Genomic DNA, 144,179 nt, shown 5'->3' on the forward strand with positions numbered 1-144,179 from the left:
TATATATATATATATATATATATATATATATATATATATTATTAAAAGCTATATAATTATATTAATTAAAATGCTTTTGTTCATAGCTTTAATGATAACGTACGATACTATAGGCTGCTGACCGGAGCACTGCGCCCAAGGGTTCAGTTTGTATGGGCAACTGAGCTCAACCTACATGTAACTATGACGTAAATCGGTTAACACGTGCTAACATCGGCCTACCAAGGTTAACTTGGGTTATACTTTTGTCATCACGGGTTCACCTGGGTCCTTCTGGGTTTTGAAATCGAACGCAAACACTGTCAGCAAACCCAGGGCCCATGCAGCCTTAGTTATAATACAAAATGGCGGTCATGAGATGGAGAAACACAACAATCATGGATACTTGAGTTTTGACTCACGAAATAAAAACTTTAGGTTAAAAGTCAAGTGAATAATATGCAGAGTTTGTTTCAATCACCAAATATTCATGTGTGGTGTCTCTCACTATATTGATTTTATGCCACTCATTATATCTAACCCCAGTGCAGATGCGGGTTAGAATTGATCCATCAGCAACCCATGTTTGTCGTAATAGGCGACTTGCTGGTCGTGAGAGGCGACTAACGGGATCGGGTGGCTCGCTGACTTGGTCGATGCATGTCATCGTACCCCAATTGTGTAGATCGATGCTCATGATGTCAATCACTGGATTGTGTGGCCGAGACTCGATTATATAGAAACCACCGTTATATAGCTGGAACATTGCTGAGTGAGGCGTTAACAACAAACAAACAAACGCTAGATCTGAAATCTCACTGCAAACATCAGCTGCATTGATTGATGTCAAAATGACGTCGTTGTAACAAGGCGTTGCCCAGGACGATGTCGTATATCTACCCTTCCTTACAAAACACACTATTCAATAAAATAAATTACTTTCATCGTTTCTATGTAGTGCGAATAGATTTTTTCCATCATTGGGGCCGAATTAGAGCCTGTTCATGGAAATGAAAAAAAAACCGTTTTTTCGATCTCAGATTTTAAATAAATGCAGTTAATATACAAAATATATAAATATGCAAACAACTCAATTAGTACTAATTGGGCCTTGGCACAAATACAGCGTATCAAAGGTTTTTATATCTTTTTACACGTAAAAGTGTTCGGAAAATATGAACAAAACAGACTATTGTGAAACTGGGCATAACCAGGTGTAAGTAGATCAAGGTGAATGTCCATGACCTATGACACCTTGACGACAGGTGAAAACAGGTGCTTGAAACCCACGTGCATGTGATTTGTCAGTGGTTAGTGATTTGTGAGTGGCATTGTGGGATAGTGAATCATCGTCAAAATATCAGAACGTAAAAGTAACATATTCCCTTCTCAAAAAACAACTTACATGTCATTATTATTATGTACATAAACATAGCTGTTATTTTTATTGTTGTTTTGATAACTTTTTTCCAGGCTAATTTGCATAATGCCTATAGCCTGTTTCTGCCATGTCAATTTGGACTTAGTTTTATTTTTGAATGTTGAAAGTGCCTACAAATTACCTCCTGTAAAGTACATTTTGTATTGAGCACTGAGATAAAACTAGCAAATCCAGACTAGTACTTTTCCAGTTGTTTTGTTTTTCGTATTAACATCTACGTAATGCTTTGTGTCGATTATTAAATCCAGCAAAACAGGTTTTTTTCATTTCCATGAGTACTTTAGTAGCATAGTACATATAATATGTCCCCTCCATCGCTTTTCATTGAACACTTCAAACACTTTTCAAAGTTCTCTAAATACAAATTGAGACACCCAGTTGCCTTTATACGCCACCGATTGGGATGTGAACGGTCGGCAGAATCGATGTTTTGACTTTGACTGATGGTGAAAGAAAATAATCATCATCCTCACTCAAAAATATTCATCAGCAAAACTCTCACATGCTGCTGCAACAACAAACTAAAATGTATACATCTAAGTATCTCTAACTGGCAGAGATATTCACTGTATAATGTAAGAGTGATATATTACCCAGAAAGGTAAGAATGATCGTGTGTAATAACTTTACGATATTTGCACATTTGCATTTTAGCGATTCTCAATGCTGATTGGTCAATTGAAATATGACGTCACAGTGCTTCATTGTTGAGTAAAATACTATTTTGACACCATTCATTGTTCATGATGTAGCCCGGTTACATCATCTGAACAGTAGGGTGCCTTCAATTAAGTTTCTCTGTAGGGTTAACATTTTATGGATTTGATCTCAATTTTCTTGTTATAACCTGTCCCGAGTGAATACATGGTAGAAGTTCCGATCCTCTGGCTTTGCCTTTCGCTGGTTAGTAGAGGATATCATATGAGTGTTCATGTGATACTATGTTCTCATCACGAGTGTCGAAAACAAAGTATGACATGAACACACATATGATGTTCTATTTATTATCGAAAAAGATGTCTACACACAGAGACGAGTTTTAGTGTTAACCTATTAGGACAGCAAGTCGCAACAGCAGCGGAACCACAATTTGACAAATGACGTGAACAATCTTAGCTATGACGTCGTTTCTAGTGTGACGTAAATCCAGCCTCACGTCACAATAAGATTCGAATGACGTCAACAAGGTCGTCCGGATGACGGAAACAATACACTGTTGTCTCGTGACGTGATAGGACCCTAGGGTACATATATAGAATACTAAACGAGCCCCCGTGTAATACCAATTTTATGAAACGAGTGAATGGTTTCACGAGTTTCATAAAATTGGTTTTACACGGGAGCGAGTTTAGCATTTTATTTATTATTTGCCATTTATAACGTTTTTTTAATTATACTGTTGAGTATGAATAGGCTGACACCTACACGATCCACGGCATAGTCCAATTGAGTTTAACAGAATAATACTTCAAACACTTCAAAAGTTGAAACGTATGAATTTAAAACCATACAACGGTCCACCTTTAGAATTCACAAAATTATCGTAGGGCTAAGACTATCGCAACTCTCACATACTTTAACTAAGACTAACGACTGTCGTTGCGCTACAATACGATCGCCTTGTGGAACAGGCCTTGCATCTCCAAGTTTACAATAACGTCACAATACCCGATGACGTAATTTGTGGAAATGTGTTGCAAGATCCATCGGCGAAACAATGCCATGTGACGTCAGCCTAGCAACACGGTTGCTGGGGTCATCGAGTGTGCATAAGCTCCTCTCAGTGATCTATCAACTTCACACGCAATGTCGTTGAATAAGCCAAGGGATGTTGAGAGCTTTCAATATTTGTGCGTGAAACGTGTTCCGAGAGTACATAAGCACGCGTTTTGGTATTACACAATGTGTAATACAGCTGTGTGTTTATTTAACGAGTGATCTCTTCACGGGCAGGCGATAAATGCTTTTTCTGAACCCCGACATGTTTGCCCTCGAAGGTAATGAATTCTCTAATTGGGCCATGAATGGTAATTATAATAATGAAACTGCTAATGATAGTGACGACGACGACGACGACGACGACGACGACGATGATGATGATAAATTGAAGCTCATCTTTTTCCTATTACCACATTATGTGTCGTTGTTTATATACACTCTGTGTACTGCCCACAGTCACCAGTTCCCTGGTATTTCTGACTTTGTTGAGGCAGTGATGACATAGTTCAGCTACGATAAACTGGCTGCCCCCCGTGGCACTTGTGGTAGGGAAGCATACCAACATGTCCCAGCTGTTAAGACTGAATGTCTGATCACTTATCTATCCGTGTGTAAGTTAGGTTTAACTTTGAAATCATTCCAGTCATACCACGGCTTGTCAGTTTGACGTGGGATGAATGACCGAAGTGGTGAAGACCCTAGGCGTTTGCCACGTTGGTGAAGCCAACAGTCAGGGGTATGACGCAATCATCATCTTCAACAAGTGGTCCACCTATACCCCCATAAGCATATCATACCATATCATACCATATCAAACATGTGTCGACAATGAACTGAAGATATTGTCATGGGATTGCAGTCAGCGGATAAATAAATCTTAGGTATGAGAGCAACGGGACTGACTAATACTTGACAGGGTGAAGCCTCGACAGTACTAATACTTGACAGGGTGAAGCCTCGACAACACTAATACTTGATAGAGCGAAGCCTCGACAACACTAATACTTGACAAGGCGAAGCCTCGACAGCACTAATACTTGACAGGGCGAAGCCTCGACAGTACTAATACTTCACAGAGCAGCCCCTCGACAGCACTAATACTTGATAGAGCGAAGCCTCGACAGCACTAATACTTGATAGAGCGAAGCCTCGACAATACTAATACTTGATAGAGCGAAGCCTCGACAGCACTAATACTTGATAGAGCGAAGCCTCGACAACACTAATGCTTGATAGAGCGAAGCCTCGACAGCACTCATACTTGATAGAGCGAAGCCTCGACAGCACTCATACTTGATAGAGCGAAACCTCGAAAGCACTCATACTTGATAGAGCGAAGCCGCGACAGCACTAATGCTTGATAGAGCAAAGAATCGCACAAAAGTGAATCTGTTAAAAATATCAGTAACACCCACACATCCAAAATAAATAAAACATATGGGAAGTTATTTCATTTATTGTTTTATGTAGACCACCACCAATTCTCAAAATATAAAAACAACTATTGTTACATCTGTTTTACAGACATTCCTGATTGATACACATAACGCTGACAAGAAAGATGGTGTAGCAGTCCTCCACCCGAACACAGCATACAGTGATGATATGCTGTGATAAGATAGAAGGTATGTGAAGGCGCGCATGTAATACACGTGAGGAGACACGTGTGTGAGTGATGATTGGCAAATATCAGTCCGCTAAAACACACACTGGCCCAGAAACACCGGTTCATGACGTAATAATAAGCTCTCGGTAAACGTCAGAGGATTAAACAAATGTTAAACTGACTCCGAAATAAATTTTCATGTCAACAAATCTACCCGTCCAGAGTATCATGAGCGTCAAGGATGAGGCCAGGAGATAGGGGAGTTACGACATGCGACGCTGACAAGGCAGTTTGTCCGGCAGATTAGATCCGGCCTTGATACAGTTACCGGTGGCTGGGTGGAGGTTATATCCTTCAAGCCCTTGCCACCGTCGGGGTCGGGATGGGGCGTCTTGGGGAGGGAGGAGGAGGAACGGGTGTCGCCAGCGGACAGAGGCCCACTTAACTCATGTTCATAGACATTATGCTGTCTTTTGACCTGTTTAAAAGGCAGAACCCCGTGTCCTTCATGTTCTGGTATCGACCTCACGGACTGGTAGATAACATTCCATATCTTCACTCTAGGGTTCGGGCACTTGATTTGTAACACCAGAAGGACCGATTGTACCCAAGAAGGATGTACCACGCCAGTACCACATCCTCAGTTTGTCCCTAGCAGAACGTACCTAACGCAAATGATATCTACTTTATTATACACAAGGACCTAGTTTTACAGACATATTACACCATCAGTTAGACTGACTATATCGCCAGTAAAACCTACTATACCGCCAGTGAGACCTTCCATACCAAAGTAAGGCCAAATATACCACCAGTAAGACCTACTTCAGAGAAAGTAAGACCTACTATACCGCCAGTAAGACCTACTATACCAGCAGTAACATCTACTATACAGGCAATAAGACCTACTATACAGCACGACCTACTATACAGGCAGTTAGATTTACTATACCACCAGTAAGACCTACTGTACCACCAGTAAGACCTACTATACTGCCAGTAAGACCTATTATACCACAGTAAGGCCTAATATACCGCCAGTAAGGCCTACTATACAGGCAGTAAGACCTACTATACCACCAGTAAGAGTTATACTATACCGCCAGTAACACCCACTATAACGCAAGTGAGACCTACTATACAACCAGCAAGACCCACTATACCACCAGTAGGACCCACTATACCACCAGTAAGACCCACTATAACGCTAATGAGACATACTATACCGCCAGTAAGACCTACTATACCACCAGTAAGGCCTATTATACAAAATGTAAGACCTATAGACCCACTATAACGGTCTTTATCCTCCAAATACCCCCCGCATAATCACCTCGTGTATCTCAGCCTAACTCACGTTTATTTCCATCAGTGTTTTTCAACACTTTTATTCAAATACATTGTACAGTTATTTAATTATGCAAATATATATCATATAAAATCATAAAAGTTTGAAAGGCACACACTGTTTCATGACAACACCGCGGAAACGAGGGGCCAAGCCTGACGTGTGGATAACATACTGCTTTGTGTGTTGGTGATGGGCTTGTCGTGATTCCCTCACAGAGGCGTACTGTCATCAGTCGGATGGTGGTATCACAAGTGATAGGCCACTGTTTAGTTTCAGACAGAACGCTCGTCACGATTAAGGTGTTTCTTTGAGCTTTTTAGTCATATTTCAATGGCCTTCTTTATGAGGATATTTTTTATCTTTATTTCATCTTTTATTCATCAGACGATATATTTTCATTATGACATATAAGCTTCATATATGTTTTAATCAGGACCCCAAAGAGACTAATAATCAGTATCCTAGAAGGCTTCAATGTTGGTGCCGATGGCGAAAGAGCTGAATCGCTTTCTACTATTGATACATAAACAAGCAAATATTGACCACCACGTGTTCCGTTCACCCCGCAAAGAGTCGTTACACGTTCAATACCCGCAATCGATTAGGTCGCAATTTGATTGACAGAAATAGGCAATGTTTATCTTCTCTTTGTCGTGTAAATGTCATCATACAATTGTGTGGCGTTAATTGGTTTGATGAACCAATACTAGAAACTAAGCTTATACAATCGTAATGATCGGAGCGGTACCGGTGCTACTACTGTGAGGTCATGGCATCACTACAGTAAACACGGTTATATCGAACTCAAAGGGACTACTAATGTTAGATCGTTATAACCGTAGTTCGTTATAAGCATATATACAGCATAACTACAGCAAATAGTCGGGATAAAAAAGTAAGTTCGTTATATCCGCCAGTTCGTTATAAGCGTGTTCGTTATAACCGTAGTTTACTGTATTATATATGTGAACAGGACGCTGTAGAAACGTGTGTTTGTTTCTGACATGATCATCGACTATTTCCCAGCATCCACGTTGGATGCCGGGTTAGAATAGGTCCCCAGCCACCTATGCTGGTCGGAAGGGGTGACTGAATGGATCGGGTGGTTAGACTCGGTGACTTGGTGGATTGCGTGTCATCGTACCCCGACGGCGTGGATCGTTGTTCACAATATCAATCACTGGATTGTCTGGTCCGGACTCTATTACTTACAGGCAGTAGTAGTGGTAGTAACAGTAGTACGAGTAGTAGAAGAGTCGTAGAATACTATTAGTAGACGTTGTAGACGAGAGATGAGATGGAGATTACTGCACTTATATAGCATCTGTGTGTGTGCGCGTGTGTGTGTGTGTGTGTGTGTGTGGCTGCTTGTACTAGTACTGACTAATGCCGACCAGGGCCCACTTGCATCAAGCGATCTTAGCGCTACGACAATTGTAAGCCTATGTTAAAGTATGGGAGTTACGATCATCTTAGCGCTAAGACCGCTTTGTGCAAGTGGTTTTGTCACCCTAATGTCGAGCGCCAGGCAGGGTAACAACATATTTTAACGTTTTTTTGGTTTGACTGGGCCGGGGATCCAACCACCAACCTTCCGGGCGGACGCCCTATCTACTAGACCACGGAGGAGGTTAGAAGAAGAAGTAGAGGTTAGAAGAAGAAGAAGAAGAAGACATCATGCTGGATTTTCTAATGAATGCACCATAACTATATTACTACTGTATCCCAAGTTGATCTAAAAACATTTATTTGAGTAACAAATTGTAGGATAGAATGTCCCTATATTAATAATACTGTAGTGTTATAAATTATCATATTTCAATTGATGAACTAGTTTTCATAAGATAGGGATCTAAAAGACTTGTGCAGGGGATCATGTTCACCTGTAATAATAATGTTCAATACCAAGGGTAGATATCAAGGGAAGGGAGCGGCAATTATTGCTTGTGTGAGGAATGCCAGACAGAATGTCTCATTTCATACGTCATCAACCATGCTTCCTACTTCAAAGCAGGTCCGAGAAAGATGGAAACCGGTGACGCCATTTGAAGATTAGGAGAGCCTTCACGATGGACCTATCTAGGATCCGATGGGCGTCCATGATCCACGTTAATATTCAAGGCGGTGTGTGGCCCCTTGTTGTAGACACAGGATTAATGTTGTTCTGTGCCTTTGAGGCAAATAAACCCTGAAGCTTCAAGATCTGTCTCGCCTCTGCGCTCTTGGTGACCTTTGCCCCATCACTGGTCATTGCCTCTGGTCATCCTGTTGTTGGAACAATGTCAACGCTTTGTTTACTGCCACATTAAGTGAATAAACATCCTCTTAAATTGATAATGTATTGCGGTGTAAACTTTGCTGAGACACCAACTGCTTTGTTTTGAAGATATTAAACGATGTTTTACCGTGTAATGTACATGATGAAAATATTTTAATATGTTTAAATGTCACTAAGGAGACAACGACGTAGGTAGCTTTTCACATTGTCTTACAACCGCTGTGGTCTTTTTTTTATGTTAGACATGTATTGTTTGTTTGTTTGTTGTTTACGCCGCAATCAGCACTATTCCAGCTATATGACGGCGGACTGTTAAACTTGGCAAGTCAAGTGTACAATGTTCACTGTGTTAAAGACCGCCTCCTTGTGGAGAGCGGAAGGTCCGGGGTTCGATCCCCGGCGGCGTCATACCAAAAGACGTTAAAAAGTGGTACTTGCTGTCACCATGCCAGGCGCTCGGAGTCAGCCTACTGTGTCTGAGTTGGGTATTCATGTTAAACTGCGGCATGGTATCTCAGTGGGCTAGAACTTAAAAATCGGATCAGTACAAGCAGACACGCAGACACACACACGGGCATGCACGCTATGTAAGTGCAAAAATCTTGGACGCGACATGAAACCCCATTTCACCTCACCTCACTGTGTTAAAAGTCGTCAATGTAACGTCTACCTATATTTCTACAACCAAGCTCAATTCAAATTAATTCAAATGAATTAAACTATTGATATGGTGGCGCTAATGTGGGATTTAAAATAATACTTGGAAAAAATGGTTTTGCCTTACGTTTTACATAAAATAAATGTATTTTTCGGTAGACATGCTGGTTGTGCAAAAAAATAGACTTACAGCAGTTACCGAAAAAATATTCAGTCTCTTACAATAAGCATGGTCAATATCGGTGAAAAAGGTCGGAGGAAATCTAAGTATGAGCCTATCCGCTACCCGACCGCCTCCGTGGTCTTGTGGTAGAGCGCCCGCCTGGAGAGCGGTAGGTCCGGGGTTCGATCCTACCAAAAGATGGTACTTGTTGTTACCCTCTCTGGCGCTCGGCATTAAGAGGCTAAAACAAGGACTGGTCGGCTCGGAGTCAGTATACTGTGTCTGAGTGGAGTATTCATGTTCAACCGCGGCATGGTATCTCAGTGAGCTAGCAGAGAGAGAGAGAGAGAGAGAGAGAGAGAGAGAGAGAGAGAGAGAGAGAGAGAGAGAGAGAGAGAGAGAGAGAGAGAGAGAGAGAGAGAGAGAGAGAGAGAGACGTACATTCGCGTCGCTATATAAGTGCAATAATCTTGGACACGACGTTAAACCTAATTTCACTTCACTCTACTGTCCGTGACCCTAGTTCAACATCAGTTGGCACGGTCTTTATCTTCATGTTCAAAGAGAACCAGCTTAGGTGAATGTCTTCTTCATCTTCAGATACAAATTGCAGCCTTGAAAGATTATTTTTTGACACATTTTATCCTTATAGTGGTAAAATGAACAAAATCAAAATCTCATTCATGTGAACAGACCTAACAACTTCCATAACAATTTCTAAACGCTATGCTGATTACATGCATATAAAGACCCCATGTGCTGAAAAGGACGCTTTTCATACCATTCCTTTTTGTAACATAATACAAGAATAAAATTCCAAAGACGTGAATTATTCATTATATAGGCCACGTTATGGCACATATTATGCTTTTTTTTATTGTTTTCATGTTTTTTTCGACTTTTAATATACATTAAAAAGTGATACATGCACATCCATAGTCATAAAGAGACAAGAAGCTTAGTCGATATATATCACCCGGGAAATAAAAAAAACACCGGCAATATATCACACGTTATGGTTGGAGATGAAACAGCTTAATCAGGTGACACACATGTACAGTCTGTACACTGTTGTTTATACCTGGTGAATAAATCTGTTTTGGCTTTAAGCGATCTCCAGTCAGTGGTCGTGTCAAGCGGGTCACGTGATTGTCCAGATGTAGGGTGACAAATGTGTGTGACCACGGCTGGACATAAACTGGACACCTGGGCGTTATATATGATGACAATAAAAAAACAATGTACTGTTTGTGTGACATGACTTAAACAGGTGATAAATATAGTGTGTTTTCAACGTAGAGATAGGTTTCCCGTATACAGTAAACTACGGTTATAACGAACACGCGTATAACGAACTGATCGATATTACGAACTTACTTGTTAGCCCCGGCCATGTGTTGCATATATGCTGTATATATGCTTATAACGAACTACGGTTATTACGAACTAAAATGGGTGATCCCTTGGAGTTCGTTATAACCGTAGTTTACTGTACTTAACCTCGCTAAATTGAATTTGGAACCGAACGCGAGGGTCCTCTGTTTTAATGGGTATATATCTCAACTTATATAACCTTAAATCCCAAACTGTTAATTGGTCAGTTCCATGGCGATCATGTACGCATTGGTTGGATGGTTTGCTGTTTCACGCCGCACTCAGCAATATTTCACCTATATGACGGCGGTCTGTAAATAATCGAGTCTGGACCAGACAATTCAGTGATTAATATCATGAGCATCGATCCACGCAATTGGGATCGATGACATACATCAACCAAATCAGCGAGTCTGACCACCCGATCCCGTTAGTCGCCTTTTACGACAAGCATAGTCACATTTTACGGCAAGCATGGGTTGCTGAAACCTATTCTACCCCGGAATCTTCACTGGTTCATGCACGCATTGATTCTCAAGAACATGAAGTAACCACAAAAGCAGTTTTGGTGATAGAGAAGTGATGTAAGCAGTTATAACATAAAACAATATGTTATTTGTCTCGTAAAAAATTCAATTAGTTAGAACTAGTAATTTGATCGAAGTGATAAATCATAAACTACACCTGTAAAATATTAATCACCGCTGTTTTATTGTCATATATACCGAATATCTATATGTGTCATTTGGAGATATCTACATAAAACTGTGTGACCTAGTGATCTACGCAACTTGCGTCCCTCAAGCATGACAGGATCCGATGATTGCCTGGTTCGGATCTCTATATCAATCTCTCAATGTGATCCACGTGTTCGTGGGTTTCATTAATCTGTTTTTATAGTAACGGGGACACGGGTGGCCCAGTCGTCTAAGGCACCGCCATTCGCTGTGCAGAGTTGTGTCCCTTGGGCACCCAAGAAACCAATGATCGTGGGTTTGAATCTCGTCTCGTCTCGATTATGTTTGTTCGTGCTCGTGGGTTTCACCAAAGCGGTAAACGTCTGAGACCTGCATCATTTCGGGCTTTCATCCCACATTAAGCGGACACGCCATGATATAACTGGAATACTGTTCGCAGCGGCGTTAAACCGCACACTCGAGGGATTTCCTTCCACATTAGGCTGATATAACGTGATATAACTAAATGCTGTTCAACCCGCCATTTAATCCAACTCTCTCTTAAATAAAAACATTAATTCTGTGAATATGTTAGTTTTTTTGTTTAAAACATAACAACAAAGAAACCATTTCAGCATCGTATGCTGATATTATCCCGACGCCTGTCGGGGTGAGTCAATGCGAGCAGTACAGCATGTTATTTACCGCTGATTCCGGAAGGCATTTCATTCAAATGGGCCTTATCTGACTTGGATATTTATTAGACCGCCAGCGAGGAGCGTTGTACTATAAAGGTTATGCAATTTATATCACACAGCATTGCACTTTAGACGGTCTAGAGCGTGCAGCACAGTCACACGAGCCGTTGGTGCTGGCGAGCGACCTACTTAACATGGAACTAAGAAAAAAACAAGCTCCACTTTTTACCCTGGTCACATTATCTGTATTTCTCGACAGTTGTTTTTCAATATGTTGCCTAGTAATCCAACACTCCTCTGTAATTGCGATAACATTAATGTGTATGAGGTTTAATATTATTTTGAAACCTAGACGTGGACTTATGTGCACAGTGGATGAACAGAAAGTGGCTGAGCAGGTGTGTTTTTGACTTAAAGTCTGCAGTCTGCAGCATTCATCTTTCCTTGGGATTACAAATCTTTAAAGAACAGGCATACCTGTGACTGATAGTGTGAGAGCGATGCAATACCGTTAGGATGACGTCAAAATCATCTGAAGGAGGGTCTTCATGAGACTCTTTTAAAATGTCCACAAAACGCAGCCATTTTAACCACCCGATTCTCATTCTTGCTGCAAACCCAAAGGAAGGGGAATTGGGGATGGGCGAGTGAGTACGCCGCTTTGAACAACATATTACTTCTACCATGATGTGTCCGATAAACGTGGGAGAAAGGTCCAAAGTGATGCAGGTCGAAACTTTGGTGAAGCGCAGGAGCAGCTGCTGACAGATTGGAAGACAAAAACCGTGATGGGTTTTGGTAAACAACATGGCGCCCACACGAAAACAGAACCGGTTTTTGTTTTCGATCTGGAATCCTTGTTTACTTTCGATGAAATAAACCATACGTATTTAGAAGAAAGTGATTAAGACGAGACTGCTATTTAGATTTTATAAATATTTTATTATTTACAGCAACTCCGCGCGATCTGTAGCCACCATGCAGTAGTGGCATACAGAGGAACTACTACTGAACGCCGTCAGGATGTGGGTAACTTCGCCGAGGTGCTGACAAACCAGTTTATGGACCATAATCGGGCAGAATCTGGAAATAAAACTCATGATGGTACTCGTGCCCCTCTCGTGGCCATTTTTGCGCCTTGATTCCTTATAAGAGCAAACGGGCAAATCTAACAGACTTTTCAACTCGTTGCGTAACGATTCACGTATATTTCCCCGATATATTAAAATTGTATATATTCCAGATGATATTTAAAACACATCGGGACTTACGGCATTATACAGTATGATTGAACACATGTACTGTATCTTGGGGATTTTTCTAGATGCAAGACATGTGTAACATATTATTTACATTATTCCTGAGGGATTCTTTGACCGAAATACTTGAAGTCATATACGCGTAATCTGATTGGTTTGTCGTATGTTCTCACATAACGTTCATCGATAGGGGGACGAGCCTTCTTGCAGGTCACGGAAAGGGGCGAGTTGTGACGAATGTCATGCAGATATAACTAAGGGACGCCGTTCTTCTAGGTGCCATCCGTGGCCGAGATTATCGAGGAGCTGTTACGGTGACGTAGTTCGGTAATGTATTTCGGTAATATATTTCGGTGATCAATTTCAGTGATGTATTTCGGTGATGCATTTCGGTGATGCAATTCAGGCGATGCATTTTCGGTGATGCAATTCGGGCGATGCACTTCGGTGATTCATTTCGGTGATGCATTTCGGTGATGTATTACGATTATGTGATGTTTGTGTAAGTTCCCCCGAGTGAATTGGAGATGTGTGAGTCCGTATCAATCAAGGTGTGTGTGTGTGTGTGTGGGGGGGGGGGGGGGGGGGGGGGGGGGGAGACCGAATCGGCCTCAGTAATTTTTATGATTATGATTATTGTGAAGTAGGACCGGGTTTCTAAAAGCCATAACTCATGGATGTCCATTTCCGTAAAAACATGTCTACATGCCCCTTACCAACTTTACCGACATACTCAAATTGTAAATTCTTCCGGAAGTAGATGACTACAACAGAATGGCCATGTTTTATGTGTGTCTGTCAAACTCGAGTAGCAGATACGCTTTTACGAGCCCCGGGCCTCAACGTGGATTTTAAACTGACATCGATTGTTTGTATAAAGGCTGTATAGCGTGATCAGATTGACTCAGTAATGTCACACTGTTCGTGTTGTACGACAGTTTATCTACCTCAGTATGGATACTTAGAGGCCTGTTAAACAACTTTATTGTGAAATATGGCATGTGTAAGATATGAGGAAGAGAGTTTGGTTTAACAATGCTTTGAACAGTATTTCAGTTGTATCAAGGCGTGTCAGCTTCTTGTGGGAGGAAATCCCGAAATTATGACGGTCGTAGGCGCTTACCATTTTGTTGAAACCCATATAAGAATATATGGTGTTGACAAACATAATTAGGGCGGATCTGAGATTCGAACATATGATCATAGGTTCCTGGCATGACAAAGGGACGCAAATCTGCACAGCAAAATATGGCGCCTTAGACAACATGGCCGCCATCCCGTGCCGCCTCCTGACATTCACCTTGCTTTACTATATCCTGTATAGCTCTCGCTATTGGGAAAGGGGTGTTTCATTACTGTGTCATAAATAGGTTTTAATATGAACACAAATTTATTCTATCGGTGATATTACGGTTTTAATAGTATTTACATGCTTTAGATTTATTGTATCCTCATGCGGTCATAAACACTCACAAAGTGGGTGAATATGAGTTTATGCCGCTTTTTAGCAATATTCCTGCATTACCAATGCTGTATACACCAATAGGCGACTTTTGACATACATTCAACAATTTAGGGCCGAGCACAGTTCTTTTGACAGACCACTAGTCTATCCATGCATCTCCTTACGCACAAATCAATATACATCTTTCGTGATATATTATCTTCCATCTCCGGCCTCGAAACCAGGATTGCCACTTCAATGCATTCAAAGGTGGCACCTCTGCATTATGTCGTGAGTTTGTTTGTTATTTTACGCCGCACTCAGCAATATTTCAGTTATATGAAGGCGGTCTGTAAACAATCGAGTCTGACAATCCAGTGACTGATATCATGAGCATCGATTTACGCACTTCATATATTCAGACTGCATCAACCCTGTCAGCGGGCCTAACCACGCGATCCCATTAGTCGCCTCTTACGACCAGCATGTGTTGCTAAAAAACAGTTTTATTCCGGATCTTCACGAGTTCCATAATCATAAGTGTGAGTGGGTGAGTATGGTTTTACGCCGCTTTTAGCAATATACCAACAATATCACGGCGGGGGATACCAGAAATGGGCTTCACACTTTGTACCCATGTCGGGAATCGAACCCGGGCCTTCGGCGTGACGAGCGAACGTTTTAACCACTAGGCTACCCGACCGCCCCCATAATCATAAGAAACGTTCGTACGATTCCGATTAAATAAAAGTGACAAAACCCTTTCCATATTCATAAGAAATATATGCCCAAAACAGAGTCGATTGTACGATTCCGACTATATTATGAGCATGTGTTATTATAAGATAGTATTATCTATTTAAGATTCCATTTACGACCAGTATTTTGTAGCGATTAGGGACGCCATGAAGAAAACAAATATGATAAAAAATCCGCTTCCGGAATTGACGGCAGGCGTCCAGATTTTTAAGCTGAAGATAGCTTAGATCGATCTCGTTGTTATCTGCACCATCAAAATAGCTTGCAAACTAAAAACCAATGAGTGATTTGTCTTTGTATCGATTTGCTATAACCGGGCGCAGATTTCGTGGAGTGGGGTTTAATGAGTTCGTTCCACGGTGTCATTAACAATGTCTTTAGTCGGTATCGAGTTCCATGCAAACACCAATACTGGATCTACAGCAACGTATCGTGATATATACCAACGGGACCAGAAATCCAACGCCCCTAACTGTGGCCATTACTACCGTAACACCGAGTTAGTTTCTCGTTTAACACGGTCTTGATCATTAATTGTGGATAACGAAAGGTAAATCGGTAACAATATGGTCACTAAAATGGCGACGATGTCCATCATCATTGATACCGTCTTTATAGGGATTATATGTCGCCTTTTGGACATTATTGTTATTTGTCATAATTTGGGTTAATACTGTCATCACTTAAGGTTTTATTAAGATCTATTACAAGAATATAGTTGTGTGAATTGGGATCAACGGGGACACATAACGTTTGACATTTGTAAGGCTCATGCTGCATAAAAATTAAGAGAAAACTCATATTGCGAGGATAATGCATGTACATATTCATTGAATATAGCCTCAGTGATATAAGACTCGTTGCGGCATAAAACAACACTTACCCACTCATTCCTCGCTGAGCACACTAACGTATGGGAACTTAATTCTTAAACACACATTGTTCTAACTTCGAGATAACATGTTGAATAAATCTATAGTACACAGTAACGATACTTTAGTAATTCTGTTGTTGTTTGTTTGTTTGTTGTTTAACGCCGCACTCAGCAATACTACAGCTATATGGAGGCGGTCTGTAAATAATCGAGTCTGGGTCAGACAATCCAGTGATTGACATCATGAGCATCGATCTACGCTATTGGAATGCGATGACATGCATCAACCAAGTCAGAGAGCCTGACCACCCGATCCCGTTAGGCGCCTCTTACAACAACCATAGTCGCCTTTCACAACAATCACGGGTTGCTGAACACATACCTGTAGTGAAATATATTTAAGGTGTTTAAATTAGCATAATGTAAAGTCCAGACTAACATCTGTCTGTCAAAGGAACATACTTTACAGAATATTGGGAACACCAAATAGCTTCATTGCAAAAATGGTATATGTACTTGTGGACGTGTCTAGAATGATTTGGCAAGTCTAGATGAACTCAAAGGTTGTTCTGGGCTCCACTTGGTGTGTAGATATATTCATATTATTTTTAAAAAAGGATAACTATTTCTGGGACAAAATGTCAGTCTATCCTGTCCGCATCATGTCGACTCACTCACTATAACACCTGTGTGGGTAAACAGGTCTCCGAGCAGCGGAGCGGTGTCTATCAATAACACCATAAGACAATACGGGAGCACGCTAGAAGCTACATGATACCGTGTGAATAGTACTGTTGCACAGTCATACACGAACACGTCGCGTTCACATAGTCTGGACAAAGGGTCAGTGATATCACTAATCATCATCATCATGACCAGCATTGCATCATGGAGCCCTACTTCCACACACAAGACAATAGACACATTTTATCTCGCCCGGCTACGTCAGACATTGTTTCCCAACTCCTTACACTGATAATTGATGATCATAATCAATAGTCATGAAGTGTTCGGAGTTTATCAAAGTTCACACCTGCGCACAACAGTGTTCCTATCTGGTTCAGAAAGATCACGGGTTGAGATTAAGGCCACGCAAGAGGATATAATTGGATGTTATGGTGGTCAAAGGTCGGAGATGTCACTCGTAGTAGCGTATTCTTGTTGTTAATTGTGACTGGGCAAATTTTTACCTGTCATTTGTACTTATCACCACGAGTAAGATAACGATGTGTTTACGCCATGATGCGGTCGTGAGTTTGCAGAATACAGATGCTATCAACTTGAGAACGTGTGAGAGTTATGACGAGTGGATGCTCACAGATAACGCTGTGAGAATGTTCAGCCTCCATTACCTGCACTGTCATTTCAGGGATGAAATACATGTGACCACTCTCAAGCATGAATACTCGTGCTCATTTGTTTCATGAAAAAAAAGTAAGCGCCAACATCCTGGTCACTTCACGCTTTCAATCCACAATAAAAAAAATGTCGTATTTTAAACGCTGCCTTCAAAATATATGATTCTCTCTTTATTGGCCTATCTATTTATTTATCTATCTATTTCACCGTGTGATTTTGTTTTTGGTTTCTTTGTGGTTCAGCACACCTTCCCGAGGCAAGGGTGTTAACTGACAACAACAGTCCAGTGTCAACGTAGAAATCGGACTTTTACATTGAGTTAACTCCCTTGCCTCGGGGAGCTGCACTCAGCAATGTTCCAGCTTAAATTATGGCGGCGGTTTGTAAATACTCAAGTTGGACCACACAATCCAGTGATTGATATCGTGGACACCGATCTACGCAATTGGGATACGATGACATGCATCAACCAAATCAGCAAGCCTAACCACCCGATCCCGTTAGTCACCTTTTACGACAAGCATAGTCGCCTTTAACAACAAGCACGGTTTGCAGTGAAATATAGATAAGGGTGTTTGAAATTAGCATAATCTCTCTCTCTCTCTCTCTCTCTCTCTCTCTCTCTCTCTCTCTCTCTCTCTCTCTCTCTCTCCCTCTCTCTCTCTCTCTCTCTCTCTCTCTCGCACACACATGCACACACACTCACTCTTTATCTCTCTCGTACATTATTTGACCAAGAATTATATCCCACTCGAATGTGGTACAATAACCACGATGCAATATTTCAGCGTATTATTACACAGATTAACTCCTATTGATCGTGGCTGGCTCTAAGGAATCTCAAAACAAAGACTGGGTGTGAAGAAACTGATAACACGGTGACAATCGATACCACTCTCGCGAAATGATAGAAAAAACACACGTCATTTCCACGTTGATTTCTGTAATCCACCCCACAGCTACAGGCAACCGGATTGTATTACGACAGACCTACTCTGGGCGAAGCGATCCGGCTCACAAGCCCAGAACGATTATAATTTCACTAACCTTTAATCGCAATCGGCTAATAATTATACGTATTTGTCAATCATAGCATAGCGTTCAGCCCTTTTTTATTAAAGGGTTTACGAGTCACAAAGCCGACAAAGTAGGGATTTACCTTTTTCAAAAGATTAAGGTGTCATAGAAATCTTACAGATAACCTTGGACCTCAAGAATTTGCATCTGAACATTCCGCTATCCCCGATAGCTGATTTAGCAAAACACGAGTGAAGGCCGCAGCTGCATAAGTGAGGGGGAGATTCTGTCCATTCAGCATATATATCCAGCTGGGCCTGAAACACTCAGAGCGTACAGACCGATATACCAATATAAGCTTTGAATAAAGTACAGCGGGGGATAAACGGAACAATGTATCTAAACTTGTAACGAACGTAAATATTCTCAGATTGTAAGCGTTTCAAATACGGCGTATTTTTCAGCACAGTAAATCCATGACCTTGCATAAACTCTGTGATAAGTCCGTAGATCGTTTAGGTGACTCTACTTGAGTGAGGTGAGGTGAGGTGGGTTGAAATTAGGTTTAAAGTCGCGTTAAAGATTATCGCACCAATATAGGTAATATAGATACGTGCATGCTCGTGTGTGTGTTGGGTTGTTTTTTGTGTGTGTTTTTTTTCTTCTTCTTTTTTTTTTTTTTTTGGGGGGGGGGGGCACTAAAGTACTAACCTACTGAGATACCAATATGGTACTTGTTGTCACCCTGCCTGGTACACGGCATTAAGAGAATACAAGGACTCGGCTCTAATACAAGCACACGCACGCACGCACGCACACACCACCATCACCACCCTCTCTACCATACACCTTGAAACTGGAAGGAGTATCGCTTAGAGTGAATCATGTTTAGAGAGCACTGTTATATAGACTACTCTTACCATTTAAGTAACAAATATGACATTTCCAGAACCCTGAAATATTATTGATGCGCTGGAGCATAGTTTACACTTGACTTTGAATACACCCCAGATCCTTCTACCTCACTTAAAGCTGGGAAAACGAAACTGACAGACTGGTTACAGTAATCCTATTGACACAGACCAGACATGTATATGTTTGTTTTAACGTATATAACATTTACATTGACTTAAAGTCAAACTATCTGAAGTGTGATTACAAGCTGTTCACGGGGTAATAGAAGAGAACAAACTCCCGGCATGTTTATTTTCTGTGTAATGCATAACGTTTTAACAGAGATTGTTTGGTTTTCCTGTAATATATGCGATGAGAGAAGGAAAAGCGTAGATAAACATGGCACAGTGAACCAGTTCGTGTGCCACCGGATTGAAAAATCCGTTTTCAACTAAAGGGAAGTAACTATTGAAATTGGATTAAGGTAGTCTAAAATACATAAACTAGAGTTAGATATTTCAGGTTCGAGTCATGATTGCAATGACTACTTTTTTAAAAACTGTTTTCTAAACATACATATATATATATAAACATTTTTTTATTAAACATAATGCACAAAGTGAAAACAAATGCAAGTAGAATGCACTTGTTAACGAAACATATTACGCGAGTTCATGAACTGCATAGGACGTATACACGGAACTACAGGATGTTAGAGTTCATATTTGTTTGTTTGTTATTTAACGCCGCACTCAGCAGTATTCCAGTTATATGACGGCGGTCTGTAAATAATCGAGTCTGGACCGGACATTCCACTGATTAACACCATGAGCATCGATCCACGCAATTGGGACATGATGACATGCATCAACCAAATCAGCGCGCCTGACCACCCGATCCCGTTAGTCGCCTCTTACGACAGGCATAGTCGCCTTTTACTGCAAGCACGGGTTGCTGAAGACCTATTCTACCCCGGATATGCACGTGTCTCAATGTTCATAAGTCATGCTACGACACCTGATATAACGCAGGTTTATGCATTTGTAAATTACAAAAGTTTAATCTTCGATAATTGCAATTTTCATTTTCAAACCTGATGTCTCTCTCCTGCCGTTATGACCCAGAGCAATAATGGATCCATGTTACAATGACATGCATGGAAGAGTTGTCTCCCTTTATTATCACCACATCCAGATCTGCTTACATCTGTTTTCTTGATGATAAAACAGGTCCTATTACATGTGATATATAGACAAATCTACAAATCAATGTTAGTTATCAGTCACAATCGATGATTTTCTAAATGATGAATTCAAACCTATTTACAGCACATCCAGACGCCTTATAATCCCATCTCCATCTTCACCCAAAGAACTATGTTCTATTTTCAGTTGTCATTTTCCAGCCTAGGACTATTTTCATTGTGTTGAAATGTGAGTTTGTATTAAAGCTGCGCATGCGTTTTAACTTCGGACAGGCAGGGAGTATCACACCGTTACGTAATCAAACAGCCCTGTGAAGATCCGGGATAGAATTGATCTTACTGGTTGGAACCCGTGCTTGTCGTGAGAGGCGAATAACGGGATCGGGTGTCAGACTCGCTGACTTGGATGATGCGTATCATCGTATCCCAGTTGCATGGATCGATGCTGATGATGTCAATCACTTGATTGTCTGGACCAAACTCTATTCTTTACAGACTGACTTTACTTTACTTTACTTTACTGATTACGGCGTTAAACAACAAACAAACAAAACAAATAAATATATAACAAGTCAAATAGATTAAACATAAACGTAAATACAGTAACAACCCACACCATACGGAGTTACGAGGGACTGATAGACAAAACTACATATATATTTGATAAAAATGTACATGCATATGTATACATGATAAATTAAAAGAAAACTAGTAACAAACAGTGAACGTTTTATAAAGCCCATGATGTGTTACATCAGAACGTAAATACCATGTCAGGTCTTGACAGCTGTCACAATCTTAACTGGATAGTGTAAAATCTACTTTCTTGGTATCAATAAAAAAAATATGAATCATAACATATGAAACTACATCGAGAAGGAGGTAAAACATGTACTTTTCAGTTTGTGGACGATGTAAAAAAACGTGTCTTTCGTCTTGTAATTACACATTTACAGAACGTCACATCGGCAATGTTTCAGTTATGACTTTACGAACAACCTTTCCCTCCCCACCGAACTTCGGTAATAGGTGAGGTGAAATGGGGTTTAACGTCGCGTCCAAGATTATTGCACTTATATAGCGACGTGCATGCACGTGTGTGTGTGTCTGTGTGTGGCTGCTTGTACTAGTCCGGACTGATGCCGATTTATAGTGCTAGCTCACTGAGATACCATACCGCAGTTTAACATGAATACCCCACTCAGGCACAGTATACTGACTCCGAGCCGACCAGTCCTTGTTTTAGCCCCTTAATGCCGAGCGCCAGACAGGGTAACAACAAGTACCATCTTTTAACGTCTTTGGTCGGGGATCGAACCCCGGACCTTCCGCTCTCCGGGCGGACGCTATACCACTAGACCAAGGAGGCGGTCTTGAACTTCGGTAATAACATGTGTAAGTCAAAAGTAGATCGATGTGGGAATGAAAGTAACTCTTTAAAAACATTTTACCCTACAAGTCACAATTCGATTCCACGGGGAAGTAAATTATGTTATATTATTATTTTTTTATCAAAGTTTCGTGAATTCTACTGACAATTCAGAAGGACTTTAAATGACACGAAATCTTCATTCCGATTTTCCAAGGGTACGTATTCATTACTACATAGAACCTGTACATAGTTATGTTCTTTCGTAAACAATGTCGTCAAACATTAAAAAATTATGGAGACTATTCTATCAATTTTGCATGATAATGTTAAAATTATGTGATATTTGTATCGAAAACATAAATCTGTGTATGAATAAAGCACATTTGAAATAGTTATCTACAAACAAGCAATTTAGTGAAATATGGCGCATTTCCTGCCGTCATTGAGGCCATGAATTGTTTGAGGAACTCATGTATCCATGTTCTCCAGTTTCTAAATGCGCGTCAAAGACGTGTGATTATTGCCTGTGCTTGTTCCGTAAAAGAAAACGGTCATATCATAACATTAACCAAGGGCACTTAACTCCGTAGCAACAATTTTGTTTCAAAATGGCGTCTAATGTTGAATATTACGAAAAGCAGAAAGAATTACAAGATAAAATAAATAAGAGGTACACATTTCTTTATGATTTTTTCAGATATAGAGTGTAGACGTATTTCAAACAATATGCAAACATAATATCACGTCGACAGTCTTTAATTGTTCGAATAGGATATAAGATACGTGATTTGCAGGTGCTTGAGAGTTGAGTCCCAATCAGCCGATTGTCGAATAGATTTGTGTCGTCTTACAGACAGGTGCAGGGTTTCAGATTTGTTAGTTTTCTAGACCATTGACTGATTGTCCCCCAAAATGCCTGAAGATAATTTACGGATTTGGTAATGACATAGAAGAATAAATGTTATAGAAAATGATGAAAATTGTTCTCAGTCCTAATCCCATTTGTCTCCAGCACAGTCCCAGATATATTGACATTTCTGCATTAAGACTTCCTGTTGCCCTACTCGCCGACATGCTTCAATTTAAAGTTTTATTTCGTACACCAACTGATTTGTTATCCTGATTTGTCAGCACTCCATGACGTATTTGGTAGACTTCTGGGTTTCATATATGACACACATGCTTCAACATGTTCAATCAACCAGTGATCAACATGACGAATACAAGATATGGTCACATATTTGTCGTGCATGTAATTTTATGCATCATTTTTACCATCATAATATTTATTGTAATTTTGTAATTCATATCTGAATAACGCTGTTGGAATTCTGAGTCAGAATAGGTCCCATTCAACCTATGCAGGTCATAAGGCTGAGTTGATTGGCTGGTCAGATTTGGTGACTTGGTTGATAGTGTGTCATCTACTCCAATCGAGTGGATCGCTGTTCACAATGTTCATCACTGAATTGCCTGGTTCAATTTCGATTATTACAGGCTGCCGTCATATGGGTGGAATATTGCTGAGGGCAGCATTAATCAACAAACAAACATATCTAAGTAATATTAATAACGAAAGAGTATGTTCATGTAAGTTCATTACGGATATCAATACCATCTGTGTTATTAAGGCTGATAAATCATAGCTGTGTACTGCTCCACTTTTACTACATCTGCCTGTCACTTATACATTGCTATGATTCACTTACAATTACATTCGAATAGAGTCCAGTGTTGATTTTTCACCGGCCTTCACAACCTTTGTCAGAGGGCATGTTACAGAATATTGTCGAATTGATAATACCTCCTAGCTACAAAATGTTTATCTTTAAGTACACCACATATTTTGATTGAAAATATATTTTGCCTAAAGTTAGGATCCAGTCAGCATGAAACGGTCAAGTTAAGTGCCACAGCGGCTGTTGTAAACAACCCCGATGTGTATCCAGATGCATAACTGAATAGGAATCATATTTTGTTTTCAGTGAGCAAGAGAGGCTCAGGTTGGACCAACAGTTGAAAGCATATTTTCAGTCTGACCAGAGATTGTGAGTACTGGCATGAAGATGTATTAGTATACATGATATGAGACTTTTGATTACTTGGCATGCAAAAGCAGACATTCTTTGTAAACATGGTAAACCCAAAATAATTTTGCTGGAAATGTCCACATTATTTGTTTGCATGGTTGGTAATTTTGAACCAAATCATATATTGACAGAGAAAGGGGATTATTCAAACCATATACATGATATAAGCTGCTTGAGTATTTTTTAGTTATGAAAGTCCCTCTTGTGCATGTTGTGGTCAATTCATCCAAAACCATTTTTCCATAAATATTTGTTATGGGGAGTTCCCTGAGCATGCTGAGTTCGTGTGTTTGTAAACACTGTGATCAATGGATTGTTGGGTCCAGATTCAAGAATGGATAGGCCTCCATCATTGCTGGAATATTGATATGCAATGATGAGAGCAGCATTAAATATGAAAAAAACCTAAAACAACAACCCTGTTTTCTTGAGGATCTTTTGGTTCAAAATTTGAAAGAAAAAGAGGTCAGCTTTTGCCTGTAGTGTTTCACATATCATGGCTTGTGTTTCAATAGAGGCAAGCTGAAGGCTGTACGGCTACATAACTATTGGAAGAAGATTTGTGAGGATGAACGTCGTAGCAAGCAGAGGAATGAACAGATCCGCCGAGAGTTTGAGAGGATCGATACACACATGGCATCCCTTGGCTCCCGGACAGAGAAGCTCAGAATATTAAAGGTTCACAAGTTATCAAGTCAAATAATAAATTCAGAACTAATTCATAATAATTATACCTACTTTTATATATTCAAATTTTGTTGACACCGTTTTCATTATTTTCACCAGAACTATTACTGTATTCGACGTAATAAGTGCCCCGCTCTAATAAGCGCCCACAGCGATATTTGCTAATATATTGGCTAGTGAACAATCCCAGTTAGCGCCCCTTCCAAATGATCAATGTACACAAGACTTATTTATTCGTGTAAAATACGTGTGTTATATGCATTCTTGATTATGGGAAATTAAATTCTGGAAAAATATATCTGTCGTATATAAACATTTCAGGCTGTCAGCATAAACCACGAAATTTACGATCTTTCAACTCTGTTCTTTTTCACCAAAATAATGTTCTAATAAGAGCCCCCTATTTCTAATTTTGAGAGCGCCCTGGGCGCTTATTATGTCGAATACGGTACTATTTATCTACTATGTCTGGTATACCATGAAGCTTTAGTGAAGCTTGTTCAGTTATCCTATATATTATTATTAAATCAAAAGGGTGTCCGTAAGTAGCTTTTGTCACATCTTCCAAGGAACAACCTTTCAAAATTCTGCGAGGGAGGGACAGAGTGGAGGGAGCCTGGATTCTTGAAGACAGGATATGTTTTCAATGACTGATTGAAGAAGACTTCAAGACATAGATTTAATTCCTCTTTCTTCCACTCCCTGCTCAAGGTTAATCTCCAGTCCAGGTTGGAGTATTGCTTACTGCAGCATTCTTGTGAGATTCTGTTTTGTTATTTCATTGACAGAAAGAGTATGAGGATTACATAGAGAGGACCTACCCCCAGTGGAGGGAGCTCTGTCAGGCCAAGATGGCAGGGCCAAAGGTACGCAGATAGATAATTATATATATTGTGTTATATATAATGGTTTCGACAGACGTAGACTCATGATTCTTTTGGAAGAAAATCAAACAACTGGCCTATTGTTTTGTTATCCTTGACTGTTGAGAAAAACACTGATGTAAAACGATGGAATGCTAACATTCAGTATTTTGTATGCCATTATCATGATTATGTAGACAATGTAGCTCAGTTAACAAATGTTTGTTACTTTCATAATGTTGATTATCATACAGCTATCAAAACCAAGGGGTCTGTTGGTAACACTATTTCAACATCTGAGGATAAGAGGTGAAAAATTACTGAAAAATATTTCTGTAACTGTTCTTTTTAAAGAAAATACCCTTTCACTCAGAATTCCAGCAGGTGGTTTGAGAATGCTTGAAATTACAGTTTTTCAGTTGATAAACAGTTAAGTAAACAAATGGAAGTTAAAGTCTGGCCTAAGCTAAACAGTCCATGGCCCAGTTTCATAAAGTGATCTTTGTGATAGCATGATTGTAACTACAATGCTTGAATGTTTTGGAACAGGATCATGTTTCTCAATCTAAGAATTACAGTTTCTAATTTGTGTTCAGCCTGATGCCACTGTGCCTGATGGTCAGATTGGCAGCCCTCGCGAGGAGACAGACCCAATAGCTGAAAAAGTAAAGCTGCAGATGTCACAGATTGTCAACAATAAATCCCCAACCAAGCCACCCAGCAACATTATGAACATCCGAGCTGTGGGAGCATCCCATTCAGCTTCTACAAGTGCTGCTCCTGTGACGACCCACCAAACTTACTCAGTCTCTCAACAGTCCTACATGGCTTCTCAACAGCATCACACAGCCTCCCAGCAAACATACCCTGGGTCACAACATGCATCATCAGTCAATCAGCAGAGCTACGGAGGGACACAGCCTGCTTCATCCACCCCCCAGCACTCTTTACCATCAGCTCAGCCGGTCACAGATTCTCATCACACATACATGAACACTCAGCCATCACAGGCCACACAGATCCAGCCTCCAGAAGCTTTTGCTAATTCATCGTCAGGTCATGTTGCTGACACATCTGCAGAGCGGGACAGCGACATGGTGGGTAAGGGGATTCAGTCTGAGACACCCCGTGATGTGAGCAGGGTGTCAAATACTCTCTCAGACACACCCCGTGACAGGAGTGAAGATGGTGGACCATTGCCGGTACAGAACATAAGTATACAGAGAAAGGTGGCAAGCCCTGCACAGGGGGCAGGTAAGACAGGCGATAATTCAAGATAAGAATATCATTGTCATGATATATTTTTTTTAAGAGCTTGCTGGAAGTAATAGAAAAAATGAAATTGTAAATGATGTATGTCATTTCTAAATCTTATTCCTTTTCAGTTTCAGCCATGCAGCCTGAAGTTGATGAAGATGATGTGGACTTTGGCAGTGATGTTGACCTCCCACTGAGTGATACTCAGGGTCAGGCACCTGTACAACTAAGGGAGAGAACTGTGTCAGGGGGAGATGACTCTGTCTCCGCGTCAAAGCCTTTTGCTAGAGGATCCAGTTTTCACTCATCAAAACGATGGAGGTATGAGATTAATGATAGTCATAGTGGTATGATATATTCATGATTATGGCTGTGTATTTTGGGAATCATGAGTAATCTGTACCTTCTGTTTAACGAGTATGAACGTGTATGTATTCATGATTGATCTCTACCTGTTGTTTACATGGTGTAGCGAGTTGCCTCTGTGTGTATGTATTCATCCTTGATCTCTATATGTTGTTCAGCGAGTATGGATCTTAGTGTGTGTATTCATGATTGATCTCTACTTGTTGTTTAGCGAGTATGGATGTGTGAAGCCAGAACTGACATTGGAGGGAATGCTGTTCCTACTTAAAGTTGTGCAGGAGGATTTCCCCCAAGCCTTTGCTACAGACGGCTACTACAGATCCTACAGACCAGACTCTTCTGCCAGGTTGGAGATCATACAGTGAGTGCACCGACATACATCTTCTCTCTCGCCACTTGTTTCACAGGGGCGGTCGGGTAGCCTAGTGGTTAAAGCGTTCGCTCGTCACGCCAAAGACTCGGGTTCGATTCCCGACATGGGTACTATGTGTGAAGCCCATTTCTGGTGTCCCCGCCGTGATATTGCTGGAATATTGCTAAAAGCGGCGTAAAACCAAACTCACTCACTCACTCACTTGTTTCACATGGTGATACAGGATTATCACCTACACTTGATAGTGAAAGTATACTTAGAACTGTGAAGTTCACAAAGGGCGTATATATTAGCAGTGTAACGGTTGATGGAACAATCGATATTAGCCATTTTTATTAGGCTCTATTTCCACACCACACAGGGGCATGCTCAAAGCACTATACTATTATTACCCCAGTCAGTGGATCAGTGTGAACTTTCATTCTCAGCTCCCTAGGGAGTACACAACTCAAACAGCCTGTCAGGTGCTAAAAGTTTAACTGTCACATTACCATCTTTTCCTACTGGGTACTCATAAGCTGGGTGAACAGAGGCATATTCGAAACAGTCACTTGCCTAAGGAGACACTGCATGTGCTACATGTCCTTCAGTGTGCGGCAGGACGGAAACCCTAGAAACTCTCAGGAGTCCAGCAGTTACCCATCATTACTCTCCGTGACCAACGTTGCTAAACTTCGCCAGATTTGTGACCTATGTGCTGTAAACAGGACCATGTGCCACCACAAATGCCATCACTACTTACATGAGGCACTCATTACCTGATTTCTTTGTACTGAAATACTTTATTTAAGAGTTTCTGAAATGTCCTTCATTCTGTGTATGTGATGTTTCAGGAAAGCCAACAGCAAGAGTGACCTGGAGACGTTTGATCTGAATCAAGTGAGCATGCTGGTGCTGGAGCAGATGATCCTAGTGGTGATGAGTCTGAAGGATGGCTACTTGTTGTCTGACAGCCTTCTGGACCAGGCCGAGAACACTGCTCTCTCACAGCACGCCATCAAGTCAGTGCTAGTATTAATTAAACACAAAACTCTTTACAGATCATATTATAGGCCTCATTGTTTTAATTGTGCATTGGTTTGTTGTTAGACATCACACACAGCAATAGTCTAGCTATATGATGGCAGTCTGTAAAAAATTGAGTCTGGACCATACAATCAAGTGATTGACATGAGCATCGATTTAAACAATAGGGATATGGTGACATGCATAAACCAAGTCAGCGAGTCTGACCACCCGATCCTGTTAGTCGCCTCTTACAACAAGCATAACGTTTTAATTATTTTTATGACAGATATGCTTGTCACTTTTCAGCCTGCATGTAAAAAATAATTTGGAGGCAAATATCTTGAAACCAAAAGCTATTACATTTTTAAGTATTTGAAGATTATTATTCTGACAGATTGTGGTGAATGATTCAACTTTATTGTCATGATGGTACTATCAGATATGAGAGTATTGGGCACCCATTGTAGGCAGCAGTTATCTCCTGATGGGCAGACATTGTGGGATGGCTTGTTCAACCACTTCTCCCTGCTTCTGCAATACAAGGTGATGGAGCCGAAGGAAATTGCAGCTATTTTTGTGCCCTGCATCGTGGAGGATGGGTCACTAAAACAAAAGAAGGTTGGTACAAGTTGTACAAGTTTTTCAGTGACATATATCAAGTACACCATGGACACTCACTTCCACAGTGGTTTAGAATTCAAGGCGACTTGGTCATTGACCGCTACTAAAATCAAATGGCTCTCTATGTCCAAGCTATACCTTGTCCAGACTGTTGGTCACTTCGTCAAGCTCTGCTTAGGTGACAAATGAACTGCAAACTTCACTGTACTGAAATTCAGCTCTGGAAACATTTTCCTAACATCCCACCATAAGCATCATCACAACAATTTGTCTTCTTTCCTTCTTGACTGGTCACAGGCTTATTCACAAATTAATGTCTTTGGCTTCATCTGCAACAAGAAAGTACAGCGCAAAGGCATTGGAACTAGTGGTGCCAGGGTTAAAAAAGAAAAAGAGGGGGCCCTTGGTTCTTAGCTACAGTGTTATATCAATATTACCAAATGAAAGCTGGCAGAGCTGTGTGGTAAAGGAATAACGTGTCTTGTGCAGGCCTACCAGTTGGTTACCCGACTACTGACGAGGATGAGTGGGGATGAGACAGATGATGCCTCTTCCCTGGCCTCCCCGGTACGCCAACCCGCGCCCCACACACCCAAGGCTGATGTCAACAGTGGCACATATGATGGCAAGGGTGAGTGGGTTCGTCAGTTGTTGAGAGTGGGTCGGTTGTTGAGTGAGTGAGGGATGGAGGATGGCTTTTGCTTTGGTTAGCTGTATTACTATCTCATGGCTGTCTTGTTTCAGGTAGACTTCATGAGCTAAATACAGCTAGTCCGCAATACAGTTCCGACTTTATCACAGATTGGAGAAAGGGCTTTTATTTTGAGTCCAAACAATAACGAAAACTGCCAAGCACCATGAAAATGGCACCATGGTGTGAAAAAGTTTCATAGATTGTGATGTTACGGATTTGCATGTGGAATGTAAAATTATTTATCTGCGTTGCTACGAACAGTGTTTTGATCACTTCTTTGCCTCTCTCATTTAGTTCCACCACTGAAGTTTGGCAGCCTGCTGGAGAAACCCCTCACAGATGACGAGTCCACCAGCTTCTTCAGTAGTGCACCGCGAGAGAAAATGCCGCTAAATGGTAACTATGGGAGTAGATATCTTGGACAGATAACCACTGAAGTGTCTTGGAGATGAATTCTTCTGTCTAATTATAAAAACTCCAGTAGGATTACTGGGTTAGACCTATGCTTGTCTTAATGATCAGGTAGTCAGGCTCACTGACATGGATGATAGCGTGTCTTTGTTACCCGATGATGTGGGATGTTGCTCGTAATATCAATCATTTGATCAGTCTGCGACTCAAGCCAGTAGTCTGAAGCCTGCGTTTAGTAAAATTCTGTTCAGTCTAGTAAGCTCAGATATATTAGTCCATAGATAATAACATTAAAATTGGCCGAAAATGATGCTAGGAGCTAAGTTTCGGCTAGTAGCCTCAAAAGTGTTTTGACACAGACTGTTATATTGTCTGGTCCAGACTTGATTGTTTACAGGCTGTAATAGTGTAGCTTAGAGCTGCCCAGTTCTGTGATGGTTTGTGTTGCTCCTCCAGAAACTGATGCCTACAAGAACATGTTGAGTGGAACAATAAACAGCCAGCGCAGCAGACCCCTGGTGGAGGAGGAAGAGGAGGATACAGATGATGATGTCGAGAAACAGTTTGCCTCTGTGTTGTCTCCCCGCACTCCAGCAAGCAACAGGTAGGAGGAGTGGGGAGAAGAGGAGGGTAGGGGAGAAATGGGTAATGAAGTATTGGAGAAGAGGATGGGGAAGGAGAGGGGGAAAGGGAGATAGAAAAAGGGTGCACAATGATGATGATGTTGATATACTGTCTTGTTCCCCTGCACTTAAGCTAGCAACAGACAGGAGGATGTGAGGGTCTGGTTATGATGGGGGGAAAACTGATAGACACAGTGTTGTGCAAAGCGCTCCCGTTAGCAATAGCTAGGAGGAGGGAGAGCATGAAGGGGGACAATGATCATGTCGAGGAACAATTTTCCTCAGTCTTGTCCCTCCGCACTCCAGCTAGCAATAGGTGATGATGTTCAGAAACAGTTTGCCATGGCTTGTACCCACCTCTGGCAAGCCACATGTGGAAGGAGGTAATGGGAGAGGAGGGGTAGGAAACAGGAGGTAGGTACACATGATGATATTCAGAAACAGTTTACCTCAATCTGGTCCCCCTGCACTCCAGCTAGCAGCAGGTGGGAAGATGAGGAAGGATATGGGGGAGGGGGCACGGATGATGATGTGGAGGAAACATTTGCAGTAGTCTTGTCACCCCAAATTCCCAGCTAGCAACAGGTATAGGGTGAATACCCAGGAGGAGGGAATGGCAGGGAGGATGGGGGAGGGGGGAGGGGGCAGGGATGATGATGTGGAGGAAACATTTGCTGTTGTCTTGTCACCCCAAATTCCCAGCTAGCAACAGGTATAGGGTGAATACCCAGGAGGAGGGAATGGCAGGGAGGATGGGGGAGGGGGGAGGGGGCAGGGATGATGATGTGGAGGAAACATTTGCTGCAGTCTTGTCACCCCAAATTCCCAGCTAGCAACAGGTATAGGGTGAATACCCGGGAGGAGGGGGGAGGGGGCAGGGATGATGATGTGAAGGAAACATTTGCTGTTGTCTTGTCACCCCAAATTCCCAGCTAGCAACAGGTATAGGGTGAATACCCTGGAGGAGGGGGAATGGCAGGGAGGATGGGGGAGGGGGCAGGGATGATGATGTGGAGGAAACATTTGCTGTAGTCTTGTCACCCCAAATTCCCAGCTAGCAACAGGTATAGGGTGAATACCCTGGAGGAGGGGGAATGGCAGGGAGGATGGGGGAGGGGGCACGGATGATGATGTGGAGGAAACATTTGCTGTAGTCTTGTCACCCCAAATTCCCAGCTAGCAACAGGTATAGGGTGAATACCTGGCAGGCGGGTAATGGCAGGGAGGATGGGGTGAGGGGACACGGATGATGATGTAGAGAACTTGAGAGGAATGGGATTGATAAGCAATACTGTGGAAAAAATATTGCATCAGTGGTCAAGAAACTGCAGTAATACTATGAAAAGTTAATTTTTTATGTTAAAGCAATCTTGTTGTGTTCAACATTTCCAGTTGTGTAATGATGCTCTGTTGCCTACTGTTTGAATCAAATAAGACACATCTGTAAGTGGAATACCAAGAATAAGTTTGGGGATGGAGAATATTTACATTGATTCATGGTTACTGTCAAATTTTGATACCATATTAGGTTGTTGATGTTTCCAAATAGTTCATCTCTGATCAAAACCGACAGATTTATGATACACTGTTGAGTTATTTTGGTCTAATTATTATTTGTAGCTTGGTTTAGCTCAGGTTAGTGTTTTAATGTCCGTAAACATTGTTAATCAGTAGGTAGTGTTGTGAAAGTAGTATTCTAGATCTCTTCTGTGGGAAAACATGAAAAAATCTGTGATGAACCAACACTGTAATGTGAGCTCAGTAGTATAAGGTGCTGCAATATGCTGTGCAGAGATTTGTCCCTTAACTGTGCCAGGATCTGCTTTTGTGTTTCCTGAATTTTTGACAGAAGCCTTCTTGTGCTTGTGGTGAATTTGTATCACCTGCATCACTTTGGGCTTCCTCCCACATAAGCTGACAAACTGCAATATACCTTTAATCATTGCTCATCAGCATCCTTTGAAGAAGCTTCCATATGGGTTATAGGGGCCTGGTGGTAATTGGAGACTAGGTGTGTGATATTTTAACTTCAGTGTTGCATAAACTTCAGTGACTGAGGTCACGTGATAACCAAATATGGGATAATAGTCTCGAGCCAAATGTTACAACGCGTACACTTGAGCAGACTCATGAATATAACTCATGAATATTAATTAGACCGTTCACTACGTTAACAGATCGTTATTATAACAGAAACAAACATATTTTTTCCATGTAAATCTAAAATGATATTATTTGTTATTAATTGTCCGGTGAAACAATTCATAATTCATCATATTATGAATACGTAAACTTGTAATGTGTGTGAAAAGTCGTACTAAAATACGCTATTTGAAGGGGGCGTGGCCTAAATGCAAATGTCCGATTGGGATTTTAAATTTTCCGGACCCCTGCTTCAGTCACTAATCAATTGACATACAATACAATATAACTTCTTGATACAGAATTTATTTTAAGATTGAGAGTGAGAGTGAATATAGTAGTATAAAATATACTTTGTGTGGAGTGTTATCAAGAGAACTTCAAAACTGATATCATGCCTGAAAAATTCTAACATACCCAGTGCTTATTAGAGACCTGGTGCTTATTAAAGACCGAGCAGTTGATGAGTTGTACGATGCTTCATACCCAGTGCTTGTTGGAGACCTGTGCCTATCAGAACCGGTGCTTATTTATAGAGAAAATATGGACGCTGAAATACTGTTTTACCAACTCCGTCATTTAGATTATTAGTCACTGATTCTTCTCTCTATATATGTTATGTTTATTTTTACATCACAGCTGCTAGGTAAATATGAGTTATTTTTCATCTTGTTGCTACTGTCTGAGTAGACATGCTAGGCGTTCTTCCATCTTTTATCACACAGAGTGTTTACACCAGGTAAGGTATGTGATGGAGGTCAGATCATGTCAAACCATCCTCAACCTTTCAGCATCCCAGAGGCAACGGCAAACTTTGACACACAAAGTAAGCCGCCCCAGATCGAAGATGACGACGTGTCGGAGATGAGCAGCCCTACAGCAGCAAATAGTCCTGTGTATGTCCCAACAGCAATACAGCCGAGGTACCCGTCACACTGCTGTTGTCATGCTGCATGTTTGTACTGGTGTCACAGCGCTGTTGTCTGGCTTTTAGCTAATACTGCGTCATACAGCTTTGATCAGTGCTGACAGTAATGCTCTGCTGTTGTTGATGATGCTGTTGTGTGTACTGATGTAACAACTGATGTCAGTGCTGATCTATAGTAGCTATGGCTGTTGAATTTGACTACTACTATTTGCATGTATGTCAGATCTAACATGGCAGCAGGTTTCATGTTGGCTTACTGCTAACTTTTTTGTTGTCCTTGTTTGTATTCTGAAATGTATAAATCAGAATTTTGCTCCTTTCCATCGCTGTTCAATGTTAACCCTGCATGTTTTGTTTGCATCCAACTTAACATTTTGCCTAATTACTAAATGTTTTTTGTGTGAAACAATAATATAAGGCCAGACCAAGTAAATTTCTCGTTTTGTGTAAATTTATTGGTCATTATGCCAAGGGGTAGAAAAAAGAAATTCAGGGTTGTTTTGAGAGTAATTTCCTGATGAACAATTTTAAATAATAATTTCATCCAGGGAACAGTATTTATTCTTTTCTAAATTTTAACTTTTCAAAATTTTAATTAGACACAGCAGTAATTATTGTAAAACAAAAAGTGAATTGGTCTGGTGATGTAAGGCATGTTAATTGTATATTCGTGTATATTGAATCACAAGCTGATATAATCATAATTATTAGATAACAAATTGTATTCATTCCGTTTAATCATTTCTTATTCATCATCATGATCATACACATTTCCTATGCATGATGCTTTCAGAAATTTCGTTGCTTATGTTGTTTATCAATATACTAAATTATACATAAGGCTCCCATGGTATATCATGGTATATATAAGTAATTGTTAAAAAACGACTCTGAGGTCTTGACTGAGCATGTAAAGCCTGGGAAAAAGGAAATTGCTGAGGGACGACTTTCTGACCAAAATAAAAGTCTGAAACATCATTTATCAACAATTTTATGTTTCAAACATACTGTCCTTGAACCTTAGGAAATGGATGTAAAAAATATCTTGCTGGGGTACACATACTTAGAGGAGATTCTTAAAAGCATTTTGGTTTATCAGCACCTCTTGCCTAATGGTTCACTCCCGCCTTTGTTTGGCACTGAGACATGTATGATATATATCTGTCAGCTCATTAGTTTTATTTCTGTTCCAGGTCAACAATGAACTCAACAGGTTCAAGCCAGCCACCCAAGAGAATAGGTACAGTAGCAACAGATGGATATTTACGGTGGATCCCAAGGGGATTCTGGGTAGAATAGGTACAGTAGCAACAGATGGATATTTACGGTGGATCCCAAGGGGATTCTGGGTAGAATAGGTACAGTCGCAACAGATGGATATTTACGGTGGATCCAAAGGGGATTCTGGGTAGAATAGATACAGTCGCAACAGATGGATATTTACGGTGGATCCAAAGGGGATTCTGGGTAGAATAGGTACAGTCGCAACAGATGGATATTTACGGTGGATCCCAAAGGGATTCTGGGTAGAATAGGTACAGTCGCAACAGATGGATATTTACGGTGGATCCCAAGGGGATTCTGGGTAGAATAGGTACAGTAGCAACAGATGGATATTTGGGATGGATCCCAAGGGGATTCTGGGTAGAATAGGTACAGTCGCAACAGATGGATATTTACGGTGGATCCAAAGGGGATTCTGGGTAAAATAGGTACAGTCGCAACAGATGGATATTTACGGTGGATCCCAAGGGGATTCTGGGTAGAATAGGTACAGAAGAACAGATAGGGAGTCTGGGGGTGGATCCAAAGGGGGTTCTGGGTTGGAATAGGTCCTCTAATGTATGTTTTAAGAGGCGCAATATGACCGGATGGTCAGACTCGGTGACTTCATCGATTTGCCCCAGCCCTAACAAACTGCTGCTATTTCAAACCCTTTTTACTAAAATGTAAGTATTTTTTTATTAATTTCAGCGGGAATAAAGATCAGCTCTGACCTTGACACAGATTCTGAGCTTGATGTTCTAGCAGCCAGCAAGAAACGACAGAATTCGGAGGAACAGGAGGATGACTTCGACTTCTATGGCTGATTCTTGTGGATTCACCTGTTCACCCAGATCACATATATCAGTATAGCTCTAGTCTAGTCTTCTTGATTAGTTGGTGCATTTAGTCCATACATCTCAAGTATGTTGTTAAATGTTGACGTCTCATCAGCACACATTAACATGCCACAGAAACCAGAAAATTCAGTTAGCACTGGATTCACTGTGTCGTCTTTGAGTCTCAGTCATTGCTGGATGTGTCTTATAGTTAGCCATTGACCTCATTCCACATGTTGTGTAGTCCCAAAACAAGGTATAAATTTTCATGGTATATTTAGCGCCAGTGCAGGCAGTTCAAATATGTCAGCTCTCCTTATTTCCACCTTTCTATGTGCTGATGTATAAAATATGTCCCATACATTAAAGATTGTGGGGGAACGAGTGGCCCAGTCATCTAAGGTGCCGCGATTCACTGTGCAGAGTTGTGTCCCTTGGGCACGCCAGAAACCTATGATTGTGGGTTCGAATCCCGGTTCGCCCTGATTGTTTCTGGGTTTGTCAGCACCATACCTGTGCTCATGGGTTTCACTGAAGTGGTAAACATCCGAGACCTGCATCACTTTGGGCTTTCCTCCCACATTAAGCTGACATGCCGTGATATAACTGGAATACTGTTAAAAGCGGCGTTAAACCCAACTCACTCACTCACTCACTCATTAAAGATTGTAGCCATGACACACTGCTTCTGTGGCCATCCCAGTTCCAGAGCAGATACAGACAGAGCTTGCCTGTAGAAGATGTGTGAACAACGGGACAGCATCCCTAATCTCATTACCGTCGAGACCTGCAGCTGTTTTGGTACAAGCTTTGTTTAACAGAAGACAAGATATGTTTATTTCAAAATTTGGTTTGTTTTGTGTGATATATTCCATTACATACAGCAATGTGTATTTCTTCTGGTTTGTTTTGTGCGATACATGAAATAAGATGTGTTTCATTGGGACATAATTTGGTCACGTTACTTTAGGTCTTCTCGCCTTTGGGTAACTCACAATGGTTTCCTTTAAGATTGTGATACTTATGGCATGGCACAGGGTCTATCTACCAACTTGGTTATTTGAAGGTCCATTGGTCTGAACAAAAGGTACACGTTCAGTCAGTCCACTTTAGATTTAGGGGCTTTGTTAAAAAGTTTCCCTTTTCAGTGCTGAATTACAGCAATTCTGAACATTTGTTTGTGTGGGTCCTAGTTTATCTAGCTGTCCTCATCACTGATCAGACTCCTTCAAATTCTCTCCCACATCAAATAGCTTCAGCCAGCAGTATAAGTCTTGTTCTACAAGAATGTTTTTTTCAATTGTTTCAAAAACTTCCATTGGGATTCCAGGTTAGAATAGGTCCCCAGCAACCGATGCTGTTCTCCCTGTGGTGAATTAGGGTTGGAATAGGTCCCCAGCAACCGATGCTTGTCTCCCCATGGTGAATTAGGGTTGGAATGGGTCCCCAGCAACCAATGCTTGTCTCTCCGTGGTGAATTAGGGTTGGAATAGGTCCCCAGTTGCATATGCTTGTCTCCCCGTGGTGAATTAGGGTTGGAATGGGTCCCCAGCAACCGATGCTTGTCTCTCCGTGGTGAATAAGGGTTGGAATGGGTCCCCAGCAACCGATGCTTGTCTCTCCGTGGTGAATTAGGGTTGGAATAGGTCCCCAGTTGCATATGCTTGTCTCCCCATTGGGATTCCAGGTAAGAATAGGTCCCCATCAATCTATGCTTATTGGATTGGTTGGTCAGTCTTTAGGACATGGTTGATTGTATGGCATGGTAACTGGACTGTTGATAGTTGCACACAATATCAATGTCTGGTCCAGGCTTGATTATAGACAGGCTGCCATGATATATCTGGAATATTGCGGAGTGCAGCATTAAACAACAAGCAAACAATCTCATCATGAATAGGACTTCTTAACTGGCTTCATATTGCCTTGTATCCTGTTGGACTTTCATATCCTGGCTCTAGTCTTGATTTAAATGGTGATCGGAAAATTTCAATTTATTATGAGATGAGATGTAAATATATGACTAGACATGCAGGGTAAGTGAACTGGAGGATTCTGCAGACATGTTATTGCCCATGGAATAGTGACACACTGTATCAAAAGGAAAAGAAATGGCCCAGGTATGTGCAGAAATTGTGGCATTACCTGTTTCACATTCCATTATTTATGAGCTATTTCTGTGATATTCTTGGCACCATTGGTGCTGAAAATGGCACCATTTCTTGTAGAATCATGTTCTTTTAAATTGTTTCCGTCCACTCCAGCAAATGTGCTTGCAGAATTCAATACTTATGTCATCTGTGATGCATTTACTGTCATTCTATATACACAAGTGGTTGAATAAAACTATAAATTGTGTGGTTTTGTTTTTGAATCTATAAATTCTTAAATATTCCTACAAATGGGGAGGCAATTTGCTCTGTAGAATTGCATTTCTTGGGTATGCCAGAAACCTGTGATTGTTGGTTTGACTCCCGGTGCTTGGGTTTGTCAGCACCATACATGTACCTTTATTCAGGAGTTTCATGAAAGTGGTAAACGTGTAAGACCTGCAATGCTTCAGGTTTTCCTCCAACATTAGGCTGAGATGCTGTGATATAACTGGAATACTGTTCAAATTGGTGTTAAACCCAACTCTCTCATTCACTCTTACAACTGGAGTCAATATCAGTCTTCAGTTTACTTATTTTCAACTTGGAGAGAAGTTTGCTGGTCTCAAACACATTTGTTTTATGACTGAAGAAAATCTACAGGACCAGTTGTAATTTACAGTAATTAACAAGACAATGTTTTTGTCAGATGTGAACCGTATTCAGTGAGAAACCTGCAAGAATGCTAACCATATAAAATAGTGGATTCTGATATAATGCTCGTAAGAGTGACTCCCTTGACGATTCAGGTCAGAATTGATCTTCAGCAACCCATGCTTGTCATGTGACTAACAGAATCGGGTGGTCAGGCTTGGTGACTTGGTGCTTGACATCATATCCCATTTGAGTGGACTGATGCTCATGATGTCAACCCGTGATTGTCTGGTGCAGATTCGATTATTTACACACCGCTGTCATACAGCTGGAATACTACCGAGTGTGGCGTTAGTGAGTGAGTATGGTTTTACGCCGTTTTTAAGCAATATTCCAGCAATATCACGACGGAAGACACCAGAAGTGGGCTTCACACATTGTACCCATGTCGAGAATCGAACCCGGGTCTTCGGCGTGACGGAGTGTGGCGTTAAAACATCAACCAAATCTTATTCGTTTATCCGTGAGTCTATCGAACCACCGAACCTGCATGCTTGTCGCAGGAGCCTACTAATGAGATGGTCACAACATGTGACATCGATGATTGGATATCACTACTGCTTGATTGGGTGGACTGCTAATGCTTTCGACCACTGGTTGGCCAAAACTCAGGCAGGTGTTATATTGCTGGAATATTGCTGACTACAACTTCAACAACACTCAAACCTGACCTTTGAAAAGTGAGGGCACTAAAGACAACACAAGGGTTGTTGCAACTAAATGGTACAATGGTATTTGGGAGAAAGGCTGGAAGACATGAAACTTTTAAGGACAACAACAGGTCACCTAATAAAGAGGCAAGACGTAGCCATGGTTCATCGTTTCAAACATTTAAGTTGTGATCCCAAAAGGTTTCATGTCATAATGTTCCTCCAACTTCTCAAAGCCTATCAAAGAGTTGACAATACACAGAGGTAACTATGTATTTATTCACATGTCAGCATCAACAATAAAGCATGCACTGATGAACAAATACCCTGAAAATATATGTCCTTTGTACAAAATGCAGGTCAACAAGCAATAAACATATGTCTTCATGAGGTGCTTCACGAGGAGTATTTCATTAATATACTGTGCATAAATGGGGATTATTTGAGCAATGTGGTGATGCTGTCTCAAGGATATTATGCCCTGCGTTCAATGGTGCAGAGGGTTTGTGGCACTACTGAAGCTGCTCTGTTCGTTGAACGATCTCGCAGAAAATGTTTCCAAAATGGCCGACATGGTCTAAGTGGTCTTCCTATTGAAAATAAATAGGACGAAACATATATCACAGATTATACAACAATGATTCATTATGATCTCTTTAAGAACCATATATAGAAAGCACATCCATTTGGATATTCTGTACATTTAATTGTTTTGTTAACAATGTATTGGTGTTTATAAGCCCATAACTATTACTGCTATGGTTGTGTTAACAGTGAAGGATTACCACTATGTATGCAAATGCTTTAACCGTGGGAAGGCTATATTCTGAACAGTTATGGAATGTATATAAATGAATGATCTTCAGCAGCCATCTTAGTCTCTTGACGAAGTAGCCCCTCCGAAAGTTTGCCAAGAGACAGATGGTAACAGTTTCACGTGACCTCATTTGGCCATGCCCCCTGCAATCTGGCCAGCAAGGTGGTTCGAGGTATGAGACTAGGGCACGAGGCCATGGTGACCACAACTAAACAACAATGTCACAACAAAAACATATGTTCTTTTGAAAGTAAGAAGTGCAGGGCAGGCTTATGTACAATTAACAGGGATGAGAATGTGTTTTATAAAAAAACACACACTGAAAGTTAGCTTGGGGTCTGGAGGACTATGATTTATCCGTATATTGTAATAGCATGTATCACAAAAATTACCCTTGACGAAACGAAATCCGCAGATTCTTGGAAAATTCTCAGCCATGAATGAAGGTCACCCATGGTATACCAATAGTTTAGTACTGGCATATGACTTCCAATAATATCATTAAATATGGTGGATGTGAATTTACAATGAAATTCATTTTGGCATCACTTCTACAATATGCAGAAAACTTCAAATTATTTGCATGACAAAAGTTATACTCTCTGATAGCTGGTTATAGGAATAGTGTAATATCCATGTTTGGAAAACTTAGATCCCACCTTTTCCATCTCATCCATTCTTAAATACTTCACATAGGTATTATAGGTGACCTTTGACATGAGAATATATCTGTACATGGTGAGTGAGTGAGTTGGGATTAATACCGTTTTGAGTATTTCATATACAAAGGAGACACAATTTATGGATAACAACTTAATTTCGGTATAGATCCTTATACCGTTGTCAAGCTTGACAATGATATAAGGACCTATACCAAAACGTTGCCTTTACAGTATTAAAGAAGTTGTTATCCATAAATTGTGTCTACTTTGACATCCGTCAACTTCTAAGTAATATAACTATAATAACTATAATAACTATAATATATATAATAACATCTCAGGTTAATATGGGAGAAAGCTGAAGTGACACATTGAAACACACCACTACGGACAAACAGGATCATAATACTGGATTTTCCACTCCGTACAGTGATCACATGACAAAGGACAAGATCAGGGACAAAATGGTTACTGACAACGAATATTATTGGTGAAGCATCCAGACTGATTGCGATGTCTATAGCCCGGTCTTCCCACTTCTGCTTCAGAATGGAGGCCATTTTGTAAGGATAGTATGTCATGTGATTAGCTACAGTTAGAATCATAGATTTCGTGGAGTGGAATATGGAATATTGGGACAAATGTGGGATTTGAACCCTTGAGCAGATACTGTCAAACAAAGGGATGCAACTCTGCACAGCACATTATAGTGCCTGAGACCACTAGGCTGCCTGCACCCTCATTGTAACATATGGTCAATATAATATTACAAAAGTATAATATTTCAGGTTGCATGTGTTCTTTGATCTAACAATTTAGTCATTTAATTAATGCAGGAAAAATGTACCTGAAGAGTCTTTTTTGAAACCATATCCTCACCTTCAACAGCTAAAGTGTTGACACTAATTTCACAGCACACTAAAATGATCATTTGTCCAAATATTCCATTTTTGAACAATAACAAACAATGAATAACAACCTGTGTACTGATTCCATGCATACAAACAAACCAAAATAGAATCATAAATCACACTGCACTTAATCCAAAAATAAATATATTACCATTTTAAAATCATCAACATTGAAAGCTCTGCAAAGCCCCACACACATGAGCACAAGACAATCTGTTTCCTCCCCATACTGGCCCATATAGACTTAAGCAATGCATGTTTCATGTATGCATTAACAATGCATGTGATTCATGCATAACTGAGTATATGATGAAAACATATTGCACACTTTCTAAATTGAAGCCTGAAGTATACATAGGTCTCCCGTAGAGTCAGTGAATCACAATTATCCCTAGGTAATATCATTCTTGATTATCCAGTGTATCATATTTCCATTCTAATACACTACTAAATATTTGAGAGGCATATTTTGAGTTTCCAGACTGGGGATATATCTGATTGTAATTTGGATTAAAATAGGATGTGAATTGGGCATGGAATTAATGCATGTTAGGCTTCATTTCCAGTGATAATAAACTATTAAACATGGGAGTGTGCATGCATTGTTTTAGAAGACTTGCGCACTATCGAAATATTGCATTGTTCAAACAGTGGGTGTTTGTGTTGGGACACTGAATGGGGAAAAGTTCATCTTCTTTGCAAACAGGCTTCACTTCTCTCCCAAAATGACGACAAAATGGGTCCTAAATTCACTTAAATGTGTCTGAACAATACTACTGAAGTCCTGACTGGGATACTGTCCTAGCTCACACTTACGAAAAGAGGTGAGTTTAAAATGGGTTTAACGTCACAATTGTTGCACTTATATAGCGACTCGATGCATGTATATGTGTGTGGCTGCTTGTATTAGTTTGGACGAATGCTGATTTTATAGTGCTAGCCCATTGAGATACCATGCCACAGTTTAACATGAATACCCCACTCAGACACAGTATACTGACTCTGAGACGACCAGTGCTTGTTTAAGCCCCTTAATGCCAAGTGCCAGGCAAGGTAACAACAAGTACCATCTTTTAACATCTTTTGATATGATGTGGCTAGTGATCGAATCCCTGACCTTCTGCACTCCGGGTGGAAGCTCTACCACTAGACCATGGAGGTGGTCCTAATGAAACATAATTTTTATCTGGTCCATCCAAATTGTGACCTATTCTTATCTCCAAACAACTAGTCCAATCTCCCGCATAGGGCGGTGGGGTAGCCTTGTGGTTAAAGCGTTAGCTCTTCATGCCGAAGACCTGGGTTCGATTCCCGACATGGGTACAATGTGTGAAGCCCATTTCTGGTGTCCCCCACTGTGATATTGCTGGAATACTGCTAAAAGCGGCGTAAAACCATACTCACTCACTCACCAATCTCCCACATGGACACTCAGAATATCCTTATCAAATGTTGAGTAGTATATAACATCGTGGATCCATTCACCACCATAGCGTCTTTGGAAGTGATGTCCCCATCTTTTATCTCTCCTGACTCCATCATATGACAGAAATTCTCTCGCTCATGAGAGTACATGTAATTTGACTGGATGGATGTTTTTTACATTGTGCAGTGATAATTGGGGTCAAGATGAATCTATGGTGGCAAATGAGCACAGGGTATTTATCATTGTAGAATGGAGGCATAATACACTGGATTATCAAGGATAAGACAGCTTAAGATCTTGAAATGCTGTTGGACACTATCCAGGTTATCTAGTAACAATATTCATTAATTATCAATGATTTTATTCTATCTTCAAATGGCCTGACAATTTTCAACAGCATAAACAAGTTTGGATCATTATTTCAATCTACAAGACAATAAAAACCATATGAAAGTACACATTTAAAGACATATACCAAAGTTCATCAAAGTAGAATGCCCCAAACAGAGATACTCGTGAAAGTAAAACTTTCCTCTCACAAATGGCCATTTCCCCAGGACATGTACTGCACAATGTGTTTAGACATGCTGGTAACGTGACTAACATCCACCTTTTTGCCATCACAGTTGGAGAATGTAAGCAACACATATTCCATTTTTTTCAGCATTTTGATCATGTTCCTTTATGCCAGACATTTTATATTTCTTGGTTTACAAACATTCTTCAAATATATTTGAACAAATGAAAAGATATCTAAATACTTAAGTTATGTGTGCTGTGTTGGTTAAGCTGAACATGTTGGTCTCTAGGAAGAGAATTTATGGATTGCAATTCTTTATTATGAGGAACACTGATGAAGGAGTAAGCATATACACTGAAACGTTGTGTTCCTCATAATATAAGAAGTTGACATCCTTAAATTCTCCTCCTTATGTGTATCACTTCTAAATGCCTTTCAAAGATGCGTTGGTCTTGAATGACCATGAGTGTGCACTCGGTGTTCCTCTTTTCAAAATATGCCTATATATTAAATATTCATCACTTGCAATCATGTATGTATATCTTTCAGTCTGTATAAGTATCAGAATTCACTGGCAATGGAAGTCACTTCACACAGAAGCATTGATCTCAGGAGCAGCCTGTGTTCAGCAGGAGGAAGACACAATCACAACATAGAAACTCACAACAGATTAAGAATGCCAATCTGTAAATATCTTAAGATGCAATAACACCCATTCAAAGTTCAGGATATATATTTCACTCAGTAGGCAGGTACAGGTAATTGAAGTACAACAAACCATGGTTTGAACTCCCCACTCTGTCCGACACTGTGTGTGCTTGCAAGAGTTCAAACCAGAATAAATGAATTGCAAGGAATTCCATGGCATTTCATTGGCTAAACTTAAAAATATGATAGGCCTTGCCCACTAGCGGACCACTGTTTCCTCATGTCACTGATTTCATATCATTGTTTTTTTGTGATTATGATTAAATATGTAGTCTGAAGTTATCATTTTGACTATTTACTTAAAAGAATTCCCATAAATTTTTGTGTGCATTTATGGAGGTATAAATGTGAAAACCGTTGTGCAGACTTTGCATAAATCTGTGGTGCAATGTGCACACCAAGTTTTACTTCTTTCCTCATCAATGCCAAAATTATTGAGATCAATTCTTAAATGAGTGATATCATATATATACAGTGAAACCTATTTGTCCCTATGGTAGAATTTTTGCTGAAATCATCTGGTTTTACAATTTTTTGAATAAACAAATGATGGGTGAGTGAGTGAATATAGCTTAACTTTGCATCAGAAATATTTCAGCTATTTACACATCACAAATGATGAGTATGCAGCAATTTCACATTGTATGCATGTCAGCATTCCCAGCAGTGTTCATTCATAATCAATGGGGTCCAAGCTCGCGAGGTTTAACTGCAGTGATCATTCATAATCAATGGGGTCCAAGGTCATGAGGTTTCACTGCAGTGTTCATTCATAATCAATGGGGTCCAAGGTCATGAGGTTTTACTGCAGTGATCATTCATAATCAATGGGGTCCAAGCTCGCGAGGTTTAACTGCAGTGATCATTCATAATCAATGGGGTCCAAGGTCATGAGGTTTCACTGCAGTGTTCATTCATAATCAATGGGGTCCAAGGTCATGAGGTTTTACTGCAGTGATCATTCATAATCAATGGGGTCCAAGGTCACGAGGTTTCACTGCAGTGATCATTCATAATCAATGGGGTCCAAGGTCATGAGGTTTCACTGCAGTGTTCATTCATAATCAATGGGGTCCAAGGTCATGAGGTTTTACTGCAGTGATCATTCATAATCAATGGGGTCCAAGGTCACGAGGTTTCACTGCAGTGATCATTCATAATCAATGGGGTCCAAGGTCATGAGGTTTCACTGCAGTGTTCATTCATAATCAATGGGGTCCAAGCTCCTGAGGTTTCACTGCAGTGATCATTCATAATCAATGGGGTCCAAGGTCACGAGGTTTCACTGCAGTGATCACTCATAATCAATGGGGTCCAAGGTCACGAGGTTTCACTGCAGTGATCATCCATAATCAATTGGGTCCAAGGTCACTGCAGTGATCATCAGTCGCCTTTAACAGGGAAATACGATCAATCATATGATCAACATTATGGTCAAAATATGGTAAGTGCTTAGATACTCTTTCTAAGACCTTGGTTCAAAAGTTATGAGTGAGTTGTTTAATGTCACTATGAACAGTATTTCAGTTACAGTTGGGAAATCCTAAGCGCTACATGGCTGACAGAACTAAGAGTGCAGTGAAACTTGACAAGATGATTGACATAAGTGATAACTCAACGGCCACTAGTGCATTCTGGGAATGAAACTGGGAATGAAACTGGGAATGCTGGGAGTGTGAGATGGGTGAGCAGATTACAGGGTCGATGTGTGTTGTCAAGCCTGTCATGTGACTGACTCGAGTGTTGGCCTGCGTGTAGAAAAGTACTGCTCATCCAGCTCTGGGCCCTCATCATCATCTTCGATCTCTCCCTCGAACATCTGCATCAGCAACACCTCCACCTTCTTGCGACCTGGAAATAACACGAGTTGATTACTAACGACACCTGTAAGTGACCTTTATCTAATACCATGTCTCCATGTGCATAAAACACATCCCAGATATGTTGGAGGTCAGTCAAGAAAATACTATCTTGTGTACGATGTGCCGTAAACTGTCTCCTCAGTTTACGTCAGGACACATCTTGCCAGCCTCTAAAAACATTTCTCCTGAACACTCCTCGCATCAATCACCATAGTCACTACCCAAACAAAATGTGTCATGCACTGCAATCCCTGATCTAAGCGGTTTGATCACCTGACACCCAATGCCACATCATTCTCTTTCTTAGAGCTGACAGGCTAGAGTAGCTGTGATGCGGAGATGGTCGGGTGGACATATAGCGTGTTTTAGACTTATCCTATCTAACACTATGCATTTAATCCCACGGTTGGAGAGAGGGTCGCAGATACTCTAGTCTGTAGTGGACTACAACTGTGAGATGTACACGAGGAAGCTGGTGCTAAACAATGCTTCAACAACAGGATTGTTGCACAGTTTAGTGTCCAAAGGACTTGGACTCATGAGTGGGTAGAACACTGTAATAAGTGAGTGAGTGAGTGAGTTGGGTTTAACGCCACTTTTAACAGTATTCCAGTTATATCACAGCATGTCAGCTTAATGTGGGAGGAAAGCCCGAAGTGATGCAGGTCTCAGACATTTACCACTTCGGTGAAACCCATGAGCACGGGTATGGTGCTGACAAACCTAGAAACATAATCGGGACGAACCCACAATCGTAGGTTTCTGGCGTGCCCAAGGGATGCAACTCTGCACAATGAATCGCAGCACCTTAGACGACTGGGCCACCCGTGCTCCCACTGTAATAAGTGAGTGAACCCATTAATGATACTTGGACACAAAATCATGATATTGGGTATACCATGCATTATGTATCTCCACAGAGGACATCGTTTCAAGAACGACCGCGTAGCCACGACTTATAACCAATCCGGAAAGGGACTCCAGGGAATTAGTGCTACAAGATAAACCACCAAATACGCTCTAAGATGTAAGACTGATCAGCTTAGTATCTCTCTTCACACTTTGCCTGTGGAATTGAAGCATGCTAAGATAAGAAGAGGTAACCATCAACAACATCCATAAGAGGATCTTGAAACCAATACCTAGACATCGCATGCTCATTGAGGTGAACAGGAAAGAGTTTGGGACACTGCCAAAACAGCTGCACCTTGCTGCAACTTCATTGCTGAAGATCGAAGTCTCTACAGACGAGTGGCATCACCCTTCAATGGGTACTCAGCCTGGGAACCTGAGTTTTACTAATAATAAACAAAGGAGTGCCGTTCCATCATTTATTCAGTACAGTAGAACATGGATATAATGAACTACAAGGGACCAGAGAAATCAGTTCATTTTATATGTTGTTCGTTCTTTATATTTCACTCAGAAATATACGCCATCTTGGATGAAACAAAAGACAATACACGTAATTGCAGCATTGACTTGTATTAACTGTGATCACTTCATACCATTCAATTAATACAATTTTATAACATTCATTTAATAACAATAAATTCATAGCAATTTTAGAACATTGATCATCAAATATGTATACTCATGACCATTGAAAACACAATTAAATGTTCAGATGGTATGTATTTTATTACAGTGAAAGAAAACAAAACAGTAATGACGCACATAAACATCACATCAAATGTTAACAATAATGTCCGTAAGAAACAAGCACATGGAGGACGTCACAGAGGCTCAGAATGAAGCCCGGGTCACTGAGGATTAGTAGCGGATATGACGCAGGTATTGTGCTCTGCCGCATGCGTGTAGTCCCGAGGCATGGACTGACACAGACGCCTCAGGAAACGTTGTTCTGCCAGTGATGTTGTAGGGACTGCATCAACTCTGCCACTGTCTGATGTGGCTGCTGTTGAGTTCGAACCCTCCGTCCTAGGTCGTCCCACAAGTGTTCAATTGGATTCATGTCAGGTGACATGGCATACCAGTTCTCCACACAGATGTTGTTCCTCGTCAGAGAGTCTCCCGTGAACCTTGCAGTGTGTGGACGTGCATTGTCATGCTGGAAGACAAGCTGATGTCGGGTGTCATGTTGAACCAGTAAAGGCAATAGTGCTGGATGAAGGATACGACGACATCCTATGCCAAACGCAGGCAGGCCCCTTGTTTGGGGGCCGATGCGAGTGTTGATAGGGTCCCAAAAGTCCTTGTGGCTGTATCTATGGCTGTTGGGAATCTGTTCCGAAGCCGTAAAAAAAGGACATCACAGTGCACGTGCAGCATAAGGCCTAGGACGATCAGCAGCTGTCCCTGTTGTTTTAAAATGATGCCACAGTCGAGTTATCATGCAAAGATGGATGTTAAAGCATCTGGCGACGATCACTTGAGTTGCTTCGTCTTGCAGCATTCCGATCGCTTGGTTCCTGCAGGGTTGGTCGAGTCTTAGCATATTGAACAAGTGACTGATGACTATTTTTGTGTGTGCTTTTAAAGGACAGCATGTGGCCAGCAACAGTGGTTGTGTTTCTGTGCAGTGTTCACAGATGCATTTTTCACTTTAATACTCATTGCTCCAAGACAGTATAAGGTTCGAACCTGAACTGTCACAGGGGGTCACATATCCCTCACAGATCTATAATGGTGCTTAAAAAGGTTTTGGGCGATTCCTCTTTTCACAAGTTATCATCAAAAGCAATTGAATTTTCAATGGTTTTGAGTATATATACAATTTCACGATTTACATATGGGTAGATGTGTAGTCAGGGATTTGTCTGGCCTAGTTTTGCATTCGTGAAACTGCCTTGATGAGATCAGCCAAAGTATCAAATGATGTCATCTCAGTTGACTTTTGTGTATTCAGGAAAACCTTGAGCATTTCAAGAGCCTCATTGGCATCAGAAAAGGAGGTTGTGGATGGTCCAACACAGTTGATCCCAACTTGTGTGTCTTCATCATTGGAATCTGCTCCGGCAGTTCTGTCACGCTTTTCTACAATCGACTGGACAATGTCCTCATCACTTGGGCGTCCAGCAAGAAGGATGTCTTAGTCTATGTCTATGTACTCTTGGAGAGTCACTCCAGTTGAAATGTCTGTCACCTCCTTCAACTCAGGCCAAATATCCCTCGAGTCTGATAACGGAATGTCGTCAGATTTGTCACTGTTGGATTCAGCCACACCATCGGTCAACACGAAGCCACCTTTTCAAAGCAGTGATTTGCCCCCACACTCGTAGAAAATCTCAATTGCATTTAACATAATTATCACGTGATCTTGTTGTCAAAGCATGATATACTTGTCATCATCTGACGTTTGTAATGTTGTTTGAGATTGGTGATAATTCCCTGGTCCATCAGATGGATCTTAGATGTTGTGTTGGGTGGCAGAAACACAAGTTTAATGTTCATGAGATTAGACAGATTTGGGTGGGCAGGGCACTCGTCAACAAACAAAACAATCTCACGCTTTTGTTTGGCCATGCTCTTATCTTGGTCTCGAATCAATGAATATTTCACCCATCATCCAAGCTTTTGTGTTGGCACGGTAGGTGACTGGCACGCCTTCCAACATTCTTAAAACAATGAGATTTCTGAGATTTACTACTCACAAGAAATTTCATTTTTTTCTGTGGCCGTCATATTGGCTGCTACTAACAGAGTTATTCTGTCCATGCCTCTGTTTGAAATGGTTGATCCATGCAGTGTTACAAGTGAAATCGTCATAGCCTAATTTCACTGCAAATTCGTCAGCTTTGGTTTGCAGTAATGGACCAGTAAGCAGAATGTTTTCTCTTCTCACAGCTTCAAGAGGGCGTCTTGTCGTCTTGGTGATTGGCAGCTTGTAACCTTTTCCCAGTGGGGCCAAAGTCAGTCGACATGCAGGATTCGAGAAGGGAATCTCTCTTCTTAATGATGTTACTCAATGTTGATTTGGAATGTCAAATTCCATTGTAATGTCTTTCTTAGCTTTTTTGCCTGCATCAACATCATTCATGATTCTAAATTTCGCATTTAGACTGATAGCTTTCCTCTTACAACTGGAAGGATGGGACAGCTGGGTTTTTTTCAGTGACATGCTCAGGCCTCTTGGATGAGGATGGCCTGTGTTCTGCATCCTGTGACTTGGATTGTCAATAGACGGTGGGTTTCTGGCATTTACGCCAATAGTAGATGAAGGCTTCCTCTGAGAGATGTGCACATCAGCAACAGTAGTGACCAGGCTTGCAGATTCCCTGGCAGTCGCAACAAAGTTCATGTGGATCACAAGATGAAAAAATGTGGCGACAAGGGCCAGGCGTTTAGTCTGATCATTCCCCATGGCATAAATGTTGATAATACATAAGAGGAATCGCTAACGAAAAAAGAAGGAAAAATCAATTCTCTTCTTCTCAAACTTGTCTCCACACATTGATGATGAGAAAAAAACCGATGTGGCATAAGGCGTCAGGTGATCAAACCACTTAGGTCAGGTTGCATGGGATTGCAGTGTGTGACCCATTTGTTTGAGTGATAACTATAGTAATGTAAGGGGTGTCCGGGCGAAATGTTTTTAGAGCCTGGAAACTTTGTTTTAGGACTTTTCCACACCAGGAAATGCATCCTGTGAGATAGCATAAGTTTAAACTTTCCATATCTTTAAGACAATTGAATACTCATCCTTTTAAACTCACCTTCATCGACTTAAACCTTTCTTGTGCCCTATATTTTGAGTGGAATTTATATGCCATTTGTAAGTGGACTATTATTAGTCCTGCCTTCAGTCACTGTGATTCTTTAGTATTAGAACCTATGAATAGGACTATTGTGCTCAAAGACCAAGGTAATATATCTGGGCCAATCTGGGATTCAAACGTGTGACCATGCTGTTGATCCTGTTACCTTGGGTTACAGGTCTGCATCAACATAAATGCTTAAGAAGAACAAAAATGGAAACAATAACATTGTTGGTATGTTATTCCCCATGACACTTTACTTGCTATGTTGAACAAATTATTTCTGAAAACAAACACAGGTTTGTTCATGTTGTTGTTATCCTCTTTCATCTCATGTGTCAAACAAATTAGTTTTGTTTGTTGTTTTGTTGTTTAACGCAGCACTCAGCAATATTCCAGCTATATGACGGCGGTCTGTAAATAATTGAGTCTGGACCAGACTGTCCAGTGATTGACATTACGAGCATCGATCCACGCAATTTAGATCGATGACATTAATCAACCAAGTCAGTGAGCCTGACCACCCGATCCCGTTAGTCACCTTTTACGACAAGCATGGGTTGCTGAAGACCTATTCTACTCCGGATCTTCACGGGTCCAAACCAATTGGAGTAATATACTACTCAAAAGAAGTTAAGGATTACCTAATTCTTTCATATTGGTAATGTTAATCTGTCATGGCATGAGAGATTAACTATTGTAATATGAAAGAATCAGGTGATCCTTAACTTCTTTTGAGTAGTATATATAGAGATGGCAACATCAAGCTATTAGCAAGAGAAAATTATGAGCATACTTTTCTTCTTGAGGTGAAACTTGAGCCCTGTTTCCTGTGACATGTCTGGGATACTGTCAGTGTCAGAGTCATTTCCCTTGTCATCCTCTCTTCGGTCTGGTGGTACTTCATTTTCCACGAGTTCTAAGGAATCTACTGACGTCGAAGTTGTTTTGTTTGGCTTTTTGCTAGAAATGTATTTAAAACAAATGTTAACACTCAATATAGATCTCGAGAGAATAGCATTCATAGCTCCAAAATACTGAATTAAAGGGACAGGACGTCGACCGTTCTGAAGCATTGTCTGTAAACAATAGCCGATAAACCTCAAGCTTACTCGGCTAGGCTCGCCTTACTCCGTGATAGCATTTTGTGCTTCAGTGACCATACTACGGATGTAGAATTATCACGTGACCAGATTTTTCTCTTGTTTGTAGCCAGTTTACTCTGCGCAGTGCTTGCGGTGTCGGCTTTGCTGTGCAGGGCTCTATTGTTTTGGTTTGAGAATTTTTAATCGGCCATGTTACGTCACACTTGGAAATGATTTCCTGCAACGCACTGTCCCTTTAAGGGCATGTGGAGGCTACTTTAATATTAAAATGTAAATGAAGCATTAGAAAACATACCAGATTTCAACAGAATTTCCATAATTTCTTTTATTTTTTCTTAGTTTGTTTACAACATTGTTGGCCTAAAGTTCAATGTAGGTGTTCAGAAAAATAAAATATTTTTCAACTTCCAGATTAATACTGCTGCTACTAAATGAAAAAAAAGAAAGTTTTAACATGGCAAGATTCTGAATGATAGATAATTGACTAGTTTGTCTTCTTAGAATACAGACTCATATATGTATCATTTACCATTTCTTCCAAAAAATGGTGATAAAATCTTGTGGTTTTTTTCAGCTAATTGTAAAACAGTCAGCCAAATTATTTTGGTTAAAAGTCTGATTCTTTCTGATTTCAGTTTTTGTGTCAGCCAGTGTTGTAAACCAATGCCTAATTTGAATATAATTTATATTTTGCACTCAACATAAGAAAAAGGGAAATATGGTTTCCCATCTTTAACAGACCTACTAATCTTTAACAGACCTACTGATCAATACTGTCAATATTTGATATATTTAACACTTAAAACTTATCCTCCCTAACATACTGCATTCCCTTCTGTTTCTTCAGAAACATGATTGGAATAAATTAGTTCCTGAACACAGTTGAAACTGCTCGCTCAAACACATCCTGCCCTCACCAGTCAACATCCACGTCAATGTCCTGTTTGAGAAAGCAGCAACGACCGCAGAAGATACGAGTGGGGAGGCAGCACCAGCTTGGGTAGGACCATTCGTGATGTAATGCAGGACAAGTATTAAATATAAAATGGATATTGATAAATTTTTACTTACCGGTAATCCTGCATCCGAACTCAGTTTTTTCTCCATCCCTCCGCAAAAGCTATGACTGTACAATTGACATGAAGAGCAATCATGGAGGCAAATGCCCAGATTTTGTGAGGGTTGCTGGCCTGGGGATGTTCTGACCCTGCTGCATCATAGGCAAGTTACTGAGGATAGTAGACAAAAGCCAAATGGTGATGGTATTCCTTTTGACCTTTCTGTACAGCTTTGTCTTTTCTGCGACTTCCGTGTAGATTTTGTGCCCTCAAGGTAGGTTCGTAAGGCTCGAACCTCACACAGGAGAAGCTCAGCTTCATTGTCCAATCCCACAATTGAGACCAGTGATAGCACTGTAAAACACCAGGTTGTCCTAGCAGCTGATTTTGGGCAATGAAATCCCAGTAATCCCCTAAATCGACTGCGCCATATTGGGCCTGTTTAAAATGACCTTTGAAGACATACAAGGCATGGATTTCACCAACCATGCCTCTGTCCCCAGTGCAATCAGAAAAATAACTTTTCTGGTGAGGTTCTCCAGTGATGCCCGGTCAAGTGGTTCATACTGCTGCTGACGCAAGTACTGTAGCACTACGTTCAGGTCCGAGGCTGGAGGACAAAATTTAAGTTTTTGGTCCTCTATACAGAAGGCACTGAGTATGGCCTGCAGTTGCAGGATCTTGTCGTGAAACTGCAAACACAGAATTAAAAGCTGGTAAATAAGTAGCAATTGTGCTACATTTCAGGTGATGTGTGCAAAGAAGATAGAGCAAGTAGTCCGCCATAAACTGCGGGGAAGCTGTCATAGGTCCCTTCTTCCGCTGCAAACAGTAAGTCTCAAATGACTTGTCATCATATAAACTTTGAGAAGAGATACGATGAACCCGAATAACTGTTTGTGCCACCTGCAAGGAGTAACCGATGTAGCACATTACTGTCGAGTTTTCGTTGGCAATCAGCACTTTGGCAGGACAAAGTAGATGCCTCCAGTTTGGATTCGCCAGTAAAACAGCCTCCATTTCCAGGATGTGCCGTGTTTTTAGTTTGTCTGACTGGTGCCCAGAGACAGTAGCTTTGATGAATAAATGTTGGGTACTTTGAACTCCTGCAAAGAAACTCCGCTCAAGATGTTAGATGAGATCGTCCATCACTGAAGAAACCAGTGGTAAATTCGGCATTACAGGATGAGGGATCCCCTGCCTCCTCGGTAAAGTAGTGGACACCAAGGCTTGCTGCAAGTGAGTCCTCATTATCTCCAATTGAGCAGCTTGCAAACTGACAACAGACTGCAAATGTTCCATCCGGTGACTGTTAGGTTGTACAAGGTCGCAGGAAATCATCGTCTGGGATGAAACCAACGCAGAAAATGGAACAAGAGCTGGTTGGGATCCATTCGTTCATGATCCCAGGGTGGCAAAGTCGTCATCAAGCGCCAGAGACATGTCCCGTGTAAACCTGTCCACTGGTTGGGATAGCCCATCCTCCACAGATAGCACCATCTGGGCGGTCGACCTCAGACCTAGAGGATGCAACAAGAAGCCAATTGGCTAGCCACTCTATGATGTCATAGTCAGCAAGGTGAATATCATCTGCCCCGTTATGTGGGCAGAAGAAGTCTTCTCATGAAGGAGAATGGTGAGGGCCGGAAGATCTGATAGATGATCGAACATCAAGACGATCATCATATGACCTGTCAGGCGTAGGAGGGAGAAATGACCTGGGTGCCTCTCATAAGACAAAGAGTGCCTCTCAGTTGGGTAAAGCTTTTCCAACGCCGAGCGCCTGTGTTGTTCAGAGAGCCTGTCCTACTCCGAGCATCTGTCTCGTCCAAGCGACTGTCACACTCTGAGTGCCTGTCATGCTTTTTATTACCCTTCCTGCTCTGAGCACCTGTCAGCCATTGTAGATGAGCTCCTGGCATGATGACAAGGAGTCAAACGCTGTACATCTGGAGTATCTGGTGCTGAGTTCCTTTCTGGAGTCTCAGGTGCTGGTCGCCGCTCCAGTGAGGCAGCCGGTAGGTGCCTCCAACTAACTGGAGAACTGCTTCTTCTCTGTTAACGCTCTTGACGGGCAGGAATAGTCTGGCGGGAACAGGCATGGCCAATTGAGACCTGTCATCTGGGATATGATACTCTGTAACATCTCTGGGGCGAGGCGTTCCGAGCTCAGAGGAGCTTGTGGGAAGCTGGGGACTGTGCATCTACACTCAAAGATGAAGGAGGGGGTAGAGAAGAATCTGCCATCATGGAACGACATTGTCAGTGTTGTTGCAGCTGCCTCTTCCAAACACACATGTAGATAAATGGATGAAGTTAGAAATACTCAAGGTTCGACAAACGTCAAATCTTGATAACAGTGTACGAGGCGGCTTACAACCGTGGCAGAGCTTGTGCGTCTCCTTAGCCGATATAGGTTTCAGCCACCCACGACAGCGAAGCATGTAATTTACAAAGATAGCAATCAAAACAAGTACAAAGAAAAGTCAAAATAACATAAACAATGTTAAACTGTACATAGTGGAAAGGCGACTGAAAACAGGGCCGAATTCACCAAGCCGTAACCGCCGAGGCTAACAACACACATCAAAGTGTATGTACATACGCTAAAAACACCTAAGAGGTACTAAATATGCATGTAAACCAACAAAAAAAATCCCGACAACATTGGTGGGAACAAAACATGCTACAAACTTGCAGAGTACTAGATGACAAAGGCACGTGAAGAGGAACAAACATGTATGTAAGAATACCAAAGTGAATAAACAAACCATCCTGAACGAAAACAAAAGTTTGATATCCACAACAAAGACAAAGGATAACGTTCACAGGCAATCTGCTTTCATCTGCGAAAACAAGAAGAGTGATGTGTGTGTTGACTGGTGCAGTGAGGGCAGGATGTGTTCAGGTAAGCAGTTTCAACTGTTTTCAGAAACAGGTTTTTTCTCAAGGGATGATGTTTCCAGTTATGTTTTTGAAGTGAATGAATATGTAATTCAGGATTAAGTAAAAATTAAACATCATTGCCTTTGATAAGCCTATATTACTAGCAAATAATACCAGCCATTAGTTGATGTCTCTAGGAAGCACCTATACATCCACACACCTGCCAATGCCCAGGCCCATTTCCTTGATCTTGGCCTCAACTTGCGACTCTAGTTTGGGCACCTTCTGCAGGGAATACTCAAGGATGAACGCTTCTAGGATGAACGCTGTGAAAATACTGGAACAAAGAACATGTCAGTAGTAAGCTTAGGTTACCATATTCAACAGCCATTAGCACCCCATGAGTCCATCATTACAGTGAATGGAACACAATCCTGATCCTGCAATGAAGTGTTTCTCACACAGACTGGTTTATGGCTGTACTTGCACTGCAAAACCTTAACTATGATGTTGGGCTATATTTCATTTTCAAAACAATAACAATGAATCTATTTATAGCCAATATCCCTGTTGGGATACCCTTTGGTTATAAACACATGATATCTTTTCATAATACACATATTTGGGACATGCTTTCCAATATAAACAAGGATTCACATAAAAAATAAACAAACTTGGAGATTTTGTAGATTGTAGACTTACTTGAGCACCAGCACAACACACGTGAGATGGAAGAGAAAGAAATAGATCCTGGCTGCCTTGTTGGTTACCAACACAAACCCTGATGTTAGCAGTGAGAGGGTTAAGGTCGTAAACACTGTCAGCACTCACACTACATTTAGACCTTTTATATACCAGTTGGCAACAGAATTTTTTCTCAAAACCTTAAATAAATATTTCAATTAGACCCTTTAAATTGCTTGTATTTTTTACATTGTTTGTTTGTTTATTTGTTTGGTTTTTAATGCAGCAATATACCAGCTATATCATGGCATCACGAACAATTGAATTTAGATCAGTGATTGACATGATGAGCATCGATGAGCATTGATGAGCATCGATCTACTCAATCAGGATACAATGACATGCATCAACCAAGTCAGGGAACCTGACCACCAGATGTCATTAGTAGAATGAGAAAATCTAAACTGCCAATAGCCACAGGAAAATCCCTGATGCCACTTAAAACTTGCTTGACAACTGCTAAAATTGTTTCTTAATAATGTTTCCGTTCACATATATGACACAATTATTACTTAGAGTCACTATTTGAACAAGCGTTGCTTACAAAATAATTTGAATGATGGTTGTTCATCAAACATCACATACAGCTTTGTTACCTCACCAAAAAGGATATCATGCCATTGATTGACTACTGTCAATTCAAACAGCAACACAATGGACTTGAGCAGATCGTTGAAGTTGTTGCTGCAGTATTGTGACTTGTAGAACAGGGAGCCCTTCAGAGCAGGGTTGCCACAATATCTGTGATTTTCCAGTTGCATTGACTCATTGTAGCCAAAGTATTGTATCTTGTTGTTGAAGATTTCCATACCAATAATGGCATAGAAGTAGTAGAACACCTGAAACAGGTAGAAGTATTCTTGTTTTATCATGATTTTTTTTTATAAATTTGATTTAGGCCAAAGAAGTAGTCAATTTAACTGTGCTGAAATGTTATTTGAAACCCCATGCTGCCCGGGGTTCCAGCATTCCAAATTCAATTTAGCATGATCAAATCTACGGATGACCTAACTGTAAATTGAAAACACAGCATGTATATCTCCAAATTGATTACTGGAAAGTGTTAAGGTCAATTCCACTTGTAACAAAGGCCATTTTCACAAACTGTCAGGTAGAACAACTGGTCTGGTAGGTAATACTGTCCAGTATAGCATGGGGAACTTACATTTTACGCAGTCAAATATTGAGAAGTCTAAACTTATTGTTTTTCTGTTGTCAATGTAAATTTATGCTAATAGCAAAAGATGCAAGAAAATTAGCAATAGAATGAATTTATATGTTCCTTGCCAAATACTTTAGCAGTATAGGGGGACATTTTCTTCTTTTTGCAGTACTAACCAGTATGACGCCGCCATAAGTCAGGATGGAAGGTCCGATGTTGACGATGGTCATAATGATGACTTTAAACCTGTCAGTGACACGTCAGAATACCAGTACACAATGATGAAGACACATACACACAGGAATACTTATGGAACAATAATGATATATGTGATTTGACAGATTAAATCAAACTGCTTGAGTTTTCAACAGATTGAATAAAGCATTGCAGGAACAAAGTCAAGGAACAAAATGGCATTAAAGTAAAAGAGAGCTGATTGACTGAATGGTGTTTGATGTCACAGTCATCCATGTTCCAGCAACATCAGCAGCCTGTAAAATAATCATGTCTGGGTATATCTTCCCGAGGCAAGGGAGTTAACTGATTCTAAAAGTCCAGTTTCCACCCTTGCCGAACTAGGTTGAAATTTATGGGCCCGATCGGAGCGCCACCAGTGGTTATTACGAGTTAGGTCCCTTCTTTGTCCCTCCTATTGACCAATCAGATTCCATCTCTCATATCACTTCCATTTGCTTAAAACAAAATGGCGGCACCCAGTCAGAATGATCTCATCGGTAATAAAGATCTTTATTGTAATAAAACAGGCTTTACCTCATGAAGTGCATCAATTCACTTGTGCTCCTTGATTAAACACATGAAAAGATTTGGAAAATATGTGTTGATGCCCAGCTGACGGTAAACACGTTCTGCAAATCCTGCAATTGAATGAACTTGGCACGGCAGTTGCCATGTTGTTTATGAACAGGATGCCAATATCCTGTTTATGACAGGAGTTTGATTGGACTATGCATAGACTCGTTTATTCCAGCCGAGTTCGGCAAGGGTGTAAACTCAACTTTTAAAGTCAGTTAACTCCCTTGCCTTGGGAAGATGGTCTGGGTCAGGCAAACCAGTGGTTGACAGTATGAGCAACAGACCATGCTGATAGGGGACAATGACAAACAAACAACCAGGGTGTAGTTTCACAAAGCGCTACAACTGTTGTAGGGTTATGGTGAAGTATGGAGGTATGATAATCTTAGTGCTAAGATTGCTTTGAGAAACAGGACCCTGATCTCACACTGTAACCACCCTATTATGTCAGCTCTATGACAAGCATGGGATATTTTCCCAGAATCCCGTTGTCTCTACTGTCTTGTCTATCAGCATAGGTGATGGACTCCTGTCTAAAATGCTTGGCTTTATTAGCTTTCATTAGTTCCACTCACCTCTGTATGCTGCCGAACAGTTTGATTAATCTCATCACACGGAGGACAAGGAGAACATCCAGTGTACGGAACTCATCTGACGCTGCAAAAGGAACATAGTGCTAGTGGTGTCACGATTCATTGATGTATCATTAGTTTACTTGGGGATGTGCAATCTCATTAAAATCAGAACTTAGTTTTCGCTACCGCTAACCAAAGATCTGAGGACATCCCATTACGGGTCACGTCAGAACGACCTTTCGCGAACATTGACCGACCAATGAAATGACTGACAAGAAATCGACATTTGCCAACCAGAAGGCAGCTATCTCGAGCTTTAAGTCACTAGTTTCACATTGGCGACTACGCTTCGAAACATATTTAACTGACCAAAACAACATTCTGGAATGGCTTATAGATGGCCTAGATTGTATGGATATAATCATAAAACCCGTAAATGTTGTTCAGAATACCCTCTGTTAAATATTTCGAGGTTGCATGACTAGAAAACACATTCAGACTGTCACTTTCATGATCTGGTACGCGACGCTCTGATTGGTTGGATGAAAGGTCGTGCTGATGTGACCAGTAATTGGATGTCCTCGGATCTTTGTTTAGCGGTAGCGAGAACTAAGATCTGACTTTAATGAGATTGTTACTTTCCTTTCCTCCATGAACAGCATTATCTTCAGATGGGTGAAAATTGGGTAGGCCTTAGAGGTGCTGTATCAGGATAAGTATACTAATATAAATATTCTAATTTATTGAAATTATTTCCTATCCTGATACAACATAGATAGATAGATTGCAGCTCAAGTGATTATGTCTACCTCTGTATATTACATTACATGTAATATTAACCACATCAAACCTAACTGTAACAAACTATTATGCCAATCTTAGCTTTTTGAATTCATCTCTGTATTTCTGAACTTTGCTGTAATTAACATTTGAATTGTTTAAAAAATCAGTAGATATAAATCTGTTGTCATGAAAAGTTGTTTTTTTTCTTATTTAAGATAATGAGTCAATCACAGAGACTGGTCAACCAATGCAAATTAGTACCCAATTTTCATGAGCAACAGTGTGCTAGGGGCTAGGGCTGCTCGGGTCGGGTGGGTCCTGAGTAGGACCCGGGTACCCACAGGACTACCCGGACCCGTGGTTAGTTACTTGATATATTGTTTAAAGGCAATAACAGTCAAACTCCATGGTTCCACAAGTCGCATTTCTTTCTGACTATATATGCACACATTCCTTCTGCCTTTCCTATGTTTGAGTAAAGATAAAGCTTCTGTCAACTTCAGTGTGTGCATGATCAGATCGTTTTTGAGTGTTTCTAAGTAGTTTTTGCCAGGGCTCCAGTAAAACAACTTTCAATCTGACATTGTGTACTCAACTTGTGACCTACAATTGGTACAAGGGTTGGGTCACATAATAGGGGATCCGGGACCAGGGACCTGTTTCACTCTTACGACTGTTCTTAGATTAACATCTAGTCTCTGAAATGAACATATCGTACAGAAAAAAAAAGTTGTTCAGTTATCTTAATAAAAATATAATAAAAAGGAGCCCAGTGATCCTCTTCATTTTCAGATACTGCAGTGATCTAGACTTGCCAAACATTATAGACTTGCATGGGCTGTATTTGATATATATTTGTATCAGGGTCTGTAAGACAGACTAGACTGTTGTAAGTCTATGTTAAACTAAGAGAGTTACAACAGTCCTAGCGTTATGATCACTTTGTGAAACGGGTACCTGGGAAGTACATTTGGAGCCGTCCCTGCCCGACTCGGGGCCTGATCTAACACATGTACAGGTCCCCAAAGGGATTATTTAGTTGTTTGTTTGTTGTCTAACGCCGCACTCAAGAATTTCCTCATGTACCTGAATGTATTATTGCTTGAAGGCTTGGAAAAATTTGGCAATCAATATAGATTTCTAAAAGTCAGAATAATGTTTTTATTTGAAGATCTAAACATCAGGACAGATAGGTACAACTTACATGTAAAAAGACACAACCTGTGAAACGGAATTAAACATCTAATAGATTTAAATGTACAGTATTTTTGCTTACGGTCATAGTTTTAGAACTTAAAAAAAGTAACATGGAATTGTAGATAACTGTCAGAGTATCGCCTGACTATATGTTCTGATGTAGTTTTTTCTGAAGGGTGTCAGATCTACTGACAGCAATGCTCAATAAATCAATGCATTTTATGTATGGATATCTCTTGTCCATGAGTGTTTCACCTTGTGACAGGTATCCTGTCTTCTCTAGTAAAACACCATATATACACTTACGTTGAACAATTACATCAGTTAGATAACAATACTCAATCAATCAGTGTATTATGAATTTATCTTTTGAACACTGTTTTTACAACATGTATGTAGGTTGCGTACACCCAGTGTTGGGTGTGTACTGTCTGCTCTGGTAACACTGCATATGTACTCTTATGTTGAACAAATCAATGAGTTTAATTATCTTTTTTCAGTTCAAAAGAAACTGTCCCACCTGTTACCAGGCTGAACATATTATCAATGTTATCAGATCCCTCTCTCTGTACCCAGTCCCGGTAACTCCACTCTTTTGGGTAACATGACATTTGTGCTTTCTGGGTTTGCAGTGGTGGATTAATTTTTGAGTTTGGATTCAGATTAAGATTTTATTTTAAAAAAAGGTCTTGAAGATTTGAGTGACTGAGTACTCTTTACGTGTGTCCCTTACGTCCACCCCATTTTGACAGTTTTTATGATTTATAATGAGTCTTCGTACAGCCTTTATCATACAATGTGTTTTTCTCACAAACATTTTGAATTAAATGTGTCAAAACATCATCTAAAGTCAAATACTCCCCTCCTGTTGCTGTCCGGCTGTTACCATGAAAAAAGTAACACTGGGGAGCTCAGTGGTAACAGAAGGGACATTTTTCACAATGAATACATTTTATTTATTTGAATATTTTATGTCGAAGTAGAAAATGTTGTGACAAAGACATTATTTCACATGTATTTTATACCTACGGTGGCCCATACCTGCCACTGGTAAGATCATTTCCCCCTGTAAACCTCTATATTTTATCTCACTAGTGGAAGTATCTGGCTGGCGCCAGATAAAACATAGAGGCACACAGTGAAAAATGATCTCACCAGTGGCGGGTATGGGCCACTGTATATACCTACTTTATTTGCATTTTGTTTTAAAAAAATAACCTTGTCTGTAACAAAAGGAACATCAATGTTTCTTAAAAACGACTACCCCGGTATGTTGAAAAGAACATTACGTTATAGGAAGATCCATACTTTAATTAAATGGTATCACATAAATTTTGGTGTTGCCATTTTCCGACTAGTCATTATTTTTTCAAAGCTTAATAATGTATGAAGAAAGAGGTTTTAGAGCTGCATTTCAGTGATTTCATCATTTCTTACTCTTTTATGTGGTGTATCGTGATACCAGTAGTATCATCAGTCCGTATCATGATACAAATCGTATCACAAGATACCAGGTGATACTCAGCTCTAGAAAGCAGTTCGTAAGCACTTGTGCTATGAGCTCAATTCTCTATGGAGCTCTCAAACATAGTTGCCAGTATTTAAAAATAAAAAACAAAATAAACCTAGTTACCTACCCTCTTTTTAATTAAAAGTTTAAAACAAAAACAACTCTTTACAACAATGCAGGAACAAATGTGTCTAACATTAACTTTAAATCTGTTCAGTACACAATCAAATTCTAAAGCAGCCCTTTCTCTAACTAGAAAAGAATTAAAAGCCAGCTTACATGCTCCGATAATCACCTCCACAGCAGAAGCTATCACACAGGCAGCTATCACAAAAAAATCAAATCTAAAACATAAAATGAAAAGCAATATATCTTTAATTGTGTGTTCATATTGTCATGAATTAACATTTATGATATTAAATTAATGAATTTGAAAAAAGTATTTTTGTTATTTTCAGAACGCTCTTTACTTATCCATCATGACAATTTGATTAAATTTGATTTAGAAATACAAAAGGCATCAAAAATATAACTTTGAAAAATTACAGAATTATGGAATCATTACATGTACTGAGAATTGTATCCCTTTCTTACATATTCCAGAAGCGCAAGAAAAACTCTTTGGCACCAAATGTATAGAGTTTCAGAAATATTTCCGCCATGAACATCGACAGGAAGAACCAGTCCGCATCATCAATGTCAAAGGCGATGAAGAAAGCATTGACGAAAATCAGAAAATCAAAAGAATAACGGAAAAATCTGAAAAGAAAAAAGGATATCAAATGTCTAGAAGGTGACACCTATATAAAATCCCCAAAAATAAAATCTCTGAATCCTGACGCCTCCGAGAATATTATCAAGTAGATGCTACAAAACCAATTGTCCTTCAAATAATGAAAAAAAAAAAATTAAATCAATATTTATATAATTAATGGCATGAACAGATTGGACAGGTCTTCTTTTTGTAGGAACCTAACTCTTGATTGCTCTTTTCTAGATAATTTATTTTTCTTTATTCTGTTCTGTGATGAGACACAAAAAACAAATTCTGACTGGAAGGATGACATCATCATTTGGAGACAGGAACGTTTTAAACTTGATTTGCAGAGTTTCTTAAAACTACAGGTTTGGTAGTCAGGGAAAATAATATGATCTCTTAAAAGTGTGTTTGGTTGGGTGAAATAGTGTAGTAAGTCAACGAGTTATGCCAACTTCCATATCAATACATGTCTAACATTTTGTAAATACTGAAATCGGAAGGATAAAAAAAATACTAATCTTAAATTTGAACTTTATTCAACATTTGTGAAGGTTTGGAGTGAAGCCATAAACCTAAGCTGCCATATATACTATACTTGTGTCTGACGACCATCTTCAGCATCACACTGGCGTAGGAGTTATAGACTTTAGGGAAATATTTCTCTATCAAAGTCTGTCTGTCCTTGACCTCGCTGAGCTCCACCTGAAGAAGGTCAGCCAGTCCCATGAAGTGCTTCTTACCTGTAAATAGCAGATTTCTTTCCTATCATATTTCCTTCATTCATTTCCATAGGTGAATTTGTGTTTCCATATGATAAATTAAAAATATTTTGCCCCTCAATCACTTCTTAAACTAAAGTATAATTTATCATCTACCTTAACACAATCCAGAATCATGTGTTGGTGTTTTGTGCTCTCTCTAAAATATGAAAATCCTTCCAATTCGTTCCCTTCCTCAGTCTGGTTCTTGGTTGGTTTTGCTTTGCATCACATTTATGGTGTGTCTACACAGACTCTTGTCATGATCACTTGTGATGATTTATATTCACCTGACTATCATATTAGAATTTGGCATTAGGTTTATTTTATTTATTTATTTATTTTTTTGTTTAACACCGCACTTAGCAATATTCCAGCTATATGACGGCGGTCTGTAAATAATCGAGTCTGGACCAGACAATCCAGTGATTAATATCATGAGCATCGATCCGCGCAATTGGGATCGATGACATGCATCAACCAAGTCAGCAAGCCTGACCACCCAATCCCGTTAGTCGCCTTTTACGACAAGTATAGTCGCCTTTTACGGCAAGCATGGGTTGCTGAAGACCTATTCTACCCCGGAACTTCACGGGTCGGCATAAGGTTTAAAGGATATATCTGACTTCCTTCATCCATAGACCCTGAGGCCCCCTGAGGCATCACTCACGTATACATTGGTTGCCCCCGACATCTAGTACCCTCATCATGACCTCGAGGTGTGCGGCACTCTTGGTGGGTAGCACGATCCCCATCAGTTTGATCCAGCATGCCTTGGTTATTACATACTCTCCACTCTGACGCACTTTCAGCAGCTCAAATGCTTTGGCCAACCGACGCCGTTTGCCATAAACTGACATGCGTACCTCATTCTGAAATATATTTTGGGATCACAGGTGCATACAAGTGCTGGTTGTATGCAACTTATCTGGCATCGCGCATCTACCTGCATTGTTTGTTTGTTATTTAATGGTCTGTAAATAATCAAGTTTGGACCAGGCAATGCAGAAACTGACATCATGAGAATCGATCTACCCAATTGGGATACAAAGACATGCATCAACCAAGTCAGCAATTCTGACCATCGGATCCTTTTAGTTGCCTCTTAGAACTGTTGTTGAAGACCTGGATCTTCAGAGAGGAATTATTTAGATGACATAACTGACAGCAACATAAGACACCATAAGGGATTTACCCATATATTTGCGAGTCCTAGAGACTCTATGTACCGTATTTTCTTGAGTATAGTGCGCACCCATGTATAATGCGCACCCCCCTCTAGCGGGTTCAATATTTTGGAAAAAAAGAAATTTGAATATTATGAGCAGAAAAAAATTACACCGTACGCCTTCAGCCAAGTCCGGCAACAAACGGGTGATGAGAAACTTCGTCAGTACAAATTTGAAATTTGAGATAAAAAATCACCAGACATGTTGATTTACCGTTTAAATTGTATTTTTTGTTCAGCTAGGCATTGTTTTATATCCAGGGATTAAGATTACCTTGTGTATTTTCTCGTAAACTAAGCCGGACACAGCAATCAGCTGTACACACGTTTTCTTGGAATCTACTGGTGATTTGGTCAAGACACACCCAATGATATAACTTTACAGGATTTTAATGCAAGGATCGGCAAAAGTTGTATCTGAAACTATTTTTTTATCAGGAATAATATATTCCAATATCTTGTTAATTTAGATGCAGCTTTAACTAAACATATTTAAAATAATAATAACCCTAAGCGAAGCAGCTCATCGCTATTGCCAGGTATTAAATTTTTACATGGAACCAGTCTGACCAGTCACCGTCAAGGCTCCTGTGCACGTGATCACGTGATTGCGAGAATAACGTGTTGACATAGAATCGTCCAACAAAAACAAATATGACTTTTAACGAATCAAAGTATGGCATTTATTATGATATATGTATCCATTCTCTGTCAACTAAAGTTCGTTTCAAGGCGTCAATAGCAGTAATCTGACCGTGGTTGCTGTTAATAATGGTGAGTTGTGTGATCTTCCGATCGCTTCACACGTGATTTCGCTGAAATTTATTAAAACAATATTAAAAGGAATTTTGAATAGAATTAATGAAATAAGTTACAAACATAAGTCCAGATATACAAAGAACACTTTTTATAGCCAGACAGTGTAATTACATGAATAATTTGCGAACTTCAGTATGGATTTGTTGACATGGTATTTCCGGTGTTACAGGCTCACGGTAATGTCTTTCCATGGGGGAAAAAACATCAAAACTCATTAATTTGTGTATAATGCGCACCCCCATCTACACAGCTGTGTTTTTTGGAAAAAAAGTGCGCACTATACTCAAGAAAATATGGTAATACATCTGGGGTCCTAGATATTAAATAGGGGCCATATTGTAACATGGACATGAGACTAGCAATATCAGATAAATCTGACGTACATGCTTCAATTTATCAGTTTGAACTATTCCAACATCCATATCCTTTTGTGTACAATGGGACTTGCAGTAGGGATTGTTTGCATCCAGCGTTAATTTTTTGGGGGCTTGTTAAACCTGCAACACTGACTGTGTGCTGGCTGAAGGGTGTTGAGCCCACCTTAAGGTTCTTCTTGTAGTTGTTGTAGATGGCTGCCAGGACGATGCTCATGAAGATGTAGAGGCAGATGATGAGGTAGATGATGAAGAACACTGCGAAGAAGTTGTTGTAGTCATAGGCTGGCATCCTGCACATATAGGACAGGCAAGATTAGTGGACTCTTTGAGTTGAGTTGAGTTGAGTGCGTGTGCCCGCTTATACAAGTCAAGACTAATGCCGTTTTTTGCTGAGCTGAGCTGAGCTGAGCTGAGCTGAGCTGAGCTGAGCTGAGCTGAGCTGAGCTGAGCTGAGCGTGTGTGTGTGTGTGTGTGCGCGCGCGCGTGTGCGTGTGCGTGTGCATGTGTGTCTGCGTGTGTGTGCGTGTGCCCGCTTGTACAAGTCAAGACTAATGCCGTTTTTTACTGATAGTCCACTGCTTAATACTCCACTCAGAGACAGTAAACTGACTGACAACTAACCAGTTTTTGCCTTATCCTGTTATCTGACTACCGGGTTAGTGACTGAGTGGGACTGTCAGGTACTCACATGACATCAGGGTTGTTGGCGGTTGTGACGAGAACATACAGATCCCACACACAGTCAAAGTAGTTCTTAAAGTAAGCATCTCCGTTAGGATAAACCAGGTTCTTCCTGAAAATATGACGTGTACATTCAATGTTCGAAATAACTCAAATCTACCAGGCCACCATCAGGACCCACAGACGTTAGTAGCTGCAGGCCCTGACTAAACCCTTCACACCCTCATTTAAAAAACTGCAGCTGATTGTGACAAATACATAGACACATATATGAACTAGAGGCCATAAGGACACAGACATCCTCTAAACTACAGGCTTGACATAACATCTACCTGCCACGGGCCTATGGGCAGGCGCTTATTTTGAACACTGTGTACATTGTGTATGAGGTTTATTCATATGGTCTGATAGAATGGGTTAAAATAAATCCACCACCAATACCACCACCACCAATACCACCACAACCACCACCACCAATACCACCACCACCAATACCACTAATGCCACTACCACCAATACCACCACCACCAATACCACCACCACCACCAATACCACCAATACCACCACAACCACCACCACTAATGCCACTACCACCAATACCACTACCACCAATACCCCCACCACCAATACCCCCACCACCACCACCACCAATACCACCACCACCAATACCACAACAACCACCATCACCAGCACCACAAACAAAAACAACAAATTTCAAGTAGACAGTACTTCTTCTCTGCTGTTAATGATTGCATAGGAGTATGATGTTATTTGTGAGTACATCATATAGAATATACAAAATGTGTGTAAAAAATTCAACTATTTCCTTCAAAGTTAAATGAGGAATTCTAACTGACACTCATTTTTAAATAATGATGACACACAGACACACATGGCTTATTGATCTGTGTTGTTGCTGAACATGCTATCTCTGTACAAAGATCCCTTGTTACCTTTCATTGGCAATTAGCAAAAACTCATAGATGAGTGAAAGAATATATATCAGGATTTCTTTGATGCTTGAGTTAGATAATGATTTGCTTGAAGAATCTCATCTGGAATAATCTTTAGCAAATGGTCTGTGTTACATGGACTTTTAAACCATTATGACAACATCATGCTACTGTTATTGCATTTGATTCAAAGCCAGGAATTCACTGGCCATTCTGAACCTGCATTTTAACAAGAAAACTGATGCAGGTAGAGGTCTAAATTCATAATTATAGGGAAAGTATATATAAACTATAACATGGTATAAATCTGGGAAATCACTTGAATCTGTTGATTCCGGAAGAAGAATGAACAGATTCTCATGATTTCTCCATTAAAGAATCAATCCTGGACGCACCTCTTGTAGAACAGTTTCAGAGCCAGCAGAGCGAAGAGAAACACGCTGAGGATGAACAGGACCAGCACGTTGAGGATGTCTGGCACAGTTCGTCGGATGTTGCGAAAAGCTCGACGGATCTGTTGAAATTAATGTGACAACTGTGAGAGGGTGAATCTGGTTTAACGCCGCTTTGAACATTATTCTAGTTACATCACAGCATGTCAGCTTCATAGGGGATGCAGGTTTTCATTTTGGTGAAGCCCATGAGCACTGGTATGGTGAGGACAAACCTAGAAACAGAATCAAACCAACCGGGATTCAAACCTTGATAATAGGTTTCTGGCGTGCCCAAGGGACATAACTCTGGCAGCGAACTGTGATGCTTTAGATGACTGTGCCACTCCATCTTCCCTTAGGCAAGAGAGTTAACTGACTATAAAAGTCCAGTTTCCACCCTTGCCGAACTAGGCTGGTATTATGGAGTTACATACAACGAGTCTATGCATTGTCCAATCAAATTTGCGCACCAAAATCGAAATCCGGTTCGTAAACTGTCATGCAGATTTCCGTGGATTGCAGGATTTGCAAAGCATGTGCACCGCCAACTCATTGTCAGCAGATATTTTCCAAATCTTTTCATGTTTTTTTATCAAGGTGCTCATGTGATTTGATGCATTTCGCGATATAGATCTTGATTATTGATCAGATCGTTTGGACTGAGCGCCATCATTTTGTGTGAAGCAAACGCCAGTTATACGAGAGGTGGAATCTGATTGGTCCATAGGAGAGGCTTAGAAAGGGACATAACTGGTAATAGCCAGTGGTGGCGCTACGATCGAGCCCAGTAATTCCAGCCTATTTCAGCAAGGGAAGAAACTGGACTTTTATAGTCAGTTAACTCTCTTGCCTTCGGAAGATGGTGCCACTCATGTCCCTGTGACAACTATAATCCTGGTAATTTTGTATCATGATCACAGTTCACTCTGATTATATCATGTTATTGCAAGTGATGAATATGTAAAGACAATCTCATTAAAATCAGATCTAAGTTCTCGCTGCCGCTAAACAAAGACCCGAGGACATCCCATTACGGGTCACGTCAAAACGACTTTTCGCGAACTTTGACTGACCACTGAATAACAAACATTCTGGAATGTCTCATATATGGTTGAGAATGTATGCAGTGCTTCCCATGTACTGTGCAACAACTCCTCCGTTCAAAAGCTTATCCCACAGAAGCGAGAGAATGACTATGATTTTGATGGAATCAGTCGTACGGGCTGTAACTGTCGTTCGGAATACCCCGTGTTAACGTTTTCGAGGTTGCATGATTAGAAAACACATTCCAGCTGTCACTTTCATAATATGGTAAGCGACGCTCTGATTGGTCGGATGAAAGGTCGTTCTGACGTGACCCGTAATGGTATGTCCTCAGATCTTTGTTTAGCGGTAGCAAGAACTAAGATATGATTTTAATGAGATTGATGTAAAGACAATTTAAAGATGGCTTGCATGGATCTATCTGTCCATCTGTTCCATCATCAGCTTTAAATATGGTATGAATACTTCAAATGAGAAGTGCCCTTTTTCCCAAATCCCAAATTTGAAAAACAAAGCACCTGGCTTGCCAGAACGGTTACATTTAATGTACATGAAGTGTGATTAATATTGATCAGAACATACTCGATTTAGTCGTTTACTTCAGCATTCTACTAAGAAACAGGTTCAGGTCACAGAAGCACATGACATCATCAATTGTATCATGCATCATAGCATTCCAGAGTGACATCATGCCTGTCTCACAGCTGTGAGACTTTACATAGAAAGAGAAAGATCTGATAACTCTTGTATTTTACAATGTCAATGAGATTAGGCTAAAAAAAAATAATAGTCTTGGTTCTCAGGCACTGCCAACATCATAATAAAGTTTGTTTGTTTCATTTCTTATTTCCATTTAAAAAATATATAAAAAATCCTTAAATATTCCAAGTCTAACGGTATTCAAATACTGTATTCCAGTATTTTACTCATCAAGGAATACATTTATGAAGGGAGGCCTTTTCCCAGGTTGATTGTACACAACTGTTTATTTTGTTACACAACTGTTTATTTGGTTACATACTAGTTTGAACGCGCCCCCCCCCCCAAAAAAAGACACCGTCCTCCCGCGCTATATTTTAAAAAAACATTGCCTGAGAACCAATTCTTTTATTTTCTAAGGCCTAATGCGTCTTCAGATTTGTGGAAGTTATTGACTATTTGATGCTAGCATTCGAGGTATCAAATACTCAATAACACCCCCGAACCTGAAAACACATTCTTTTTATCTCATGACAGCACAAAAATACCATATCCTGGCATGCAATAACACAACTGGTTCTGTTATAACATGTTGACCCCTTGCATCATATTGTGACTTATAGAGACATCACATTAGTCCTGGAATGTGAGAGCAGAAGACCTCATCTTACCTGCTTCCCGTCTGAGAAGTTTACAATGAAGAATGGCCTGAGCGACCTTGACCACCGAATGGCACGGGTGGGTGGAGTGACCAGGTTTTGCCACACAATAAAACAGATTATATCTAGCATGGTGAGCTGGAAAAAATAAGAAGAATATCTTCATAAAGGTGATATTTACAACTTGTTTTATAGCAGCATTTAACAAAATATGATATGCCAAAGGAGAGGCACAGGCCACCAAACTGTGGATGCCCGTGCATATAATAAAACACAAGATTAGATTGGATTAAATGGCTGAGGGTGTGCGGGTACTAGTGGGCTGAAAAAGCTACCATTGCCAAAAACAGCTACCGCTGCCCGGCCCCAGGTAGCCGGCCAAAGCAGCTACCACTGCCTGGCCCAATTAGTAAAACCATTGTAGCTACTACCGTTGACCTGACGACTCCTGTCACCGGGCCAATATACCTGGCAATTGGTTGCCCAACGTAAGCTAGCAGGGTAGCCCACAAGGTATAACATATAGGCTTAGAAATATCACTGCTACACAAAGGAAACTCACAGCTGTACACTAGAAACTCACCATAATACAAGCGAAAGTCACCATATTACAGGGGAAACCATCTTCCTGAGGCAAGGGAGTTACCTGACTGTAAGAGTCCAGTTTCCACCCTTGCCAAACTAGGCTGGAATTTCTGGGCTCAATCATAGCACCACCAGTTTCTATTAGGAGTTATGTCTCTTCTATGTCCCTCCTATTGACCAATCTGATTCCACCACTCATATCATTTGCATTTGCTTCAAACAAAATGGCGCCGCCCAGTGAAGACGATTTGATCGATAATCAAAATTTTCATTGTAATAAAATGAGTCTTACTTTGTGAAGTGCATCTAATCACGCGAGCACCTTGATTAAAAAAATGAAAATATTGGGAATATATATGTTGACACTAAATTGAGGGTGCAAATGCTTTGCAAATCCTGCAATTCACTGAAATTTGCACAGTAGTTTACATACCGGATATCGATTTTGTTACACGATTTTGATTGGACTATGCATAGACTCGTTAGTCCAGCCAAAATGAAACTCCATAATTCCAGCCTGGTCTGGCAAGGGTGGAAAATGGACATTTATAGTCAGTTAACTCCCTTGCCTCGGGAAGATGAGGAGAAACTCACCACAAGATAGGAGAAACTCATCACAAGGAAGGAGAAACTCACCGCTACACAAGTGAAACTCACCGCTACACAAGTGAAACTCACCACTACACAAATGAAACTCACCACTACACAAGTGAAACTCACTGCTACACAAGTGAAACTCACTGCTACACAAGTGAAACTCACCACTACACAAGTGAAACTCACCACTACACAAGTGAAACTCACTGCTACACAAGTGAAACTCACCACTACACAAGTGAAACTCACCACAATACAACCGATGACCATGATGTTCTTGGTATCCTTCCAGAACTTGTTTGTGACATAGGCGCAATGGCAGATACGAAAAGTGAAGTATGCCATACAGAGACCCTCGACGATCATTGTAGCCTGCAACAAACACCAGCTGTAAGAAGGATCACAGAACAATGATGAAATCCAACCATAGCATAAAATGAACATCCAGATAGTCACATTACTATACAATGTCACAATATTAGAGCATATATGAAATATTCAACACTAAATATATATACCTACTACTCAAGCGAAGTTACTATAGTTAATCTGACCTGTCATAGGTATTAACTAACTTCTTTTGAGTAGCATATATAAAGGTTACTAAAAGTCAATCCTGCAATAATTTGTACTCAGAATAATTATTTTTGACGAAATATTAAATTTATTGCCATGTACATTTTTCAAATTTGGGATCTAGACTCCCTGAAAGAATGATATATGTTTTTTAAAAGGCGAGGATGAGTGAGTGAATGTTTTATATTTAGATATATGTATATAACAGCAACCTGGAAAAAATCAACCCGAGGTTAATAGTATAAGCAACGATTGATTTAAGTCTATGTTAGAGTATGGGAGTTACAATCATCATTATGTTAAAAGTGCTTTGTGGAATCTGGCCCAGGAAGTAGGGCTGGGATGGGTAGCTCGGGTACTAGGGTCGGGTGGGTCCTGAGTAGGACCCGGGTACCCACAGGACTACCTGGCCACATGGTTAGTCATGTGATATATCGCTTAATGACAACACAATAAAACTCTATGGGTTACACAACAAGTCGCTAATGTTCGCATTTCTTTCTGACTATGCACTCATTCCTTCTCACTTTTATGTTTGAGCAAGTAAAGCAAAGTTTCAGTCAACTTCAGTGTATGCATGATCAGATTGTTTTACAAGTGTATCTGAATAGCTTTCACCAGGGCTCAGGTAAAACAATTCCCAATTGGATATTTGGTGGGTACCCACAGTGGGTACCCTGTAGGGTTGGATGATATGGGGTTGGGTACCCGGGTAGTAAATTTGGACTCATCCCATCCCCACCTGGAAGAATGTTTGTTTGCTCCAATGGAGATAATGGAACACAATACTGTGGGTGTGTTTCAGTGACCCTGTGGGTTTTAATATCAATATTTCAATATTTGTGGGAAGATACACCGATGCATAGATGGATCGCGATTTTTTACTTCTCGATACAAGTACAGTCGCACATTTAGTAAAAATTATCAATATTCTTACCTTATGTATTCTTTAATAAATGTCATACCAAACACTAATTTCTAGTGAAAATGAGTAGTGAAAACGTAAATATTTTCATCCATTGCACCATACATGACACTGCAAACTGTAAATCGTTAGTGTGCCAACTATTTGGCCATCCTGTCTATGAAAAAGATGGCTCACACATCACAGATAAGAGCACATGCAAGTATCATGGTACGTATGGAATCGTGAGCAAGGTATTGTGATATGTATCGGATCACACAGTTGGTGTATCGTCCCAGCCCTAACTCTCACCCAGTACGGCGCCAGCCAGCCAGGGACAGCAGGGTGTTCTACCAGGGCAAGGGCAAGGTCAATGATGATGAAGAAGTACAGCAGCCATCGCAAGTAGAACTTGTGGTACAATATATACGCTCTGAAATTTCACAAACATTGGCAAATAATATATTATCATCAATATTACAAATTTATATTTATACTTCAGGGTGCCGTCGTACAATGGGATCTTAGAGGTAAGGTGTTTGTAACTCCAGACCTTAATATAGTATTAGGACAGTCACAATACTAAGGCGGTTTTGTACAAGGACACCCTTTTACTTACTTCAAGTTACATAAGTTAACTATTAACATGTCATATTTCATGAACATCTCTTACTTAACATAACGCCGCACTCAGCAATATTCCAGCTATATGATGGCGGTCTGTAAATAATCGAGTCTGGACCAGACAATCCAGTGATTGACATCATGAGCATTAATCCAGGCAATTGAGATAGATGACATGTATCAATCAAGTCTGCGTGCCTGACCACCCGATCCTGTTGGTCGCCTCTTACGACAAGCATAGTCGCCATTTACGCCAAGCATGGGTTGCTGAAGACCTATTCTACCCCGGATCTTCACGGGTCATAAACAGTGTTGTAGCTAATTAACAGTATTAAACAGGCAAAGATATCACACAGACATTTAAACCGGTTGTATATCAAGGTTGAATAATGTTGGACAGATCAATGCAGAAAGTTCAGTTGAGTATGTAGTTGCCTGTTGGTGTGGACTGAGTTGACTGTCTGGAGTAAAACAATGTTTTCTGATTTGCGAAGTTCCAGTGGGCCCAAAAACTGATTTTTTAAAAATTTTAATGACCTAGTTCATTCTGAAATATTTTGTTCCCCTCAACAATTGTCCCAAGGGTATATTCGGATTAATGAAAACTGAACTAGATTAGGGTCTACATTAACAGGATATATACCAGGTATCCATCTGTCTTCAGTCTGTACATAATTACTTACTTCACATGATTGTGGTCAGTTTTGAATTCCATGTTCCGACCTCGTTTGGCATCTAACACAAGTGTCCCTGCAAGCAACAATTTCTGAAAACAAAATGATGTATCATTAAAAATAATACTTCAACAATACTTCTTCTAAAAAATGTTCTTGAGCATTTGCTAAATAAACACATGACATAAATTTTTAATCGTGAACTAGAATGCATTTATTAATTCACTATTATGTAACTATACTCTTGTTAAAAGATCATTGTTAATTCAGTTCATGAAAAATGGTAAATCTGGTTAAGTAATGTGCAATTACAAGAAACTGAAGTTCTGATTAAAACAACGAAATTGTGTGCCTATTCTACTATCAAATAAGCCTCTCAATACTGATAAGACAATGAATTTGTTTGTCTTTTCATGGTCAAACACCGCTCTATATATACTGCTTAAAGGGGCACTAATCTCTGGCTTCTTCTCGGCTGTCTGACACTGGCCGCTCAGGCTCGCTAGATGCCGTGAGTCGATTTGCTCGCTAACGCAACTGAGCGTGACAAGAGACTGGACTACCGTCTGTAAAGACAGCGTAAATAAACTTGGAGGCAATATTTGTTTTACGCATTTCTGAACACTGATTGGTTACCCGTGATCTATGAAGATCAAAGGGCGCATGTTAATTAATTTCTTCAGCCTAAACAAACTGACAAAAAGAACGGCGGAAGCTCATCGGGTGTCATCATTTGGAAATACCCCTGATGGTTATAGTTTAATAATAAAAAAAGTTCCCTGCAGTGAAAGCATTTTTGGATTTCGGATTGCGTGGATAATACGATTACGACTCCCTTGTTGTCATCCGCGTTTTCTGGTACAACCCTACACATGTTGATTTGTCCTCATTCACTTGGTGCTCAGATTACCTGCTGAAGGTTCCCATTTGGCATTTCTTGTGTCTGGGGTAATTATTCATCTAAGTCCAGGTTTGAAGTGAGGTGAAATGTGTGTTATGTAATATGCACGTGGCAGCCCAGCAAGAGATGAAAGATCAGTTGATTTACTTTTTTTGTAAATCAATGGATCATACCTAGCCATCAAAGGATCAACAGCAAATATGTTGATTGATTAATCACTGTTATCTCACACAGTGGATATGTCAAAAGTAAGTGCTTATATGTGTTGGTTTACTAAAGCAAAGGGAATACACTCATATCATGGCGTGAAGTGCCGATGTAATAACAACATACTTTGTTCCATTTTAGGGTTAACCGATAATACGGTGATTGATTGCTCATTGTTATCTAACTGAGTGGATTTTTTTAAAGAACCGTAGACATTAGGAAAATAGTTGTCACGTGGGCTTTCTCAGCTAACCTTTGAGACTTGACACCTATGTGAAACACCTAAAAAAAACCTAAGTGATCAGTTGACAGATGGACATATTTTCCAGTCAATTTGTAAAATAACTAAATATTTAGGCATTTAATACATTTCCTAAGTGAAAATTTTGCACATTTTGACTCTAAAAATATAAACACGATAAAATAAGCAATGCTCAGGTGAAATATTTACTTTGTGTTGCAAGTGAAAATAGTGTAAACGAAAATCACACAATTACCAAGCAAGTGACTTATAAAACTTCTTCAATATTACTTATGCTACCCACAAAGATACCTACATTTCCTTATTATTTCCAAAACTGTTTTTCATTTTGTTGACCATATGCTCTTATACTATCAATAAAAGTGACAAATGTGCTTACGAATGGCAGAGCACAGGTCGCGAACTAGTCTAGATTTCTGCTATATCATTCTGGTATTCACGGGAGAAAAACAATAACAAAGGCATTACAACCAGTCCCGGGGAATTGCTTTAGAAAAGTGCCCCTTTAAAACAATGGAATTATGTGTCTGCTAATACTGTCACGGTCAAACACCGCTCTATATATATTGCTGAAAACAATGGAATTGTGTGTCTGCTATACTTTCAAACACCACTCTCTATATACTGATAAAAACAAAGAAATTATGTGTCTGTTTAACCCCTTCCGAATGATCAATGTACACAAGACTTATTTATTTGTGTATAATACGCACTCGTGTGTTATATGCACCCTTAATTATGGACAATTAAGTTCTGGAAAAATATATCTGTCTTGTATAATACCCACAGACTTTTCTTTTGTATCATTTCAGGCTGTCAGCATAAACCACGAAATTTACGATCTTTCAACTCTTTCACCAAAATTATATTCTAATAAGATCCCCCTATTTCTTATTTTGAGAGCGCCCTGGGTGCTTATTACGCTAAATACGGTAAAACAAAAATAATTGTGCCTGTTTTACTATCAAACAAGCCTCTCAACATGCCAATTTAAACAATGGAATTGTCTGTTTTACTATCAAACAAGCCACTCTATAAACCAATTAAAAAAAAAGAATTGTGTGTCTGTTTTACTATCAAACAACCCTCTCTATTAATATACCAATTAAAACAAAAAGAATTGTGTCCTGTTTTACTATCAAACAATCCTCCCAACATACCGATTAAAACAATGGAATTGTGTGTCTGTTTTAATATCAAACAAGCCTCTCTATATATTGATTAAAACAATGAATTTGTGTGACTGTTTTACTGTCAAACACCGAACTCTACGTACTGATTAAAACAATGGAATTATGTGCTTTGTCTACTGTCAAACACCCCTCTCAGTATTCTGATTAGAACAATAAAATTGTGTGCCTTGTTTACGATCCTCTCTATATACTGCTTAAAACAATGAAATATATGGAGTGAGTGAGTGAGTGAGTATGGTTTTACGCCGCTTTTAGCAATATTCCAGCAATATCACTGCGAGGGACACCAGAAATGGGCTTCACACATTGTACCCATGTCGGGAATCGAACCCGGGTCTTCGGCGTGACGAGCGAACGCTTTAACCACTAGGCTACCCGACTGCCCCGAGAGACGGGCGTTAAAAGTAAAAAGTCATACACTATTATTTTCCGAATCTCCAGATTCCTTTGGTACAACAAAACATACATAACATTAAAGCTTATGGGTTATTGGAATTAAGGCCACATGCTACAACTGCTGGCTCATTCAAAATCACAAAATCACAAGATCTTCTACCTGGTGTCAATTTCCAGTCAAAGTCTAGATGCTGTAATGCTAGCCCTGTGTGCAACTGGGTCACAACTAACTATTAATGAAACAGCTGCGTGATCGACCTACCAAGGGCGGATCCAGCAATATTAAAAGGGAGGGGTCCAAAATATCAAAATCCTCTCTGTTAGTACTGCCTACAACATACTACATTTGGTTTTTCGGGGAGACCCCCCTGAATCCCCCCTCTGGATCTGCCTTTGCATTCATCATTAAACTGGAGCAGTCAGATAAACAAACTTGCTCTGACAAGTGGCCCTATGGCATGGAAAGGAGTTGTATCTTTCCTTTCAAGGGAATGAAAATAAACTTACTAGCATAGATCTAGACTTCTTATTGTAAGGTGAGACAGTATTTGATTGATGAAAATAAACTGAATCTGTCATCTTTGATATTTACCCCCTTTTCTGCAGCAAAGAAGCTGTGATAGAAACTAAAAGTTTTAGTCCACTGGTCCTTATAATGATAACGTGTAGTAAAACCCCAATCTCATTCAAATCAGATCTAAGTTCCCGCTGACGCTAAACAAAGATCTGAGGACATCCCATTACTGGTCACGTCAGAACAAACTTTCGCGAACTTTGACCGACCACTGAAATGAATAACATGAAGTCTACATCAGCCAATTAGAAAGCAGCTTTCTCGAGCTTTACGGCACTCGTTTCAACCTGGCGACGTCCATTTCAGACTACACTTGAACAGTATGTTGACATAGTTCTCGATTAAAATTTTGAAAACTGAACAAACGAACATTCTGGAATGTCTAATATATGGTTGAGATTGTATGGCAGTGCTTCCAACGTACTGTGCAACGCCACCTCCGTTCAAATGTGTATCCCACGGAAGTGAGAGATAGACGATCATTTTGCTGTGGCATGGGGTGCTGGGCCATGGGGTGCTGTGTCATGGGTTGATTGGGCATGGGTTGCTGGGGAATGGGTTGCTGTGGCTTGGGGTGCTGAGGTGTTGGGTTCTGGGGTGCTAGGGCATGGGGTGCTGTGGCATGGGGAGATTGGGCTTGGGGTGCTGGGGCATGGGGTGCCCGGGCATGGGAAGATGGGGCATGGGTTGCTGTGTCATGGGTTGATTGGGCTTGGGGTACTGTGGCTTGGGGTGCTGGGGCATGGGGAGATGGGGCATGGGTTGCTGTGGCTTTGGGTGCTGGGCATGGAGTGTTGTGGCTTGGGGTGCTGGGGCATGGGTTGCTGTGGCTTGGGGTACTGGGGCATAGGTTGCTGTGGCTTGGGGTGCTGGGGCATGGAGTGTTGTGGCTTGGGGCTAAGGGAGACGGGGCATGGGTTGCTGTGGCTTGGGGTGCTGGGGTGCTAGGGCATGGGGTGCTGGGGCATGGGGTGATGGGGCATGGGGTGTGGGGTGATGGGGTGCTGGGGCATGGGGTGCTGGGGCATTGGGTGTGGGGTGATGGGATCCTGGGGCATGGGGAGATGGGGCATGGGGAGATGGGGCGTGGGGTGTGGGGTGATGGGGTGCTGGGGCATGGGGAGATAGGGCATGGGGAGATGGGGCATGGGGTGTGGGGTGATGGGGTGCTAGGGCATGGGGAGATAGGGCATGGGGTGTGGGGTGATGGGGTCCTGGGGCATGGGGTGCTGGGGCGCTGGGGCATGGGGAGATTGGGCATTGGGAGATGGAGTCCTGGAGCATGGGGAGATGGGGCATTGGGAGATGGGTCCTGGGGCATGGGGAGATGGAGTCCTGAGGCATGGGGAGATGGAGTCCTGGGGCATGGGGAGATGGGGCATTGGGAGATGGGGCATTGGGAGATGGGGCATGGGGTGCTGGGGCATGAAGTGATGGGGCATGGGGTGATGGGGCATGGGGAGATGGGGCATGGGGTGCTGGGTTATGGGGAGATGGGGCATAGGGTGCTGGCCATGGGGTGTGGGGTGATGGGGAGATGGGGCATGGGGTGAAGGGGCATGGGGAGATGGGGCATGGGGTGATGGGGCATGGGGAGGTGGGGCATTGAGAGATGGGGCATGGGGCATGGGGTGATGGGGCATGGGGAGATAGGGCATGGGGAGATGGGGCATGGGGAGATGGGGTGTGGGGTGATGGGGAGATAGGGCATGGGGAGATGGGGCATGGGGTGTGGGGTGATGGGGTGCTGGGGCATGGGGAGATAGGGCATGGGGAGATGGGGTGTGGGGTGATGGGGAGATAGGGCATGGGGAGATAGGGCATGGGGTGCTTGGGTGATGGGGCATGGGGAGATGGGGCATTGGGAGTGGGGTGCTGGGGCATGGGGAGATGGGGCATGGGGTGATGAGGCATGGGGCATGGGGCATGGGGTGATGGGCCATGGGGAGATGGGGCATGGGGTGCTGGGGCATGGGGAGATGGGGCATAGGGTGTGGGGTGATGGGGAGATGGGGTGATGGGGAGATGGGGCATGGGGTGATGGGGCATGGGGTGATGGGGCATGGGGAGATAGGGCATGGAGAGATTGGGCATGGGGCATGGGGTGATGGGGCATGGGGTGATGGGGCATGGAGAGATGGGACACGGGGAGATGGGGCATGGGGAGATGGGGCATGGGGTCCTGGGGCATGGGGAGATGGGGCATGGGGAGATGGAGTCCTGGGGCATGGGGTGATGGGGTCCTGGGGCATGGGGAGATGGAGTCCTGGAGCATGGGGAGATGGGGCATTGGGAGATGGGTCCTGGGGTCCTGGGGCATGGGGAGATGGGGCATTGGGAGATGGGGCATGGGGAGATGGGGCATGGGGAGATGGGGCATGGGAAGAAGGGGCATGGGGAGATGGGGCATGGTGTGATGGGGCATGGGGAGTGGGGCATGGGGAGATGGGGCATGGGGAGATGGGGCATGGGGAGATGGGGCATGTAAACTTTAATTAACTTTCCCTTCATAGAATCAGCAGTCTAGGAATTTTATATTCTTCTGCATGGTTTTGTTATATTTTACAGTCATAAATTGTTATGACTGCCATGCATATTTATTAGGATAAAAAATGTAGTTGCCAATATAGTTGCAGGTTTACTTTATGAAGGAAAAAAAACCCCAAGAAAATAAGGTAACAAAAAAATGATTACTAAGGTGTCTTAAACAAGTATTAAATAGAGTAGTAACTATGGTACGCGGGATGGCTGGATATGGAGTAGGAACCGGGTACCCACAGGACTACCTGGACCTGTGTTTAGTCACGAGATACGTATATTGTTTAATGACAAAAATTCACAATAATTCCATGGTTACTCTACAAGTCACAAATGTTTGCATTTCTTCTTACTTTTATATGTTTGAATAATGATAAAGCTTCAGTCAATTTCAGAGCATGCATGATCCGAATATTTTACACATGTATCTTAATAGTTTTGCCATTGCTCCAGTAAAACAGTTCCCAGTCGCACATTTTGTTGCCAAATCTTGAGAACTACAGCAGGTACCCTGGTAGGCTCGGATAACAGGGGGTCGGGTACATGAGTAGTTAATTTAGACTCATCCCAGCCCTACAATAGAGATAAATCAGTGATGTATGCTTCATATGCTAATTTAAAACATATACCTGAGCCACGTTTAAATTTAGATCTGATCGAGTTAACCACAAAATATGGAACTGATTATATTTACTGTATCTCTGATCAGCTGTCACTTCATTTCTAATCAGATTACATACTTAGTGAATTCTGTATGTAATATAGAAATATACATAAAATACAACTTACTTATCTTTGTACACATAAGCATAATAGAGTGCAAATATTTTAATTATATATACATATATCATACATATATGTCACCTCGATTTGTACACTTATTAACAATATTAACAATACAGAACATTAAATGGTGAATAATTTTGAAAGCTACCTCCTCGTTCACAGTTGCATCGGATTCCTGAGTAGATTTCTGTGCATATATATCGCCATCGAAGTGAACTTGCTTGGGTGAACTATCAACAGTGTCCTTTTCGCTGCTGGTGTCATTTTTTCCGTTTTCTATACCAGAATCTCCCTCTGTGGTACTTTCTCCTGCGTTGACGTCAATAATAACACCGTGATCGGCCATGGTGTACTCCCCGAACGCGACTGTTTGACTGTAGTTAATCTAGATAAGATGACTGACCCGTGTCTTTCACTGACAGTCCATTTCCATAACCATGACACCGGTGACAGATAGTGATCTTCAAAGCCAGGTTCATTTAGCCCTGGGCACAAAAGGGCATTTTTGCAAATATAAGTCTGCGATGAAGCAGCTTTGAACAGATTATTCGATTAAACGCATCAAAATATATTCTGGCTTAGTGCGTGTGTGCACTCTCAAGTATCATCAGCTGTCATTTGACACTTTGCACTGCCAGCAAGGGGGCGTGGCGCATGTCGCAACTCCCGCGTCGTTACGTCAGTAGGCTATACTCTCAAACCGGAATGCATCTTTTTGACTGGGATCCTGTCTAGCTAAACTGGTGAAAGGTAAAATCGCAAAGCTTGTGTCGCGTACAGCAGTGGAACCAAGTTATGCAGCTTTTTCCCAATGGAAGCATAGATATTGTTTCATACTAATCTTTTCTTGTAAAATGAGTCATATGACGTAATGAAAAATTAAAACCAATTGCACAGGGAAATATTTAATGTCAAAGTTAATAACTATACACTGGATAGAGAGTAAAAGTGACACAGTTCGGCGGAAATATGGCGGAGAGTTCGGGAGATTCGGAGCGGGAAGGAAAGACGATTCGAGTTGGCATCTTAACAGGTGCTCCTTCGTGTGTTGTGTTGAATAGTGGTTCATTAAGATCTGTCACTTATGTTGCTATTAATTTTTAATTAACACAGTCAGGATCTTGCGCAGTAGCTTAGATCAAGTCGTGACATAATTGCCGATCATTTTTTTGTTGTTATGAATGTGGAACATGTATGCTCAGCTGGTACTTGATAGATTTGGGCTGATGCCAACATTAGTAAATACCACACGTTCACAGTGTCAGACGTTTAAATAGTTGTGTCACATGTGTCACAGGTATCATCATTTAAGGTCAAAAGTTACAATCGCTTAACCATGTTAACATGAATGAATATATCTCCAATCGACAGTATTCCGGTATTTAGCTTTAGCATATTTATTCCAGGCTTCTCGCAGATTTGAAACGAAAATTGTTTTAGCCATTGTGTATGGAATTGGATGAAAAATATTAGCCAAGTCATATGATTTCTTTGCAGAGGTGACTTACATTTCACTGATAGCAGGACCAATTGAAAAGCAGATGCTTTAATGTCTCGTTTTACATTTGTGTATTGAATGAAATATTAACATGTATAGCTATGGCCGCCCATATATAGCTCTTTTGATGTTAAGAAAGTCAGTACATCAAACAATTATGTGTTTATCCCAATTTGTCTGCCAAAGGTACTTACTTTGGAATCCGAGAAAATCTGTATAATATTTTTAGAGTTGTGTCATTCAACATGTTCAAACTGAACAAGATATTGAAAAAAGGAGTGCTTTCATAAACTAGCGCTGCCTATAAAATGCTTTGCCGTAGGCTCTAGTTAGTAAACAAATATTGAAAACTCTCAAAATCGCTGGGCTTATTCAATGACATTGCGTGTAGATATGATAGATCACTTGGAGGATTTTATGCACACTCAGTGCCCCCTGACATTGTTTCGCCAATGTGAGGGGCAACAAAATACTACAAATTATGTCATAGGGTATTGTGATGTGTTTGAAAAGTTTGTGGTACTATACTAAAGATAGACAGGCCACTGCTTGTCACAATCATGACAATAGTTTTTCGCCTACTTGCGCAAATTGAGTATTGATCTTAGACACTTATTACTAAACAGTGCCCGGTTGAACTGGGAACACAACATAAGCCAGTGATCATGATGATGAAATTTGAAATGGTTTATTAGGTGTATTTGTTTATTTGGTAAAGTTTCATTAATGTAAGGTTTGGTATCTCACTTTATTCACACACACATCGGACCAACATGGTACTTGCAGCCAATCTACATGCTATAACAGGGCAACACAAAAAACATGATTTTTACGAACTAAATGTTAATGTGTGAGTGCTCACTAAATGAAAACACAACACGTGTCAATCAGTATGTGCGTGCAGGCACAGCCCTATCACAATATGCATATATATACAATAAAGCTCAGTAAAGCCAGAATATACAGAACTAAGTATGATGTCCGATGGTGCACATGGTAAACGGTCTGTGCATACAGGCACAACACAACCTGGTGACATAACTACATACCGTCTGCATAATGCAATGTCCAGAAATGTCTGTACTGTCAAATTATTGAACACTGAAATCTTCTCTGATCACATAACCACTGACAGAGTTCAAATGAAGCACAGGATTGAGGCACATTATAAACTATTTGTATTTATTAGTCTATATAATTTAAAATCACAAAAATGTAGCACACATGTGTAACAGTATGTTACGATGTCTCCATGAATGACATAATAGTGGACATGTGGTGGACAAGGGACAATGAGGTCAATACATAGCTGTCTGTCTTGCTGGGCCATAATCCTCACTGGGGGCTCCATTGAGAACGAGACTGCTTCATAACATGAAGAACAGACACAAAGTATTAATAAATGCTGACATCAAATATTTCATTACATTTGACCATATACAAAATATTGTAGCTGCTAAAAGATAACGCTTTATAATAGAATTAATGCTCTATCACAAACATACTTTGACCTGCATATATTCTTATATTTATGCGTTTCATATAGATCATATGCAGAGTAACATAAACATGACATGATACATTTACTGTCATGTTTTCATACAATAGACAATATGTAAGAAATATATAGAAAGTATAGTTAGCCTGGGTTCATCTATCCAGACACTGACCGCTGCACTAGAAATACAGCTACATCTGCACCACAAATAAATGAATATACATATATATGTATACATACTGTGCAGACCAATCCAATCGCAGCAATGTTACTACAATCAGATGCATTATGTCACTGCTGATTAGCTTAAAATATCCTAAAATATAATACTTACTTTCATACTTCACACTATCATTTATCAGCTTTATATTACTTGAAGATTTAGTTTGATAATTATGTATGAGGCCTGCACTTAACACTTACTGAATTATTTACCTTACGTAAATAATAACACTTGTAATGCATTGTACTATGCGTTAACATACAGTAAGACAACTAGTTACCATGATCTATCCGATATTTACAACATGCTAAAACAGCCAAATTATGGACAGCATAAACACAGTATCCCTACAAATTCTAGGAATACATACAAACTATAAAATATCACCATGAGACTATCCTTTAGAAACGATTCCAAAAGTCCATGACTAACACACAAAGACTTATCCAAATGTGAATAGCACAATGTCCATCAATGTCAAATACTTTGTATGACCATCTGACAGTAACCTCAAATGTGACATAAAAACTGTAGTGAAACCAAACCCTTTAAACTGGAGACAGTAAGCTACAAAGTTTAAGACAAAGGGGCAGTAAGGGGCGCCCTTCGTCAGGCTATTGTGTGATAGTGCACTCAGTGATTGTGGCTGTGGCAATACTCATGCAGTAAGCTGAGACAGAATTAGGAAAGCTGAAGTGTGAAGTATATAATGTTTAAAACATACTTGACTGAATATTTAATTCAGTAAATGCTAAACAAATAAAACTCCCAAAATATAAGCAAAATATATGATCCTGTCTCATGACCAACATTCACATTACAATGCATGAATATACCTCACCTATGTCTTATTTCATTTGAAAAAGATGCCTCAGCACAAATGCAGGACCTGTGAAAGCACATAGTTGTGTGTACCAATAGTGAATTTGAAATTTTGAAGTTCATAATTTCTTAGATTCACAGGTATTTAAACACTGTAGTTCATATTGCATTGAATGCAGTTATCTAAACTACTTCCTCTTTATTGGTCTTGTTATCAGTAAAATACAAGTCAATTCTACAGGTCCATAACAACTAGAACCAGCCGATAACCATGGTAACAACCATGATTGAGAACTTTCTGTGACATTTGCTGCAGATTTTAGGATGAATAATGGCCCCAGACAAGCATAGATAAGTCCCTGCACCTTGCATGACTTAAAAAAAGGGTCCCCATTAACATGATTAAGTGAAGGAAAGGACTTGCATCCTATCACCCTATCAGTAGGTTCTTAGCATGTTTAGGGGCCTCCCATTTGATATTCAGAGGAAGAAGCGATTTAAAGAACGACATGTTAAATGTCTAGAAAATAATTGTGTTGTTTTCCCTTAGCATAACTTAGACTTGACTCTTGACTTTAAAAAGTATGTTTCAGACCCACCCACCCCCACCCCACACACCCCACTTTTCTTTTCTCTCCACCCCCCACCCCCCCATTTATTGAATGTGTCATATTATCTTGCTTACGTTTCCTTTCTGCAGCTATTCAACCATTGATAATAGCATACAAACAATATTACAGTTTGACAGGAAGATCGTTAATTCTTCTGGCATTACAGAGTAATATCCTTCCTTCCTTTTAGAAATGACATCATCTTGAACAATGTTGACATGGTTGAAGCATTCATGTTTAAATATGAACACACACACCCATCATAAATATGATACATATGGCTCCAGATTATGACATATTTTCCAAATCAAAATAGATAATAAAATATGTAATTTTATGTTTACCATTTTGTCCACTAAAATGATAAATAATGTCTGACAGTTGTCAAAAATAAGGTCACTGTTTATCACTTATGAATCTGGATATGTTTATGTCAACATCAATCCATGGGAATATGTGGCTTGCTCAGTCCCATACTCATAATAAACCATGGAACTACCGTTCATGTCACCCCCGAAATTGTTAAAGGATGCATGGCAGAGAACGCCCTGTTAGAAATGTGTTTATCTTTGTTGACATGTGTTTGAATTTCCAAGTCAGTTTACATGGTTTAGTCTGTCAAAAATAATTTACACAATATTGTTGACATGTTACCATTTGAAATAAACAAAACACTTTGACATGTTTAACATGTTTAAACTTTATTTATAAAGAAAAATGCGATGTTATTGGTAAAAGAGGACTTAGTTGCCTGTTGCACATCGATGTTTTTGTTTGTTTTAATTCCTGCTCCAAGATATCATTTGTTTTCGGGGATAGAGTGACATGAATATTGACAAAGCACACCAAGTATGATGCAAGCCTTACCAGTAATTCCTAGGGGTATCACGATTCACCAATACATCTATGCATTGATAATATTCTCAAACGGTACAATACGCGGTACACACTCACCTATACTGATTCATATATTAATCCTGTATTGTTTCACACTTGGACCTATTCGTTCATATTTAATTTATTTAATTATGGGTGCACACTGAGTATTTTTGTGTAAAGGAAATTTGTTATTGTATTTAATAACTCCAGTTTTATCTGAAATAAATTATTGATCATGTTGATTGAAGAAAGACATTTTTATTATCCCCCTGGCATATAATGCGGGGGATATAGTCAACGCTTTGTCTGTCCGTCCGTCCGTAATCATTTCGTTTCTGGAGCATACTGGAAAACTATTCAATGTTTTTCAACAAAAATTGGCAGATATATCAAACAGGCCCTGAAGTGGTGCCTTTTGCTATTTACATGTTTTGGGCATTTTTATTTTTTTCCATTTCCATGGAAACAATTTGTACTTTGTCTCATAAGGGGGTGGATTTTGTTTCCAGAGCACAACTCAAAAACCATTGAATATCTATCAACAAAACTTGGCTGATATATCAAACATATTCAGAAGTGGTGCCTTTTGCTATTTGCAGATTTTTGTCATTTTCATTTTTCTCGATTTCCATTCCATGGAAACCAAAGGTTGGGGGTAGGTGTCGTTTCCGGAGCACAACTTGAAAACTGTGAAAGACTTTTCATCCAAACCTTGTACATGTATTAACCAATTAGCTGAAGTCGTACCTATTGCTATTTAGGAATTTTTCAAAATTTGATGTTTCTTAGCTGAAATGGTGGTAGGTGTCGTTTCCAGAGAAGAACTAAAAAAACTATTGAACATTTTTCATCCAAACTCGGTACATGTATAAATCAAGGGCTGAAGTAGTGCCTCTTTCTAATTAGGAATTTAAAAAATATGAATGTTTCCTGTTTCCATGGCAACAAATTTGACTTTGACTCTATTCATCATGGTTTGGACCACATCTCTAAGACCAATAGGTACTCTTTCTTGAAACTGTACACACAAAGACCGGGTTGACAACTGGGGCCTTTCCTCCTTAGGGGTGTTTAGAATTTATATTTTACCCATTTCCATGGCAACAAGTTTGACTCTGACTCTGTTCACAATGATGTGTACCTAACATAGAAATGCAAAGTTCCAAGTCCCAATTCCATTTGTGGGGCCAGATAGACGTATTGTGTCATTTCTTTCCTTAGACATTCAAAATGTAAATACTTATTCATTAACATCTGATTGACAAGAAGTATTTTTTAAAATGCTACAGTTGTCTGTTTGTCAAAACTATAAGACTAATCATAACACAAGGGAGGTAACTCCCAGTTCCTTACTTTATGGGAAAATTTATACAGACAAGACGCTAAGGGAAGGTAACCGATGCCTGACTCAGTGCTCAATCGGAACATCCATTTTGTTATGCTAAAAGTCTGTCAGAAAGGTGCGTTTCTTCACACAATATTTGGCGTATAGTTTCAATACGTTTCGTTGTGGTTAGAACAAAGAGGAAATATATTTTGTTCCCGTAATTGGATAACAATTTACAATTGGGACTTTGTACATGGAAGGGGGTGTTTGACAGTAAAACTGCAATAGTTTCCTTGTTTTGCCATGTTTAATCAGAACCTAAGCTTCCTGTGGCATGGCAAGACAATGCCAGAGGCTTCAACACAGGCTAATTCTGTATGGTAAATGTGTTTGAACTCAAGGCTTATCATGTTTATGGACGGTGTTTCTGTGGTAGGACTCATCTTTTCTTACAGTGATTATTTAGCTTTTTAGTTTTTGTATACTTTTCACTAAAATTGAGGAAGTTTCATTGTTGTTTCAGTGAGTGACAGGTGCTTCTCGGGCCAGACAGAGGATAAGAGTGGACACAACTTGAAATGTCTGATAGAGGAGAAGAAATTGTAAGCAAAACAATGAAAACAGGAATACCAGGGTTATCATATACCCCGGGAAATTCAGGGGAAGAATAGAGGTCACTAGCAATCTATGCATATCGTAAGAGGCTACTATATGGATCGGATGGCCAGGCATAGGAACTGGTTGATTATCATCATTAGACATACCTCAGTTGTATGGATCGATGCAGACATGATTATTTACAGACTGACGTCTTATCTTGGTTATAGGGGCGGTCGGGTAGCCTAGTGGTTAAAGCGTTAGCTCGTCACGCCGAAGACCCGGGTTCGATTCCCGACATGGGTACAATGTGTGAAGCCCATTTCTGGTGTCCCCCGCCGTGATATTGCTGGAATATTGCTAAAAGCGGCGTAAAACATCACTCACTCACTATCTTGGTTATAGCTATATACTCAGGAATATCCCCAAATGCAGTGTGAAACAAACGGAACAAAACAAATCAACTTGACATCAGTCTGCTCCTCCGAGACGGGTAAAATTCAGAACATGTCAGAAAAAACTAGTGACATAATCTTGTGTACCTTTAGCAATGTTTAGGTAAAAGAAAATGTGGGGTTAACATGGTAAGAAAAATGCCAGTTGCCAAGAACCATTTGCTGGGGCAATAGCTATGTAAGGTGTGTGATTATCATCATTGGGTATGTAGAACTAAATTAGAATGCCACGTTAAAGGTTGTGTTTTGACGTCAGCAACTAGTTTTTCCCTCGAGTCTATCTTTCTTTTCCGTCTTGTTTCAGAATTGATGGAAAAGTTTGTGTAAAAGAAATTGTACCAGATGAAGTTCAAAAGATAAAGGTATGAAGCATTTTCTGTATCTACTTTCACGTCATCATGCTGATATTATGCATAGTAACTAACATTTGGCGAAACAATCTTTGTTATTTGGCAAGGAGAAATATTAATCAAGTCATCATGATGGTGAATGCGCAACATCCTTAGTTTGGTGACTATTGCAGGCATGTTATCTCATATGACGAATCATGCGGATGGTAGTCAGTAAAAACCACTTTGACTACCATATTTGATGTAATAAGCGCCCAGGGGGCTCTCAAAATTAGAATATTAGAATATTATTTTGGTGAAAAGTTGAAAGTTAAATTTCATGGTTATGCTGACAGCCTGAAATGTTTATGTACGACAGATATATCTTTCCAGAATTCAATTGCCCATAATTAAGGGCGCATATAACACACGAGTGCTTATTATACGCAATTAAATTAGTCTTGTGTTCATTGAACAATCGGAAGGGGTACTAATTGGGATTGTTCACTTGCCAATATATCAGCAAATGTCACTGTGGGTGCTTATTAGAGCGGGGCGCTTATCATGTCGAATATGGTATTGTTCATGTAGTTGGACATTGGAGTTATTTAAGAATTGAACGTCAGTTTGGATGGGTTCATTGAAGTGTGAACGATTTAAAAGCGCTAGTTAAACTGTGTGAATCTCCGAACTTACGAAATTAATTATATTCCTGATAAATGCAGGGATTAAAAAGAAAATTGTGCAATCTGTTATGCATTCACTGTGCTTCCAGTAGTACAACTAACTCTGTTACTTGAACCAGGGTCTCCTCATTGACTGGGCGGATGCTGATGCTCTGCACCAATCTGCTCTTGTTGTGCATTCACTGTGCTTCCAGTAGTACAACTAACTCTGTTACTTGAACCAGGGTCTCCTCATTGACTGGGCGGACAACATGAAGCTGGACCTCATCCTGTCTACAGGGGGCACTGGCTTCACTGCACGCGATGTCACGCCAGAGGTAAGGTTCATCACTCTTCACAAGCATTTGCAAGTTGCCATCCTGTGGGGATTACAGGGCAAAATAGGTCCCCAGAACCTCATGCTTGTCTCCCTGTGTGAATGTTAGGCCAGAACAGGTCCCCAGAACCTCATGCTTGTCTCCCTGTGTGTAACCAGGCCTGAATAGGTCCCCAGTACCTCATGCTTGTCTCCCTATGTAAATGTTAAGCCAGAATATGTTTCCAGTACCTCAGGCTTGTCTCCCTGTGTGAATGTCTACAATGTAAACATACCAGTGTATTAGTGTAATATTTTGTGAACAATTCCCAATTACAAACGTCTGTTTAACTAATTTGCCTGCTGCTGAAGCTGAGCTTTAGGGTCCTGAGCAGCCACACTACGTCTCTTGATTCTGTGTTGTTCTAGGAATGAATGGTCCACACCTCTTGTGTGCCGCCATTCGCAGTGCAGAGTTACGTCCGTAAGGCATGCCAGAATACACCTTGTTTCTAGGTTAGTCAGCACCAACCTGTGCCTGTGATTTTACAAAGCTGGTAAATGTCTACATGACTTCAGCTTTCCTGCCACATCTAGCTGACACATCCTGACAGCCGCACAAGACCCTACTTACCCACTCACTTTGGTATATTGTACATTGATGTTTCTCTTCAGGCTACGAAGGCCGTGTTGGATCGCGATGCTCTGGGAATCACTGTGGCCATGTTAACTGGCTCTCTCAACATAACGCCGCTGGCCATGCTGTCCAGGTGAGGGGACTTTATCTGTATCAACAAGAGTCATTAATAGTAACTCACCTGCCTGTGGGGGTGAAGTGATACATCGGTGCATCATGAGTTTTCATGCCGTGAAGCCATGCACAATACATGTTTTTTTTCTATTTTGACACAAGACACCTTAATTTGCTATAATGAAAATCTTAGTACTACTGCCTCCCCCACCCACCCCCAACCCAGCGTTCTTGTCAGTCAAATATTGCAATATGTATAGTAATTAGCATTTCAAGTTTGATAATACAAATTGCCCCTACAAACATGTGTCTACGGTAGCTTTTCCCTTTGAACCTGTCTGAAATATTAAAAGTCTGACATAAATATAGATATTGTGATACGTATCGTATCGTGATCTATGTAATGTGATACGTATTGTATTGCATCTTCCCGAGGCAAGTGAGTAAACTGACTATAAAAGTCCAGTTTCCACCCTTGCCGAACTAGGCTGGTATTATGGAGTTACATTTTGGCTGGACTAACAAGTCTATGCATAGTCCAATCAAAATCGTGCATCGAAATCTGGTTCGTAAAGTGGCATGCAGATTTTGGTTGACTGCAGGATTTGCAAAGCATGTGCACGACCAACTCGTTGTCAACAGATATTTTCTAAATCTTTTCATGTTTTTAATCAAGGTGCTCACGTGATTTGATGCACTTCGCGATGTAAGACTCGTTTTATCACAATATAGATCTTGATTATCGATCAGATCGTCTTGACTGGGCGCCACCGTTTTGTTTGAAGCAAATGCAAGTGATACGAGAGGTGGAATCTGATTGGTCATTAGGAGAGGCATAGAAAGGACATAACTCGTAATAGCCACTAGTGGCGCTACGATTGAGCCCAGGAATTCCAGCCTAGTTCAGCAAGGGTGGAAACTGGACTTTTAAAGTCAGTTAACTCTCCTGCCTTCGGAAGATGATTGTATCGTGACCTTGCTATATCATTTCACACCTACCTGCCTGTAGACAGCTAAGGCATTCCGGGGTTAGAATAAGTCCCCAGCAATCTGTTCTTGTCGTAAGAGTCTTCTTACCCTGATGGTGTGGATTGTTGCATACAATATCAACCATTAGATTGACTGATCCAGGCCACGTCCATAAAGCTGGAATATTTCAGAGTTTCAACAAGAGCTACAAAAAACCAGTACAACTGAAAACACTGAGTCCTGTCACATTATGGTTTTTAGAAGATAATTTCTAGAAATATTGATAGTTTCAGAACAAAGCTTGTCATGATACTGAAGTACTGATCAACTCACACACCCACACTCTCACTCACTCATTTTTCATAGTTACCCATACTCATCACGATAAGCCTTGCTTACCCAAGATATTGGACAAGTTTCTAAACACGTGACACCGCCTCCGTGTTAGAGCGCCGCCTGGAGAGCAGGTCCCCGTCCAGACCAGTACAAGCAGCCACACCCAAACATGCATGCATGCAGCTATATAAGTGCAATAATCTTGGATGTGCTGTCAAACCCCATGTCACCTCACACTCATGATAAGTCACTGACTGTTTATGGGTACAATGTGTTAATGAAATCCTTGATCATGTTGAGGCCATGTACAAATACTATATGTCACCTCTAACCCTCTCTGGGGCGGTCGGGTAGCCTAGTGGTTAAAGCGTTCCCTCGTCACGCCGAAGACCCGGGTTCGATTCCCGACATGGGTACAATGTGTGAAGCCCATTTCTGGTGTCCCCCGCCGTGATATTGCTGGAATATTGCTAAAAGCGGCGTAAAACCAAACTCACTCACACTCTAACCCTCTCTTTGAAGTCAAAGCTGTTTTGAAACAGACATGATACCGTGGTGACTGTGGCCTCTTCATAATTCCATGAGATGTGTTTCAGGTTGACTTGTGGAATCCGGAAGAGTACTCTCATCATCAACCTTCCTGGCAGCACCAAAGGGTCAGAGGTAGGTGGATCATGTAACTCCATGTAACACTATTATGGCTGGCAGTTCGTTACATTGATCATGTTGATGATGAGATGGGATTCTTTGTTAGAATAGGCCCCCAGTAAACCATACTCGTGATAGGAGCTGACAGTACTGTATGTTGAAGGGTTTTAGTTTTCCTGCATTGTAGGCTATCCCCCCAACTTGACCCTTGAAATTGGTGCCTAATTGTTATGTTGTTGAAAGGCCAGTCCTCGATATAAACAGATGTACATTGTCGTAAAAGGCGACTAACGGGATCGGGTGGTCAGGCTTGCTGACTTGGCGGATGCTTGTCATCGATCCCAATTACGTGAATCGATGCTCATGATATCAATCACTGGATTGTCTGGTCTAGACTTGATTATTTACAGACCGCTGCCAAAAAGCTGGAATATTGCTGAGTGCGGCGTTAAACAACAAACCAACCAGCCAACCAACATGGGTGTGATGCTACTCTGGCAAGTTCTGCTTGTCTTATCACTGAGGACAATACTACTAAGGACACTGCCTAGTACAGGAACAGCAGACGTGGCTTATTAATTACAGATAATATTGCATATTTATGTTTAAAATATCCTAACTTGTGAACCAACACTTGGATGTGTGACATGTCAAATGACACATGATTCTACAAAGAACTAATTGCATGTACACCGATATTTCTTTCGGAACTCAAAACACCACATTGTCTTTCTGCAGTACAGTTCATAATGTATTGTGGAGCTTATGAATTTTATGAATATGTGGAGCTAGGACCACATGTTTCGACAAGAATACAGTATTCCAGACACTATCTGCAAGTTTTTCTGATGCCCTTTTTGTCACCTCATTCACCTAGGCAAGATGTGAAAAAAAGAAACAATGGCAATATCTTAATGGGAGCAATGGTAGTCAAAATGATTTTCTGCTGTCAGGCATGATCTGGTTTCACTAGATAGACACATTCAATCTCACGCATCCATTTCAGCTGTGATTTGTCCCCAGGAACAAATGTTGGTCTCAAGAAGAGACTTGATGGATCGGTGGGTCGAGCTCGATGACTTGGTTTGTGACGTGTCATTGTACCCCGACACCATGGATTGTCTGGTCCGGGATAAATTATTTACTGGCCTCTGTCTTATAGCTTGAATATTGCTGTGTCCCGCATTACACAACAAACACACATGCATTCACTTTCCTGACCCCCCAAAATTATAAACAAACATGATTCATCAATAGTTCATCATGCAGTTTTATTTGAAATATTTGTTTTCCGCACAGGAATGTTTCCGGTTTGCAGCGGTGGGTGTTTCCCATGCTATCGACCAGCTGCAGGGCTCTAGAGAGAGCGTGAGGTCAACACATTCTGACCTTCAAGAGGAGGGCATCCACTCCAACGAACCTGGACAGATTCAGGTATGTCACGCACGTCACGTCACGTCACGTCACGTCACGTCACGTCACGTCACGTCACGTCACGTCACGTCACGTCACGTCACGTCACGTCACGTCACGTCAACCAACCTCAGGGGGTCCCAGGGGGTCCCAGTGCCTCATGCTCGTTGTAAGAGATCCTTTGTCAATATGTCACTGTTTTGATTACACTACGTTCCTCCATCACCAATGACTACATGAGGCTGCTATGTCTTGAACCAACATATTAAACAAAAGACCAGTTCCAGTGAGAGGGAAGCAAGTAAGTAACCAGACCAATGAATGCTCAGTTTACTGTGCACAAATGGCAATACTTCTCTCTTGTCAATTGTGATGCATCGGTTACCATGACATCCCAATCAGGGACATCACTAATCTTTCTGACACAGAATCTGGTTAGGGGTGCTTTTTACACTCACGTCACTAGTTATGATTTAATTTACAGTTTACAAACTGAAAAGGTTGGAAGAATGATTTTTGGATGATAAATGAATCCGAGGCTTGGATTTTTAACCTTATCAACTCATATTGATATGTTTGATATCAAAAGACACTCTGGTGAGATTCTCTATATAGCAGCCATATGTATTTAAGGGTGATGTGTATTCATCGCATGGTGTATTGACAATGACTGAAATAGGTAGTGATGGTTAAATGTCTGCTTGTGTGACATCGTTCCTAGAGACGTCAATCGTTGTTCATATGCTGTGGTGTAGCTTTAATATTGCTTACTATGGCATCAAACAACATTTACTCACCCACTGCCAAAGTTTGACATATTTTGTGTATCACACGAATGCTATCAGCTAGTACTTCTTGTCAAAACATGGACCAGTTTCTCTTTATGTGTACTGCCTTCTGATTGGTGGGATTGAAATTATCCTGTGCAGTAAACCTCTCCGAATAGTGATAACAAACATCACAAAAAGTCTACAGACCTATAAGACCTGTGATGATCCAAGGTAGAATAGTTCTTCAGCAACCCATGCTTGCCGGAAAAGGCGTCTATGCTTGTTGTAAGAGGCGACTAACAGGATCGGGTGGTCAGGCTTGCTGACTTGGTTGATGCATGTCATCGTATCTCAATTGCGTGAATCGATACTCATGATATCAATCACTGGATTGTCTGGTCAAGACTCGATTATTTACCTACTGCCGTCATATAGTTGGAATATTGCTGAGTGAGGCGTTAAACAACAAACAAACAAACAGACCTATAAGGCAAATTAATGTCTACAAGTGTTTATCTAGGATTCCCACCTAAGTGCTCCTGGCAAGCAAATTGGGGACAAACTTATTGCTTTTGTTCAAAATTGCGATTTGTTTAAAGTTCCTTTTTCTTTGTCTCAGAGGTCTCCTGACATTGTACATTAACGTTATACATAATGCATAACTTAGCATTAAAGCCTCCTCTCCTTATTTGTCCTGATATTTGTAAAACCTGATAAGCCATTACATAGATCATGTTAGATCGAACATGAATTGGGAACGTTTTAATTCCTATTTTGGAATATTATTTGCCGTTTGCTTCTGGTTTGGCTGAATACCGGCCTCTACATGCTCTAAGCAGGTCTAGATAATCCCTGGTCTGTCACAGAAAAGTTGTTGTTATCCTATTTGTCTGAACAACGAAACTACAAGCCACTTGCCCTTTCTCCTTTTAAATCCCAGCATGTATACAAGACCAGATCACTTTAGGAAAACTTGTTTCCTAGAAAAAATCAATGAAAATATTGTTGTCTGCTTGGCTCCATAGAAACACTTATAAAGCAGAATGCAAGTGTGTCCATTTTAGCCAGCATGCTATGGTTACCATGGTTACAGGTTGGTTGTTGTTGATTTTGTCTACTAACACCTGGGAGGAAACTACTGTCCAGACCCATCTTCAGCTTCTGTATTTCATTTTATGATAAATATATCTCATGCGATTCAGTTTTTGTTGTCTTTGCGTTTGATGCATCCCCTCCTGGTGTCCCTGCATGGCATTATTTTTGTTGTTCTTTACTAATTAATGTCTTCATTAGTGACCTTGGTTGAATCACTGATCCCAAATTTCGCATGCAGTATAAATTCAGATGTTCAGGGGGGCCCATTAAATAATTTCAGTAATAACGAAAGCGTTCAAAGTCGGCCATTAGGGAAGGGAAGTAACCATATAACTTGTCATTCCCAAAAACATTTTTTCTTCCAAATCATGTTTATTAAAAATCTGTATAGATTGTTGACCCAGTATTGAAAAGGTGTCTGTGATTGTAGTTTCGTGTCCATTTCCGTTATAGGGCAAGATACTAAAATTAATGCAATTTGTGAATCTGAGACTCTATATGATTAAGATAATTATTCTCTGCTAGGTTGTTATACATAAAAAATAAATGACACTGAACTCATGCACCAAACAAGGTGAATGTCCTCATGATGAAGCCATGATGCCAATTTTTGCAATCATGGTACCCATTTAAGATTTATGTCTGGAAACTCCAAGCGCAGCATGTGCCAGTGTATTTCTGTTTTGTATATAAAACCCGTTTCCTGTGTTTAGCACACCTCGGATGAAAGTATGGACAATTCAGTTGAGAGTCTTAATCCGGCGCCAGATATTTCTGATCCTGTCATGGACACCGACTTTCCTGGAACGGTTTCATTTGATTCCCTCGACACACATCCTTTGTCCAACTCGACTCCAATCATACCGGAATCAACCGTAGCAGCACCCCTGCCTCCTGGCTCTAACTGTCAAACACGAACTATCACCGATGAAGCCCATCATGCCGAGCCTCTAAGTAAGGGAGAGAACTCCCAACCAGAAGAATTCACCCAGCTGTGCTTCCACACGGATCAGTCCAACTCCAACCTTACTGAGGAACCGCTGACAATCATCGCCATGGTGCCCAATCAGAGTCACGTCCCTCAGCAGTCCTTTGTCAAACAGACCAAAGACATCACTGAGCTGTTTCAGTTGCAAGGCAGTTTTGTTGATTCCAGTGATGCAGTTCTTGCTTGTAAAACACCAGTACTTCGACCGGAATCAGCATCAGAAATCCAGTGTTCTGACGTACCTGAGATATTAACAATACCTGAGTTGAGGTCTCAGCCAGCAAACAGGCTTATCAGACATGGTGTTGGTATTTGTGATAAACATGGGGATGTGTATGAATTTGATGAAGAGGCTGAACGCGTTCGACCGACTTTAGGCAGTGTTCAGTCAAACACATCAAATTCAGAGGAGCCAATCCTACGCGCCAAGCTTCACAAGAGTGCAGATGATGGGGAGGTTACTCATGTAGATGTGGGTTTGACGGTAAAAACCTTTTTACGTACTCATCCAGCTATCCGAGGCATATATCTGAACAAAGGCAAGCGTGATGTGAAACGCAACCTTGTGAAGATGAGGAGAGAGACATTGGCAGTGGATGTGGGAAGCTGGCAGCGAGGAACTCACATACATGACAGAAACCGTCTTGATGACCACTTCGAGCTGACAGAGGCGGGGATGGAGAAGAAGAAGAGGGTGGAGAAGCGTCTGTCTCGGGACGAGTACGTGGTCAACTGGTACATGTGGTGCCCGGGACACGGCAACTGTCGCCGCAGCTGTGGGGGATATGGCAAGTGTGTTAATGGTGAGCTGTTGCTTGTTGTCAGGAAGTTACTTTGTAAATTGCCCCATGGGGATTCCAGATTAGAATAGGTCCCCAGCAACTTGTGCTGGTAGTAACGTGCAACCAAATGGGCTAGGTGGTCAGACTTAGTGACTTGGTTGATAGCATGTCCTTGTACTCCAATAACATGGATTGTTGCTCACATTATCAGTCATTGAATCGTCTGGTCCAGAACTGATTATTTACTGTTTGCCATCAAATAGCTGGAATATTGCTGAGTGTGGTGTTATAACAACAAACAATGGTAGATGATTTCACAAATGTATGAGCAATTATGTATAGTATGGAAAGATTTGGATTTTTGATTTGTTTTCTTGACTCTAAAGTAAAATAGTTATGCATGCATGTGCAACTTAAATCATTATGGTTCATGCTCTGAATTAAACCCCCAGTTCTGCATTACCTTTATCATTTTGTTTATCCACGGTGTTTGAAATTATGGATCGAAGTCCAGGGATCTTTTTCATTGTCCCTTTTTTAAAATTTATCAATAAGGGGACCTTACACTCAATACAATATGTATACAGCACTAGTACCTCTATAATTGTCAAAAATGATGACTATTATGAACCAACTGTTTCCTGGATTTATTTTTAACACGTTTAACATTAAAAGTTTCAGATTGCCTGTCTGTGCGCCATTATATTTGACATTTGTGTCCGTTGAAGTGTTTTGGGTAATTTTGTTGCAGGCTGTAAAGGGAAGACCCACAAGCAAGACCGCCATAACTGCAGGCTGCTTGTAAACCTGAAGATGTTCCTCAGTGATACAGCCAAGTGGCGGGTTCACATCAGTGGGAGTCACGTCCCTCTCGAGTCCAACATCTTGTGGGAACCACCTAAACAGAACCAGCAGCGAATCAACGAAGACACGCGTGATGTCATCCTCGCAACCGTGGCCACCAAGAAGACGAGCTCCTCTCAAATACAGGAAGTGCTGTCAAAGAAGCCTGTTGCTGTCGACTTGCCGGTAGTCCCGTCAAAAAGAAAGATCTGCCGCTTTGTGTCCAGTATGAAGAAGAGACGGAAACAGAGGAACTATAACTGCCGTGATAACAGTTTAGACGGCTTTGAATCGGTTAAAGATGATGGTGAGGATGGATCTGGTGGGGAGGGGGCTGAGTGCGTTGACATTGAGGGAGAAGAGTTTGAAGGGGATCAGGATGGGGAGGAAGTGATCAATGTTGATGAAGATGATGATGATGATGATGAAGAAGACAAGGATAATGTAGAGTCTATTTCCATGCCATGTGGCTCAGCATTCAAAGGCTTCCAAGCAGTGTCAGATGCTGTGGGCTTGGATGAGTCCAACATGGTTCCCTCTGTGACATGTTTCAAAATGACCGATCCAGCTGGTAATGTTTATTTATCTTACACAAGGAATGTGCCAGCCAATGAGAACACATCGTCTGCAATACTGACCAATCAGAGTGTTTCGGGTAACCCCTCCGTAGCCCATAATGACATGGTTCTCCAGATTTCCTCCAGTAGTGCACAGACTGGGTATATATATGCTCCCTCGGGGGAGGGGGTCGACATGTCAGGACCGGACCAGAGCAGCTCCGACCAAGATGTGGCGGGGTGTAGTGATCTTGGAGCATTGTTTCTGGCTACATTCAAACCTCAATAAGTAGGACTGACACATTTCGGTTGAATGTTCGAAATTAAGAATCAAAATCAACTTCTTTCAGTGGCATTTAGAAGTTGGTGTGATGAAGTAAGACAAGTTCTATGGATGAACAATTGTAATAAAGAAGTTGTTCATCCATAGAACTCGTCTTACTTCTATCAAAATCAAGGAGCCTTTATTGTTGGGAATAAAAGATGAACAGAGTCCTTAGATGAAAATAATGTAGCATCAAACCTGAAAGACCAAGAGTCCCTTCATAATTTCAGACACTGTTAGATAGTAGTGGGATGATACACCATTGTATCAGTGTATCACCATATTTTACTTCTTGATACAAGTATCGATCACAGTCGCACACAAAGTAAAAAATATTGATTCTAACCTTAAATGTTTGCCTTACTAACTGCTACACCAAACACAAATTGTGAAGATTAGTCATGAAAACATAAATATTTTCATCCATTGTGCAATACTAGACACTGCCAACTGTAAATCATCATGATGGCTTTTGCACGACAGATGCGAGCACATGAAAGTATCAGGATATATATCGGATCGTGAACAAGGTGTCGTGCAAGTATAGGCTGGCACAGTTGGTATATCCTCCTTGACAGCCTTCCTGTTGGACCCGGGCGGTCGGGTAGCCTAGTGGTTAAAGCGTTCGCTCGTCACGCCGAAGACCCGGGTTCGATTCCCGACATGGGTACAATGTGTGAAGCCCATTTCTGGTGTCCCCCGCCGTGATATTGCTGGAATATTGCTAAAAGCGGCGTAAAACCATACTCACTCACTCCTGTTGGACCCTTCAGTTATTCTGACACTGTTGGTATTGGCATGTCGAGGACGTACTTTTGTTTGGGAAACCAACTATGTATTACTCTACTGTTTATCTTATGAGCTTAATGTAATATTGAAGTTTCGCCTGAATTGCCAGATGGACCCTGTATGTTTTGGACCACAGCATCTGATATTAGTACATCATGTACATTAAAAGATGTTAACATTAGCAATCAGACTATTGTTCCTATAGTACGGTGAACAAGATAATCTCTTCAACTGAAGAATGCCACCTTGCCCTTAGGGTGGAATCTATGGTTTGTCCAACATGGTTTGAAGACATTTTTTTTTTTTATGTTGTGTTTGTTTTTTAGAAATTCAAATACCGTATTCGACGTAATAAGCGCCCCGCTCTAATAAGCGCCCACAACGATATTTGTTAATATATTGGCAAGTGAACAACCCCAATTAGCATCCCTTCAGATTGATCAATGTACACAAGACTTATTTATTCGTGTATAATACGCACTCGTGTGTTATGTGCACCCTTAATTATGGGCAATTAAATTCTGGAAAAATATGTCCGTATACAAACATTTTCAGGCTGTCAGCATAAACCACGAAATTTATCTTTCAACTCTTTTTTTTTTTTTTCACCAAAATAGCATTCTAATAAGAGCCCCCTATTTCTACTTTTAAGAGCGCCCTGGGCACGTATTACGTTGAATACAGTACCACATTTGATGGGATAGGGGAGCTCATCAATGGTATTCTTCCATGGTGTGCTCAACCAGCCCTTTGCATAAGTACATGGCTCCACAAACAAGCAGCCATAAGTTAATACAAAAAAGAAATGTATGTCCCAACTTGCCATGCCTGATAACTTAGCCAACTTTGTATGATGAGCCCACTAGCTCCTCATACCGATAGCCTGTTCGGCACGCTCTCTATACTATCATATATATTCTCCCAATACATCCTTATAAAGACTACCACCCCTTGGGACTAGTGGGCTGGTTCCAAGGTGCATCACTGATCTTTGTTGGGGGCCTCGGAATTTTATTAAGAGACACTGTTTCAAGAAGCCAAACAATTCTTTACTGAACATTCAGTATGTCCAGTCTAAAACCAGAGGCAAATTTTTTTGTTTCCAGTATTTTCCGAATTTAAAAAAAAATAAATCCCCCCCCCTCCTCCCAATTTTTTTCTCATGGCCCGTTCCAGAACGCAATAAAGGCAACAACATTGTTGACAGATGAGAATCTCTAATTCTGTGATACAGACATGCAGGAGTGTGTATGTCCCTGATACTAAAACAGATTATGTGATACACTTCCCCTGAATCAATGCTCACCTTATTGACCACTGGTTTGCCTGGCCCAGATACGATTATTTACACCATTTGGTTGCTGAGTATAGCTAAAACCACGATCACCAACAACTTTTAACACTTTAATTATTATTATTATTATTATTATTATTAATTGCAGTGAGAAAAGAAATTGCCCTCTGTCCTATCTATTCACTGAATTATTATCCCTATACACTTTACAATATGTTAGAAATGTTTCCTCACTAATAATGTGCTTGTGGTGCTCGAGTTAATTGATTGCATATGTTGCATGGCTAGTCAGTAGATGTCCCCGGACTGCTAAACAACAGTCTATTGGGACTAACTTGTAGTATGAGAATGATTATTGCTGCAAATCTCTATTACCCGAGGAAAGCTGTTGATTAACAATCATGACATAACTGAAATATGTTCAAAATGACACAAGACAACTCATAAACGCACCCTTTCATGTCACCGTTAGAAATCTTTGATAGTTAATTGATCACTGGTTGCTGGCCTTGTGAGTTTTGAAGTGCTATCAAACACTGAATCATGTTCATGCTTCATTCAATCCATCTTCCCAAGGCAAGAGAGTTAACTGACTTTAAAAGTCCAGTTTCCACTCTTGCCGAACTAGGCTGGAATAACTGGGCTCGATTGTGGCGCCACCAGTGGCTATTACCAGTTATTTCCCTTCTAAGCCTCGCCTATGGACCAATCAGATTCCACCTCTCGTATCACTTGCGTTTGCTTCACACAAAATGGTGGCGCCCGGTCAGGACGATCTGAACGATAATCAAGATCTATATTGTGATAAAATGGGTCTTACATCGCGAAATGCATCAGATCACGTGAGCACCTTGATTAAAGACATGAGAAGATTTGGAAAATATCTGCTGACAACGAGTTGGCGGTGCACATGCTTTTCAAATCCTGCTATCAACCAAATCTGCACGACTGTGTACAAACCGGATTTCAATTTCGGTGCACGATTTTGATTGGACTATGCATAGACTCGTTAGTCCAGCCAAAATGTAACTCCATAATACCAGCCTAGTTCGGCAAGGGTGGAAACTGGACTTTTATAGTCCGTTAACTCTCTTGCCTCTGGAAGATGCATTCAATCCAACTGCAGCGCTATCATCCAATGTTAACTGCAGGGGCTGTGTGTGTGTCCCAACAGTTCCACCGGTCTCACTTGCCTCAAAAGCCTGAAATGCTTCCAAAAGTTCAACCACATTATGAATTATTTACTGTATAAACGAGTTCTTAAACTCTGTATGTTAAAGTTTATTGGCTGTGCAATTGTAAAGCCACTGTTTTGATTTGATGTATTGGACATTAAATGGTGTCTTCACATTAGGTGATGTGTTTGATTTTTTCATTGAAGTTTTCATATTCAATTAGTCACGTGCATTTGCTTGGAGAATGGAATGTGTGAGGGAAATAATCTTGAAAGTGACATTTAACACCATATCTCCTCACCTCATTATGCGTATTGTGACGTAAAACATGAATATTGATTATCGTCTTCAGTTATCTTGACACAAGTGTGCTTTTGTCATGGGTCTCTTGGCCATGTGGTAGACATACATCTGAGACCTGCAACCTTTCAGGCTTTCCTCCCACATTAAGCTGACACGCTGTGATATAACTGGAATAATGTTAAAGGCGGCATTAAACCTAATTCACTCACTCATCTCACCTTAAACATGAATATCGGATTCTGATTGGCTGAGACTCCTTCTATTATTTTCAATGTACCCCGCAAACATGTAAGGTACATTTCTTATGTTCCCCGCTTGAATTACTCAACTGTTGGCATAACATTTGGAACATAACAGCCGTAACTTTGTATCTTGAATTAATTATGTAAGACGCTGATCTCCAGATGTTTTCAAAATGAAATGGACCTTGGGGAGATAAATTCTTAAGTTTGTTTATGTCATCTGCTTTTAGTTACTGTGGTATTCTTACTGATTTGGACCAAAGCATGCATTCAAAAGACATACCTGTAATATGATTAGGAATGTGGAAAGATAAATAATCATGTACACTTTTTTGTGAACAAAATCAAAATGGTCACAGTGGCCGTTGTCTGAAATAAGTGTGAAATGAAATGCTTACTGCACCAGTAAGCATGGTAAGAGTGTACATGTTTTAAACAACACTTATGTATGTTGACTGCATGTTATTGACTGTTTTGGATCTTCAATGTCACTACTTGCTTAAAAAGAGGCACGGGTGGCCGAGTCTAAGGTGCCGCAATTTACTGTGCAGAGTTATGTCCCTTGGAAACACAAGGAACCTATTCTTGTAGGTTCAAATCCCAGTTCACCACATTTATATTTCCAGGTTTTCACCAAAGTGGTATATGTCTGAGACCTGCATCACTTGTTTTTTTTTGCCACATTAAGCTGACACACCATGATATAACTGGGATACTGTTCAAAGTGGCATTGAACTCAACTCGCTCACTCACTTATTAAACAAGCAGACAAAGCAACTTGAGATTTTGTGATTGGATAATCCCCTAACTTGGAATACATGACCTCTAGACAAGATTGTCTTGATGAATTGGTACGACTTGGTTTGACATTTGTGAAAATTCACGAGAATGAAAAATGGTGATTGTCAAAGATAAGGTTTGGAAACTGAGCACTTTATGTGCTTCTATACTGAAATATAAGAACAAAGGTAAAAACTCAAATTACGATATTTCTGAATTTTTAATACTGGCAATTAATTGAAACATTTCTATTTTCAAGGTTCTCTATGCCATTCATCACAATTGTGTATTTTGACATCATTTGAATTATAAATAGGTGTATTAGAAGTAACAAAAAATAGAGTGTAACAGGAGTAAAAATCAGTTTCATTATTAAATATTACATAAAAAACATTACACAGTTGGATCACTCAGCATGTGTACCATTACCGGTAAAACAAAGTACCAGAGATGTCAGAAAAACAGAACTGATAAATATCAATAAAAAAAGAATATTATGGTCATGTTTTCGTATTATAGTCTGTTTGCAGCCAAATCGTACCAATGGAAGGCAAACTAGATATAATTTGTTTTAAATGGCATGACATTCACCTTAATTTCAGACATTGTCATGATGGGTAGAAAAAGCTGTTTAACAAACTATCATGTAATTGTTGGTGTTTTAATGCCTGTTGTTTACAAGGGGGTCAGCAACCCATGCTTGCCATTAGAGCCGACTAATGGGATCAGGTGTTCAGGCTTGCTGACATGTCATTGTATACAAATTGCATGGATCGACTCAATCTTTTACACACCATCGTCATATAGCTGAGTGCAGCATTAAGCAACAAACAAAGTGACAGGCTGAGATAAGACAAACTGCTAAACAAACGTGATAAATAACCATGAAAACAAGGGATGGGTATTGGCCAAAAATTGTATTGCAATACCTATTGCGATATATTGGGCGCTAAAGTGTGTGACAGTGAACATGTAGATCCTGTTCTCTACATACTGTTTACATAAGTGAGTGAGTATGGTTTTACGCCGCTTTTAGCAATATTCCAGCAATATCACGGTGGGGGACACCAGAAATGGGCTTCACACATTGTACCCATGTCGGGAATCTAACCCGGGTCTTCGGTGTGACGAGTGAACACTTTAACCACTATGCTACCCAACCGCCCCACTGTTAACATAAGGTAAATATTACTCAGCATGGTCAGTCGCTGCCATTTTGTTGTCATAGATACAGCAGAGATAACTTGAAAAATCACAATCAGTTTCAAAGGGAAACATCATTTGTGAATAAATGTCTGTGTAGATTGTAGGTTTAAATAATAATAAATAATAACGATACTTACAAGAACACAAAAATATTGCAATACGTATTGTTTGAAAAGCTTATTTCAGTTTACAGGTACACAGGTAATACTATGCAGTCCAATGAAAAGCCATCTTCCTGAGGCAAGGGAGTTAACTGACCATAAAAGTCCAGTTTCCACCCTTGCCGAATCAGTCTGGAATTACTAGGCTTGATCGTAGCGCCTCCAGTGGCTACTATGGGCTATGTCCCTTCTTTGTCCTTCCTATTAACCAATTCGATTCCATCTCAAGACGATCTGATCCATAATCAAGATCTATATTGTAATAAAACGAGTCTTACTTCGCGTAGTGCATCAAATCACGTGAGCACCTTTGATTAGAAACATGAAAGGAATTGGAAACTATCTGTTGACTCGGAGTTGGTGGAACACATGCTTTACAAATCTGCCAGTTGACCGAAATCTGCATGAAGAATGAGATGTCGATTTTGTTACCCGACTTTGATTGGACTATGCATAGACTCATTAGTCCAGCCAAAACAGAACTCCATAAGTCCAGCCTAGTTCAGCAAGGGTGGAAACTGGACTATTAGAGTCAGTTGACTTCCTTGCCTCGGGAAGATGAGGAAAAGCATGTATTGGGACATCAGGTGTTCCACTTGCAAAGGTAGAATTGAACAGGGAACAGGAATGGTAATCTGGTATACGTGGTGTTCATGCTGCACATATGTTTGTCAATGCACTTCATTGACTGGCTTGCAAGAAAATTTTCCATCCTGAGACATGATGAGTTGGCAACCATAAAGAAATAACCACTCTTATTTCTTCCAATAGGTCGGGACTGAAGAGCATCTCAGTCATCATCACCATGGTAATCACCATCAAGAGAAACACCACCATGGACACAAGCATCATCACCATCACCATGGGCACGATGGCAACCATGGACACCATGGCAACCATGGACACGATCACAACCATGGCAACAATGGTCACGATCATCACCATGGCAGTTATGGACAGAATCATCACCATGGCAATGGTGATCATCACCATCATCACAGCCATGCTAACCATGGTGACGGACATCATCACAATGTCAAAAGTAAGTTCGAGTTGAGTTTAACATATAACATAAGACAGAGCAGAAGTTCATTTAGATAAGTGTTACATAAATATAACAAATACAACATACAGGTTAACAAGACACTTGGGGATGTAAGTTTTCTTGTTTCAGCCTTAGTATTTGAAACATTTCTTGATATGTTCTGTATATGTGAATAAGGCCAGGTGGACGCTAGCTGCATCGCTTACCGCCCCCGCGAGTCCCCGTACCCCATCATCCAGGTGGACGAGGCTGTCAACACTGTGTTGGACAAGGCCCCTGTGTTGTCCGCAGAGACCATCAGTTTCAGAGGTGAGACACAGGCCTTGACAGCTGATATGAATATTGAATTCCAGTAATATGGAGAAATTAAGAATAAAAAAAGGGAATACTCTCAACATTTTTTTATGCACACTATGACTGTGCTAGCTGATGTATTTCATTCAGGTATATAAGTATAGTTCATTCAGGTATATACGTATAGTTCATTCAGGTATATATTATGTTTCCACGTAATGGACTGAATGTGACTGATTGCTTTGAGATGTTGTCTTATGAATAGTATTTACTGGGACATTTTCAGCATTTTTAGAAGTACAAGACAGTATGAAATTTCTCAAACTAAATTTGAGTGGTATATTTCAGGTGTCAAATTGTTAGCAGTAATCCTTTTTGCTGAGGCATAAGGATTTGTAATCACAGATTTGATTCACTGTAGATTCTTTCATTGTTTTCATTCTATCATGAATGTACTAAAACTGTTTAACCATGGGGCTTAGTTCCCTAGCAACCTAAGCTTGTCGTAAGAGGTGATCTCATGGATTGGTGGTTAGGCTTGCCGACATGGTTGATTGCTAACATTTGCCCCGACAGCGTGAATCATTCCTCACATTACGAGGATTGTCTGGTCCAGACTCGATTATTTACAGACCACAGTCATATAGCTGGAGTATTACTGGGTGCTGTTTTAAACAACAAACAAACAAACAAAATTAGAACTATGTAGAAAACAGATCCTAATGTCATTTGTAGTACCAAAGCAATAGAATCTTCTTATTACTAATCCAGTTGTCTGTTTCCTGGAGAAAAGCAGCGTACTGTTCTCAAATGTCATTTGCATGTTTCAGACGGTTTGGGGCGGTATCTCGCTGAGGATGTTTTCGCCAGAGATCCTCTTCCTCCGTTCCCGGCCTCCATCAAAGATGGTTATGCAGTCATAGGTATACTACCCTACATTTGTCCACTATCCATTGGGAATCTGTGTTAGAATATGGCTCCAATAAGTTATGCTTGTTGTAAAAGCTCCAATAAGCTATGCTTGTCGTAAGAGGAGACCAAATTGATTGTGTGATTAAGCCTGTTGACTTGGTTCATTGCATGTTATTGTGCCCCAACGGTTTGAGATGTTGTGTCCCATGCAGATCCAGGTTAGAAAAGGTCTTCAACAACTCATGCTTGCTGTAAAAGGTGACTATGCTTGTCATAAGAGGGGACTAACGGGTTTGGGTGGTCAGACTCGCTTGACTGATGCATGTCATCGTTTTCCAATTGCGTTGATGATGCTCATAATGTCAATCAGTGGATTGTCTGGTCCAGATTCGAATATTTACAGACCGCCGGAATATTGCTGTGTGTGGCGTTAAACAACAAACAAATGAGATGTTGCACGTAATGCCAGTCACTGGTTTGGCTGAGTGTGGAGTTAAACAAGATAAGGGCACAATGCATTTTACTTATCTTTGTATAGATATAATGTACAGCTCCATAGTCAATATATGATATGATATATGAATATTTAACTCCCTAACTTTGACTGCAAAATAAAGTCTGAAAATGTAACTAATAATGAATGCATAATGTTACTTACTTAACATATTTTTAAATTAATAATTTGCTGAATTATATGGTTTATAATAGTCTGAGAGCTTCCATTCAATAGTTGATAACGTGTGTGTGTGTGTTTGTGAAAATGTATAGCTTTGTGTTTGATTGTATGAGAAGCTGTCTCTCACAATTAGGGTCCATGTTTCAGCCTCGGATGGGGACGGACTACGGCAGGTCATAGGGGACTCCACAGCAGGAGATGTGGTCAGTTTAATTCCAGCTCGCTCGCTCACTCACTCACTCACTCACTCACTCACTCACTCACTCACTCACTCACTCACTCACTCACTCACTCACTCACTCACTCACTCACATTTCCTTTTGGGAGGTGAGAGGGACAAAGCTGTAATATAAGCAAAGAGATGGTATTGCTTATAGTTATGTGGAATGATACTATTTCTTTATTGTGTGAAGCCCATTTCTGGTGTCCTCCGCCATGATATTGCTGGAATATTGCTTAAAGCGGCGTAAAACCATACTCACTCATTATTTCTTAAACTTTGAAATGATGTAGATGCTGCTTCGACCAAACCGTGGGAACTATTTGTCATTACTACCTAATCAGGGTGCTGACTGTTGATACAGAAACAAACCCCAGCCTGATCTAACTTTACTTCTCATCAGCAGTGTCGACAACATTCAAATATTTATTTGCATGGGACACAGATCAGAAAGGAAAATATCAGTGTTTCTGATGGAACATCTGCAAGTAAACAATTCTACACAATGTTTGGAAATGATGGAAAGTTTGTTTTGAAGTTTGACTACCAATGATTATATATGGTCCACTTGTAAACTCCATCGGGGTGTAGGGGTGGCCCAGTCGTCTAAGGCACCACGATTTGCTGTGCAGAGTTGCGTTCCTTGGGCACGCCAGAAACCTATGATTGTGGGTTCGAATCCCGGTTCGCCCCGATTATGTTTCTTGGTTTGTCAGCACCATACCCATGCTCGTGGGTTTCACCGAAGTGGTAAACGTCTGAGACCTGCATCATTTCGGACTTTCCTCCCATATTAAGCTGACACGCTGCGATATAACTCACCCAACTAACTCACTCACTGTAAACTCCATCCATTAAGGATACAATGGCTGTGATGTTTCAGCCAACAAGGGAGGTAACCCCTGGTTACTGTATGCGTATCAACACGGGTGCCCCGCTTCCACCTGGTGCTGATGCCGTGATACAGGTGGAGGACACCGTCCTCACCAAACACTCAGAGGACGGACAGGAAGAACTGGAGATTAAACTAATGACGGTTCCAAAGAAAGCCCAGGATATCAGGTACTAACTAAAGCACGTTAGTAGAACAGGCCTGGGTTTTGTGGAGGTCTGTCATTGTGATGTGATCATAACATTTTATATTATCTGAAAGAGAAATGGATCAGATATGTGTTGCTATGTTTGAATGGTATTCCCATGATCTTATGTTATTGATGATTAGATGATTGAGCAGTTACCTCAGACAGATGCAAAGATGAACTGAAGGTGTCCATAATCAATTCTGCAGAAAGTAATATTTGATATTACATGTTGGATTAATATTTGAGTGTTCATCTACTAATTTTGCATAAATATTCTCATCAATAAAATGCAGCTTATAAGATATTAAAAAAATTGAATCATGATAACTGCAATCTATAAAATATGCATTATGCCTTATACTGGTTATGATCAATGAATGATAATTTGGAGCAGAGTGATTATATTAGTTAAGAATCTTGGACTCAGGGCCATTAATACAATGTTTAGGAAACAGTAAGTACATTCCTTTCCTGACTTGTGTTGTGTTTTGTTTTCAGACCAGTTGGTTCGGACATTGAGAAAGGTCAAAAGGTGTTGGGTCAAGGACATAAGCTGGGTCCTTCTGAGTTGGGGCTACTAGCGACGGTTGGGGTGACATCGGTCAGCTGCTACAGGAGGCCAACTGTTGGGGTCATGTCCACAGGAAATGAGGTCAGTTTTCACTCACACTTTCAGGTTATGGGACAGCCCAATTACAGTCTGCATGTTGTTGGTTTGATTAAGGGAACTTTAGTCTTCCATATGAATAATGATAAAGATGCAGATATAAGTGTGGTCTTGTTTACAATTATATACAAGATGTTAGGGATGTCACGATTCACCGATTGTACTGATGCATCGGTAGATAATTCTCACGATACAATACGAGATACATGTAAATATATATCGATACAAAATTTTATTGAAATATGTATCCATTTGTTCAGGTATCGATTGATTTTTCTTTTCGAATCAAAATGTCATAATATTTTCTGAATTTGACACATACGAAAACTTGTTAGTGTCTGACACTTGTTTGAATAAACAGAATCAACCTTTTCTAAGTATTATTATTTTACAAAAAAATCTACTGATTGTGATTAGAACACATAATTGTGAGTGTGATATGTAATTAAAAAGTTTGCTTCTGAATTTACTCATAAAAGGTCGGAATTGCTGGGGTTGTTGTTTTTCTGTCGAGAATCCAGTTTGAACCCAATTTGGGGTAGAAAAGATTCTCGAGTACAAAAATCATGGGAACCAAGGATCTGATTGTGACATAAAAGATCATTCAATCACACACTCCAGGTTAAAATAGATCCCCAGCAACCTCTGCTAGTCATCAGACGTGACCAAATGGATTAGGTGGTCAGACTCAGGCAGTGACTTGGTTGATTGCATTTCATCGTCATGGACCCACACTCAATGTCGATGACTAGAAAGTCTGGTCCAGACTAATTATTGCCATCTTCCAGAGGCAATGGAGTTAACTGACTATAAAAGACCAGTTTCCACCCTTGCCAAACTATGCTGGAATTATGGAGTTACATTTTGACTGGACTAATGAGTCTATGCATAGTCCAATCAAAATCACGCAACGAAATCGAAATCCGGTTCGTAAACTGTTGTGCAACAGGATTTGCAAAGGATTCACACCGCCAACGCCTTGTCAACAGATATTTCCCAAATCTTTTCATGTTTTTAATCAATGTGCTCACTTGAAATGATGCACTTCGCGATGCAAGACCCATTTTATCACAAAATAGATCTTGATTATCGATTTGATCGTCTTGACGGGGTGCCGCCATTTTGTTTGAAGCAAATGCAAGTGATACGAGAGCTGAAATCTGATTGGTCCATAGGAGAGGCTTAGAAGGGACATAACTCGTAATAGCCACTGGTGGTCGAGCCCAGGAATTCAGGCCTAGTTCGGCAAGGGTGAAAAATGGACTTTTAAAGTCACTTAACTCTCTTGCCTCAGGAAGATGAATTATTGCAGCCTGTCGTTGTATAGCTAGATTTTTTCAGTGTTAAACAAACAAACACTCTGCTAGTGGTATCTTGTGTCTCTGCTCAGCTCCTGGAACCGGAAGATCCTGTGGTAGAGGGGAAGATCCGTGACAGCAACCGTACATCCCTGCTGTCTCAGCTGAAGGACTATGGAGTCCCTACAGTGGATCTCGGGGTAGCAAGGGACAGGTAGGTTTGCATGTGTTATGTAGGAGCTATCTGAATAGTATGGGCAAGATTACAGAAACTTGCCTCTACTATGGGGCGACTAAGGCTTGGTGAATTGGTTAAATGTGTTCAACATAACCCATTTGCATGTGCTGTTGATCATAATATCTACCACAGATTTGTCTGATTATCAACAGGCTGTGATACAGCTGGAATAATTCTGACTGCATCGTTTAATAACAACTATGAGAGTGATTTACTGTAATCCAAGTAGCATTCATTTCCTATGGCCGACGCATGGCCCACGACAAACACTAGAAGAATCACTGATGAGACAATCATTAATGTGGTCCCCCAAAATATGTTTCTTAGGCACATTTATCTCAAAAGTGAGGGAGGTGGTAGTAATACTTTTTTTTCACATCAAGAATACCATCAAACACATCTCGACACACACTGAACTCAGCTGTTTAGTTTAATGTCAGTTGTCAAGCATGGATAACAGATTCGACTTTCTGTTCAGTGGCAGTAAAAATGATGCACAGGATTTAAGGTAATGAGCCAGTGCCCGCAAAACAATTCCTGGTTTTTGTGTGTCATGTCGAAATTAAGGAGATTACTTTCCGAGTACGGTATGATTGAAAGGGATGACATCTGCATCAAGTAAGATTATCGTTTACTATTTCACTTGCACATTCGTTTTTTTATCCGTCTCCAGTCCCGATGAACTGATGAAGGCTTTACGAAGGGCTGTTGACAGTGCTGATGTGATTGTGACAACAGGGGGCGTGTCCATGGGAGAGAGGGTAAGTAGACAGTTGATGTTGAGCAAATATATATACATGTACCTAAGCAAGTTTCAAGCAGTAAAGGGTTGCATTTGTTCTCGACGTCAGTGTTCCCATCCTATTCCGAGACATAACTTGAAAACAAAACTGTTCAATGTTTTTTAACGAAATTTGGCATATGCATTGCCCATCACCTTAAATTTTCAAAATTTATTTTTTTATGTTTTCTTGGAAACAGTTTGATTCTGTTTTTATGAGTAAGAACACATGCTAATTTGCAGTGTCTACACCAGTTGATTCCATTGTCACTATTGAAGTGGTCTTCAATATAAGCTGGGCTTGGGACTCTCTGTTTGCATGTTGAACGTCATTGGGCAAGTGTATTCCTAAAGACGGAAGTGATGAACCAGAATTGCTTACATTTAAATTTATTATTAGAGTAGTTTGTGGCATAGGTATGATTTGGGTTTATGTTAGACATTAGGGGTCCAAGAAGACTATTGATAGATATTAGTATTGTCAGCTTAATTTGGGGCATTTAGAAAGAGGTGAGGATGGATGGGGCTGCTTCTGTTTTTCAGGTTATCCTAGAATAGGAATGTTCTACCTTACAAAACATTAGGCTTGCATAATTCTTCTATCACAAAATAATTTGCATTTATTTGTATGAATGAATGAATGGAGATAAACCTACTGTGAGTTCAGTTCATAATAATTTCCAAACCTCATGCTGTTGGAGTCAATATCGATTGGAATCTATGAGTTTCAGATCTGTTTGAAACCTCTAAATTGAAACTGCTCTATGTTAATTTCCTTACTGTTCTGTCTGCAGGACTACCTAAAGCAGGTTCTACACAAGGACTTTGGTGCTGACATCCACTTTGGCAGAGTCTTCATGAAGCCAGGGTGAGGTTTTATAGCAGCAGTGGACATAGTGTGGCCCCCTTGCTTGCCTTACTGAACAGTCTTAATGAGTTTGTAATACTTATGGCTTTAGAGAAAGATACTATTTTGGGCTCTCAGGCACTCATTCATAAGTAAATCTCAATGATACAATAAGAAATGGCCTTCTTGTCTATTTTCATACAAAATGCAACCGCCTCTGCGGAGTAGTGGAGAGAGTGGAAGGTCGGTGGTTTGATCCCCTGGCTGTGTCATGTCAAAAGACATTAAAAGATGGTCCTTGTTTTATCCCACCACCACCACCAACATACAAATCAAATAAAATTTAAAACCGAGATAGCACACCTTTCCAGACATTATATATATATATGTGACCACACACTCACTGCCTCTTTTTTTCGCCTCTAGAAAGCCAACATCATTTGCCACATTAGAGCACAATGGAAAGAGGAAATTGTTTTTCGGTCTTCCTGGCAACCCCGTGTCGGCCATAGTTACATGTAACCTGTATGTCATCCCTGTCGTGGCCAAGATGTCAGGCAGCACTCAACCCAGGAGGACTGTGCTGCAGGCTAAGGTGGGTGTCTGGGTTGTTGCTGTAGGGGTCTCGGGGTACAATACATGAGAGAGGTTGCCAAGATGGTGGTCTGGAGATGTTGCTGTGTTGTTGCTGTAGAGGTCTCGGGGTACAATACATGAGAGAGGTTGCCAAGATGGTGGTCTGGAGATGTTGCTGTGTTGTTGCTGTAGAGGTCTCGGGGTACAATACATGAGAGAGGTTGCCAAGATGGTGGTCTGGAGATGTTGCTGTGTTGTTGCTGTAGAGGTCTCGGGGTACAATACATGAGAGAGGTTGCCAAGATGGTGGTCTGGAGATGTTGCTGTGTTGTTCCTGTGGAGGTCCTGTGGAGGTCCTGTGGGTGGTGTTTAAGTCCCTATGGCCGATGGGTCTCATGTGCTGCGAGAGCTATATCCCTACATTCCAGGATCTTCTGGTCATGATTTTCAATCCCACATTCCCCTCCAGTGTCATGTTTACGATCCTTGGTTTTCTTCCACCAGACCCACCCCTTAATGTCACGAGAATGAACATCTACAACCTCCCTCATTACACCTACTCACTGTGAGGCCTCTGAAAGACTGCTCATTAGGATTATTGAACTCACATACGCCAACTGATGGTATTTTCATGAATCAAAACTATCACAATAATGTACATCTGTTCTCTTTGATCTGTTAGAGACACATTACCAGTATTTCAGTATTTCCTAAATTACAATACGTTTAATTCAAGGTCCTCACCCTACCATGATATTGCTTCAACACTGCAGAGGGCATCATACAACCTCAAACACTCACTCACTTGTCTTCATCACAGATATCCCAAGATCTGCGTCTGGACCCAAGACCTGAGTACCATCGTGCTGTCCTCGCGTGGACCCCGGGAAAAGCCTTCCCAGAAGCCACCAGTACAGGAAACCAGATCAGCAGCCGCCTGCTGAGCATGAGCACTGCCAACGCCTTGTTGATGTTGCCGCCAAAGTCGGCGAGCCAGACTTCCTTGAAGAAGGGAGATATCGTAAACGCCATGGTGATCGGCAGACTCTAGTCAAGATTCCAACACATATTTTTGAATTCCATCGCAACCTTCCATTAGGCCACAACGAATCAATTTATTATGTGTCAAAATTAAAATGGTCTTGGACTCTAGAAGTGCCAAAAGTATTTTTGCTTTTGATAAGTAGTATTATCAAATGATTACTGTAACATCAGTTCTACTCCTTTTTGGAAATTCCATTTGGCCCAACACAGTCAATATCATACCTGGCCATTTGGGAGAAGACAATGAGTCAACAGGTTTCTTTTTCTCTGTATAGTGTCTTAAGTACACATTCTCACATGGAACTAAACAGCACAGATATAATCAATATTAGTGTTGCTGCATCTACCATTTCAACCATTATTTTTTATTTCAAAATGCTCAAAAAAATTGGGAAACATGATCCTTCATTATGTTCCCGAAATTTATAGCACAAATTTTATGTAATTTTTGTCTTCCAATGTAAGCAAGATGGTCTAACCTGTTATGATTCATTGTGCAGAGTTATGTCCCTTAACTATACCAGGATCTGTGGTCGTGGTTTGAACCTCACCTTCCTCCCAGTCCTTGGTCTGTCAGCACCACACAAGTGTTCTTGGGTCAAGTGCTGAATGTCTACAGTGGTAGAATTAAGTATGAAAACCGTGTCATAAGTCTAATGTTAATGTTAAAATATTTTCGAGGGTCCTCATTTTTAAATACTGTAGCATCAAGTCTCAAAGACCCCAAGACCCACTCTTAAGTACTGTCCTTTGTCACTGTGAGTTTACTTCACTTATTTAGCTGAAGAGTCCTATGATCGAGATACTATACTAGGTGGCTTAAAATACTACTCATTCCCAACAGTGTCATGTTAGTGTGATGACATGATATGTTGCCAAAGATACTTGGATGAATTCTAATTTATTTTCATCTTCATGTTGACAGTATTTACTGAGTGGCCAAAGATTGAAAGTCTATCTGAAAAATGTTTGTGTTTTGCCAGTGTTGGTGCATGTTAGTGAGTTGACTGTTATGAATGGTGCCAAAAGTGCTATGAATTTGGATTCCATTATATTTGTGAGGGTGACATCAAGGTGGTTGGGTAGAAAGCTACACAGTTAACATAGGTTAAGGTGAATGGTTGTGAACTGGTTTTGGTTGAAATGACATGTATTTGGTGGGGGATTAAAAAGTATATTATTATTTGGGAAGGGTAATTTAACTCTAATACCGCCCAGGGCCATGTTCCACAACGCTATCGTAGCACTACAACTGTTACAAGCCCATATTGAAAGAAATGTCATCGTCTTAGCTTTGTGGAACAGCTCTGGATGAAAACTCTTCATCCCAGAGAATCTGATAATTGCAGGTTCATTACTCCAGATTGTCTTCAAAACCTGTTGAGAATCGGGGCAGTCCCATGTAGATAATTATTATCATAAACCCCCCATGGGGACTGGTTAGAATTGGTCCTATGGATGGAAGAGGCAGTTTAATTCATCTGTGGTCAGGCTGGTGACTTAGTTGACACGTGTTATTGTACCCCGACCTCGCTGGTGGTTGCTCATAATATCAATCACAGGTTTGTCTTGTCCAGACTCTAATATTTACAGGGCAGCCTCATACAGCTTGATGAGAACTGCTAACAAATCTCCTCTTAAAGTGAGGTTTGGTTGTTTCAATATGATTTTATTGTGAGCCATCGTACCCAGATGACATGAGATGCTGCTTTGACCGACTTGCTCAATCACAGGCTGTAATATCTCAAGCATGTATTCGTAATAGCATTGAGGAATAAAACAACACTTACTCACCTCCATGGCTTGTCAACATACTCTGAAGGTTGATTGTCGGTCATGCTTTCAATGGCTTTTTGCCAGGTCCACGAGCATTTACAAACCGCTTTGATGTGGCCAAAATAATGTTGACAGTGGCATTATTAGTATACCAGTTTTGTGTGCGGTTTAAGATGAGATTGTTTGGTATGTAGTCTCTCCAAACTTTGATATCTCGTTTGTTGACTTACCGGATTTTGGAATGAATCTCTTGCACTGGCTGTTGGTATTTGTTTCATTGTCACTGAGTGTTGGTATTTTGCGAATCGTTTGCACATAGTACTAATGGAAATGTGATGCTACCCTTCCAACTGATGACACATTAGTGCTATATTGTTGCATGTGTTACATTCTCAGTGCTTACATGCGCTGTGTTTGTTTTGTTATTGTGGTATAAGCTTCTCGGTTGTTTCAGTTCTTTGAACACACAATATTATTTGGCATTTTTTATTTGACGTCATTTTTTGTTTAAACTGAGTTCTACTCCAGAAGACTGAGTATTTGTATGATAATCAGGCCCATATACAGAGTCAAAAGGTACTACAATTAATCAGAATTTTTCAGTGTGTGACTTCCCTGTGTGTGATCGATCATTGATGTAGTGCAGTTTTAAGCAGTAAGGTGTGATCGTTATATTGTGTATAAGATTACTTCAGTGCATCCCACATCATCAATATTTCACAGGCCTGTATACGTTCCTCATCAGTGAATACTCACAACTGCGATCCAGTGTAGGGCATGTGAACTAATAAAATGAGCTTTGACATGAAATGAGCTTTACTCTGTGAGCCCCACCATTGCCTGATACTGAAGCAGTTAGTCCACAAGGCTGTGTCAGATATTGCATGGGGAAATATTGCTTGTGCAAAATGGTCTTGGCACCGACTGGTTTTCCTCTTGCTGAAACCAAGTCTTGTCTTGATTCATTTGTTAAAATCGTGACTACACAGCACATCAGTTGTATGTATTCACAGATGATGGAGGATGGTAGTGAATACAAGCAAGTGAAGTATTGAGTATGAACATCTAATGCGCTCATGACATATATAAATATATATTTTCTTTTTGACAATTTTTTATGTAACAAAACAAGTTTGTGACTTTTGAATCTTTTTAAGCTAGCAAATAGGTATCTAGCTATGCAATGGCATGCTGTATGCATTTGGTCATGTGATTTATTTTATTTTTTGGAGACAATTCAATAAAACCTACACATAAACCTTTGTTAACGGTCATTGTCACATATTAGGGGGGCATGGCTGGCCCAGTGGTCTAAGGCACCATGTTTCCCTGTGCAGAGTTGCATCCCTTGTGCACGCCAGAAACCTATGATTAGGGGCTCGAATCCCGGTTCGCCTTGATTATGTTTCAAAGTTTGTCAGCACAATAGTGGACTGGGTGGTCAGACTGTTGACTATGTTGAGTATGTGAGTCATCATACCAATCAATGCTTGAGTGTTACTCACAATATCGACCCGTGAAGATCCGGGGTAGAATTGGTCTTCAGCAACCTATGCTTGCCATAAAAGGCGACTATGCTTGTCGTAAAAAGCGAATAACGGGATCGGGTGGTCAGGCTGCTGACTTGGTAGATGCAGGTCATCGATCCCAATTGCGTGGATCGATGCTCATGATATCAAGAACTGGATTGTCTGGTCCAGACTCGATTATTTTACAGACCGCCGTCATATAGCTGTAATATAGCTGAGTGCGGCGTAAAACAACAAACCACCCAACCAACTCTCAATATCAAGCACTTGTTTGTCAGGTTCAGAGTTGAGATAACACAACACTCATATATTTGACATACTGGTCAGTGGACATTTGTGTTGCGTTTTGCACCCATTGAAGTGGAGAAGGAGCCTTACCATCCCTGGTTCTTCGTGGACGCAGATGGTTGTACGCGTCATCATATCTGCCAAGCAGCTTGAAATAAAGCTTTTCTCGGAAATCGAAAGAAAAATAACGAATACTTATTAACTTTAATATAGTTTTGCATTTATAAGGTAAAATCTTCTTCTTTTTTAAACCTGTACATACCGTGTACACATGCTGTGCGTATCGGATTTTACGCTCATATCCTCAAACGTAAAAAGATATTGACGTCATTATGTATAAATACATACGTCAAAAATATTAACGTCAGATGTTATATGAACTAGACAATACGAATCCGTGACATGGTTCAGCGCAATCACGCAACACAAGCCCTGTCATTTCATTATCAGCGAGGGGGCACGGGTGGCCCAGTCGTCTTAGGCGCCGCGATTCGCTGTGCAGAGCTGCGTCCCTTGGCCACGCCAGAAACCTATGTTTATGGATTCGAATCCCGGTTCTCCCCGATTATGTTTCTAGGTAAGTCAGCACCATACCCGTGCTCGTGGGTTTCACCGAAGTGGTAAACGTCTGAGACCTGCATCACTATGGGCTTTCCGCGATATAACTGTAATACTGTTAAAAACGGCGTTAAACCCAACTCACTCACTCATTATCAGTTTAAAAGGAAATAGTAGTCCGTTTGTGGACGCGGCCTGGTGTATTTTCGGTTTATGAAGACAAACGAAAAAGGTGCTTGATTAGCCAAATAAATGCCACAGAAACACTTGCAATAGATTTATTCTATTTTTAACCTGGAATAGGCAGCCTCAATTACCCATTACATAATACCAGTCTCTCCATACGTAGGCTTCTAAAAAGCTCTCAATGAAAAAGTGTTTAACATTATTAAAGCGGTCGGTACTGTGAAACTTCATTAACTCGATCTTCAGTTCAAAACAATCCGTCATTATTCTGATTACGTTATGATCAGACGAGTCTTAGACGTTTGACAGTAAACATATACCTGTGAAACCGTAGCTTTATATGGCTACGCTTTTACTATCCAACATCTACTGAGTGGGAGTTGGGTTTAACGCCACTTTGAACGATATTCCAGTTATATCACGGCATGTCAGCTTGATGTGGGACGACAGCCCGTAGTGAAACAGGTCTTAGATGTTTACCACTTTGGTGAAACCCACGAGCACAGGTATGGTGCTGACAAACCTAGAAACAACCACGATTCAAACCCACAGTCATAGGTTTCTGGCATGTCCAAGGGACGCAGGGATTGCGGCACCTTAGACGACTGGGTCACCCGTGCCTCTCCAACATCTACCCATCGCTACACATTGTACAATGTACATGCATATGTATGTATAGGCGACCAGTAGATGTCGGATAGTGAAAACAGAGCAATACATAACTACGACTTCGCATTTTAGTAACACAAAGCTCCTATACTCTTAAGTATATTGGTACGAAGGTACTATATTTACGGCCTCATTCGGCAATGTCCAAGATGTATGACAGCGTCCTGTAAACAAAAAAAACTGACTGATGTTATAAGCAAACGATCCACACTGTCTGGACGCAAAGACACGCAATCAACCAAATCGTAGAGTCTGAGCACCCGATCCGTTAAGTAGCCTCTTATGACAAGGAGGACCTGTTCTAGAACCAGATTTCCTACAGGTCACCAAGGTACCGCGCATGGTTCTTGAAACAGCAACTTTGTCAATTATCAACACCCAGCTCGGTTGACATGGTGTGTTTTCAGTGACAGCAAGAACATGCTGTTAAATGTATTGCCTGACCGAGGCAACGTGTTTCAACGCAAGGGAGCTAACTCATGAAGGTTTCTTGCATAAACCTACCAGCTCGTCTGATTCCCCCGTGTTTCCTGCGATAAGATATTGGTTGAACATGGTAGTGGCGGAATCAAGTTGGTGTGTTTCGTCAACATCGTAAAACGACTCTGTTTAGTGGACAAGAAGCTCTTGAAGATGTTGTTGAAGCAAGACCATTTTATTCTTCAGTTGATCCTGAAGCCAGACAAGTATACATATGTTTGTACATTGATCTTGAAGCCAGACAAGTATACATATGTTTGTACATTGATCTTGAAGCCAGACAAGTATAGATGTGTTAGTACATTGATCCTGAAGCCAGACAAGTATAGATGCGTTTGTACATTGATTTTCAAGCCAGACAAGTATAGATATGTTTGTACATTGATCATGAAACCAGACAAGTAAAGATATGTTTGTACATTGATCTTGAAGCCAGACAAGTATAGATGTGTTTGTACATTGATTTTCAAGCCAGACAAGTAAAGATATGTTTGTACATTGATCTTGAAGCCAGACAAGTATAGATATGTTTGTACGTTGATCTTGAAGTCAGACAAGTATTGATATGTTTGTACATTTATCTTGAAACCAGACAATTAAATACACTTTAGTATATTGATATTGAAGCGAGACGAGTACATTTACTTTAGTATATTGAGCTTGAAGCGAGACGAGTATATATTCTACAGTATTTTGACATTAAATCAAGCGAATATATATATTTCAGTATTTTTACGTAAAAGCAAGACGAGTGAGTATACATGCTTAGTACATTGATCTTGAAGCGAGACGAGTATATATACTTCAGTATATTGATCATGAAGCGAGACGAATATATATGCTTCATACATTGATCTTGAAGCGAAACGAGTATATGTATTTTAGTATATTAATCTTGAAGCAAGACAAGTATATATACTTCAGTATACTGATCATGAAGCGAGACAAGTATACTATGGTATATGCTATACCTGGCTGTGGGAATCAGCCGCATGACTGACTGATACTCGTATACGTTACATACACGGGAAGATCCTACACCAGCACACACAGGCGGGCTGAGTACCTCCCCCTTTCATCTCATACCTCCATCTTTCCCCTCGTCATCCCTTGTTTCTGACAGAAGAGGATCTATATTGTGATTATATTGTTTTCGGAGCAGAAATAAGAACTATCAAATATTCTTAATGAAACTGCACTCATATCTCGAGACGTCGAACACACATCAAGGGATGAAACATTCCATTTTTGACTTACCGTTCCATCATATTGGACCAAAAAAAAACCTAATGAACTAATGTTGGAGGTCACTTCATTCTAGGGGCATAAGTCTGAAAAGAGATTCATGTTTCTATAAATGATTCCACACATTAAGACTGCAAAAGAATCATAAAGCGGTCGTTTTGAATTGTAAATTAGTGTGAATAAAATCCACACTTTGACAGGACAGCAATGGTTGGCGTGTCAGCTTATAAAGAGCGGATACAGCTTTTCGGAATAGGAAGGGTGCGTATTGTCGTATTATTATGTCGAAAAGACATCAATAAATGGGTACGTTATTGTGTTACAGTATGTTTACTCTGACATACCCGATCCACCTTTTTTATTCTGCGTAAGAGTATAGGTCCCAAACAACCCATGCTGGTCATAAGAGGTGACTAAATGGATCGGGTGGTTATGTCATCGTATCCCAGTTGCGTTCATCGATGCTTATGATGTCAGTCACTGGGTAGTCTGGTCCAGACTTAATTATTGACAGACTACCGTCATATAGCTGGAATATTGCGGCGTTAAACAAAACAACAAAGACACAAATAAACATACTCTTTTACTTATTACACTTTAGGATGATTACAAATATATGCCTATCCTGGTGCAGGTCGGGTATCACTTTGGTAAAACCCACGAGCACGGCTATGGTGCTGGCAACCAAAGGATTATTTGAATGTGGGATTCTAAACTATAACCAGCGGATCCTGACACGCACAAGAGATGCAACTCTGTGCTGTGGCAAACCTCTACAAAAGCAACGTTCCACGATACGGTGACACAAAATCAACCAAGACACATTGCGTTATCCCGTAGGGATTCCGAGTGAGAATAGGTTCCCAGCAACCTGTGTTTGTTTCCTCGGGGGAATTCCGGGTTACAACAGGTTCCTAACAACTTTTGCTTGTCTCCCTTTGGGGTTTCGGGCTCGAATAGCAGTCTGGGCTGGAGACGACCAAATAGATCGGTGGCCAGGCTCAGTGACATGGCTGATTACGTGTCATCGTACCCCAACGGCGTCTCGCCGCGAATAGCTGCAAAATTGCTGATGCGGCGTTAAGCAATATTCACTCACTCACTCACCAACGGCGTCTAACGTTGCTCACAATATCAACCACTGGTTTGGTCCAAACTCGATTATGCACAAGACGCTATCATATAGCTGGAATACTGCGGCGTTAAACAACAAACAAACATAGCATTGCTGGGGGCCTATTTTAAATCGAAATATGCTCCCATTTTAAGGTGTATACACTACTGGGGTAAGTAAAACCACTCACCACTTACTCCATTTTAGTTGCACTTAATATCATGAAGACCGTCTCCGTGGTGAAGTAGATATAGCGTTTTCCCAAAGAGCGGAAGGTGGATGGTTCGATGCCCGGCCGCGTCATACTAAAAGACCCTAAAGAATTGTATTTGTTGTTACCATGCCTGGCGCTCTGCATTAGGGGATAAAACTCTTACTGGTCGGCTCGGAGTCAGTATACTGTGTCTGTAGGATACCCATGTTAAAGTGGGGCATGGTATTTCAGTGGGCTGGCACTATAAAACGCCCTATATATAAATATCAACGTCATAGAAATAGCTATAGTGACTGTTAGTTCGAAATTATTCATGAACAAACCGAATTTACATATTTTACCTAATCTAGATATTTCATCTGAAACCCTAGAATTCACGCCTCGCCCAGTGTTTCCATAGGCTTCAAATGTCACAATATCTTGCAAATATAGATACCGTCACTAATAGTGAAGGTTATATGACTAAGTGTTCATATATAACAAATCAGCGCATACACCATGGCACGCTGGTTTATTAACACTAGTGTTTATAGTGAGTGAGTATGGTTGTACGCCGCTTTTAGCAATATTCCAGCAATATCACGGCGGGGGACACCAGAAATGGGCTTCACACATTGTACCCATGTCGGGAATCGAACCCGGGTCTTCGGCGTGACGAGCCAACGCTTTAACCACTAGGCTACCCGACCGCCCCTAGTGTTTATAACAATTAGCAGCAATATTAATAAAGCGATTGACGTCACCAGATAGTGTTATCGCTACGGAATACTCGGAATGGTTGCCATGGTGACAGAAGCGCCTTTTCACAATTACTCAAATTAGCGCGAGTAGTATTGCAAACCTGAAGCGATATTTCATAAATTAGAGAGTGAGTGAGTGAGTTAAACATTATTCTAGTTATAAAACGTGTCAGCTTAATGTGGGAGGAAAGCCCGAAGTTATGCAGGTCTCAGACGTTTACCACTTTAGTGAAGCCTATAAGCATGAGTATGGTACTGACAAACCTTGAAACATAGCCGAGAACTCGAAACCACAATCATACGTTTTTGGCGTGACCTAGGGACGCAACTCTGCGCACACAACATTGAAAATGCTGAGTTTCATAGTGCTAGCCCACTGAGACACGATGCCACAGTTTAACATTAATATCCCAGTATACTGACTCCGAGCCGACCACTCCTTGTTTTAGCCCCTTAATGTCGAGCTCTAAGCAGGGTATCAACAAGTACCATTTATTAACGTCTTTTGATATGACGCGGCCGGGGATCGAACCTCGGACCTTCCGCTCTCCAGGCGGACGCTCTACCACTAGACCACAGAGGCGCTCTACCCTACAAGTCTAGTAACACATTTAAATAGAAGCGACAAATCCTCTTCACTAATCATAAGAAATATCTGCTAAATAAAGACTCCGGTGTACGGTGTTAGCACTAGCGACAAAACGTAAGAAAAAATCCCTTATCTCTTACTCTTTCACACTTTTTTAATTTTGAGGCCAGTATATTTTGCTGTGGGTTAATGAATAATTACTGGTACCCTGGCCAGATATATTTTACTTTATACATTCACTGCAACCACACATGTAGCCCTGCTCCAAGGCTGTACAGAAAGAAAAGTCGATGGATGCGTAATAATTCTATCATCCTAATAGGTAAGTCTAGATATATGGACAGTACAAGGATTCCAGTCTCTGATAGGGACAACGTGTTCTATTTATTTACATAATCTAGAAATTATGATTTAAACTAATAATTATTGCCTAAGAGACTTGTGAAAGTCTACCACACCTGTCAAGAGATTTAGAATGAGTATTTCTGATCAACATCCGTTCTCTGAGGAACCAAATATTGCCAACCTCAAATAACCTCATGCTGAATGGACAAGGCAAAACTAGCAACACCCACATCAAGCATCTTCTTCAGCACCTACATCAGAACGGGTGGTTGGCATCTCTTCCCGATGGAAACATCAAACCAAGGTTTTCTTTCTTTCTTTGTTGTCTACAGCCGTATTCCAGCTACATGACGACGGTCTGTAAATAATCGAGTCTGGACCAGACAATCCAGTTCTTGATATCATGAGCATCGATCCACGCAACTGGGCTACAATGACATGCATCAACCAAGTCAGCGAGCCTGACCACCCGATCCCGTTAGTCGCCTCTTACGACAAGCATAGTCGCCTTTTACGGCAAACATGAGTTGTTGAAGACCCGTTCTAAAACGGATTTTCACGGGTCTAACCACATCAAATAAGGCGCGGTAATTCGCTATGGATAGTTGCGTCCGTTGGGTGTGCTTGAAACCTGTGATCATGGGTTCGAATCAAGAATTCGCGCTGATTTTGATACTTGGTTTGTCAGCACCGTTTATTTTATACCATACAGCAGCGTGCAGTTTACTTCCAGTTCAGTAATGATACAAGGTCAACACAGTTCTTCCATATGGGGAACATGGGTCCCACGGAACGCTAGTCATGCGACAAGAGTTTTTACCAAGAATCGTCGGCCACTTAAGCAAGGGACCATTCCAACTGTCGATGCTTCCTGTTACTTAAAATAGGTATTATTCCTAGATATATTCCGGTAAGCTCATTTCACTCGTGGCAACAGGATTTTGTACCGGAAACTAAATGGACAACGAGGTGATGTGAAATGGGGTTTAACGTCTCGTTCCAATGGATAACGAACAAAGAGATGTATGGTAAAGTAAAGCGATATGTTGCGAGGCTTCAATACGATGTCACGTGAGCCATCTTACCACCACTATCACCAAAGCTTTCGTCATATAAACTGCCGGGCAAAAAAGGTGAGGTGAGGTGAAATTGGGTTTAACGTCGTGTCCAAGATTATTGCACTTATACATCGACGTGCATGCAAGTGTGTGTGTGTGTGTGTCTGTGTGTGTGTGTGTGTGTGTGTGTGTGTGTGTGTCTGTCTGCTTGTACTAGTCCGGACTGATGCCGATTTATAGTGCTAGCACACTGAGATATCATGCCGCAGTTTAACATGAATACTCAGACACTCAGACACAGTTTACTGACTCCGAGCCGACCAGTCCTTGTTTTAGCCCTTTAATGCCGAGCGCCAGACAGGGTAACAACAAGTGCCATCTTTAAACGTCTTTTGGTATGACGCGGCCGGGGATCGAACCCCAGACCTTCCGCTCTCCGGGCAAAAGAAAGTATACACCCATGTTTGATTGTGGCTAAAATGAAAGAACAAGAAATTGTTATTTGACGATGATGTAATTGATACGGATTGCATACACCGGGTTGTCTGAGCCAGATTCGATTATTTACAGACGACCGTCATATAGCTGGAATATTGCTTAGTGTGGCGTTAAACAAAAAACAAACAATCAAATTTGGTCACCCCTCATCGTCATCAAGATGTGATGGCCAGGGAGATGGTGAAAGACTTTTCGTTGCCATTCACGGCCTGTGTGCCATCGTGTTGCTACACCTCTTTAAAATATATGCTAATTAAGATTAAACCATGGCTCCTTTGTCTTTGGCCGCGCATGAAGTCACTGAACTGTTAGTTATACACCATTTAGAAATGGCGGAGTGAGTGAGTGAGTATGGTTTTACGCCGCTTTTAGCAATATTCCAGCAATATCACGACGGGGGATACCAGAAATGGGCTTCACACATTGTACCCATGTCGGGAATCGAACCCGGGTCTTTAGCGTGACGAGCGAACGCTTTAACCACTAGGCTACCCGACCGCCCCTTAGAAATGGCGGAACCCTATCGCCTTTACTTTACCTTGACGATAGGGGGCGGTCGGGTAGCCTAGTGGTTAAAGCGTTCGCTCGTCACGCCGAAGACCCGGGTTCGATTCCCGACATGGGTACAATGTGTGAAGCCCATTTCTGGTGTCCCCCGCCGTGATATTGCTGGAATATTGCTAAAAGCGGCGTAAAACCATACTCACTCACTCACTCACTCACCTTGACGATAGAACGATTTCACGAAAAACACGTGTCGTCAGCGGGATTCGAACCAAGGATGTCCGTAACGGAGGCTAACGAATGTAGTCTTCTGCCAGGGTGACACATCTTCCCGAGGCAAGAGAGTTAACTGACCACGAAACTGGATTTTTAAAGTGCGTTAACTCCCTTGCCTTGGGAAGATTGGGCGATATGGAATGGAAGAAATCATGTGGAATTAACAATGACATGTTTACATCAGTACAAATAGTTAATCCCTGTCATGAACGGGAATAACTGTGATTTATTCAGAAAGTTACTTTCTCTTGATCACAGCCGTGTTTGCTCATTGTTCGCCCATCAGCATGGGCAAATATCATTTATGTTATTGATATATGTGCTCGCGTTGGTCCAATATGAATTCTTTTCATGCCCCCGGACATGCACTTCATAACCGAGATGCCAAAGTTCAAGATGCACTTGCAAAGGCACTGGCAGCATATTTCACGTGCATCACGCAGGGGCGACTCACGGGTTATCACAGTTGAGCATTGGGTTTTCGAATAACGTTTTAAATATGATTAGGAATACAATGCTGTTTAAACATTTTAGGCTGCTAGGGTTCTTTGAATGTTGGCCATGGTTTAAATAGGTTAGAGCACTACCCTTTTCGTTAAGATACCAGGCGGCCCATTCACGAAGCTGTCTTAGCTAAGACACATCTTATCGACTTACGACATACATTACGACTGCCATAAGAGCTGTTCTTGAATTTGTCTTAAACCTATCGTAGCCGTGTCCCAGCAACGACAGCTGTCGCAGCTAAGACAGGTAGCTCTCTTCTGTCGGAGATAGAAAGATTCCGGTGTTTTCCTGTCTCGTCATAAGGGAATTGTCTTGACCTACAGATAACATTCGTCACCACTAGCCCCTTTCCGTAACCTGCAATATTCGGCTTGTCCCGGAATAACACGAGTTGGTCACGAATGATACAGATAACGTAGCGCCAAGACAGCTTCGGAATAGACTCAGCTAAGACTTTTTTTCGCTACGACACCTTGACGCCAATCTTAGTGCTAAGACAGCTTCGTGAGGCCGCTAGGTCTTCATGCTTCAACCAATACCTCAGATTGTTTTCCTTCCATTAATCAATATTTTTTATTTCCGGCTGGGGCCGCGGAACACGACAGACCTTGAAAGTTTGACAAACACCACTTTTAGGTCTTCAGAACTGTGATGCATGTCAGTCTATCACTTAATGGGTGCCCTCATCAAACAGGATGTCTCATTGTCTCATTGTCCCTCGTGTTTCACCCAAGACACTTATTACAGCGAGTGAGTAAGGTTTTACGCCGCGTTTAGCCAGGTTTCAGCAAGATCCGTAGGGGAACACCGGAAATATTATTCGAACCGGGCTTTCGGTGTGACGAGCGAACGACTACTGGACTGACACACCACCCTGCATCAATTACAACGTAGCCAGAAAATGGCAACGAGACTGTGGAATCTAACATATGTATTAAACACATTCCATTTTTTTCAATTTGAGGCATGTCAACGGATACCTCTTGTTGACCAGTCAGGATCAAATATTCTCGAGACCCTCGAAGATCCGGGTTAGAATTTGTCTTCAGCAACCCATGCTTGTCGTAAAGGGCGTTTATGCTTGTCGTAAGAGGCGACGAACGGGATCGGGTTTTCAAGCTCGCTGACTTGGTTGATGCATGTCATCGTATCGCAATTAGGTGGATCCATGATCATGATGTCAATTACTGGATTGTCTGGTCCAGACTCGATTATTTGCAGACCGCCGCCATATAGCTGGAATATTGCTGAGTGTGGCGTTAAACAAACAAACAAATATTCCGATAGAACTAAAGAAATGCACATTTGAAAAAAGTACGCATTATCAATGACATGTCCATGTAATGACATTTGAATCTAAAACATCGTTTCATGTATTTATATGTCCGGATATCAACTTCCATTTCTATGATACATCTCATCACTTGCACTGCATGATGTGACAGGTGGACCAATGTCTCAGCCCCCACGAAACCCATATTCTCCGACTAAGGAAAATCTCGCTTTAGTGACTTCAGACCAACTGTAACCTTAACGGTAAAGACGATGCGGCTTTATTAGTCATATTCTCCTTACACCTTCCTCCCACTAAACCTTTCTCTCAGAGAAGGGCAGGAGAATTACATACGCCGTTGGGAGTTCGGAGGCACCTGTGCTATGGCATATTGATATTTGGATGGGATTTAGAATATTACACCATGTGACGCCATGGTCCACGGGGATCCCTCGTGCAGTGCTTAGTAAAATTATCTGGCTTAACCTTTCAAAGTTTAAAGCGAAAGAATAAGAACCGTGACAAAGTTATAACGTAAAAAAGCCAGATTGTCGTTCTTCTGACATCCGAGCATTTAGCATTTAAAACGCCCACGGTCTAATTAATTTTTCAGCAGTGATGGTTTTAACAACTTTGGAAGTTGACAATTCAAAGCTGATTTGATTTAGAAATGTGGAAGTTAAAGGTCTTTAAATTACATCAATTCAAGCTATTATACAGTTGCAATACATGAAAACTCATTAGATTGTGTTGTTACAACGGACTGGGACCTCTGATCCAAGATTAGGATGTTGGCTCCATATTGTCCTGGAACGGATACAATTGCTTCTTGTCGATCATTGAGATTGCACAGCGGGTTGAGATGAATGGGTGCGTGCTGAGATTGCACAGGTTGTTGGTTGTTTGTTGTTTAACGCCGAACTCAACAATATTCCAGCTATATGACGGCGGTCTGTAAATAATCGAGTCTGGACCAGACAATCCAGTTCTTGATATCATGAGCATCGATCCACGCAATTGGGATCGATGACATGCATCAACCAAGTCAGCGAGCCTGACCACCCGATCCCGTTAATCGCCTTTTACGACAAGCATAGTCGCCTTTTACGGCAAGCATGGGTTGCTGAAGACCTATTCTACCCTGGAATCTTCACGGGTAGAGATTGCACAGTGGGTTGTGAGGTGAGGTGAAATGCGCAGCGGGTTGGGAGGTGATGGGAAAAAACGTTGCGCCCTGATAACTGCACCTATTACCCACGGGGGCAAGACCCGTGAAGATACGGGCAAGAATAGGTCTTCAGCAACCTATGCTTGCCGTAAAAGGCGACTAACGAGATCGGGTGGTCATGCTCGCTGTATCCAAATTGTGTGGATCGATGCGCATGATGTCAATCACTGGATTGTCTGGTCGAGACTTGATTATTTGCAGACCGCGCTCATATAGCTAGAATATTGCTGCTTGTGGCGTTAAGCAACACACAGACTTAACAGACCTACGATGTCAAATATCGTGGTTCATAAAAATCATATGTGCCCTAGGGTCATATCACGTCACGAGACAACAGCGTATTGTTTCCGTCATCCGGACGGCATTGTTGGCGTCATTCGAATCTTATAGTGATGTGAGGTCGGGATGACGTCACACTAGAAACGACGTCATAGATGAATTTTGGTTCCGCTGCTGTTGCGACTTGCTCGTCTCTGTATGAAAACATCTTCTTCGGTAATAAATAGAACAGTTTTTTCGTGTTCATGTCATATACTATGTTTACGACACTCGTGCCTAAATTCCGCGAACTAATGCGATTTTATAGTGCTAGCCAACTGAGATGCCATGCCGCAGTTTAACATGAATATGAATAACCCACACAGACACAATATGCTTACTCCCAGCTGACCAGTTTTTGTTTTAACCAATTCTAACGTCTTTTGGTATGACACGGCCGGGAAACTAACCCCGGACCTCTACCACTAGCCCGCGGAGGCGGTCCGCACAGAAGGTTGAGATTGACATTGTACTGCGGGCTGAGATTGTACAGCAGGCTGAGATTGTAGAGCGGGCTGAGATCGTAGAGCGGGCTGAGATTGTAGAGCGGGCTGAGATTGTACAGAAAGCTGAGATTGTATAGCGGGCTGAGATTGTACAGCAGGCTGAGATTGTAGAGCGGGCTGAGATTGTAGAGCGGGCTGAGATTGTACCGCGGGCTGAGATTGTATAGCGGGCTGAGATTGTATAGTGGGCTGAGATTGTATACCAGGCTGAGATTGAATAGCGGGCTGAGATTGTATACCAGCCTTGAGATTGAACAGCGGGCTTAGATTGTATAGCGGGCTGAGATTGTATAGCGGGCTGAGATTGTATAGTAGGCTGAGACTGTACTGCGGGATGAGATTGTACTGCTGGCTGAGCTTGTATTGCAGGCTGAGATTGTATAGCAGGCTGAGATTGTATAGCAGGCTGAGATTGTACCGCGGGCTGAGATTGTACAGCGGGCTGAGATTGTATAGCAGGCTGAGATTGTATAGCAGGCTGATATTATACAGCAAGCTGAGATTGTACAGCGGGCTGAGATTGTACTGCAGGCTGAGATTGTATAACAGGCTGAGATTGTACCGAAAGCTGAGATTGTATAGCAGGCTGAGATTGTATAGCAGGCTGAGATTGTATAGCAGGCTGAGATTGTATAGCGGGCTGAGATTGTATAGGAGGCTGAGATTGTATAGCAGTCTGAGGTTGTACTGCAGGCTGAGGTTGTACTGCAGGCTGAGGTTGTACTGCAGGCTGAGATTGTATAGCAGGCTGAGATTGTACTGCAGGCTGAGGTTGTACTGCAGGCTGAGGTTGTACAGCAGGCTGAGATTGTATAGCAGGCTGATATTGTTCAGCAAGCTGAGATTGTATAGCAGGCTGAGATTGTATAGCAGTCTGAGGTTGTACTGCAGGCTGAGATTGTACTGCAGGCTGAGATTGTACTGCAGGCTGAGATTGTACAGCAGGCTGAGATTGTATAGCAGGCTGAGATTGTACTGCAGGCTGAGATTGTACAGCAGGCTGAGATTGTACCGCGGGATGAGATTGTACAGCAGGCTGAGATTGTACAGCAGGCTGAGATTATATAGCAGGCTGAGATTGTACAGCTGGCTGAGGTTGTACTGCAGGCTGAGATTGTATAGCAGGCTGAGATTGTATAGCAGGCTGAGATTGTACTGCAGGCTGAGATTGTATAGCAGGCTGAGATTGTACAGCGGGTTGAGATCATACTAAATGTGGGTTGAGATGGATGGATGTGGGTTGAGATGGATGGGTATTGAAATGGGTGGATTCGGTTTGAGATTGTAATGCTGAGTTGCAAACTTATTTGATTTTGGTTTTGTCCTGGGATTTTGTATTGAGATCACAAATATTTTTCAGTCGCAGATGCAAAACCATTTTTTAAACATTAAAACTAAGAGCCAGTATGTTTTTTCCCCTTAAAAACACAATGAACAATGTTATTTTTGCGGCAGACGATTGCTTTCTTTTTTTCATCAATATGAATCATAATTCTAATTTTCAAGAAGTTTCGGGGCCAGTTTTTTTTTTCGATAAAATATCAGTTTCTCTCACACTCCTCTCCCCCAACCCTTAATAAAACCGTAGCGTGTGTAGATCAACTATTTCAGAATATGCAATAACTGTGTGCCATAAAAAAAATATTAATTGCCTGTGTAAATCAAATCTTCCCATTCATCACTTATTCAAGGTTGACTTTATTATTTTATAATGAATTTAACCTTTAGAAATGATCAATGGAAAGGCCTAATCCAATTGTAGTCCACAGTACGATCTAGTGCAACAACGGAACTCTATGGGCAGCATAGTTGTGAAACGCATTGCCTGTCGACGCACGATGGAAGAACTGGCAGCACTGGCTATCGTAAATCCAGAAATTGGCTTCACATCATATGTCCATGTGGGAATCGAACCCTGTTTGGGTGGCAAACGCCAGCCTTACCTACTGGGCTACCCTGCAGCCATACATGCGTATTGTACGCCGGGAGAATGTGTCCCATTCGGGCAATACGATTCGTACAATTGTACAATCCACCACTGATTATACTTAGCGCCCACTAACCTATGGTACAATAAATACTCAGAACGTCAGAAATACAACGTATTCGATCAACAGGAAAAATAATTTTCCACAATAACAGAATCTAGGTTGCAGGTGTAAATATCGCGAGTAAGATCTACTAACCTACAAATAAGGCCATGTATAGGCGATATACAAAATATGACATCGTTCACTACCAGATGGTAGAACATGAGGTGATATGTCACGCGTAACTCAAGACACGTGGCCGTCAAAACAACATGGCGGCCTCGGCGGTAATCTTTTACATCCATGTTTGATAATGAAAGTCACAAGTCTCGACCTTCGTTCGTGGAGTTTCTTATTTTAAACAGCTTTGTTGTTTATGTATGATGTGAAAAATCAGAACGATATTCCTTTCGTTGTTCTGAATGATTTCAGCGTGTCGTCCCCAGTAGGTCCATCGCGCTACTCTATAAATGTAATGCATACAATGGATCGACAAAAACAAGAGCTATTACATATTTATCTGATTAAAAAACGACAAACACAATCGCCTGTTACGGCAAGTATGGGTTGCTGAAGACCTATCCTAACCCGGATCTTCAGGGGTCTGTATGTTAATGATTCAGGAGTAACCAAGTTGTTTGTTTTTACACTCTGAAAAACACAATAACACTCAATGAGAACATATCTCCCACCACAGTGTAAAATATAACATAGAAAACCAGAACATGATAGTTCATCTAGATAGTTCAAATAGACAACATCCACATCACATTCATCATACACTATGTATATATGCACAGATCTAACCATCATAAGGGGCGGTCGGGTAGTCTTGTGGTTAAAGCGTTCGCTCTTCACGCCGAAGATCCGGGTTCGATTCCCGACATGTGTACAATGTGTGAAGCCAATTTCTGGTGTCCCCCGCCGTGATATTGCTGGAATATTGTTAAAAGCGGCGTAAAACCATACTCACTCACTCACTCACTAACCATCATAAGGATATGGTTATTTTCGTACCATTTCCATACAAATATGCATAATTAAATAAATGTTTGCTGCATGTAAATATAGCACTGGCATTACTACGTGTTAGCTTTAAATAATAGTAATCAAGATCTACACTTAGTACAGATATGGAGGATGCCAAATGATCACACTTCTTACTGCGTGTAAAAACGTACTAAACAGATAAACCTACTTATATATTTATTACATGGAATGATGTACACACATACCAGAAGTATGGCCGCATGGCGTAGGTTTCATGTCAAACGGCTTCTTGGCTAGGGCTAATCAGTGATCAAAATACTTACTAATATGGAAATATGCTAATGATACTAAATGTAAAATACAACTTCCGTACACAATGATCTTACACGTGAGGACAATATTATCACATCAGTGCTACTTAAATACATATTTACAGATCTTAACATAGCAGTATCATAAAACACAATACAATACCAAACATCCCAGCACTGTCATAAATGTCCACACATTTATTATACGTTTATCATATGCATGAAGTTTCATAAACATATAATTGCCTTTCTGGGCGAGTCATTCATTCACTAAATCTCTCAGACCAGACCTACTCATTCACTCACTCTCAAACTCACTCACTCAACCACCCACTCACTCACTCACATACTCACTCACTCACTCAACCACCCACTCACTCACTCAGCCAGCCAAACACCCATCCAGCAACCAACCCACCCAGCCACTCACTCACCAACTCACTCACTCAACCACCCACTCAACCACTCAATCACTCAGCCAAACACCCACCAAGCAACCAACCCACTCACTCACTCAACCACCCACTCACTCACTCAGCTAGCCAAACACCGATCACGCAACCAACCCACTCACTCACTCACTCACTCACTCTCACACTCACTCACTCAACCACCCACTCACTCACTCAGCCAGCCAAACACCGATCCAGCAACCAACCCACTCACTCACTCACTCACTCTCACACTCACTCACTCAACCACCCACTCACTCACTCAGCCAGCCAAACACCGATCCAGCAACCAACCCACTCACTCACTCACTCACTCTCACACTCACTCACTCACTCACTCACTCAACCACCCACTTACTCACTCAGCCAGCCAAACACCGATCCAGCAACCGACCCACTCACTCACTCACTCATTCACTCCCTCACTATCACACTCCCTCACTCAACCACCCATTCACTCACTCACATACTCACTCACTCAACCACCCACCCACTCCCTCAGCCAGCCAATCGCCCACCAAGCAACCAACCCACCCAGCCACTCACTCACTCACTCACTCACTCAACCACTCAACCACCCACTCACTCACTCACCCAAACACCAACCCAGGTAACCAACCCACTCACTCACTCACTCACATACTCACTCACTCAACCAAACACCCAACAAGCAACCAACCCACCCAGCCACTCACTCACTCACTCACTCACTCAGCCAAACACCAACCCAGCAACCAACCCAGCCAGCCACCCACTCACTCACTCACTCACTCAACCACTCACTCAACCACTCAATCACTCACTCAGCCAAACTCCCACCAAGCAACCAACCCACCCAGCCACTCACTCACCAACTCACTCACTCAACCACCCACTCACTCACTCACTCACTCAGCCAAACACCCACCAAGCAACCAACCCACTCACTCACTCAACCACTCAACCACCCACTCACTCAACACCGATCACGCAACCAACCCACTCACTCACTCGCTCACTCACTCTCACACTCACTCACTCAACCACCCACTCACTCACTCAGCCAGCCAAACACCGATCCAGCAACCAACCCACTCACTCACTCACTCACTCACTCACTCACTCTCACACTCACTCACTCAACCACTCACTCAACCACCCACTCACTCACTCAGCCAGCCAAACACCGATCCAGCAACCGACCCACTCACTCACTCACTCATTCACTCCCTCACTCTCACACTCACTCACTCAACCACCCATTCACTCACTCACATACTCACTCACTAAACCACCCACCCACTCACTCAGCCAGCCAATCACCCACCCAGCAACCAACCCACCCAGCCACTAACTCACTCAGTCACTCACCCACTCAACCAAACAACCACCCACTCATTCACTAACTCACCCAAACACCAACCCAGGTAACCAACCCACTCACTCACTCACTCACATACTCACTCACTCAACCAAACACCCAACAAGCAACCAACCCACCCAGCCACTCACTCACTCACTCACTCAGCCAAACACCAACCCAGCAACCAACCCAGCCAGCCACTCACTCACTCACTCAACCACTCACTCACCCACTCACTCACTCACTCAGCCAGCCAAACACCCACCCAGCAACCAACCCAGCCACTCACTCACTCAACCACTCACTCAACCACTCACTCACTCAGCCAGCCAAACACCCACCAAGCAACCAACCCAGCCAGCCACTCACTCACTCACTCACTCACTCACTCACTCACTCACCAGCCAGAACACGCAATACGTCGTCGCTGTGTACCCACCTACGATTTTTTTTGCCGAAAACATACTTCCCCCTCCCATCCCGGGGATCACACCCATCACATTAGCATAGTTTCCCGGCCAGGGGGAAGCATCACCACTATTCTGTTTTTGGTTTCACATTTTCTCATCCCACATATTTGTCGAGGACGGGCCGTATTCAGACACGGCAGAGTAACGCCTTGGCGGGGAACCACTTAAATGACGTAACTGCGGCCGCACCACCAAAACGCGCACAGCAACTTGAAGAATTATGACTTTGTCGCAGATATGGTTGCGCCATCTCTCGGAATCAGATACTTCAGTAAACAATCATCACATATCTTGTATTTCACTTTATGCTTTTCAACTATAAGAAACACGCTGAAGAATGTACACTCTGATGACTGAAGGATAGCCAATTTTTCAGAATGTGTCACTTGTTGCCCTGGCACATTCGTTAAAGGGGCACTCTCAACAACGATTGCCTTAACCGCGGGAGTATAGGAGTGGCAATGGACTGGGTCCCTGTCTACGAACGCTCTAAAACATCTTAGCTAGCTGCGTATATCAGAACTGGAAGTGGAAGAGCGGTAATGGATTGAGATCGTGACTATCAATACTTGTAATATTACGGCAGTGGAATCAGTTACGACGTATCATTAGACTGGGCACCTCTCTACGTATATCTGTCAAGTGAGTAGCTACCTGCATATAAATGGAACCAGTCTAAAAACGTTTAGCCCCAGAAATAAAGTTATCTTATGTAAAATGATATATCTACAAAATACAAAAATATGATTCAAATGAGCCAAGAAAATTTCTTAATTTCAGATCTGAGGCAATCTATTCTAGACTTGAGTTGGATTTATTTTTTAATATATTCTCTAGGATCTGGAAGACTAGAAAATCGCATATCTAGATTAAAATTGGAGTTTTCATGTACGGCACTTATACGAGAAACCAGCTGCCAGGACTTTTATCGTAAAATAATACGGGATTATTTGTCAGACGTGTATTTATGCTAGAAGAAGACACGTGTCTATACACGTGCGCCATCTTGTTCAGCCTGTAGTCTCATGTCCCGTGGGAGATTACGAGATTTCGAGAAGAGACCATTTCGTCTCTTTAAATGTTCCTTGGCCAAAAATGCCATCTTTAATAATGTGACACTTATGATGTGACACAATACACGATGCCCACGGATCCATGCTGCTTGACCTGGAAAACTTGGCGACGCCACACGAGGCATATATTTAAGGGTTTGAATAACCTTTAGGCACTGAAGTTACCATTCGTATTTTGATACCCATAACAGTATCGAAGTGTTTGTACCCATCAAGCGTTTATTGTCGCTCGGATAAAAGAAGGACTGGTCGTCTCCGAGTATAATAAAATATGCACTGGTATCAAAGTAGGCTCGCACATAAAACCGGCACACGCACGCACGCACGCACGCACGCACACGTACAGTGAAATACTTGACGGTAATGAACATTGCTTAGAAGGGACACATTCTGTTCTATTGTTATAGTCATGGCTTGACAGATTACCAATGGTAATATGAAAGAAGCGGGTGGTCCTTAACTTCTTTTGAGTAGTATATTATGAGAATGAGCTTAGTGTTTCATAGAAAGAAAAGAGATTCAAACCTTTTCTGAAAATACGAAATAGCCTGGCACGACCTTGTCGACCCAGTGTAGCTACTCCACCACAACAGTAGGTATAACTTGGAACAGTCTGTATTGACAGAATAATAGTGAAATGCCACATCGTGCTTTTGATATTAACGAGATCATCATCAGTGAATCCTCAGACCGATGGACGTCACCGAGATATTCTGATCTACATTGTCTGGAGCAGAGATTAACACGAAGCCATCTTTTGGTTATATATACCTATAAGTAATTAAAAAAAATATCCTTTTTTATGTCATTTATTGTCAATGTTGTCACAGTAGTCGAATAACTAGTGCCATGACATTGTAACAAAATAGGTCTTTACACAAAGGTTTTAGTTTCTGTATTTCAGTATGGGAATGCTACATTGTGAATTAAGTCCCTGGCATATTAAAGTATACACTTGAAACTTGGATTTGACTAATAGCAAACGTTATCTATGAGTGAGTGAGTGAGTGAGTTGGGTTTAACGCCGCTTTTAACAGTATTCCAGTGATATCGCAGCGTGTCAGCTTAATGTGGGAGGAAAGCACGAAGTGTTGCAGGTCTCAGACGTTTACCACTTCGATGAAAAACTGACAAACCTAGAAACATAATCGGGGCGAACCGGGATTCGAACCCACAATCACAGGTTTCTGGCGTGCCCAAGGGACACAACTCTGCACAGCGAATCTCGGCGCCTTAGACCACCCGTGCCCCCCAAACGCTACTAGACTGAAAACGTTCGCCGAAACACTGCAAACTGAAGGTCCAAAACATACATATGAAACCCGTCTCAAATACAACCCCATCGAATAGATAGTTATTTGATTCATCTTTAGCCACCATCAAAATGGGTGCAATTTATTCATCTTTGTCTTCATCATACTCGAACTCGCGGCTTTTCCTCATACCTAAGCTGATAGGCCGTGATATAACTGAAATACAGTTCAAAGCGGCGTTAAACCCAACTCACTCACTCATGATAACACACCCAGTCATATATCCTGGTTATGAAATATATGGCAATATATTCAAACTGAAGCTTAATATTTTCTTAAATGTCGTAGAATACGGTTTCGCGACGTATCAGCCTTCGTATCATTAGCTGGGCAATCTAGCTGAGTTAATTGGCAGGTGTCATCACCGGAGAGAATGTTTTGCTCGAGAACAAAGAAAAACATTATTTTCGCTGACTGTCATTTCTTTTTTACTTTTCTTCCCTTTTACAATATATAGTACCCTCACTAACCATATCAATCCAATCATGAAATGAACCCCTTCAAACCTGTTCTAACACAAGCAATAACCACAAGATAAGCCACCTCGACCCAAAAGAACATGTTTAGTTTCATTCCTAATATTAACGAATTTACCTAAAAGCTCGATAGAATTGTTTAGATGTATCTCGCTATAACACTAGCAGGTAAATGTCACGAACAATTACGCTTATTTTTTCACGCCTGTAGCGTAGCCCTGTCTCGCACAAGCTCATTTCCAAATAGCATTTTTTTTTACCCAAAGACTTGGAGTCGTCGATAAGCTGGTATTTAATTTGACGAGGACGTGGTTGTGACGTAACCGCCAACATTGTAAGGAATTTCACTTATTTCGCGCTTTTTCACATCGTGGACAAATTAACCGTTGTTTTGGTGTTATCTTCCCTCACACTCAGTGTCTGTTTCCAGGCGATGTTTTCTTTGAGTCGTGTTTTACTGCAACCTTTGGAACACAGACCTGGCTGGTGCAGTCGCTCTGGGTGCACTGGTGATAAGACAGGGGAAGAGAGCAATATTATGGTGGTTACTTTTCAACATATTAGTTTGAAAAATCTGGCCCCGTGACCTACGATAACGTCAGTGTCAAATGTTGTCTTGATTCTGCGGCAAGCTCGCTTTGAGCTGCTGACGTTTTGTAGACGGTTGTGGTTGTTTCTTCCACAAATCTGTGGAATGCGCTGATTCAGTTGGAGTAAAGAATTTTTGTGTGACACAAAGATATCATATACTTGTAAATGATGATAATGACTTTTATGAACTTTTTAGGCAGAGAGAGAGAGAGAGAGAGAGAGAGAGAGAGAGAGAGAGAGAGAGAGAGAGAGAGAGAGAGAGAGAGAGCAGAGCGTGAGGGAAAAAAGAGCTAAGAAGAGAACAACAGAGACGGGAAAATGAGAATGGATGAGAGTGGGTGAGTATGGTTTGACGCCTCTGTTATCAATATTCCAGCAATATCATGGCGGGGGACACCAGAGGCTTCACACATTGTGCCCATGTCGAGAATCGAACCTTGGTCTTCGGCGTGACGAGCGAACGCTTTAACCACAAGGCTACCCGACCGCCCCAGAAGAGATGAGAGAGAGAAGAAAAAGACAGAAAGACAGAAGAGAGAGAGAGAGAGAGAGAGAGAGAGAGAGAGAGAGAGAGAGAGAGGCTGAGTTAAGAGAACAGAAATAGCGAGGAGCAGAGAGAAACGAAGAGCAAAGAAGACATTAACAGAGAAGAGACGCTTGAAGAGAAACATGAACAGAGAGGATACGATAGAGAAGGAAGTGAGAATAGAGCAGGACAGGGATTAGAGATGATAATAGAGAAGGAACAGAAAGAGACGAGACGGGGAAGAACAGCGAGACAAGAGAAGAGAAGAAGAGAAGGGAGAAGAGAACGAGAAGAAAAGAGAGTGAAGAGAAGATACACTGTTAGTAATTGAAATTCACTGTCCGCTTCCGATAGCCGGATTTCCGGATAAATGAAGCATTTTATGTAGTATATATTTCGTTCCAGGTAAATATCGTTCGGTAGGCGAGGTTTCAGGGTGTATCGGGTCCGGATAAGCTGGGTTCTACTTTATAAGGAGAGACTCGAGATTGAAGAAAGAGAGATAAAGAGGAGACAGAAAAAAACGGAAATGAGAGAGGCAGAGAGGGGAGAGACAGAGGAGGCGAGAGGGAAGAGAGAGAGAAAGTAGAGAGGGAAGAACAGATCAGGAAGGGAAGAGTTAGCGAGTATAATTTTACGCCGCTTTTAGAAATATTACAGCAATATCACGGCGGGGGTCACCAGAAATGGGCTTCACACATTGTACCCATGTCTGTAATGGAACCCGGTTATTCAGCGTGACGAGCGAACGCTTTAACCACTAGGCTACCCGACCGCCCCAGGAAGAGAAGAGAGAAGAGCAGAGATATGAGCAGAGAGAGAATGAGAAGAGGTGTTTTGAAGGAGGAAAAGAGAGAAAGCACCCGGACAGAACACTACAAAAGAGGAGAGAAGACAAACGTACTCGAAGTCATGGATTTCTCTACATGTTCAGTGTTGTTGAGGTGTGTGTAAATAATAGATAGGTAGGCCTAAAGTACCTACGTATCAGTTATCACGGTGATGGCGTAGGCTGCTTGGCGGTCGATAACGCTGATACAAAATATTAAACTAGAAAATATGTTTCTATATTGAAATGCGCTCAGGAGTTACTGTACGCCCTGTCACTGACAAACTATTTGAAATATTCTTCTTTGTCATAATCAGGCACTGCTAACACAGACGTGTTTATTTTCGTACTTCGTGAATTTCATGAAGAGTACTGATGGCGTCTATTCCGTATATGTCACCATCAGGCCTTCATCACATATGTAATATTAATGTGCAGTAATAGCAGTACAATCTGTATAATATACTTGTGGAATTAATTTACGTTGACATTAATCATAGTTATCAATATTGTAACAATTGCTTATGCATAACATTATTTAAGGATTGCTGTCCCTTAATCTGAAAATATGAGACAAAATTATTGATATACTGTTCAACATTTGCTGAGGACAACACCTTTAACTAAAGGTGAATACGTTGGTTGTTAGCAAGTGTTGAGTAGTATAATTCAAATCAGCAAATACAATCTCACGAAATATATTACGACTTGGTCGTATTACATTATACTTTGGCAGATACGTTTTACGTATTTCCTGGATATTGTGGACTTTCGAGATATACATGGTACTCATCTTCTTTGTTTTTATTGCTGCAGTATAAACATAATTGTATTTCTGTTTTTTAAAATCTAATCTGAGTTATGACCATTGTATTTTATTCATATGAGATGACTTTCTGATAAGCCTTAATTCTGAATATTAATTTATACAGTTGGGTTGACTTAATTCACGGTATCATTTTTGTTCATATGTCTTAACATCGAAGTTTGAAAATCCTCAAAAATATATATCTGTTACCGACGTCATATGCAGACCAGGCATGACCAAAGCCACAATTAAATACCAAATTGTGTGTTACAGAAACCTAGTTATTGCCTTCCGCACAGAGTTGTTTCA

General features: G+C 41.0%; 3 protein-coding genes across 6 annotated transcripts; 2 read left to right on the plus strand and 1 right to left on the minus strand.

The window, feature by feature from the left end:
- The first annotated feature begins 22,721 nt into the window (after positions 1-22,721).
- On the plus strand, positions 22,722-36,792 carry LOC124119613. 3 transcript variants are annotated; one of them, XM_046482178.2, is made up of 15 exons: positions 22,722-22,795; positions 24,111-24,173; positions 24,731-24,893; positions 25,691-25,768; positions 26,362-27,019; positions 27,151-27,343; positions 27,600-27,749; positions 28,595-28,762; positions 29,237-29,387; positions 29,880-30,021; positions 30,379-30,480; positions 30,952-31,099; positions 34,052-34,183; positions 35,382-35,428; positions 36,163-36,792. In XM_046482178.2, the coding sequence occupies exons 1-15, from the start codon at positions 22,734-22,736 to the stop codon at positions 36,276-36,278; spliced, it is 2,373 nt and encodes a 790-aa protein (XP_046338134.2). In that variant the 5' UTR covers positions 22,722-22,733; the 3' UTR covers positions 36,279-36,792. The 3 variants fall into 3 exon arrangements, with proteins under 3 accessions (XP_046338134.2, XP_046338152.2, XP_046338143.2); XM_046482196.2 differs by lacking the exon at positions 34,052-34,183 and adding an exon at positions 33,900-33,906 and having other exon boundaries at positions 22,726-22,795; positions 36,163-36,251; XM_046482187.2 differs by lacking the exon at positions 34,052-34,183 and having other exon boundaries at positions 22,726-22,795.
- A 7,112-nt stretch (positions 36,793-43,904) lies between these two features.
- LOC124119603 (two pore calcium channel protein 1-like) lies at positions 43,905-83,075 on the minus strand. The gene is made up of 19 exons (XM_046482168.2): positions 82,580-83,075; positions 75,584-75,666; positions 74,589-74,709; positions 73,046-73,168; positions 71,627-71,752; positions 69,174-69,292; positions 67,833-67,937; positions 67,308-67,434; positions 65,391-65,592; positions 64,558-64,702; positions 63,797-63,961; positions 63,482-63,546; positions 59,713-59,794; positions 58,501-58,570; positions 57,776-58,001; positions 57,121-57,211; positions 56,639-56,755; positions 52,165-52,331; positions 43,905-46,639 (listed from the first exon to the last, which is right to left on the minus strand). Exons 1-19 carry the CDS (start codon positions 82,775-82,777, stop codon positions 46,512-46,514), a joined length of 2,460 nt encoding a protein of 819 aa, XP_046338124.1. The 5' UTR covers positions 82,778-83,075; the 3' UTR covers positions 43,905-46,511.
- Positions 83,076-83,360: 285 nt separating this feature from the next.
- On the plus strand, positions 83,361-119,797 carry LOC124119589 (gephyrin-like). Of its 2 annotated transcripts, XM_046482159.2 has the most exons (18): positions 83,361-83,464; positions 89,813-89,891; positions 90,646-90,703; positions 91,581-91,673; positions 92,327-92,421; positions 94,304-94,370; positions 95,655-95,789; positions 107,850-108,120; positions 108,301-108,432; positions 109,248-109,340; positions 110,153-110,208; positions 111,109-111,287; positions 111,806-111,959; positions 113,365-113,486; positions 114,184-114,271; positions 115,086-115,159; positions 115,565-115,733; positions 116,535-119,797. In XM_046482159.2, exons 1-18 carry the CDS (start codon positions 83,401-83,403, stop codon positions 116,763-116,765), a joined length of 2,160 nt encoding a protein of 719 aa, XP_046338115.2. In that variant the 5' UTR covers positions 83,361-83,400; the 3' UTR covers positions 116,766-119,797. The 2 variants fall into 2 exon arrangements, with proteins under 2 accessions (XP_046338115.2, XP_046338106.2); XM_046482150.2 differs by lacking the exons at positions 107,850-108,120; positions 108,301-108,432; positions 109,248-109,340; ... (6 more) ...; positions 115,565-115,733; positions 116,535-119,797 and adding exons at positions 98,347-99,424; positions 100,155-101,719.
- Positions 119,798-144,179: the final 24,382 nt, after the last annotated feature.

This window comes from Haliotis rufescens, unplaced genomic scaffold (genome assembly GCF_023055435.1).
Source record: "Haliotis rufescens isolate VD_foot unplaced genomic scaffold, xgHalRufe1.0.p SCAF_3, whole genome shotgun sequence".
NCBI lineage: Eukaryota > Metazoa > Mollusca > Gastropoda > Lepetellida > Haliotidae > Haliotis > Haliotis rufescens.

What these genes read in the sequence shown, in the direction of transcription:
- LOC124119613 (XM_046482178.2), top strand. Translation starts at nt 22,734, where the DNA reads ATGGCGTCTAATGTTGAATATTACGAAAAGCAGAAAGAATTACAAGAT. An exon ending in GCCAGGTTGGAGATCATACA is followed by an intron (nt 27,750 to 28,594) that starts GTGAGTGCACCG and finishes GTGATGTTTCAG; the next exon opens with GAAAGCCAACAGCAAGAGTG. An exon ending in AGAGAAAATGCCGCTAAATG is followed by an intron (nt 30,481 to 30,951) that starts GTAACTATGGGA and finishes TTGCTCCTCCAG; the next exon opens with AAACTGATGCCTACAAGAAC.
- LOC124119603 (XM_046482168.2), bottom strand. Translation starts at nt 82,777, where the DNA reads ATGGCCGATCACGGTGTTATTATTGACGTCAACGCAGGAGAAAGTACC. An exon ending in AAGATGGTCGTCAGACACAA is followed by an intron (nt 63,962 to 64,557) that starts GTATAGTATATA and finishes TTTTCTTTTCAG; the next exon opens with ATTTTTCCGTTATTCTTTTG. An exon ending in TGTGTTGTGCTGGTGCTCAA is followed by an intron (nt 56,756 to 57,120) that starts GTAAGTCTACAA and finishes TCTTTGTTCCAG; the next exon opens with TATTTTCACAGCGTTCATCC.
- LOC124119589 (XM_046482150.2), top strand. Translation starts at nt 83,401, where the DNA reads ATGGCGGAGAGTTCGGGAGATTCGGAGCGGGAAGGAAAGACGATTCGA. An exon ending in CTGATAGAGGAGAAGAAATT is followed by an intron (nt 89,892 to 90,645) that starts GTAAGCAAAACA and finishes GTCTTGTTTCAG; the next exon opens with AATTGATGGAAAAGTTTGTG. An exon ending in ACGAACCTGGACAGATTCAG is followed by an intron (nt 95,790 to 98,346) that starts GTATGTCACGCA and finishes TCCTGTGTTTAG; the next exon opens with CACACCTCGGATGAAAGTAT.